Source organism: Impatiens glandulifera, chromosome 6 (genome assembly GCF_907164915.1).
Source record: "Impatiens glandulifera chromosome 6, dImpGla2.1, whole genome shotgun sequence".
Taxonomy (NCBI): domain Eukaryota; kingdom Viridiplantae; phylum Streptophyta; class Magnoliopsida; order Ericales; family Balsaminaceae; genus Impatiens; species Impatiens glandulifera.
Genome location: NC_061867.1, coordinates 46,856,289 through 47,000,467, shown reverse-complemented (window position 1 = coordinate 47,000,467; position 144,179 = coordinate 46,856,289). Strand labels below are relative to the sequence as shown.

Here is a 144,179-nt window from a genome sequence, read left to right as displayed (position 1 = left end):
GATGCATCTAACAAGGAGTAGATGGCTATTGTGTTAAGATTTGTGGATATTGACGGGGTTTTACGAGAACGGTTCTTTGCCATTGTAAATGTGGCTGATACAACTACTACAACACTAAAGAAAGAAATATCTGATGTTCTTGGTCGTTATGACTTGCATATCCATAACATGAGAGGACAAGGATACGATGGTGCTAGCAATATGCGTGGCTCTTGGAATGGATTACAGGCTCTTTTTTTGAAAGAATGTTCATGTGCATATTATGTACATTGTTTTGCTCATCGGCTTCAACTAGCATTAATTACGGCTGCCGAAAAAGAGGTATCTATTTGGTTATTTTTTTCGAAATTGAATTCTATATGTAATCTTATTAATGCATCTCCTAAACGTCATGCCGAGTTACATTCTGCTCAAAGAAATGAAATTGCACATATGGTAGCTACTGGTGAACGTGATACCGGTAGAGGTTGTAATCAGATTGGAAATTTATTACCGCCAGGAAAGACTCGTTGGAGTTCTAATTTTGACTCACTTTGTAGCATGGTTGATATGTATGGCTCTGTGATCACTGTTTTAGAAAATATGGTGGATGAGGGGTCTTCTAACTCCATTCGTGGTGAAGCTAGTGGTTTGTTGATTGCGATGAAGTCTTTTGATTTCATATTCATTCTACATTTAATGAAAAGGATAATGGGATTAACAAATCTACTTTGTCGAGCATTGTAAGAGAGATCTCTAGATATTTTAAATGCAATGGAGCATGTTTCAACTACTAAAACTTTGCTTCATGTTTTGAGAGAGCAAGGGTTTGATAATTTACTCAGTTGCGTGGAAGAAGTTTCAAAAAAGTATGACATTGAGATACCTCAGATGGAAGCTTGTTACAAATCTAGTAGAAGTCGTTCTTGTCAACAAAAGGATTCGATTACAGTTAAGCACCACTATCAATTTGATGTATTTGTTGCTGCAATAGATTTTCAAATTGAAGAGCTCAATAGTAGATTCAAGGACGAGGCAGTCGAACTTCTTAAGCTCAGTGGTGCTTTGGAACCTAAAGACAACTTTAAACTTCTTAATGTTGATCACATCTATCAACTTGCTGAGAAATTCTATCATCTAGATTTTGATGCACAAGATTTGCACCACTTGAGAACACAATTGGCTCACTATGAGTTTGACATGCCCGTCAATGAAAGATTTCAGAATTTATCAACTATTTCTGAATTATGTCGAAGATTAGTTGAGACAAATAAGTCAAAAACCTACAATTTGATCGATAGGTAATTTTATCATTTGTTATAATCTATGAAATATAGTTATATTGTTACTTATACTAATATATTTATTTAATTGACAGGTTGATTCGTCTTGTTTTAACTCTTCCCGTTTCTACAGCAACAACGGAACGAGCATTTTCAGCTATGAAGCTCGTGAAAACAACTCTTCGTAACAAGATGGAAGAAGAGTTTTTAACAGATTCTATGATCGTCTATATTGAACGAGAGTTGTCTGAAAACATTGATAATGATACAATAATTAAAGAATTTTATTCTAAGAAGAATAGAAGGGCACAACTTCAATAATGTTTGTTTTAAATGTTTTGAATGTACTATTTTGTTTCATAATTTCATAAAGTAAATGTTCATACATCTTTTATTTTATATGTTTGAATTTATTAATTTATTGTATCAATTACATGAAAAAAAATGGAACATAGAAAGTTAAATCTGAGGTGCAAGTTAGAGTCAGCCCCAGGTAATTTTTCATCCTGGCTCCGCCCCTGGGTAGGCTTGTACACAGATCCCCCTTTCTTGAAATGATGTAGCCGCAGATGGCTCGCCCTCCTACCCGCCTTCATCTAATCATGTAATGCGTCCTCTTGGACAAGTTTCATCTAGTTATCCGAGCCTCGACAAAAAATGGCAAAAACAGAAATGAAAAATCTCTAAAGAGAATCTGGATGACATTTTTGTCTTTATTCTAAATTAAACATGCTAATTTATATACTAATTGTTGGAAGAAATCACAATCCTATGCACCCTTTTAACTTATGATGGATACCAATTGACGTGTTATGCGGCAACCTTTTGTGTATGCTAACATAGGAATAAATAAAACAGAGATGTTATTTCTAAATATCCCTTATTAGGCTTATGCATTCTTTGTTAAAGGATAAGCGTGTTGGTTTTAGCATTGTCATTAACCTTCTTGCAAAAGAAATGATGCGGGTTTCAAAAATTATTTAAATTGTTTTATAATTAATTTTGTTTAAAATTAATTTAAAACATTTATATAATTATTAGATGTATAGAGTGAGATATCTAAATAATTATTATTCCAACCCAATATATGAATTATTCAATTAGTCAGTTATAGAGAAACATGTAACGTATTGATTGAGTATAATCGACCTAATAGAGCTAAATTTAAATTTATTCAAAAATCTGATGTAATCTGATCTACAATCACCCTGACCTAAAAATATGAGAAATGATAGAGACAATGAGATTGTAACGAAAATAATGTCACGAATCCGACATGAACTTTCACGTTTGCAGGAGAGAGAAATGAAAAAAAATATTCTCTAAATTCATTTCCCGCTCAATTTCGTCAAATAGTTTCCCTCTCTCAAATCTCTCCAGCAAATATCGTCTCCAAACCCTAAACCTCACCTAGAGAGAAAAATTTTCTCTAGATATTTATTTTCTCACTTCGGGCACAACAGGCACATCAACGCTGTCGGAGCTTCCGACATTGGAATGATCTCAAATTTCTTCAGCAGGTGCGTCTCTTTCCCCCTTATAATATGACCGAAGGAATTTCAATTTGGCCGGAGGAATCGAGAGATATCGCAAATTTAGTTTCTGGATCGAATATTTGGGTCGTTGTTGGCACGATCGGCATAATCGGCACAATCGGCACAATCGGCACGATTGGCAGGAACGACACAAACGACACGGATTCTCTCTACGACCGCGCTTCTACATTGGAAGTCGGCCGCCATCCTCCAGCACCTTCGATCGGTTGTCGTGCGCCCTCTAGAACGTGTTCTGTTGTGCAAAGAACGGTCGCGGTCATCTTCTCCTACCGTCGACCGGAGCATTTCGTCAAAAACCCCTTCTGTAGAGACTTGAAGTCGAATTTATATTGGTCGCCCTCATATCCTCACTTTTCGCTTACAGGTTAGTTCGGATCTCGGTCAGGACATTAAACCACACCGCGAGGCGCGGGTAGGTCTCCATTGAACTTATTTCTCGCCGTTTGAATCAAGTGTTCGGTCTAGAGGAAGCTTTCGTAGCTACAGACCGTTCTAAACTTGCTTAAACCCTTTCTTGTTTGAGTAATTATCTCCAAGCCCTATTCCAATGCGATTGGTTTCCAATCGTGTTGTTTGCGCCCACCCTTTGCGGCAGAATTCCAACCTCTGTGGCTCCTTTGAGATTAGGCAGTTTGCGCTTGATCTTTCCAATGACTAGTACATGCCTGTCCAGTGTTGTTACTCGAGCAAGGGGCATCTTTCAAGTCCTCCCTGATGATCCTAAGAAGGTGCTGAAGGGGCCGTCGACAAACAACAAGGCTAAGTCTGATATATGAACTCACAAATCTCTTAACAATCCTAGGAAGTAGAAGCTAGAAATCATGGATGAAGTCCTAAAAAATGGAGAAGATACGCCTATTGATTCTATGCCAAATAGATCATCGGGTATGAGTTTTTTCCACATATAGATGAATTATATAAGAATAGTTCTATTGGGGATTCATACTATAATGATATGCATGTTCATAATAGAAATGATAGAATTGAATTGATATGAAAAGATAGTACTGCATATAGATATGATAGGACTTTAAATCTAGAAATATCTATTGTTATTGGAATTGCTACACATAATAGACCGTTAGGGTCGCTGGTTGGTACCCTAGACCTAACTTGTCATTCTGCTGGGAAATTGGATTTGAAATTTTGTTTCACTATAACTGATGACAATCGGGTTGCTTGTGCTGAAAATTCGGTACCGATATTGGAGATAATTTGTCAAAAGGGCTCTAAGGTAATGCAGGAAAATGATATAAATTGTACAAGTTTATCGAGTTTTATTGAAAGCTCAATGTTGGGGTCTATTTCTGCATCGGGTGAAAACATTATGCTGAGATCTATGTTTGTTTTGAATGATCCTACTAAAGTTGGTATTGGAGTTCCTATTGAGGAAAATATGACAGGGCTGAATAAGACTGTTGGTCGAGAATCAGTATGTTCAAAGAATATTACAAGGTCAGGGTTAGTTTCAGAAACAAGAAACATGACAGTTTGGGTTATTCACGTGTAGAGAAAGATCAAAAAACAGAGCTTACCAGTCCTCCTAGAGAGGATGTTGAACTGGGAAATTAAATGGGTCATATTGAAATTGCCTCTACAGAGTTGGAGATATCAACTACTCATAGTCCATTGGGTCCAAAGAAGGACATAATTTCATAATCTTGTTCTGCAATGGAAATGTTGCAAAACGGAAAGTCTTGGGTTCCATTGATGATCAGAATGCTAAGTCTACTTGCCCTACTAAGTATCAGATGGAAAGTCAGACAATCAGACTATGGACTAGGCTAAAAAAAGGTTGGACAGAAGAAACTGAATGCACCCAAGATTCTGAAACCGAGGCTAAAATTGCATGATCTTTTAAAAAACCTACACATCTAGCTAAAGTTGTTGAAGGACATAGTCTAACAGAATTTGGAAACACTAAAGAAAATGGATCTGAGTTGGAGCTGGTCATGGAAATAAATTCAGCTAAATCAGAAAAGTCTAATAAAATAGATCTAAAGGATGATGAACTAAACTTGATTGGTATAGTCAATGCTGAAAGCTTGGCTGAGAATTATATTTATTCGTTGGTTGATGGCACTGTGAATGACAATCTGTTTGAAAATCTAGGTCTGGGTATGGATCTAATGGAAGCTACAAATAAGTTGGGTTAGAATATAAGTTAGGGTATAAGAAGTGAAGAATGTATGAAACTAGAAGAATTAACTAACGATTTTCGCTTGGTAGGGTCTGATAAGGGGTTAGCCAACGGTTTTTACTTGGTTGGGTCTGAAAAAGATAATCTGGTTTCTCACATAAGCCCTAGTGCTACTCACGTTTCTAGTCATACAATTGCTTCCTCTATCGGTCATAATCGATAGGATTATAACTCTACAATCAAAGCTATGAGCCACCGGTCGAATCAAAAGAACCAAAGCATGTATGTTGATTTGGAATCAGACGATAGCACCGACTATGATGAAACAATAATATGTGACCTTGAATATCATAAGTCCATGAAGAAGATGTCAGCAGCAAAGATCAAACCAAAAGCAAAGAAAGGGGCATAGTTCTTCCAAAACAAGTGATGAAATTGAAAGGATCGGTCAAGTAATAGGATCGAATAATTCTAAAACAGCTAAGAAGGGTAAGAATGATTCGAAAATCAAAGAAAGGAAAAACAGGAAGACAAATAACTCATGTTCCAAGAAGAATGATGAAGTAAATCCCAAGGAACCCGTGACACCCGAGGCTAACCCTAAGATATTAAAAATGAGTGCATTTTCTCAACTCGTTAATCTGGATCCTGAAATTCCAATTGATAAATTTCAATTGATAGCATTCAAAAGAGGAAAACGGGTACACAGGAGAAAAGCACTGAAGGGGATATTCTATAGAAGATTGGAACAATTGAAGGCAACGGTTTTGTGGGAAATACAAGGGTTAGATGAGCCGAAAAGAACAAACAAGTCAGGAAAGATAGCAACCCTGAAACAGTCATCTCCTTAGCTCCTCCTACTGTTGCAACTCCCGACAAATAAAATACTCAAGCTGATAACAAGGATCCTATTGCTGTTCCAACGTGGTCAATAAGGAAAAATGAAATAGTAAATTTGGCAGGACTGAGAAACCAAATGAAGAAGCTATTTTTCCAAGTTAATAAACAAGAGATTACGATGTCCTAGGAAAGAAATGATCACTTGAATGCTCATTTTAACAATCACTATCTAAAGAATTCGAATCTCTTCAACAAAGACCAATATGATGAAGTGATCAAGTGGACGGTTGACGTCGTGAAGGAAATTTCGAAATGTAATAAAAAAAGGTGTATACAATCATGAGCAACCTAAACAAAACTTGGCAAGAAGGAAAGCTGTGGAATGGAAATACCATGAACAATCCAGAAAAGGGAAAATTCTAGATAGACACCTTATACCCAAAGGTAATTATACTTGATCATCCACACCGGTTTGAGCTCCCATTAGAAATTGAAAAAAAATGCGTAAATGCATGGGAGTTTGTCATATTTGGTCACTTTATGGGAAACATGAATGCACCATTTGCTGAGGTTAAAAGAACGTTGATGGGTCAGTGGGAATCCTTTGGTCTGGAGAGAATCACAATCAATGATCACAAATTCTACTTTCTATCCTTCAGGAATGGAAGCGAAATAAAGTCGATCATAGAGAGCGAATATACCTTTATCAGAGGAAAAAGATTCAAGTTGTACAAGTGGAGCGAGGAACTTAATACTAATCATACACCGCCTGAACTTGAACAAATCTGGGTGAATCTCAAGAATTTTCCACCACATCTGTGCAACACAATGGTCCTAGCCTATATTTAAAGCATTATAGGCAAACCACTTATGTTTGACCCAGCAATGGAAGGCTACAAGCGTGCATCTGTGTCTAGAGTTAGTGTCGAAATTCAACCAAGTAGCTCTCTTCCAATTAAGCTCGAACTTAAAGATAGACTGGGAAATTTATTTGACATTGGAGTACAATACGAATGGAAACCAAATCGATGTATATGGTGTAGCACTTTCACACATGCTACGAATAAATGTACAGTCAATAATAATCTAAAATTGAAGGCTAATAACAACGCTCAGGAAGGCGGTATCAATGACTCTTACTAGGCTTAGGTGTAGAGAAATGTGAACAAGTCTGAACTTAACAGAAATAAACGCACTGATAATGATAGGATGGGAAACCAAAAGCAAGAACATATAAAGTTAAGGAAGAAGATAGGAAAAAGAATGAAGTGGGTAAGGGTACAAACTGGCCCTGCTAACGCTGATCCTATTGGTCATGTTCAGGGCACCGGTCTTAGGGATTCTACTTTCTCAAGAATAGGTCCTGTTCAAAACGTTAGTCCTAGTTAGGGTATCGGTTCTGATAAAGTTAGACATAGCCACACCGGTCTTAGAGCTTCTCATAATGCTACCATACTTATCCATATCGACCATATTAAGTATGGTCCTGGACTTACTAATCCTGATACTACTCAAGCTACCGGACTTGCTACTACCGGTCTTGATGAAAAAGGTGCAACCATTATTGGTCCCGACTATATTGGTCCTGATACTAGCACAAGTCATGTTATTATGGATGATATTATTGTTGGTCCTAACTCTACTAGTCCCAATACTAATCAAAGAATTAGTCTTGATGTAACTACAGGTCCTAGTTCTAAAGTTTCTGAAATTCAAATATCTATAGGACGGGAATACTTGACCCATATGAAACAAGAAAAATTGGGGCTGATGGAACTCCAATAGGTTGTGAGTCACTCTTCAGAATTCTAGGAATGCAAGCAGGAACTGAAAAAACAATGTCATTAGAATTCGAAATGACCCAATCCATGGGATTAAAATCCATTACAGACATGAATTTAGTAGTGAAGAGGTTCAAAGTCAGAAAAGACCTACTAAAGAAGTACAAGCTGAAAATCGAAGACAAAGTAGAAAGATCCTAGATCTAGAAGCCATTCACTCTATTAAGCTTCTGAAGAATCATCTTTAAAGCTTTGACAAGAAGAAATTCAACAATATCTCCAATAGAGTTTTGGCTGTTAGAGAAAAATTGGAAGAAGTTCAGAAAAATGTTATTAAGTGATGATAATGATGTAAAACTAAATGAAACAGAAAGGAATGCGCTTGAAAACTTCAAAAGGTTGAGTCAGCTTGAAGAGAATTTTGTTAGATAGATATCAAGACAGAGTTGGCTCTTGTTGAGTGAAAAAAACACAACTTTCTTCTACAGAAAATGCAAGGTTAGAAACATGAAAAACAATGTATATAGGATGAATAATGATAATGGTGAATATGTTCAGGATCAAAAGGGTGTACAAGATTTGGCTATCGATTTCTATAAGCAGCTTATGGGTACAAGAAAGCAGCATCAAAGTCATCTAAATACCTTGTATCAGATTATTGATATGAAAATCTCTGTAGAAGGTAGTTGCGAGCTGATAAGGGTGGTCACGAGGGTTGAGGTTAAAGAAGCTCTATTTAGTATTGATGGGAATAAAAGCCCGGGTCATGATGGGTTTAATGCACAGTTCTTCAAAGACAATTGGTCGGTTGTGGGTAAAGACGTTACTGATGGGGTTTTAGAGTTTTTCAAGAATAGGAAGATGTTAAAACAATGGAATACAGCGGTCCTAACCTTGATCTCCAAAACTACGGTACCCGAGAAGTACAAGATTTCAGACCAATTTCCTACAACAATGTGATTTATAAAATAATTTCAAAAATCATTTCTAAACCATTTTAAAATATCATAAGAAAAATTATAAATCTTAACCAATCTACATATATCCCCGGTAGGACAATCTCTCATAATATTCTTCTCATTTAGAGTCTTTTAAAAGTCTACGGAAAAAGAAAATATCCCTAAGAGTGGCTTTCAAAATATATATCAAGAAAGTTTTCGACTCTGTTAGATGGGAAGCCATTCGGGACTTTCTGGTTGTTTCTACTTTTCCTATGATTTTTATTGATTGGATTATGCAGTGCGTTTCATCATCTTGCTTTGTTGATAGCGTCAATGGAGTCCATAGAGGGTATTTCAAGGGGGGAAACGGGGTAAGGCAAGGGGACCCCCTCTCTTATTACCTTTTCGTAGCTATCATGGCGATCTTTGAGAGCATCTTCGCAATGTTCCGAAAGAATTGTCCATACATCTTTCACTCATTCTGTGAGGTAGAGGAGGTAACTCATTTATGCTTTGCTGACAATTTGTTCATTCTAGCACACGCTACATTAATTCCATTAAAACTATTAGGGCTGCACTAACGTTCTTTTCTGAGGTTACAAGTTTAACTATTAATGAAAGCAAAAGTGTGGAATTTTTTGGAAGCGTGAAGAACGAAACAAAGTAGGACATCTTCAACATCATGGGCATCAAGGAAGGAAGTTTTCCCGTAAGGTACTTAGGAATTTCGTTAACCACGAAGCAGATCGAGATCTCATACTTCAAGCCACTAATTGAAAAGGTAAAACACACGATATCTGGCTGGGCAACAAAAAAAACTTTTTATTCAGGGAGGATCGAACTTATCAAAACCGTGGTCATAGGCATAGTTGGCTACTAAGCGCAGCAGATGGTCATTCTGAAGAAGGTAATGAAGGAGCTCGACACGCTGATATGGAACTTTATCTAGGGCAGTAACGGAAGAGGAGGAAAGAAAGTCAAATGGACCACTCTCTGCAAACTAAAGGACGAGGGAGGCATCATCTTGAAGAACTGTATGGTGTGGAACAAAGCTCTCACCTTCAAGCATTTGTGGGCTTTGAAGCGCAATCATGAGTCAATATGGATCAAATGGGTGCATACGAGGTTTATGAAATACGAAACCAGCATCTGGACCTACAAAATTCATGAAGGTATGAGTTGGTCTCTGAAAAAGATTCTTAAACTAGAACGCAATATTGTAGATCTTTATGACATTCGGCTAGGAGATGGGAAATGCACTCTATTTTGGCACGACCCCTGGTTTGAAAACCAGCTTATCATCCACAAGGAGGAGTTTCAAAATACTCGTATTAGAAGGGATTACACAGAAGTGAAAATCAGAGACATTAAAGACGGGAATCGGGACTTACTCCTAAGAAGAAATCCAAAAGGACAAAGTATACTTGATCATATAAGTAACATACAACTATACGACAGTCTAGATATTCATGAATGGAAAGCTAAGGACAATGGGAAACTAGTATCGAAAAAAATATGGGAGGTAACCCGGGAAAAAACGCATAAAGTAGAATGGGCTCCTCTTGTATGGTCAACGAAGATTATCCCTCGACATCAGTTCATCCTATGGCTCGTCTTCTAGGAAAGACTCAACACTCGTGATCGTATCAGCAAGTATATGAGCATCCCGGACGCGAGCTATCTTCTATGTAGAGGACATGAAGAAACCATAGATCACATATTCGGGAGCTGCTTTATTGCTTCGGAGCTTTAAGATAAATTCTATAAAAGTCTGGAGCTGATCTGTTTCCTGAGCGAATGTAATGAAATCAAAGATGCGACATTACTCAAATCCAATGGAAATAGATGTACAACAAGCGTGTTCAAGTGCAGATTTGGAGTATTGGTGTATAACATTTGGCAATGTGTATGGCAGAACCCACAGGAGCGTTGAAGAGTTATAAAAAGATATTATTTCGGATTGCAGCGCCCTCGCGGGAACGTGGAGAAGAATTACAAGCACATAGCAGAACTGGAATATCTGCAGGAACTGGAATTTACCGTTAAGTGAACTCGCTAGAATTGAAAACATTGTAATTAGATAATTCATTTACGTTTTTAACTTTTAATTAGAATGTTACGACTTCAAAATCATTATAGGCATGTCTAGAATGATCTCTTAAACTCGTGGGTTTTTTCCCGTTTTTGGAATTTTTTAATGAAATGACAATAAGTCGTTTTAAAAAAAAACCAATATTTATTCATTGCGTGAATTCAAAGACAAATTCTTTCACTAAATGGTAAGATTTTCAGTTATAGTTATGCACAAACTTTTTTATATAGATAATGAACTTTTAAGATTTTATTTTCGGAATACAATAGAGACAATGTCGCAATAGATGAAGCATTAAACAAATCATTTGTTGACCCCAAAATGTACCGTTTTATTACTTTTATAGTTTGGTTGCTAGATTATAGTGTCCATTGTTCATCACCTTTTTTCTGTTAATTTTTATTTAGTTTTTTTAGTGAACAATGGTATGTGTAGCGTCTTATAATGCTATGAGCGCATTTTTTTTTTTGTTAAAATTATATATTGCTTTTAAGTTAACAATGTCATGTGAAACATTTTATAATGCCATATGTGCATAACTTTTTTCAGATAAAAAAAATATTTAGTTTTTTCAGTTAACAATATCGTGTGCAAAATTTGTTTTTCGAAAACAAACTTTCATTGAGAAAATTGTAAGTAAATCGGCCTCAAGATTCGGAAAAATGGTTTGGCTGCATTATTGAGTATCTTAATTATTTTCTATGTGATTTATGTTATGTTTAATAAAAGTGTTATAATTGTGTTTTTATTTTTGCTTACAACTTCAATGTCAACATCGTCTCCACATCCCTGAAATGAAAGTTTGAGCATGTTTGACACTTCATTGATGTTTCTCCTATCATCTCAACTTTCGCAGATAGGATCGACAACGAATACACAAGCAAACGTGAATGTCTACTATCACATTCACAACACATAAGATTATGATGTTTATTTATGAACATTGTAAGGACATTATAAAGACTTGAGAGTTTCTTATGTAAATAATATATTTAGTGCAAGTAAATGTCATGGGAAGTGCCTTATAAGGCCATGTGCTACGCCATATAAGGTCATATTCTTTTAAAAAAATTAACAACAAATATGGATTATTAAACTAAGCCATTTATTTATATAAATAATAACATATGGATTATTAAAACTAAAAATTTTATTTATATAAATATAAATTTTATTAATTTTAATCTTTATAAATGTCAAACTTTCATCAAGTCACTACTTTCATTTATTCGACTGCATCCTTCGTTTATTGATCTTCTTGTATAAGTCACTACTTATTTTTGGCAATAATCTCCTAAAAGTGTTGAGCTCTAACTTTATAACTGCATGGTATTTTATTCTAAGTGTCTAAATTATTCCCTTTACTTTTACAAAAACAAGTCTTACAAATTAGTATAGAGAATTCTCAAATAGTCAAACATGTTAAAACTGTATAAATTACAATGTTATGATGTCATTCTATTTCATCTCTAGTATAAGTCTCCATGTGTCTTATGTAGTACATTCTACAATATGTTTTATTCTTTAGTGATTGTCATAAAAAAATTTAAAACTTTGAGCTGGAATTGTGCTATTAAAGCGGTAGACTCTTCATTCCATGAAATCCACAAATTCTTGGTTCTATTTTACCAAGGAAAGAAAATTATAAACAGTGAAAGAGATTATTTGTTAATTGAACGATTAAATTTTACGGTAGACTCTTCATTCCATGAAATCCACAAATTCTTGGTTCTATTTTACCAAGGAAAGAAAATTATAAACAGTGAAAGAGATTATTTGTTAATTGAACGATTAAATTTTAAATATGTTCAGCGTATTACTAGGTTTGAAACTGTCAAATATTTATCCTCCCATTTTGTCTATTTTAACAATAGAAGGTTGCCCATTATTTGGAATTTTTTGAGTGTCATGTTGATGCGAAAAATATAAAAATATTTACTTTAAATAATAAGGATGAAGATCTGGAAAGTCCCATATTCACGTTAAGATGTCATATGACTAGGTAATAAAAAAATAAAATATTGGAGAAGTTAATTACAATATCAACAATCTTCAGTCAGATTATATATTAAAGAGTTCCATTTCTCTAAATATTTTTTTAATAGAGAAAATATGTTGCACATTACCTTATAAGACAATGCACATTGCATTGTTAACTGAAAAAACTAAATAATTTTTTTAATAGAAAAATGTGTTGCACATTTCCTTATAAGGTGCTACATATGACCTTATAAGGCGATGTACATGGCCTTATAAGGCGCTGCACATTCCATTGTTAAATGAAAAGGCTAAATATATTTTTTGACAGAAAAAATATGTTGCATATGACCTTATAAGGCGCTGCACGTGGCCTTATAAGGTTCTGCACATGACATTTTTAAATGAAAAAACTAGTTTTTTTTAACACAAAATATGATGCACGTGGCCTTATAAGACGATGTACATGGCCTTATAGGAAGTTGCACATGAAATTGTTTACTGAAAAACCTAAATACATATAACTTACAGCTACAAAACTAAAAAGGTAGAAATAACTTATATTGAAAATTTTCGACATGAGATGAAGTTTTAGGAACGATATCATCTTGATGAAACGATAAATTAAAATGGTAGGTGCAACTAGAGTGAATTTAAAACTTTCGTTTTGGACTAGTTTTGACTTTTTTTGTAGAGTCGCCACATATTTTACTCATCGATAAATTATGAAAGAAAAATATAATGTGTGTTCAAACGCTTTTTATAGATTTTATTCTAAGTTCGGTGCTTGGTTACACGATCTCTAATTTAAACTCTTCACCATTTAAAGAATATTATTTTACACTTTATTGATTTATTTCATCTTATAACATGCATTTAAAGATGAATTGAAACATAAACGCGTGTTTCGTGTTTAGTTTTGGTATCAATTTATTCAGAGAAGCATTTGTCTACGTTGTTGTCATATTCTAAATCTAAACTATAAGAAAAATGCAAATACTTGTGAGCAAGAAGCATTACTTTAAATCGGTACACATTTTTCAAAAGAGTCTAGGAACACACTCTAATTGACTAGAACACGAACATAGAACTCTAACTACAAAAGTAAAAAATATCGAGAGCTCTAAGAACAACAATAGTTTTTTTTATCTTCTTTAAACTCTCTCTAGCCTCTATCGTCTACCACAAATGATGTAATGGACGTGTGAAGGACAACCTTGCATCAAATGAACACCAAACAACTTTAGATCCCCGATTTCTCAAAATATTTCAAACATTCATCGGACAAATCGGATATGTTCAGTCGCTAGTTTCATGCAAGAAATTATGAGAAATGATCATGGTCCTTTCGCGATCATTTCTCTTTTTAAATGAAAACAATTGGTTGAGAAACAGAAAAGTTGTCATCTTCAAAAGATGGAAAATTTTCATGTTGTCGTCTTGGGAAGAAGGCCAAAACCTCACGTCGCGCTATACGTTCTTATTTAGCCCGTGAGTGTCCCGCGATTGTTGTCTGTGTTGGAAGCACGATTGACCATTTTCTGACTTGACTAGGACCTTCATCATGGAATCGTCAGGCATGGGTGTTAATTTGTCACGCCTGGGTCAAATAAAGACTAAAATTTTAATGTAAATTATCCAACAATCACACAAATAATAATAAGTGAAGAAATAGATAAACCGAGCAAACCAATGAAATAGTGTCGATAATAAAAATTATTTTTGTTAAATATAAGTAATGAATAACCAGCACTTTGACACTTAATTATGATAATTAAATATTATTATTTTGAATTCAATACAATAAATTTTATTTTTATAACTGAAAATTAAATGCTAACATCTTTAGTCTCTTAAACCATACTTCTTGAAATATCATAATTTATTTAATATTAAAGTTAATCATCAAATTACCTAAATAATATGGTATATATCAGTTAATCACATTTCGAGAGAAATTATACCAATTACAATTACATTTACATCCCACAATACATATTTAGTTAATTTAATTATAGTGGATTTTATATATTTTAAAACTAAATATTTTATGTTATGAATTTGATGAGTTTTATAAATATTTTTCTAAGTATTTTAAAGCTTATGATTAAGTGTAATAATTATTTTTTTAATAAGTATTAAATATGTTCATGCATTGTATTTTACCAAGTTTGGTATATACAAATTATACAAGTATAAGTTGTATAAAGGTATAAATTGTAACCAAATAGGATAATATAAATTGTATAGGTTATTGATATTTGGTATAAATTATAAAATGGTGTATGGTATATATATATATATATATATAAAATGTAGTATAAGTTGTATAAATATTAATTTAAAATTATTATTATTTATATATTTATTTATATTATAAATAATATTATTTATTATTTTAAATTATTTATAAAAATATTGTACTAAAAAAAATTAAAAATTAATTATATTTAATAATAATATTAAAACTAAATAAAATATAATTAATATTATTTAATAATAAGTTATATATAATATTAATAAAGACTATAATACAAAATTAAAATTAAGTAATATAAGAATACTGTTGTGTTTAGGGGACTAGTTATCATTTTTTACCAAATTTTATACCAAATATTATTTATAAATTATATAGGGATATAAATTTATATTAATAATAAAACAATAAAAAAAACACCCTATTATAACACTATTAGTATAATTTATACATTTTTGTAACACCAACCAAACATTACGACTTGTTTATAGATAAATTTAAAATCAATTATAAGTGAAGTTATATTTTAGACTTTGTCGTACAAAATATTCGTCCAATTGGATTTTTAAAAGAATATTCGGTTAACTTGATATATTTTTCAAATATCCTACATAATTTGAAGTAGTAAAAGATTTAATTAATCAAAAATAAGTATACAAATGTAAACCCAATAATATTTATAGACAGGTGATTTTGTTATTAAATAAAGAAATAAATATCAAGTTTAAAAATGTTAATAATAAATAATTTTTAAACAAAATAAATTTGGCATGGAATTGACAATACTTGAAAATTAATTATTTAATAAATATAATTAACAATAAAGAACAACTCAAAAATAGTAAAAAGTTTATTTTTTAATCATATACATATTTCTTTCTCGTATATCAAATAAATATTATAATAATAATAATTAAAACTCAATATTTCACAAATTAAATATATAGTTTAAAAGTAAAACTGATAAACATTAAAATTTTCTAAATTGTTTAAATCTGCATGCATAGATTTAGTTGAGTTATTTGACTCAATCATATATATTCGACTATAATATATCAGTTTTTTAATATTTATAACTCTATTTTGACTATATATTAAAAAGTTTATATATTTTTCAGTTTAAAATGAGTAAATATAGAAAAACAAATATTTTAGAATGAGAAAAAATTGTTTCCAAGATGTTAAGGTATCACTAAAATTTATTTTTTAAGATTGAAAAAACATAATTGATGTAAAACCTAATGAAGAAGGGTTAAAGTTAAATTACTTAGATTAACAAAATAATTTAATTTTGACGATTTTTTTTATAAAAATATGTTTTCTAAGATTGTAAAGGCATCATTAAAATCTATTTTACAATATTGAAAAGAGATTAATAAAATAATTTAATTTTAAACTTTTATTTTACTTTATTTTCTTATATTTTATTTTCTTGCTTTTCTTTTATTTCTTTCTTTATTTTATTATTATAATTATTATTATTATGATTATTAGTATTATTACCTATAATACAAGTTACAAGTAACCGTTTTAAAAAACAATATGTTTGGATGAGTAAAATTGAAATTAACATTTCAATTCTAATTTCATTAGAATTGACGTTCAAATTTCAAATCATTCCAACATTGAATTGAATGACAATTCAATTCTTATGTGTTTCGAAAATTATAAAATTGTAATTTTATTAAAAATTTTACGGTGATTAAAAATAATAATATATATATTATCTATTTTATTAAAATATTAGTTTGACATAACTAATTAGCTTAGATCAAGGGTCAAGAAATTTTTTTAAGTTTCGATTTTCATTAAAAAAATATCGGTTCAACATGTTAACTTCATATATTAAAAAAAATACATCGGTTCAATATTCTAACATTTTAAATTCCAAAAGAAAATATCGATTGGAAAATTTTGTCGTATTTTAAATGAAAAAATAATAAGTTATTTTGTTAGAAAAATATTAAAAAAATATTTTAAAACATAATTACAATTCAAACCTAAAATTAGAAATTGAACCCTCCAATTTCAAAGTCAATTCTAATACCAAGGGTTACCAAACACACCTAGGGATGACAACTGGTACCCTACCCGACGGGTAGTGAAGTACCCATCCCCGAACCCGATTTTCATTTCACTACCCGACCCCGACCCCAAACCCGACGGGTATCTCTACTTCTATACCCATCCCCGATTCGTCGGGTACCCGATCCCCGACGGGTACCCCATTACCCGATTAAATTACTTATAAAATTATAAAGTTTGAAAAAAAAAAGAAACACAACTTTAATAAATAATTTTAACATTATAATATCAAAATATTAAAAATAAAAATAAAACCATTACTTACCTACCTCATAATTTTTTAAATCTTGAAGAAGATAAACTAGAGTGGAAAAAAAGTAGAATGAACATTGGAAAAAAAAACTAGAGATTGAATATAAAGAATTATGAGAGAGAGTAATATTTTGTTATTAAAATAAAAATTGAAGTTATGTAGAGAAATATTGTTTGTGGAATATAAAATAATTAAAGTTGGAGTTTAGTGTATTTATGACTATGGTTGGAGTGAAGTGTGAATAAGATCAAATTAAATGATGCATATTTATGATACATTTGCAATGATGAAGCATTTTTGAAAAGTCACACATTAAACTTTAATAAAAAAAATCAATAATATTAATATAACCGGGTATAGGGTATCGGGTTTGGGTTTCGCACACTCCCCATCCCCGACCCCGTACCCGACTGGGTACCTTCTCCTTCTCCCCATACCCGACCCCGACCCCGAACCCAATTTAAAATACCCGAACCCCCGACTATTGGGTACTCACGGGTATCGGGCATACGGGTACCCATTGCCATCTCTAAACACACCCTTAAAGAAAAGATAAAATATTTAATTAATATTTCATATCAAAAATTTATTATTTGATACTAAAGGAGTAATAAGGGAAAGAAATTTAAAAAAGAATTTAAGAGAGTATGACGTAACATTTCATAATGGTTGAAAAAAAATAAAAGTGTGAGGAGAGAGAATAAAGAAAAATTGTTTTACTTTTTCAACCAATTAAATTGTGTCATGCCAGGTTATTTTCTCTCATTCATTTTTTCAATTTTTCTTCATCGTTTGTCTTGATACTATTTGAAAGCTTTAAGTAAGTTAACCCATATTTTGATCTAAATATTATAGTGGACTCTTTGCAATGAGCCATCCCCAAAGAATTCAATAAAGAAAAAATAAGTATTTATAATTCTCAATTATTGATTATTAAATCTAAGGTAAATGAATAAAATAACTTATTACCCTATTCATCCTCTAGTTATAAATTAATAAATCATATGAAATTATAAAAATATAAATTAACTATTTTTTTATAAGAGAAAGAATTGAGAGAAAGAATTTGGGAGTGAGAATTGAGTGACACAATTTGATTCACTTAAAAAATTATAAAAAAAAATTCTCTTCTCTCTTTTTACTCTTTATCCTTTTTCCAAGTGACGTGGTGACACGTTATTCTCTCTCACATTCTCCTCTCCTTATCACTTCTCTTTTTATAATTCAAGGTGAATTATAAATTCATATAAAATTATATTAATATAAATTAATTTTTTTTATAATTTACATAAATACAAATATTTGAATTTAATGGGTAAAAATTTAAAGAAGTATTATTAATATATAGGGAATAATGTCAATTTTATCATCGAACAATAATTGAATATTAATGTATATCACTAAACTAATTTTTGTTCGTTCATACCACTATAGTTGAACTTAATGTTCATCTATATCACTAGTTACCAAAAAACATCTAACTCCGTTATGTTTTCCGTTAAATGTTAAAACATGTAATTGATATATCATTTTTTTTATATTAATATATCATATATTTTTTTTTATTCATAATTTTTAAATAATAAAACTTTTATATTTTCATATTCATTAACCAAACAATCTAGATATTTTAAGAGAAATTAACAATAATTTATTTTTATTAATTAATATATTTTTAATATTTAATTTTATTAACTAATTTTATTATTTAAAAATGTTAATAAAAATAAATGTTGAAAATATATTAATTAAAAAAAAGTGAATTATTGTTAATGTTTCTCAAAATGTATAATTTATTTGATTAATGTCATTGAAAATGTAAATTAAGATTTATTATTTAGAAATAATGAATAAAAATAAATATATAATATATATTAATTTTAAAAAAATGACATGTCATTCACAAGTGTTATCATTTAACGAAAAACTTAACGGGTTTGAATGTTTTTGTCCAGGAGTGACATAGATGAACATTAAACTCAACTACATTGGTATGAGCGAACAAAAATTAGTTTAGTGATATACGTGGATATTTCGAATTAGTTTAGTGATATACGTGGATATTTCGTTATAGTTTAATGATAAAATTGACATTCTTCCCTTAATATATATATATATGAGAGTAATTTCGAGTATAGAAGAAGATCACTTTAAATATTAAACCAATTGTGCTTGATAAATTTTATTTATAAATATATATATATATATATATATATATATATATATATATATATATATTGTAACCTAATAAATTTCAATAAAATTGATTTTTTTTTATAAAATTCATTAATAATATTTTTCAAATTATTAATAAGTTAAATTTTTTTTAGTATAAAAAATATTATTTATTATTTTCGTGTCAACTATAAAAAAGAGACCAATAAAAAAATTAATTAATTTATTTATATATATATATATATATATATATATATAATGTTTAAAAATGGTTCATGTGTATATATAATATATATAGATTATTAAAATATTGAGAATATAACAAGTAATATATATAAATTATTAAAATATTGAGAATATAACAAGCTTGGTAGGTAATACATATTATATTTGGTATAAATTATAAGAGGTATAAATAATATATGGTAATATAAGTTATATAATTTATTGATGTTTAGTATAAATTATAATAAATAGTATATGGTTTATAATTAAATAATTGGTATAAATTATAATAAATAGTATATGGTTTATAATTAAGTGTTTTGTATACCGTATAAAGTATAAGTTTTATAAATATGAATTTAAAATTATTATTATTATTTTATTTATTTATTTATATTATAAATAATATTGTTTAATATTATAAATTATTTTACTATTATTATTTTAATAATTAATATAATTTTAATTATAATATAAAATTAATTATAATATAAACTGTAAATTATATTTATTTAATTTAAATATTATTAATAATTATAATAAAATTAAAATAAAATTAAAATAATATATAAAATAAAAAATAGTATTTATAATATAAGTAAATATATAAAATAATAATTAATAAAATTATGGTTATAAAAAAATAATTAAACTATTAAACTATTTAAAATATATATTAAATATGAATAATAAGTTATATAATATTAATAAAGGGTATAATGAAAAATAAAAATTATGAAATATAATAATAATAATAATAATAATAATAATAATAATAATAATAATGATAATAATAATAATAATAATATCTTTAGGAAGACCAGCTATTATTTTACACCTAATATGATACCTAATATGATGTATAAATTATATAAAGGTATAAATTTATATTAATACTAAAAATTATAAGAAACATAGTATTAAAACAGTATAATTTATATTATACCAATAGTTTTATACATCTTTGTATTACCAATCAAACATTAATTAAGGGTATATTCATCAAAATTTAGATTAAATAGGAAATATAATATCTTAACTTAGATGGTTAAAATATGTTGTAAGTGTGAATTTTATAATATATATATATTTTTTTTAAATTAATGTTGAATCAAGTTACTATCCGACTAAAATATTCATTTAACTCATTATATATATACAAATTCACCTAAACTCTCAACAAAAACACTTTAAAATTAACCATAATTATAACACTATTGGTATAATTTATATCTCTTTCTACTATTTACCAAACATTACTATTGAGACAAGTCTATAGATAAATTTTAATTTTATATTTTAGACTTTCCCATAGAGAATCTTAGTCGATTTATAAAAGAATATTAGGTTAATTTGATATATTTTTCAAATATCTTACATAATTTGAAGTTATAAAAGATTTAATCAAACAAAATTAAGTATAAAAATATAAACCCAATAATATTTCTAGACAAATGTTTATTTATTAAAAAAATATAAAAATCAAGTTTATAAATATTAATAATAAATAATTTTTAAACTAAAAAATGTGGCATGAAATAGGCAATAATTAAAAAAAAATTATTTAATAAATATAATTAACAAAAAGAATAACTAAAAAATAGTAAAAGGTTTATTTTATTTATTCATATACATATTTCTTTCTCATATTTTAAATATATATTATAATAATAATCTAAACTTAATATTTAACAAATTAAATATAATTTTAAAACAAAACTGATAATCTTTAAAATTTCAAAATTGTTTAAGTATTCATCGATTTAGTTGAATTATTTGACTGAATCATATATTAGACTATAATATATCAGTTTTTAATATATCATAACTCTATTTTGATTACATATTGAAAAACTTATATATTTCGGTCCAAATTTAGTAAATATAGAAAATTTTGTTTTACAATATTGAGAAAAATCTATTTTCTAATATTGAGAGGGCATCACCAAAATTTCTTTTTCCAAGATTGAAAAGAAATAGTTGATGTAAAAACCTAATAAGAAGGGTTAGAGTTAAATTACTTAGATTAAGAAAATAATTTAATTTTGAACTCTCTCTATTGAAAAATATGTTTTACAATATTAAAAAGTTATCAGTGTAAAAACTCTAGTGATAATGGTAGACTACATTACATATATTAATAAAATAATTTAATTTTGAACCTTTTACTACTTTTTTTATTTCTTTTTCTTCATTTTTTTATTATTTATATATAATTTTAATTTACTTATCTCACCAAAGTAGCCCAATAATAAGATTGGGATTAAGATATATCAAAATGTCACGAGTTCGATTCCATCTAAAAGCGTTTTGAGTTTAAACGGGAGTCATGGCTGTGTGGTTGTCATACTAACTCTCCTTTATTAAAAAAATAAAAATAAATAAATAATCTTAATATACCTATAATACAAGTTACAAGTAATACTTTTATAAAAATATGTTTGGACGATTGAAAATAGAATTGGCATTTAATTTCAATTTTAATTACATGAAAATTAACATTAAATTATAATTTAATTCTTATGTTTAGAAAAAATATATAATTATAATTCAATCTCAATTCTTATATAGGTAAAAAAAATAATATAATAAAATAATTTTAATATATATTATTTATTTTATTAAAATATTAATTTGACACAGCTAATTAGCAAGGTCAAGAGTTTTAAATTTTCATTTTTATTAAAAAAATATCGTTTCAACATTTTAACTTCATATATTAAAAAAAATAACAGTTAGACATTTTAACTTTCTAAATTTAAAAATAAAATATCAATTCAACATGTTAACTTTTTAAATTAATATATATATATATAATATTAGTTCAAAATGTTAAGTTACTAAATTAAAAAAAAACATCTTCTAACCTCCTAACTTCCCAAAACAAATCTTGATTGAAAACTTTAATCATATTTTAAATAATAAATTATTTTGCTTAAAAAAATATTAAAAAAATAAAATTTATAATTACAATTCCAACCAAATAGTATTGAAAACTATAAAATTACATAAAATTAAATTTTATTGAATTCTAATTCAATTTTAATTCTTAATAATAAAGTGTCTGCAAAAAATAAGAATTAAAATTAAACCCTCAATTCCAATACCAATTCTAGGATTACCAAACATACCTAAGGAAGAGATATGATATTCAGTTAATATTTTATTTCAAAAAATTTAATATTAGACGAGTGTTAGGTGATGGAAATTAGGGAAGAAGATGTAAGAGTGAATAAAATTGTATCACATTATTGATTGGAAAAAGAGAAAAGTGTGAGGAGAGAGAAGATGGATAAATTTTTTTTTCAACATATTAGATTACGCCAAAATATTTAAATTTCATGGGGGTGAAAATTTGAAGAAATTATATGAAAGAGTATTATTTATTTATTATTTGTTTTTGTGAAAACGGTTAAAACTATTTCATTAAAACCTTAAAAGTGGGAGGGTCAGAAATCAAAGTTAGATAAACATTAGTTATGATTAAGGATTACAATCAAAAAACCTTAAAAAAACTAATTAGTAGCATTCATACATTCTAAAAAACAAAGATTACAAACAAAAAAGACTAAATTCAAACATAACCATCCCAGCATGGGATTTTCGCATGCCATCTATTTTTATTGAGATGCAATCTTCCCTTCCTCTTTCTCTTCCTCTAATGATAAAAGGAGATTGTATTGAAGATAATGATGTATATTGTTGTTTCTCATTTTGAATTCTCTCTTTGCACGAGTCTGTTCTGATTTGATATAAATAAATATTTCTGAAAATTTCAAGGTTTTACCTTTTTTTTATCTTCAACTTGAATTTGTGTATTCTTGTCTTCCTTATCTTTAGCTTCAATTTTAGACTCCGCATCTGTTTTGGAATATTCTTTATCGACTTTATAATTCTCTGTTCCAGCTTTGAAATTCTCGGTGTTTTCCCCTTGAGTTTCCTCAACAACAACTTGATGTTCATTTCCATTTTCATCATAATCATTTTCATTACAAAAATTTTTCTTTTACTCTTCACCTTGATTCCTTTTAGTCTATTTCTTTCGCTGCTTTCCTTTTTCTCAGAATCCTTCTTGCTTTCTTCCTTTGTATTTTCCTTATTTTCGTCTTTTTTTATCACTATCCTTGACTTCCACAATATGCTTTTCCATTCTTGATTCTTCCGTTTCATTTTTTTGCTTTTTTGCTTCATGGGATTTCATGATTTTTTATTCTTCCTCAATTGTTTTTGCACATTTAATACTAACATGTTGGAAAGTATTGCAAAAAGCACATTTATTTAACCTCTATTCATATGAGATTTCCATGACTATGCTCTTTCCCTTCCTATCAACAACTGTCATGCTCTTTGGCAGTGTACTTTGAGGATGCACTTCAATGCTTATTCTAGTAAAAGTAAGATTCTATCCTCCCTCTGTAATTGTGTCTATATATAATGGTTTCCCAAATAGACTAGAAAAGTGACTTAGAGCTTTTACATTATACATGTGTGTTGGGATGTTCCTAAGTTTGAACCATATTGGGACTGTTTCCTTTGGCTTGCTTAGAAGTCTCAAATCTTCATACCATCTCTCCAACTTCATATAGTTGGATCCAATATAAGTATGCCCAATTTTCAGAATATCATCCAAGTTCATTTCTTTTTGAATTGTAGAAAATAGAGATCATAGATGTTTATAGAAACCTTCTTTAGTCTCTTCTGCCCCCATTGTTTCATTAATGATTCCTTAGAATCTGTGAAAGATACACGGTTCTTTCCTTTGTGGTTTTCAAGAACTACATTATCTTATTCTTTGATGCATTTTTCCTCCACTTTAGTGAGCAATTTAAATTCAAAAGGAGAGTTGAGGATCTCAACTTTTGTTTTAAACTCACCCAAGTAGATTTGACCTTTGTATGCATGATCTTCTACTTTCTTTTCTGCATTCTTTTTCCAGACTTCATTTACCTTCTTCATTTACCTTCTGTTGGAATTGCTCCTGATAGTATATATCTTTGATTTTGGGAATTTCATTAGCTTCCTCATTGTTTCCATTGAGCAGTTTACTATGTTTTCGTATGCTTCCTTCTTCAGTAGGTTAGAATATTGAAGATAATGTATATTCAATTGGACAGTTGTTTGTTGTATTTTCTATTTGTTGAACACAATCTCGCATTTCTTTGCATGCATTAGTAGCATTGTGATTTGATTTTTAAGTCCAAACATGTTTGCTCTTTCATTATACCGAACCTTCCATATTCATTTAATTTTCCCATGTTTTCCTGTTGCACTTTCTTCAGAATTTAATCAGGAATTGGTTCTTTACCTTTGTTACATTCCTATTTTTCATGGATAATTTCTTCAGCAATTCTATCGATTTCTTTTTCAGCTACACCTTAAACCTTCCATCACAAATTATCTGACTTCCTTATTCTTATTTATTTTCTTTCTTCCGATTTTGATGAATAACAGAACACAACAACAAAATGGAGCAATAATAGAATAAGGTACACTAGAAACCCTAATTATTACAGAATATGTCAAACTAGAAACCCTAACCTTCCAACCAAGCTTAGCAGATGAATGACCAATCTAGTTATTAGAGTCGATACTGTGTCGTTCGTGCTGATTGTGTCGATTGTGCTGATCATGTTGATCGTTCCGATCGTGCGCACATTGTTTATTTGACAAACGACTCTAAGCGACTACCAACCGCGACCACAACAAGTGAAACCGCGACCTTGATACCGTGTCGATCGTGTTATTCGTTCCTTTCATGCTGATCGTACCGATCGCGTCGTTCGTGTTGATCCTGCCGATCGTGCCGTGAAATCTCCTGTTAAGAAAGAGTATTATTAATATATATGTGAGTATCTCCAATAGTGTGGAAGATAGATCATTTAGCCATTACGATAAATTTTATTTATAATTATATGTATGCATATATATTTTTGTAACCTAATAAATATTAAAATTTTAATTTATTTCATAAAATTCACGAATAATATTTCCCTCTTTATTAATAATTTAATTTTTTTTAAGTATAAAAATTATTATTTATTTTTCTCGTGTCAACTATAAAAAAGAATCAAATAATAAAAAAATAATAATAATTAATTTATATATATATAAATTTTCAAAATAATTCATATATATATATATATTATTAAAATATTGAAAATATAACAAGGAAGGTACATTCATCCATAAATTTTGGTTAAATTTAAAATATAATAAGTTATTAACTTAGTTGGTTAAAATATGTACATAACAATTTCTTAATTTGTAATTTTGAAATTTTATAAAATATATTTTATTTTATTTTGTAAAATTAACTGTTTCAAGTTTATGAGCAGATTAATTTACTTTCCGATCCAAATATGGAGAAAAGTTCCAAGTACGAAGCATAATCGGAATATTAGCAAGAATTGGAATTTACCATTTACTAAAATCATTAGAAACGAAAACATTGTAATCACATAATTCATTTACATTTTTGTTTTTATTCTGAATGATACAACTTCAAAATCATTCTAGGTCTATCTAGAATGATCTCTTAAACTCATAGTTTTTTTCCCGTTTTTAAGAAGTTTTAATAAAATGACGGTAAATCGTTCCCCCCCCCCCAAAAAAAAATTTCTTAATTATCAATTATTATGTTTATTTATTATCAGAACCTAAACTCTCCTCACCTCTAAAAAGGTAGAGAAAAGCTTTGGAGATTCAAAAGCAAGAAACATCGCTAACACGATCGACACGGTTGACACGATCTGCACGAATAGTACGATCGACACGAACAACATGATCGGCACAAACGACATGATTCACGAAGTTAGTGACGCTAACCCTAAATCTATTAGAATAGCATCGATATCTTTTATGGACGCTTGTTTCCAAGTTGTGAGCGTCGATTAGTTCTCTAATCTTGGTTGTTTTTCGAAGGTTGTCTTTCTAAGCGATTTAGTCGTTAAATCTTTAAAGTTTCTGAATTGCCATGTTTCTGCATTTACTGTTCGGATCGGGGACGCCCTTGGAGGACCGGGGTGTTTCCGGTTTTAGGAAGGGTGGCCGCTTACACAACACAATACTCTTTGGTGATAGTCCGGTTAGAGACTATAACCGTTCTCAGCACTGCACAAACTGTCACAGACTCTTGAACCGGGTTCAAGGGCGGAAATGTCTGTTTCAGGTTGAAGCAACTTATGCGACTTTAGATGATGTTTTAGGAGGAGTCGGTTTTATGGATATAAGTGACCGGTTTTAGGAGTATGATTGGTTTGAGGTTAGATAATGAAAGCAACGAAAGAACACGAGACAAGGATTTGTTTATGGATGTTCGGAGCAAACCATCCTACGTCACCCCTTCTTCTCAGATTATGAGAAGGATCTCCACTAACTTTTATAGTTACAACAATACTGCCGGTCGAGCCCAACTTCGCTACTCTCCAGTTACACCAAACTCACTCTTTGATGTAATACAACAACTCAACACAACACACACAAAAAGCTTCCGGTTTTGGACACACCGGTTTTAGAATATAACAGTTTATCTCTCTAGAACTTAATGCTTTTCGTAATCCGTGACTTTACAACTGAGTTCGTAACTTGCATTAAATGAAGACGTTTCGTCTTCCTTTTATAGCTGAGAGGACCCAACGGTCGTTTTTCTTCTCTCTCTTCTGGATTGGTTGATCATTATCACGCCTGGTGCAAAGAGGTTGCTTGCACGCTTCACTTTCCTCAACACCTGGCAGTCATGCAGGCAGTTCTGAGCAAAGGATGACATAGCCGGTTTTCAGATTTGGACACGTGTTGGACATGCACTTCCGGTTGTCAACTTCGGATCAATAAAGCATCATTGCTTTCCTCGCATGCTTCCGATCGGATCCGATCTTCTTTTATTCTTTCAAGACACGTTTCTTTCGTCATGGTACGTCACTCTTGAAGTTTGAATTTTTCCGGTTCTTGTGTCTTGTGCAGTATAATTCGGCTGGTGCGTAAGTTTTTGTCTTGGCTAACCGGTCGCTTGAGAAAGTGAAAACCGGTTCCTATGATCTTTAACATTGATCATTTGAAACTGGTTTCTTTGAAGTATAGCAGCAACCGGTTTTGATACTCCAACCGGTTCATACAGTTTTGATCTGTACCTGCACATGACAGTTAACAACTGTTTAGTTTATCTGGCCGGTTCCACAAAATTAACTTACTTAATTTTTCTATCAATTTCTCCCTTTTTGATTATTTAGAATAAATATTCAAAATTTGTGATAAGTGGCCGGTTCCAAAAAATTAACTTACTTAATTTTTCTATCAATTTCTCCCTTTTTGATTATTTAGAATAAATATTCAAAACATGTAATGTGTGGCCTGTTTGAAAAACTTACTTACTAGCCAGTTAGAAAAATTAACTTTCTTAATTTTTCTTTCAATTTCTCCCTTTTTGATTATTTAGAATAAATATTCAAAACATGTAATGTGTGGCCGGTTTTGAAAACATGTGTAAAATTGAGGAGATAAATATGATAAAGTAACCAAGTTCAGTAACATAGTTTAAACACAAATTGTTTTGACAGAACAGAAAAGTGTTAAGGTTTGGATGTTCCCCCCTTGTGAAGCTCATTTTCCAGTTCTTTCTCAAACCGTCTTCTTTCTTCCTCTTCTCTGGCCTTCCACTCCCTGTCACGTCTTGCAGCGTCAATCAGCATTCCGGCCCATACACTTGAGTGACCGGTACCCTTTTTCTTGAACCCAAAATTGGTACAGACCGGTTTTGGTGGAGGAGGTGGCGGAGCAATAATTTGTCTGAAACTTGGAGTTGCGGTTGAGCCTTCGGTTGTCCTTCTCTTCCGTTGATTAAGTTCCTCAGCATCTTCTTCTTCTTCTTCTTCATCAAGCGGTTGTGCATTCAGCACGACTAGTACAGCTGCTCTTTGTTCTGCCCGTTTGATCACGTTCTTAACTGCGCTTCGTTTCTTCTTATTCCTTGTATCCATTGAGTGGGAGGATTGAACCGGTGGGAGTTTCTGGATGTTGGCTTGTTCTTCCTCATTACACTTCTGGGCAAATTCATAATCTTTGTCTTCAATCTCCTTCTGCACCCATTCTCTTTCTATTTCTTCCTCTTGCAGCCTCTTTGCGGTATCAGCATCCGTCTTGATTTGCGTTTGAGTTGTGCTGACTTGAACCTTGGACATCTCCCCAATTTGGATGGCCATTGCCTGCAGCATGTCTAATAATGGAGCGGTTGCAGATTGGATGGACTCGGCGATCAAGGATTTTACTGATGTCTGCATGGCCGTATCTATCATGGACTTTATAGTGTTAGACAGGTTAGCTTCAGCCGTTGCAATTCTCTCATCGGTTGCGGTTTTATAGCTTCCAAGGCATGAATCAATTTTCTCAGTTACCGCTTGCTTTACTTGATCGATTTCAAGAGCCTTAGCCGTTTGAGAAGATTCTTGTTCCAGGTTTTCAGTCGTTCTGGATGTCTCACCGGCCATATAGAAAGGCTTACTTTGATGGAGATCGACATTATTGAGTTGGCTTTGGCAACCTTTCCTCCACTGCATATCAAAGCGAGCGAGATTTTGGACAAGCTGTTCTCGCACCGCGAGAAACCGTTCAGCCATTCTCATTTCAATCGGAGTTAGCGTCGTTCCTTCAGTTTCTTGAAAGGCATTCTCCACTACTTGCAACCGAGCGTTTTCAAGAATTACCGCGGTTTTGCTAAAAGCAGGTTGAATAAGGTTGGTGTTAGCTAACTGAAGGGCCCTCTCTTCCAGCCTGATGAGCTTGTCCCAATATTTGTTGCCGTTCAAACCTGGAGCCATGTCGGATATCTTTGTTTCACATCTGAGCTTCACCCACAGGATATATGGAGCTATCGCTTCACTGGCACCCTTGTTCATGTCCCTGATAAGTTCCTCGAAGACTTCATCTTCTTCCTCTGCGGTAAAGGTAACCTCATCCCCGGTTATGACTTCTGGTTGAGGACCGGTTTGCAGCGTACCTTTTCCTGTTGCGGTTGAATCTTCGATAAGAACCCCTTTGCCTTTGTTGACCTGAACAGAGCCTTCAGGTATTGTCGCTGAGTCAGATGGCCCATCTCGAGCCGATCGGTTTTCTGGAGCTGTCTTGCCTCCTGCGGAACCGGATGGTTCCTGTTCTTCAAGATTATCCTCCTGAGCCGGAGGTGTAATTTCTGCTGTTTTGGCCGTTTCTTCGACCGGTTGTGCTTCACTCTGATCAGGTATCACAACCTGATCAACTGGCTTGTGACGACTTGACGCATCGTCCTCTTCGGTTTCCTTTGCAATATCTTGAACTACGTTCTCAATTGCTTCAGAGGTATTTAAGCCTACGTCGACTAATACCTCTTCAATTCGTTTACTTGGTGACTTGGAGGTTTCAGAGTGAATGCTTACCTCTACTTCCTCCTTGGAAACTGACTTGTTTTCTTGGCTCCCCGAGGATTCGGTTTGCCTTGGAGAATTGGATGGGACAGGAACGGGAATAACGGTGTTGATGGGAATGGGTTGAAAGACGTCTGCAGTTCTTTCTGGTGGATTATCCGATGAAAGAGTTTTCTCGGAGTCCGTCGGTTTTTTGGAGAGGAGCATCTTCTTCAGGTTACTGAAGATGATCCAGGACCAGTTAACCGGTGTCCCAACCGTTACAGCGATCATCATCTCGAAGAGCCTTTGAGTGTAATAGTAACTTTTCTCTCTGCCCAAAACGGACTTTCCCAGAATCTCGCAGAGAAGCTGGTACTTATGAGAAAGTTGACTTTTCGCACCCCAGGGTTTAACCGGGATGTCAGATCCTGAGAACCGGCGACACATCTCTTCCATGGTCACCGGAGAGTATGTTAAGTCGGTTACCCCTTCATTGGGCAAACCGCAGTATACAGCGAAATCCGTCTCGCTGAATAAGAACTTTTGACCGTAGACTTGTGCAACGATGATATCTCGATGCACTTCTTTTGCGGTCTGGAAGAGTTCTTCGACTACTAGGTAGTCAAGAATAAATCTGTTCTCTAGGAAACTTCTTAGCCCGCTTCTTTCTACGGCTAAGAACATTTCTTTGACTTCATGATCTTCATATTGGTAGATTGAATCAAAATCTGCCAATAGAATTTTTTTTGCTAAGGAGTTGGTGTTCATGTTCTTGAGAGAGAGGATTTATCTCAAGAATGATATTTGTGAATAGTGATCTTGTGAAGTTTTCTGAAGGATTATAGTTGGTTTATATAGCCTGGGGTTCGGCTGGTTTTAATGAGTTTAAGCATGCTTGATGATGTCATCAGCTACTTAATAGACTTTAACTTGTTGAAGTAACTAATGTTTATTTCCAAGGTAAAATCTAATTATTACCAAGATAACAATGATGACAAATATCTATTGACAAGATGTGAGTCTCCCTCTCTTGATGATGGACACATGTCGTCATCTCGATTGTGGTGGACTTATTTTTATTTATTACAAGCTTCATTTTTCAAAATATGCATGAAAACTCAGTCAGTCATCCCAGGTTAACCGGAAGAGTTCATTCTATCAGACCAGAATGCATTTGTACTAAGCGGTTTTCAATGACCGATTTTAGTAGGATATTTTATTCCGATTGTGAAGAAACGTTGATTTACGTCAACACTTGTTCAACTTTGGATTTATTATATCCACTTAGACCTGGTTATTTTAACCGTATAGTAAGTATACATGTGATTTGAAATTATGAAGTAATCGGGCATAACCGGAGACTCCCTCCCGGTTAGCATTTTTGATTTATCAATGGCCTATTTGAATATGGTTTGAGAAACGATAGCTTCTCCCTGAACACATATCCCAGTTTTTATACAAGCATGCATAATCATGATATCAATTGATTAAGATTAGTAAGTCCCAAAATGTTTCGAAAGTGAGAAAACTTAGCTTCCTGTAGCGGCTTTGTGAATATATCCGCTACTTGTTGCTCGGTCGAGACATATTCCAGCCGGATGTGTTTCTCCTGAACATGCTCCCGGATGAAATGGTGTCGGATATCGATGTGTTTTGTTCTTGAGTGCAACACCGGATTATATGTAATCGCTATGGCACTGGTGTTGTCACAGAAAATTGGAGATTCCTTGGCTTCTATTCCAAAATCCCTTAGTTGATGTTGGATCCAAAGAAGTTGTGCACAGCAGCTTCCAGCCGCTATGTACTATGCCTCTGCGGTTGATGTTGCAACGGATGTTTGTTTCTTGCTGCTCCAAGTGACTAACCGGTCACCCAGGAACTGACAGGTTCCACTTGTGCTTTTTCTGTCGATTTTGCATCCTGCGTAATCAGCATCTGAGTAGCTTATAAGATTGAAACTTGAGTCTTTTGGGTACCAAAGTCCCACTTCTTGAGTTCCCTTTAGATATTTTAGAATCTTTTGGTCGCCGTATAATGAGATTGCTTTGGATTTGCCTGGAACCTTCCGCACACTCCGACCGCAAACAAGATGTCAGGTCGGCTGGCTGTTAGATATAGTAGTGATCCGATCATTCCTCGATAGGCTGTGATGTCAACGACTTGACCATCATCATCTTTGTCCAGCTTTATAGAAAGACTCATTGGCGTAGCCGCTTCGGCACATGTATCCATCCCAAACTTCTTCAAAAGTTTGGCTGTGTACTTCGTTTGACTTATGAAGGTTCTGGCTTCAATCTGCTTAACCTGAAGTCCTAGAAAGAAACTCAATTCTCCCATCATACTCATTTGAAATCTATCAGTCATCATTTTCGAAAACTTGTCACATAATTTTGGATCGGTTGATCCGAATATGATATCATCAACATAAATCTGAACAAGTAAGATTTGTTCCTTCCTTTCAAATTTGAAAAGTGTTTTGTCTACCGATCCTATTGTAAATTTGTGATCAAATAGAAATTGTGTCAAAGTGTCATACCAAGCTCTTGGAGCTTGTTTCAGACGGTAAAGGGCTTTATTCAGCCGGTAAACATGGTTTTCTTGTTCTGGATTTTTAAAACCTAGAGGTTGATTAACATACACCTCTTCATTTATTTTACCATTTTGAAAAGCACTCTTAACATCCATTTGAAAAACTTTGAAAATTTTGAAAGCTGCATATGCTAAAAATATTCTAATGGCCTCAAGTCTAGCTACAGGGGCAAATGATTCTTCAAAATCAATGCCTTCTTCCTGTTTATAGCCTTGAGACACTAACCGGGCTTTGTTCCTCGTAACTAAACTGTCTTCATTGAGTTTATTTCTGAATACCCATCGTGTTCCTATAACCGGTTTGTTTTTCGGTTTGGGAACTAAGTACCAGACTTTATTTCTCTCAAACTCGTTTAATTCCTCTTGCATTGCTAAGATCCAATCTGGATCTGACAATGCTTCATCCACCTTTTTCGGCTCAATTTGTGATATAAAAGTAGAGTTTTCATAGTGATCCAAATTTTGTTGCCTAGTTAGGACGGGTGAGGATATGTTACCTATCACTAGTTCAAGAGGATGATTTTTGTTCCTTCTGAGGTTAATCCGAGACGTGTCTACCAAGATTTCGGTTGGCTGATCAATGTTAGACTGATCGGTAGGTTGAACAGAGTCAGACCGACCGATTTCTTCAGTAGAAACTGAAGCGTCAACTTTCTGCGGTAAAGCAGCTTGAACAGGCTGAATTTCAGCATCAACCGCTTGGTCCTTGACAAATCGTCTAAAAACCGGAACCTCGTCTTCATCATCAGAATAGATATTAAAATTTTCCATTCTGTTGTGAAGGTCGAAGGATAATGCAGTGTTTCGTTCAACCGTTTCATCGAAAACAACGGGTGCGGTTTCTTCAACTGTTAAAGTCCTAGTATTGTATATTCTATAGGCTTTACTTACAGCTGAATATCCCAACATTATTCCCTCATCGGATTTAGCATAAAAAGCGGTCAAGTAATTCTTGCCGTTATTGTGAACAAAACATTTACTACCAAAAATTCGAAAATACCGTACACTTGGAACTTGATCAAAGTAAATTTCAAAAGGAGTTTTGGAAAACCGTTTAGTTACCAAAGATCGATTTTGTGTATAGCAAGCGGTGTTGATAGCTTCACCCCAAAACTTTTGAGCAATACCCGAATCAGCTATCATTGACCTTGCGGCTTCCTTGAGAGTCCGATTTCTTCTCTCAGCCAGGCCATTTTGTTGAGGGGTTCTGGCACTAGACAACTCGTGTCTAATACCGGAATCATCAAGAAAAGTAGTTAAGTTACTGTTTATAAACTCAGTTCCTCTATCACTTCTGATTTTGTTTACTCGAGTGGATTTTTCATTTTGTATTCTCAAAATCAATTTAATCAGGTTTGGAGTTGCTTGACTTTTAGAAGCTAGAAAAGTAACCCAAGTAAATTTAGAATAATTATCAATAACTACCATAGTATAATGCATGCCTCCTAAACTAGTTACTTTGACCGGACCAAACAGATCCATATGCAGGAGTTCTAAGCATAGTTCAGATTGATAATTTCCTTTACTTTTAAAAGATGATTTTATTTGTTTGCCCATTTGACATGCAGCACATATTTTATCCTTTAAAAATTTAACGTTTGGAAAACCGTGAACTAGTTCTTTGGAACAAATGAAGTTAATCGTTTTAAAGTTCAAGTGGTTTAACCGTTTATGCCAAAGCCAGTTTGGATCATTTCCGGCTATCATACACACAGGTTTTTCAAAATCAGTTTTCCAATCAACTTTGTAAATGTTTCCTATCCGGTTACCGGTTAACAAAATGTCATTATCTTGGTTTTTAACTAGGCATGAGTTTTTATGAAATTCAACTTTGTAGCCCACATCGCACATTTGACTTATGCTTAACAGGTTAAAACTTAGTTTTTCTACCAATAATACATTACTTATGGATAATTCACCATGGACAATCTTACCCTTGCCCACAGTTTTACCTTTCGTGTTGTCCCCGAATGTGATGACTGCTCCGGTTTTGTACTTGATGTCGGTTAGTAGCTCATTGTTTCCGGTCATATGCCTTGAGCATCCACTGTCCAGATACCATTCTGAATTCTTTAGCCGGTTGCTCCTCCTAACCTGCAACAAGCAATTATTTACACCTTTTTGGTACCCACATTCAGTTGGGTCCATGGTTGATTAGTCCCTTTGGGATCCAGACTTGAATGAGTCGGATCACTTTCCCGGTATCTGTTTTTATAGTCTTTGGCTTAACTTCTTGGCTGTTGCTCAAGAATGCCTTATGTTGTGATGAGTTTCTTTGATGTCGATTTTTATTCGGTTTACTTGGTTTCCGGTTGACTTTCCTTCTCTTAGGATGAAGCCATTTTTCAGATTCGTTAGGACTTACGTATTTAAGTGTTTCTTCCGGTTTTAAGTTATTTTCGGTTTGTGTACTCTTGACAAATTTTATAAACGGAAGATTATTTTTCGTGAGTTTCATCCCGTTAGGTTGTTTTGATTCGTTTTGTTTATTTGGTTCATAACTGATACCATACCTACACTTAGGATGTCTTTTATAGTTACACATTTGTTTTACCGCTTGTCGTGATCTCTCCCACGCAGCAGTGACGTACATTGCTCGTTCATCGGTTTCGGTTTCCGGTTGAACTGTCTTCTCATTATCGGAGAATAGTTCATCCGGTTCATACATTTCGATTTCACATGTGTTATCATATACATTATTTATCTGTTCGGTTTGAGTTTCTACAGGGGTCGGTATGTACGCAGATATGTTTCTGAACTCAGCAACCATTTGGTTGAGTGCAGAAACTAGATCTTCTTTGGTAAACTCGTCAGAAGAGAAATCAAATACCTCTTCGTCGTTTGCCATGAAGCAGGTTACTTTTTCTTCACCGTCTTCATTATCGGAGTATGCCCACTTGCTTCCACCATCGGATGCAATGAGCGCCTTTTGAATCTCCTTTCCTTCGTCAGTATGCTGATCATCGTTTCTCCGGTAGTCGTTTCGTTGGTTGTTGTTTCCCCGGTAGTTGTTCCCTTGGTAGTTGTTTCCCTGCTACCGGTTGCTTTGGTAGTTATTCCCCTGATAGTTGTTTCCTTGATAGTTTCCTTCCGGTTTTCTATCGTCTCTTCTTGGTTTTCTACACTCTGACCTGAAATGTCCAAAACCGTCACAGTTATAACATCTCTTGTTTGATTTATCTACATAGTTATAATTAAAATCATTATTAGATGGTGGCTGGCTTTTCTTCATGAATTTCCCGAATTTCTGAGCTAGCATCGCCATCACATCTTCAGTAATTTGTTCGGTGTTTTTGACTGGAGCCGGAACGGTTGATACTTGGGCCGCCGGTTCCACCGATGTAACCAAAGCTCTGGTTGCGGTTGATGTGGATGCTTCATCTTCGATCCGAGACTTGATCTCGAATTCGTAGGCTTTTAGATCCTCGAACACATCGTGCAACTTCATCTGCCCAAGGGTGCTTGATTCCCTCATCACCATGGTCTTGATATCCCATGTGCTTGGCAGAGATCTTAGGGCTTTGATAATTACTTCTCGGTTGTCATACTTCTTTCCGAGTGTTTGAAGTTCGTTGACTACACTTGTGAACCGGTTGCTGAATTCTTTCATGTTTTCCCCCAGTTTCATCCTGATATTTTCATAATTCTGTGTAGCCACCAAGATTTTGTTCTCCTTAGTTCTTTCGTTTCCCTCATGGATCTGAATGATCATTTCCCAGGCTTCCTTTGCATTTTCACACTCTGATATTTTGTTCAAAGTGTTATCATCTATAGCCTTGTAGATGTGCCGCATGCAATGGTTGTCCAGGTTACTCCGTCTTCGATCTTCACTCGTCCATAGGTCTGCCTCCTTGTTAATCTTGATCGGTCCCTCTTTCAGGACTCGGCTCATCTCATCATCTAATGTAATCAGATGTAGATACATCTGTTTCTTCCAACTTCTAAACGCTTCGCTGTTTAGCATTGGCGACTTGTCGCTGTGGGTCATGCTTCCCATCTTCTCTGGTTGCTTGAATGCTGAGAACCTCGCTCTGATACCACTTGTTAGGATCGGGGACGCCCTTGGAGGACCGGGGTGTTTCCGGTTTTAGGAAGGGTGGCCGCTTACACAACACAAACACAACACTCTTTGGTGATAGTCCGGTTAGAGACTATAACCGTTCTCAGCACTGCACAAACTGTCACAAACTCTTGAACCGGGTTCAAGGGCGGAAATGTTTGTTTCAGGTTGAAGCAACTTATGCGACTTTAGATGATGTTTTAGGAGGAGTCGGTTTTATGGATATAAGTGACCGGTTTTAGGAGTATGATTGGTTTGAGGTTAGATAATGAAAGCAACGAAAGAACACGAGACAAGGATTTGTTTATGGATGTTCGGAGCAAACCCTCCTACGTCACTCCTTCTTCTCAGATTATGAGAAGGATCTCCACTAACTTTTATAGTTACAACAATACTGTCGGTCGAGCCCAACTTCGCTACTCGCCGGTTACACCAAACTCACTCTTTGATGTAATACAACAACTCAACACAACACACACAGAAAACTTCCGGTTTTGGACACAATGGTTTTAGAATATAACAGTTTATCTCTCTAGAACTTAATTCTTTTCGTAATCCGTGACTTTACAACTGAGTTCGTAACTTGCATTAAATGAAGACGTTTCGTCTTCCTTTTATAGCTGAGAGGACCCAACGGTCATTTTTCTTCTCTCTCTTCTGGATTGGTTGATCATTATCACTCCTGGTGCAGAGAGGTTGCTTGCACGCTTCACTTTCCTCAACACCTGGCAGTCATGCAGGCAGTTCTGAGCAAAGGATGACATAGCCAGTTTTCAGATTTGGACACGTGTTGGACATGCACTTCCGGTTGTCAACTTCGGATCAATAAAGCATCATTGCTTTCCTCGCATGCTTCCGATCGGATCCGATCTTCTTTTATTCTTTCAAGACACGTTTCTTTCATCATGGTACATCACTCTTGAAGTTTGAATTTTTCCGGTTCTTGTGTCTTGTGCAGTATGATTCGGCTGGTGCGTAAGTTTTTGTCTTGGCTAACCGGTCGCTTGAGAAAGTGAAAACCGGTTCCTCTGATCTTTAACTTTGATCATTTGAAACTGGTTTCTTTGAAGTAAGCAGCAACCGGTTTTGATACTCCAACTGGTTCATACGGTTTTGATCTGTACCTGCACATGACAGTTAACAACTGTTTAGTTTATCTAGCCGGTTCCACAAAATTAACTTACTTAATTTTTCTATCATTTACTCTTCTCTATTACTGTTTTCTTCTCTTCATCAACGGGGAAAAAGAACAAAAATAAGGTGAAAGAAGTAAAAGAATTCGGGGAAATTGATACAAGCAAGAAGTGATGGCTGAAATAAAGCAGAAACTGAGTTCTGAGAATGTTGAAATAGAGCAGAAACAAAGTTCTGATAATGTTGAAATAGAGCAGAAATAAAATAGTGAAAATTTTCAGAAAAAAACTAAAATGACATAAAGTATTCAAGCAGAAGTCAACAAAGATGTAAAATGGAGGGTTGAATATAATGAAATGGCTAATCTCTACGGACTAAAAAATCAAATTTCGAAATTGTTGTTTCAAGCGAAGAAAGAAGAGATTGTTCTTAGCAAGGAAAAAACTCAACAATTTATAGCCCAACTTAATATTCACTACCTTCAGAACTGGAATTAATTAAAAAAGAAGAATATGATAAGATAGTTAGTTAGTCTGTAGAGACAATGCGGGAGCTAATGAAGTGCCCAAAAACCAAGAATTATACTATCAGAAGTAACTCCAGTTGGAAAGTAAATGAAGTTTAGAAGAAAAACACTGAACAGAAAGCTGAAACTCAGGTACAATACAAAGGAAAATTTTACTTGGGGGATTTTAAACCAAAGGTTGAGATTCTCAAATCTCCTTTTAATTTTAAATTTCCCCTTGAAGTTGAAGAGAAATGCATTAAAGAGTGGAAATATGTAGTTGTTGGTAACTATATAGGAAAAAATCATGTATCTTTCCTGGTCACTAAGGATGCCTTTCTAAAGCAATGGGAGCACATTGGACTAGAAAAGGTATCTGTAAATATCAATGATCTTATTTCCTAAAGTTCAAGAAGGGAACAAATTAGGAGAATATTCTGAAGTTGGGGCATACTTTATGAAGCTGGAAAGATGGTCTGAAGGATTGAACCTACGTAGCAAACCGAAAGAAACAGCTCAAATTTGGTTCAAACTAAGGAACATTTTGGCTCATATGTACAATGCAAAAGCATTTAGTCATTTTGCTAGTCTACTTTATGAAGTTGGAAAGATGGTCTAAAGGATTGAACCTATGTAGCAAACCGAAAGAAACAACTCAAATTTGGTTCAAACTAAGGAACATTTTGGCTCATATGTACAATGCAGAAGCATTTAGTCATTTTGCTAGTCTACTAGGAAAACCATTGTATATGGACACAATCACGGAAGAAAGAGAACACATCACATATGCTAGGATAAACATTGAATTGCACCCTAAAAGTACTCTACCAGCAAAAATGACAGTTATTGACAGAAGAGGTAAGCCCACAGTCATGGATATTTCATATGAATGGAGGCCAAACAGATGTGCATTCTACAATACTTTTGAACATGTGAGTAATCAGTGTGAAAAAACAATTGAAGAACAACAGAAAATCTTAAAAGTTTAGCAACAGAATTATAGCCTAAAAGTTCAGGAGCAGAATGAGAAAGTCTAGGAAAATGAAATTGAAAAGGAACTGGAAAACATCTAGAGGAAATTAAATATGAAGAAGAAGATGAAAATGTTGAGGATTCAAAAGAAGTAGAAGATGAAAAAATAGAGGAAGGAGGAGATAAAGAATCAGATAAAGAAGAAGAATTAGAGGGTGAAAATAAAGAAGAATTAGAGGAAAAAATGTGAAGAATCAGGGGATGAAAGAAATGAAAAATTAGCAGATGGAAGTGATAGAAAAAAAGTTGAGGAAAGTGAATAGGAGACTATAACAGTAGATCGAAACAACTCAGGCAAAGTTGAAGTCATTGAATGCGCAGCTCACAAACAAACAATATCATATGCAACAATTCAATCACTGATAATAAAGCCTAGAGTCAAACAGGTGAGGATGCGACATAAATATAATCGTTGGAATTCGAGGAATGAAAATTGGGTTTGGAGGAAGAAAATTGGGATTCTAAAGCAGAGTAAGAGTAGTCAAAAAGGAAGTTCACACCAGAATCAGAATTTTAAAACTGTAGGCTTTGTATGCTTTTGTTGTTTTTTACTGTAATTTTTGTGTGTTTGTTGTTTCTAATGAGGAACTCTAAGGTCGTTGTTTGTCACCTTTTAATCAAACATAGAGATTGTCTAACTTTAATTTTGACTCACTCCCACTTTTGAGATTTTTAATGAAATAACGCTAATTTGTTTTCCAAAACAAAGTTTATTTGTTATCTATTGGGTAAAAAATAAACAACTCAGTATACATTTTTGTCTAATTTAATTAATTTAGACAAAAAATATATATATATATATATATATAAATTGGTCAAATTTTGTTTAATTAATAGGTTATGTATTAAAATTTTAATAATAAGATTTTAATCATTAATTTAATAAAATCGATTATACAAAATGACTATTATTAACCATAAATAAAAGAAAAGATTATTAGAAATGAGTTTACCAATAAGAATTAATTATAAAATAAAGGTTTTGATACCTTTGAATGAAAAACTATATAATTGAAATGCATAAAATATTATGGGATAATTTTTATTAATTAAATACATATATTATAGTATAGTTAAATTTACTATATCATACTAAATTAATTATTGTTGATTAATTTTTTTTAGTAAATAATTAATTATAAAAATTTAAAATATCAATCAATAAAGAATCAATTTCTTCAAGATAAGTACAATATATTTTTATTTCATAATAATAATTGATTAAGAAAATCAAATCAAACTATTATAGAAGAATCTCTACTAAATAATTAGAATGATTATCATAACAAATAATATAAAATAACATCTATAACATTTAAACAACTATAATATTAAAAAAATATGATATTTTTTTTAAATAAATATATCATATGTAGAATCATTATTTATTCATTCAAGATTATTATAAAGATATACATATTTGAATATTATAACAATAAGTAATGACGTAAATAAGTTCACGAACCAATCAATTTTTTTTTACAAATTAGTATAGTATGTATGATAAAAAAAAATTATAATAATTTAAGACACATATATCAAAATTTAAAGTTCAAAGACTCATTTAAAAAAATACACAAAGTTGAACTACAAATAACAATTGGGCTATTAAACTTTCTAATAAAACAGGTCATAAAAGATAAAATATTTCAAGAATTAGAAAAAAAAATTCAAAAGTAAAAGAAATAAGTTATTATAAAGTCTAGTTATTGTTTAATCAATCTATATTTAAATAGTAAGGAACTTAAGAAACCATTTTTAATATAAACTCTTTAATGGCTCTCAAGAAACATAACATTAATATTGTTTTTTCAATATTTCTAGTAACCTGTATAACATGGCAATTCATATACCATGTGTCTGGGACAACAAAGAGTTCAAGGGGTTTGAAGCACCAGGACACTGTTCAAACCATTGTTCAAACCATAGAGGTTCATTATAATTCTTGTCCAATTCTAAATTCTATGTATATATGGATTATTTATCATCTTTATTATATTTTCTTAAATCATTTATTTTGTAGGGTGATGATGTGATTGATTGTGTTAACATTAATAATCAACTTGCATCCAACCATCGTCCTATAGATGATAATACTAAAGATTTAGAGGTATTATTAATTTTGTTTTATTGATTGAATTTATCAATTTTATTTTAAAACATTTAGAAATGTAGTGAAGCTCGGTTTGAACGGAAAAAATGTTAATAAATTTGTTAATATATATTAAGATATATTTTAGAACAATATTTCATCTAATCAACATTCATATGAAATATTTGACTCTTTCTTTCAAACATAGTTTGAGTTCCCGATCTAGTAAAATACACTAATGCATTAATATATACTAGGAAAAAGAAAAACAAATTAATCTTATACAAATGTTTGATAATACAAATTCTACTAGACGGAACGTAGCTCTTACCCCGTTGAAATCAAAATGGAGTCAACATCCAATGGAGAAATATCTCAAGGATGGCAAAAATACGGAAAATGCCCAGAAGGAACTGTTCCCATTAGAAGGAGTACAAATTCTATCACTCGTAAACACCCTTCGCCTCATTTCAATAGTAGCTTATTTCTAGGCATTGACGGACAGGTGCACGAGGTAATCAAAGAACTCAACTCAACTTTCATTTAATAAAGCATTCAAACCTAATAGCATTATCAATACAAAATATAACTTCAAAATTAAGCGATATATATTTAATTTTTTTTATAGTATAAAGATTATTACCAACCTACAATAATTGCACTTTAGAAAAAAATATTAATATTGTATATGTTGATATTTTATATCATTCTTTCTATTGTTCATTAAAGTATGCTGTAGTCCAAAATTATGGTCGCTTATTTGGAGCAAGTGCAACGTTTACGGTATGGAAACCTGAAGTCGAACATAATGAATTTAGTCTAGCTCAAATATGGATTAGTTCGGGAGATGATGAAAACATGAATACCATTGAAGTCGGATGGATAGTAAGTATAAAAATATTTCAACATGAGAATTTAGAAATTATAGTAAAGAAATTAACCTGTTTTATTTTTGTTGTTGTTGACACTACCCAAGGTTTCTCCAAGAAGATATGGTGATGATCAACCAAGATTATTCACATTTTGGACAGTAAGTAAGACATTTTTGATAGAATTATTTAAAATAATTTAACATAATTAAATATGATTTCACTACTTCTCTCTAAATAACATTATTTAAGTCATTAACCAAAATACTAAAATATCATATATTTTAAATAATATTTTTATTTATTTTATCATTATATATTAATACTCCTAAATTTTTTACCCAAAATTTCTAATATCTTTAACATTATCACCGATCATTACGTTTTATATAATACAGTTATTTAAAAATTTTGAATCCGAACAAGCCTTAAGTGGGTGTGTATGTTAGGATTAATCAATTTAACCAAATATTCGTTAAATTGATGGAACTGGTTTATTGTTTATACAGAGAGATGGTTACAATACTACAGGTTTTTATGACCATGATTGCGCTGGATTTGTACAAATTAATTTCAGCATTCAACTTGGTCAACCCATTTTTCCTTCCACTCTTGGAGGGCAATTAACTTTCCTAACAATTATGGTCTACAAGGTAAATCTAACTAGTATTTTGAAACCATTCAAACGTGTTATAAACTTTTAATAATTAATTTATTAAGTTATAACAAAAACAACTATAACATTTTATTCATTTGAAAAAAAGGTTAAAATGTCTCAAATGGGAGCCTTAATTAATAATTATTGGGCCATTTCAATTTAAATTATAATTGAAAAAATAAAACTGTAATTAATTGCAAATCAAAACCAGAAGATTGACTGATGGGTTGCGGCCCTATATATTTATTATGTTTGAACAATTTTTTTTACAGGATGATGCTGAGCATGGACACTGGTGGCTAGATGTAAATGGTATTCTCATAGGATATTTTCCTAAGAATCTCTTCACTTCATTGAGTGAATATGCTGATAGAGTGGATTTTGGTGGAGAGATTCTTAATAAAGAAAATGAAGGTCACCACACAACTACTCAAATGGGAAATGGACTATATGCCCATGAAAATGGAACAAGTACTGTATCTGAAATTAAAGTTTATGACCAATACAGAAATCCAGTTGAAGAATTGCATGAAGTTTTTATGACAGCTAGTCCATGTTATGGTGCACTTGTTTTTGGTAATTCTATATTTTACGGAGGAACTGGTTATTCTGCAATCTGTCCTTAAATTATATTATTTTGATTCAATGTTCTGCAATATCAAATAAGGTGATTAAATCCTTTTCATTGATAAATAAAAATAAATATAGATATTGTTTAATCACAAACTCTCGAGTTCTCGCACCAACAAAGTTAACTTATTAGAACTTATCGATACAATTTTTTTAAGAACTAAATTGACAAGCCAAAAAGGGGTAGGCAGTTTAGGCCACGGCTAGGGCCTAGGACCAAAAAGGGACCCATTTTTTTTATAGATGCTAGTTATTAGTAAGGATTTTTAGTTTCTTATTCTTTAATTTTTTTTATTATTTTAGAATTTTTGGCCCAAAGCTCTATAGCTCAAATAGAGAAATAAACTAACACTATCAGAACAAAAAATTGAAAACCCTACTGTCTTTCTCACTATCTGTCTCTCTCAGTCTCTGTATCCTACATCGACAACGAAACCGACAACGAAACTCACAACAAAACCGACAACGAAACCGACAACAAAATAATTTCGACGGTGGCTCTGTTTCGCTAGGTTGAGCCTTGAGGTAAGGTTTAACCATTAAAAGTGAAAATTCAACATCAGGGTTTGATTGTTATTTATTTTTATGCTTTGTTTTGAGATTGTGTATTGTGTGGTTAAGCCGTAAAAATCTTTGAAAATAGTTACTTGTTTGATGGCGCCGAAAAAATATTTATCTGGATATGAAAAACAAAAAAGGAAAGAATTAGAAGAATAATTTGTTAAATCTCAAAGTGGTGCGCTTGACAAGTTTGTTAAAAGAACAAAAGCTTCTGAAAATTTAGACACCACTGAAGCGATAAATGCTGAAGAAATTAATATAATTAATGTAGATGAGAATGTGGAGGAAATAAATATCATTCCCGAAAACGATAGTCAAACGAACAACCATTCTATCTCTCTCGTGGATAACCCCCTAGTAGATATATATGATCCTATAAATTGGGATAATCTTGATAATAAAACAAGAGATTTATTGATTGAAAAGGGTCCTAGACGGGAATAAAATCTTGAGTTTATGCGTAGGGCCCCAATTTCGTGCTTTCGCCTAAGACGTAAATATATATATATATATATATATATATATATATATATATATATATTTTGTTGGTGCGAGAACTTGATATACACATAGATAGGTCTTAAATAGATACAATAAAAATATTATATGAAACCAAATTAATAAAATTTTACATTTTAAAATTAAAAAATAATAATAATTTTATTAGTTGCATAATAACTTATTTATTATTATTTTTTTAAAACACATTCTAATTACTAACTTCAGATATATACATGTGTATAATATGTTGAATAGCTTCTTTTATATTTGGGTTTTGAATAGTTTTTAAATATAAACAAATATATAATATTTTGATTAAAATAAAGATTAGTTGAGATTTATTAAAGATAAATTATAAAAATAAATTTTTGTATTTAAAATTTAAAATTAATAAAAATAAAATATTTAGATATTTTAATAAATCATTTAAATAACTTAATGATCAAAATAATATTAATGTGATAATTGTTTTTAAAACAATTATAAGAGAAACCTTAAAATAACCTAAAATATCAAACTAAGTAATATATTTATCACCTCCTAACTTTTGGGTCCCTTAAATATCACTTTTTAGTAAATTAATAAAATTTTGCAAATACAATGTAATTCAAAGTTTTGAGCATATTTTAATAAAAATAAATTATGTTTGAGTTTCAAATAAAAATAACAATTAGAGAAAGTAAGAAATAATGAATATATGTTTAGTTTTTTTCTCAATAATACAATAATAAAATACTGGATGCGCGTCACGATTTAGGACTGTCATCAGTTTATTGGAAAATTTACACTTAGGTTAAATTATACTCAGTAAATTTAACTGGATTAAAATTATAATCTAACAAATTAACATATCTAACATTTATAATATAAAAATAATATAACCTATCTTATCTATCTAGAATCACAAATAATCAAACTTAATCTAACGTATCTAACCTAATTTATATATATATATATATAACCTAACATAACCACAGGAGCAAAGAAGAAAAAAAAAAGTAGATTAACCTAACGACGAACGATCAGAACGAAGAACGGCATAATAGGAGCGCAGGAACAACGACAATAGTAGTGCAGGAACAGTGACAACGGAGGGAAGAAGAAAGAAAGATGAAAAGAGAAGAAATAAAGAGAAAGAAAATTAGGTAAATTAAAGGAATAATCGTTACATTAATGAGAATATGTAACTGCATTAGCATATAGACGTTACAGATACTCCTTGTATATCAGTAACGACATTACAAACACCCGTTACAAATACCTTTAAATCGGAAAATGAAATGACAAACAACATATCTGTAACGTTTTTTTGGAAAACCATTAAAGATACTTATATTCTATTTGTAACGACATTTCATTAATTCGGAAAATGGAACGACAAACAATGTATCTGTAACGGTTCTTTGGAAAACCGTTAAAGATAATTCTACTCTATTTGTAACGACATTCCTTAAAACTCTTATTAATACCCTTGTTTAAAAAAATGGTAAGAAAACTATGGCGTTAGTAACGACCTTTCTAAGAGCTGTTGAAAATACTATATTAGTAATAACATTATAAAGTCGTTACATATATTTAGTATCTGTAATGGCCTAATAGAGTCGTTACTGATATGAAGTATCTGTAACGACCTTATATACCCGTTATTGACATTCGTTATAGACGACTATTTTTATATTAGTGAATATCAAAGAAACAAAGAAAATATATTATCGCTAATTCCTTTTAGGTTACATGAGCTACCGTCCAGGTAGGCTTGTACACAAATCCACCCTTTCTTGAAATGATGTAGCCCTAGATGGCTCGCCCTCCATTTCCCCTAACTCTATGCTCTACTCATTTCTTACATGCCTTCATCTAATCATGTAATACGTTGACAGGTTTCATCTAGTTATCCGAGCTTGCCTCCACAAAAAATGACAAAAAAAGAAATGAAAAACTTCTAAAGAGAATCTCGATGACATTTTTGTCTTTACTCTAAATTAAGCTTGCTAATTTATATACTAATTGTTGGAAGAAATCATAATCGTATGCACCCTTTTGACTTATGATGGATACCAATTGACGTGTTATATGGTAACCTTTGTGTGTATGCTAACATAGGAATAAATAAAACAGAGATGTTAGTTCTAAATATCCCTTATTAGGATTATGCATTCTTTGTTAAAAGGATAAGCGTGTTGGTTTTACCATTACCATTAACCTTCTTACAAAAGAATTGATTCTAGTTTCAAAAATTATTTAGATGGTTTTATAATTAATTTTGTTTAAAATTAATTAAAAAAATTAATTTAAAACATGTATATAATTATTAGATATACAGAGTGAGATATCTAAATAATTATTATACCAACCCAATATATGAATTATTCAATTAGTTAGGTATAGAGAAACATGTAACGTATTGATTTAGTATAATCGACCTAATCGAGCTGAATTAAAATTTATTCAAAAATTTGATGTAATCTGATCTACTATCACCCTGACCTAAAAATAGGAGAAATGATAGAGACAATGAAATTGTAACGATAGTAATGCCACGAATACGACATGAGCTTCAACGTTTGAAATCTTCTCTAAATTTATTTACCTCTCATTGTCGTCAAATTGTTTCCCTCTCTCAAATTTCTCCAGCGAATATCGTCTCCAAATCCTAAACCTCACCTAGAGAGAGAAATTTTATCTGGAGATTTATTTTTTCTCACCTCGGGCATGACCGGCACATCAACGTCGCCGGAGCATCTAACGTCGAATGATCTCAAATTTCTCAAGCAGGTGCGTCTCTTTCCCCCTTACAATCTGACCGAAAGAATTTTAATTTGGCCAGAGGAATCGGGAGATATCGCGATTTTAGTTTCTGGATCGGATATTTGGGTCGTTGTCGGCACGATCGACACAATCGGCACGATCGGCACGATCGTCACAATCGGCACAATTGACACGATTGACACGAACGACAGAAACGACACGGATTCTCACCGTGACCACGCTTCTACATCAGAAGTCGGCCTCCATCCTCCAACGCCTTCGATCGGTTGTCATGCGCCCTCTAGAACGTGTTCTGTTGTGCAAGGAACGATCTCGGTCATCTTCTCCTACCGTCGACTGGAGCATTTCGTCAAAAAACCCTTCTGCAGAGACCTGACATGGAATTGGCGTCGGTCGCCTTCCTCTCCTCACTTTTCGCTTACAGGTTAGTTCGGATCTCAGTCGGGACATCAAACCACACCGCGAGGTGCGGGTAGGTCTCCATTGAACTTCTTTCTCGCTATTTGAATCAAGTGTTTGGTCTGGAGGAAGCTTTGGTAGCTACAGACCGTTCCAAAATTACTTAAACCCTTTTTGTTTGAGTAATTATCTTCAAGCCCCTATTCCGGTGTGCCCACCCTTTGCGGTAGAATTCCAACCTCTGTGGCTCATTTAAAGATTAGACAGTTTGCGCTTGATCTTTCCAATGACTGATACACGCCCGTCCAGTGTGGTTACTCGGGCAAGGGGCGTCCTTCAAGTCCTCCCTGATGATCCTAAGAAGATGCTGAAGGGGCCGTCGATAAACAACAAGGTTAGGTCTGATAGACAAACTCACAGGTCTCTTAACAATCCCATGAAGCAAAAGCCAGAAATAATGGATGAAGTCCTAAAAAATGGAGAAGATGCGCCTATTGATTCTATGCCAAATACATCATCGGGTATGAGTTCTTTTCCACATACTGATGAATTATATAAGAATAATTCTATTGGGGATTCATACTGTAATGATATGCATGTTCATAATAGAAATGATGGGATTAAATTGATAGGAAAAGAGAGTACTGCATATAGAAATGATAGAACTTTAAATCTATAATTATCTATTGTTATTGGAATTGCTGCACAGAATGGACCGTTAGGGTCGCTGGTTGGTACCCTAGACCTGACCGGTCATTCTACTGGGAAATTGGATTTGAAATCTTGTTTGGCTAAAACTGATGAGAATCGGGTTGCTTGTGCTAAAAATTCGCTCCCAATGTTGGAGATAATCTGTCAAAAGGGCTTTAAGGTAATGCAGGAAAAGGACATAAATTATACAAGTTTATCGGGTCCTATTGAAAGCTCAATGTTGGGGTATGTTTCTGCATCGGGTGAAAACATTATGATGAGCTCTATGTATGTTTTGAATGATCCTACTGAAGTTGGTATTGGTGTTCCTATTGAGGAAAATATAACAGGGTTGAATAAGACTGCTGGTCGAGAATTAGTAGGTTCAAAGAATATTACAAGGTCGGGGTTAGTTTCAGAAACAGGAAAACATGATAGTTTTGGTTATTCAGGTGCAGAGAAATATCAGAAAACAGAGCTTACCGGTCCTGCTAGAGAGAATGTTGAACTGGGGAAAATGGGTCATATTGAAATTGCCTCTACAGAGTTGGAGATATCAACTGCTCATATTCCATTGGGTCCAAAGAAGGACATAATTTCATAATCTTGTTCTGCAATAGAAATGTTGCAAAACTGAAATTCTTGGGTTCCATTGATGAACAGAATCTAAGTCTACCTGCCATACTAAGGATCAGATGGAAAGTCAGACAACTAGACTATGGATTAGGCTAGAAAAAGTTTGAACATAAGACACTGAATGCGCCCAAGATTCTAAACCGAGGCTAAAATTGCAGGATCTTCTAAAAAACTTACACATCTAGCTGAAGTTGTTGAAGGACATAGTCTAACAGAATCTAGAAATACTAAAGAAATTGGATCTGAGTTGGAGCTGGTCATGGAAATAAATTCAACTAAATCAGAAAAATCTAATAAAATAGATCTAAAGGATGATGAACTAAACTTGATTTGTACAGTCAATGCTGAAAGTTTGGCTAGGAATTATATTGATTCGTATGTTGATGCACCATGAATGACAATCTATTTGAATATATAGGTTTGGGTATGGATCTAGTGGAAGCTACAAATAAGTTGAGTTAGAATATGAGTTAGGGTATAAGAAGTGAAGAATGTATGAAACTAGAAGAATTAGCCAACGATTTTCTCTTGGCCGGGTCTGATAAGGGGTTAGCCAATGGTTTTTTTTGGCTGGGTCTGAAAAAGATAATCTGGTTGATCACATAAGCCCTGATATTACTCATGTTTCTGGTCATACAATTGCTTCCTCTGCTGGCCTTAATCGATAGGATGATAACTCTACAATCAAAGCTATGAGCCACCGGTCGAATCAAAAGAACCAAAGCATGGATGTTTATTTGGAATCAGACGATAACATCGACTTTGATGAAACAATAATATGTGACCTTGAATATCATAAGTCCATAAAAAAGATGTCAGCAACATAAATCAAATCAAAAGCAAAGGGGCATAGTTCTTCTAAAACAAGTGCTAAAATTGAAAGGATCGGTCAACCAATAGATCGAATAATTCTAAAATAGTTAAGAAGGGTAAGAATGGATCGAAAATCAAAGAAATTAAAAACATGAAGACAAATAACTCAAATTCCAAGAAGAATGCTGATGTAAATCCCAAGGAACCCATGACACCCGAAGCTAACCCTAAGATATTGAAAATGAGTGCGTTTTCTCCACTCGTTAATATGGATCCTAAAATTCCAATTGATAGCATTCAAAAGAGGAAAACTGGTACACAAGAGAAGAGCACTGAAGGGGATATTCTAAAAAAGATTGGAACAATTGAAGGCAATGGTTTTGTGGGAAATACAAGGGTTAGATGGGCCGTAAAGAACAAACAAGTCAGGAAAGATAGAAACCTTGAAACAGTCATCTCCTTAGCTCCTCTTACTGCTGCAATTCCCAACAATGAAAATACGCAGGCTGATAACAAGGATCCTACTGCTGGTCCAACGTGGTAATAAGGAAAAATGAAATAACAAACTTGGCAGGACTGAGAAACCAGATGAAGAAGCTATTTTTCCAAGTTAATAAACAAGAGATTACGATGCCCCAGGAAAGAAATGATCAGTTGAATGCTCATTTCAACAGTCACTATTTAAAGAATTGGAATCTCTTCAACAAAGACCAATATGATGAAATGATCAAGTGGACGGTTGACGCCATGAAGGAAATTTCGAAAAGTAATAAAATAAAGGTGTATACAATCATGAGCAACCCAAACAAAACCTCGCAAGAAGGAAAGGTGTAGAATAGAAATGCCATGAACAATTCAGAAAAGGGAAAATTACAGATAGACACCTTATACCCAAAGGTAATTATACTTGATCATCCGCACCGGTTTGAGCTCCCACCAGAAATTAAAGAAAAATGCGTAAAGACATGAGAGTTTGTCATAGTTGGTCACTTTATGGACAACATGAAGGCACCATTTGCTGAGGTTAAAAGAAAGTTGATGGGTCAGTGGGAATCCTCTAGTCTGGAGAGGATCACAATCAATGATCACGGATTCTACTTTCTATGCTTCAGGAATGGAAGCGAAATAAAGCTGATCATAAAGAGCGAATATACCTTTATTAGAGGAAAAAGATTGAAGTTGTACAAGTGGAGCGAGAAACTTAATACTAATCATAGACCGCCTAAACTTGAACAAATCTGGGTGAATCTCAAGAATGTTCCACCACATCAATGCAACCCAATGGTCCTGGCCTATATTTCAAACATTATAGGCAAACCACTTATGTTTGACCCACCAATGGAAGGGTACAAGCGTGCATCTGTGGCCAGAGTTAGTGTCGAAATTCATCCAAGTAGTTCTCTTCCAATCAAGCTTGAACTTAAAGATAGACTAGGAAATTTATTTGACATTGGAGTACAATACGAATGGAAACAAAATCGATGTATATAGTGTAGCACTTTCACACATGCTACGAATAAATGTCCATTCAATAATAATCTAAAATTGAAGGCCAATAACAACGCTCAGGAAGGCGGTATCAATGACTCTAACTAGGCTCAGGTTAAGAGAAATGTGAGCAGGACCGAACTTAACAGAAATAATCGCACTAATAATGATAGGATGGGCAACCAAAAACAAGAACATATAAGGGTAAGGAAAAAGATAGGAAAAAGAATGAAGTGGGTAAGTGTACAAGCTGACCCTGCTAACGCTAATCCTATTTGTCATGTTCAGGGAACCGGTCCTAGGGATTCTGTTTTCTCAAGAATAGGTCATGTTCAAAACGTCGGTCCTGGTCAGGGTATCGGTCCTAATAAAGCTAGACATAGCCACACTGGTCTTTAATGCTACCGTACCTAGCCATATTGACCATGTTAAGCATGGTCCTTGACTTATTAATCCTGATACTACTCAAGCTACCGGACTTACTACTACCAGTCCTGATGAAAAAGGTGCAACCATTGTTGGTCCCAACTATATTGGTCCTGATACTAACACAAGTCCTATTATTGTGGATGATACTATTGTTGGTCCTAACTCAACTGGTCCCAATACTGATCAAAGAACTGGTCTTGATGTAACTACATGTCCTAGTTCTAAAGTTTCTGAAATTTAAAGATCTATAGGACGGGGAATACTTGGCCCATATGAAACAAGAAAAATTGGATCTGATGGCACTCCAATAGGTTATGAGTCCACTCTTCATAATTCTATGAATGCAAGTAGGAACCGAAAAAGCAATGTCATCAGAATTCGAAATGACCCGATTCATGGGCTCAGAGCCACCTTTCAAGATAATGAACAGAAGAATCTTGGACAAAAAAACATTGAAAATCTAACAAGCTATATGAAAGCTCTTGAGAAATGACTGAGAAATCTTGGGATTTGTGAAATCAAAAGATCAAGTGTAGAAGAAGACAATTTGGTCTTGAATAAGGCAGTGAGCCTTGGTTTTGAAGTAGAGCGAATTAAAACCGATAACAGACATGAATTCAGTAGTGAAGAGGTTCAAAGTCAGAAAAGACTTACTCAAGAAGAGCAAGCTGAAAATAGAAGACAAAGTAGAAAGATCCTATATCTAAAAGCCATTGACTCTATAACGGGAGAAGGTGAAATCTATGTGAGGAAACTCAAACTCAATGGCAATGGTATTCCATGTAATCAAGATGTAGTCATTGAGGATAGCAAGGAAAATGATGCTTACGATTTCTCTAATGAAGATGTCCAGGACAGTCTAGAAAGTCAGGAACTCAACACTTATATCTATTCATGAATATAGTTACATGGAAAGAAATCAGGAGGATCGTTGAGAACTAGAAGATCACTATTATGGGTATTCTTGAGACAAAAGTCAAAAGCCGGAACGTTGAGAAGGTTAGCAAATTGTGTATTGATAGCAGCAGGGAAATCATTCAAACTTCAAATGACAAAAACAAGCAGAATATGGGTTATCTGGGATAACAAAGTTGCTGAGGTCAGGGCTCTCTTTTCAATGATCAAGCATTCCTAGTGGAGGTCAAAGACAGAATCACAGGAATCGTGTTTAATCTGGCTATTGTTTATGGTAGCAACTCAAGCACTGACCGAAGACTCCTCTGAAATTGTCTTAGAAACTAGATCGGTAGTGATAAATATTTGGTTGTCCTCGGTGATTACAACGTAACTAGAAGCAAATCTGATCGTAGCCTAGAATTTGAAATAACTTAGGATATGATTGACTTTAATGACTGCATTAGAGATATGGGTTGTATCGAGCCTACCAATTCTGGGAATTTCTTCACTTGGTCTTCTACGAGAGGGAATGAGATAATTAGAAGAAGTAGAATTGACAGATGTCTAGTAAATAAGACCTGGATTAACCAATTTCCGAGAAGTCAACTTCACGTTCTAAATCCGGGAATATTTGATCACTGCCCGATTAAATTGTTCTGGGGAAAGGAAGAAATGTTAAAAGGCCCTTTAAAATTTTCAATTTCTGGATGGAAAATGACAAATACAAGGGTATTCTCGAAAGCGTATGGTCTACAGATGTCAGAGGATCCAACATGTAAAGGGTTTCTGAGAAGCTTAAGCTCCTGAAAAATCATCTTCAAATCTTTGACAAGAAAAAATTCAGTAATATCTCAAATAGAGTTATGGATGCTAGAGAAGAACTGGAAGAAGTTAAAAAAAGGTTATGAAGGGATGATAGTGATGTAAAACTCAATGAAACAGAAAGGAATGCACTTGAAAACTTCAGGAAGCTGAGTCATCTTGAAGAGAATTTTGTTAGACAGAAATCAAGACAGAGCTGGCTCTCGTTGGGTGACAAAACACAACTTTCTTCTACAGAAAATGCAAGGCTAGAAACATGAGAAACAATATATTTAGGCTGAAGAATGATGATGATGGATATATTCAGGGTCAAAAGGGTGTACAAGATTTGACTATCAATTTTTGTAAGCAGCTTATGGGTACAAGAAAGCAGAATCAAAGTCACCTGAATACCTTGTATCAGAATATTGATAGGAAAATCTCTGTAGAAGATAGTCGCAAGCTGATAAGGGTGGTCACGAGGGTTGAGGTTAAAGAAGATCTAATTAATATTGATGGGAATAAAAGCCCGCGTCATGATGAGTTTAATGCACAGTTCATCAATGACAATTGGTCGGTTGTGGGTAAAGAAATTACTCAATGGGTTCTAGAGTTTTCAAGAATATGAAGATGTTAAAACAATGGATTACAGCGGTCCTAACCTTGATCCTTGAAACTACGGTACCCGAGTAGTACAATATTTCAGACCAATTTCCTACTGCAATGTGATTTATAAATAATTTCAAAAATCATTTCTAAACGATTTAAAAATGTCATAGGAAAAATTATAAATCTTAACCAATCTACATTTATCCCCGGCAGGACAATGTCTCATAATATTCTTCTCATGTAGAGCCTTTTAAAAGGCTACGAGAAAAAGAAAATATCCCTAAGAGTGGCTTTCAAAATAGATATCAAGAAAGCTTTTGACTCTGTTAGATGGGAAGCCATTTAGGACTTTCTGGTTGTTTCTACTTTTCCTATAAATTTTATTGATTGGATTATGCAGTGCGTTTCATCATCTTGCTTTGTTGTTATCGTCAATGGAGTCCAAAGAGGTTATTTTAAGAGGGGAAACGGGGTAAGGCAAGGGGACCCCCTCTCTTCTTACATTTTTGTAGCTATCATGGAGATCTTTGAGAGCATCTTCGCGATATTCCGAAAGAATCGTCCATACATCTTTCACCCATTGTGTGAGGTAGAGGAGGTAACCCATTTATATTTTACTGATGATTTGTTCATTCTAGCGCACGCAGACATTGATTCCATTAAAACTATTAGGGTTGCACTAACGTTCTTTTCTGAGGTTACAAGTTTAACTATTAATGAAAGCAAAAATGTGGCATTTTATAGAGGCGTGAAGAACAAAACAAAGTAGGACATCTTCAACATCATGGACATCAAGAAAAAACTGTTTCCAAGATGTTAAGGTATTACTAAAATCTATTTTCTAAGATTGAAAAAACATAATTGATGTAAAACCTAATGAAGAAGGGTTAAAGTTAAATTACTTAGATTAACAAAATAATTTAATTTTGACGTTTTATTATAAAAATATGTTGTCTAAGATTGTAAAGGCATCATTAAAATCTGTTTTAAAATATTGAAAAGAGATTAATAAAATAATTTAATAATTTAACATGCATGTTAACTTCATATATTAAAAAAAATATATCTATTCAATATTTTAACATCTTAAATTCCAAAAAAAAAATATCGATTGAAAATTTTTAACGTATTTTAAATTATAAAATAATAAGTTATTTTTGTTAGAAAAACATTAAAAAAATATTTTAAAAAATAATTACAATTCAAACCTAAAAGTTACCGTAGATTTAATTCTATTGAAATTCTAATTCTTAATAATAAAAGGTATACAAACATAAAATTTGAAATTGAACCCTCCAATTTCAATGTCAATTCCAATACCAAAGATTACCAAACTTAAAAGAAAAGATAAGATATTTAATTAATATTTCATATCAAAAAATTATTATTTGATACTAGAGGAGTAATAAGGGAGAAAAAATTAGGAAAGAATTTGAGAGAGAATGACTTCACATTCTTAATGATTGAAAAAAAAAAGTTTGAAGAGAGAGAATAAAGAAAAATTATTTTAATTTTTCAACCAATTAGATTGCGCCACATTATTTTCTCTTCTTCGTTTTTCCAATTTTTCTCCATCGTTTGTTTTGATACTATTCGAAAGCTTTAAGTAAGATTAAAACATATTTTGATCTAAATATTATAGTGGACTTAAAAGCGTCGCTAAAAATATTACCGACACTTATTCTTGCGTCGCCAGAACCAAGGTGGGCGCAAGTTATAACGACGCTTAAATAAGCGTTGCTAAAAGTCTATTTCATTTTTAACCATTCTTTATATTATAATATTAATTTTTTTTGACAATTTATCTGAATATTTTTTTAAATTAAATTAATAATCAAGAAAATTTAATTTATACTAATTATTGACATTTTTAATTATAACAAAATTAATACAAATTATTTGAATTCTTTTAACAACTTCTCTACATGCATCTGTCTACAACTTTCTAACTGATTTTTAGCTAAATCAGATTGCTTGAAGCTGCAGTTAAGTTCGGAAAGCTGGAAATACAAACAAAACATAATCAATAATAAAAAAATAAAAAAATAAAAGGCCTCCACAGTTGGTACCAAACTTGGAAAGAGAGACAGGTCTTCCCACCTTCATAGCAACAACCTCTGAAATAATTTTCTTTTGACCTACAACCACATCTGTCAAACACAAATTTCATTAAACTTTTATACAAATAACAGCAAAATAGTCATTAAGTCATTTAACATTCGTAAAAGCATTGAACCTTTTCCAGCCATTCCATTCTGTACTTTTGCAATCACATTCTCAACTTCATCATCTGACTTAAGCATAACTGTAAAAAAAAACATATTTGGCTTGACAAAATGAAAACTTATTGTTTGACGACAAAGAAATCATAACAGTTATGCATCAATTAATGTATCATCCTCCTTAGTTGAGGAGTCAATAAAAGAGGCAGTCAATGAGTTAATCAATTCATTCTGAAAAGGAGGAATCTGCTTTGGCTCAGCAACCACCTCTAAACACATAAAGAGAAAACTATTGACCACTTCTAAATAGAAAGTAGCATTACTCAGGTATTGACAATCTAGTGACATACAAAGAAATAAGTTTTTGAGGTTTTACATGATCAGGGAGTTCAAGTGGGAATCAACCTGAGACCATTGGTCTCCAAGATAACACCCATTGCCACTTGAGCTTCCCTAGAGGGTTCATAAGTATTTTAAATTTGGGAAAGAATTTTTAGTATTTGAATAGCCAATTCAACAAAATAGTGAAAAGAATTAAAATAACCTGATTTTTATTACTCATAGCTCCAAAAGATGAGTTAGTGAGACTCCTCAAGACAATTATGAAAGGCAGCAAAACAGCTGGATCTTTAGAGGCTGGCTCACCCTGCTGCTAATACAAAACAGTTGTCAAGAGAAAAATATATAATGGACTTTGTAGCTACAAGAATTTAGGTATTAAATCTTTTACCTGCAGCACCTCCAATAGTAGGTCTTCACATTCACCAGGTGAAGAAGATACAAATTCAGTACAGGTCTACCAATTAGAGTATAATAATTTAGATATTTTTCCTACTTTGAAATACCATATAATAATAATCTACATAAATGCAAACAATAAATTCTATGCAACTTCACATACCTCTAAATTCTATGCAACTTCACATACTTCTAGTAGAAGGCAGAGGATATAAACCTCTGTCTTTGACAACTTTTGACAAGACTCTGCATGTTGAATATGATATTCATGGCGCCTTTTCAAAAGAATGCTAGCCAATATTTTAACATCTTTTACATGTAAGAGTTGACCATCCACTCCTTTGACCAAAGAAAGGATGTTTAACTGTAAAGTGAAGGGAGAGAGCGGGGGAACACAAGTTTGTTAACAAAGATCTCAATTATAAAAAAAAATATATGCTCAAGCACAGCAGTAATACAAGTGTACAACAAGCAAAAGAAATTAAGAACCTTTGACAACTTACCAGTGCAAAAGAAGGAAGGTTAGAGCAAAGCCAACAATGAAATGCATGATCTGATTCTTTTTAGATTTTTCAAACCTGAAAAGAATGGGATGTGGTTACTAAATATTGTAGTAAAGTCATGCAACTCTCTATGGTATAGGCATAAAGTACCAAAAACTATAATGGAGAGGAAAAGATCATACAATGGCCTGGAATATGTATAAGATGAACAAAAAAAGTACTATAAAATCAGTTAAAGACCTTTCTCCAATTGTTTCTGACAATAGAAGATTATTGCGTGAGCAGCCCAGAACAGATGTAAAAAACGAAAAAAGCACATTTTTATCAGATAGTAACAATGTTTTAAATTCAACCATTAAGCTTAGCAGTTCCCCGAGAAAGTGACTCCATTTTCCACTTTCACCTATCATAGTTTTAACAAAGAAGGTTGAATTATATAAGATACCGCAGCTCGCACATCCTGAAAGAAGATAATAACATGCATAAATTTGGATAAAAAGGAAAAGATTATATTCTTGTCATTAATACAAAATCATTTAATGTACACTTGGAATGAAAATCTTCAACCAAAAAGATGTATAACCTGAATATCACTACACAGAGGAACAAGCAGCGAAGGAAATTCAGCCAGAAGTTAGACAAGTAAACTTTCATCTGATCGAAGGCTTTCCAGTTGGACAGCTAATGAAATACCTGTCCCAAGAAAGATGAACCATAGATAAAAAGCAAAGTTAGTGAATACACAAAACAGAATACAGAATAAGTAGCAACAACCCTGATACTATGTATATAAGGAATTGGACAACTGTACGCTATGTTCTGCATATACTTCTCATACAAAACACAAGGAATGTAACTTAAACTTTAGCATGAAGCTTTTTCTAAATATTGTGTCCCAAAATTATTTTTGCTGATAAATGAAAGCACAAAAGTATTTAGTAAAGGGTAATGATAAACAAGATAGATAAGACAATAAATACTCGAAAGCATGAAAAAAATAAACAATATCAGAAATGTCAAATTAGATGGCAGTAAAAAGGGATGACATTAAAACAAACCTTCTTGAGTGAAAAATCAAGATAAAAATTTGCCTTGGGAATTCTTGAATTTTGTGACTAGAAAGTTGAGATGCTCATGGAAAACATGTTTTGACTTAGATGAAGAGAAAAAGAGAGAAATCCTATGAACACAGTCAACCCTTCTCATCATCCTGAAATTCCATGTTTTGCAGTGATTATTAATTGTAAATAGATGTGGGTTGTTCCAAAGATGATGAGAACAGAAAATAAATAAACAAAAAACTACAAACCTTGTAGAAACCTGATGAAACCGTAGTAAAAAATTTCTCCAACAACCTCCAGAACAAGGCAAGCAATATCTCAACATTGAGTTGTCTCAAATTGGCACCAATATTGACTTGAAAAATATATTGCAGTCTCCATCCATAATTATTATGCTTGTCTATTAATGGAAGTGTCATAAGTTAAAAGAATAAAAAAATGTAATAAGAGAAATAAAAAGTATCAAGGGTTCCAGTATCATAATTCCATCTAAAAACCTGATCTAAGCTTATAACTTCTTATCGGCCCAGAAGCATTCTAAAATCCAAATAATGGAGAAACTACATTGATTGGAAGAGAAAAAATGATGAACTTTATCTCTGTCAAATGAAGAAACTTCATAATATAACAAAATTAAGCCAGAACTTAACACCAAAAATCAGGTATGACAGAAAGGGAAAAAAACTAATTTGTTATTGAAAGGAAACAAAATAAAAAGATACCAATCTTCTGCTCCATGGATGAATCCAATAAGACCAAGAAAAATAATGTTTTAAACAAGCCACGACATATGTTTTGTTGGATCCAATGAGACTGTTTCTGCAAACCTTCTTATAATGTTATGGAACTCTGTTTCAGCCTCTGAATTGATTTGAGAAAAAAAATCTAAGAATGATAATTTCATTCCAAGCATATTGACAAAATGATAATCATATTCATTAAGCCTATAAGATATCAATAAATGCACTAGTACCAAACTCTCTACAGGATATAATGGCTCACTAGGAACTGCAAACATTTGAACAAAAAAAAGTAAAAAACATTAAAATATGTTTCAATCAAGCAATAATAGATTAAGAAATCAAAAAGAATGATGATATTGTGTTACGTGCGGCTCATCAAAAACCTCGGTCCTAAAATATTTTATGCATCCATCTCTCGGCCCAAGTGTTCATATGGGCCCGTTTATGTTTTTATGGAATAATTCTGTTTTGTTTACTTTCTCTCTTATTTCTTTTAAAACTGAATTCTGTTATTTTGAAAGTTTGTTGTAACTGAATACTCTTGGGTAAATCAGCCTCTTTAAATGGTGATGCCCACCCCACTTTTTGGGGCTATGAATTGATATTTTGGAACTTGGTGTTTAAGTTATCTCTCGGCCCTCCTCCCCTTCTTGGACCGCTAGGTGTAAACTAGTGGTATTTCTCCCCTCCCCCTCGGCTCTTCTCTCCCTAACCTCGAATTCACCTCTAATTCTATGTCCGCTGCGCTAGAGTGTTGAATTCCATCATCGGTCCCGAACATCAAGAACCCGTTTCTTGAATTAAAGAACTTGAAAGGCTCGGCCATAATTAAAATTCCTAACATCTTGGTATCAGAGCTGGCCGATTCTCAACATGGTAGAAACTCGCCAGCAATCGGAAATGGATACGCTCAAGACCCTGATTGAAAACTTGTCCCAGCAAACAGCAGCAATGCAAGCTGCCATAGACCGTAGATTTGATGTGGCCGAAGAAAGAATGGCGGCCCTTGAGAGCGGGGCATCTGGAAACATGCAAGAACCCCGCCACAGACCCTATGATGATAATTCTTGCCACGGTCCTTCACCATTTAGGCCCCCGCACCCTGGCCAGAACCGCGATCAACACTATGCTCCTCCTACACGGCTAACCAAGGTCGATTTTCCTCGGTTTGATGGGTCGGATGTCGAGGGCTGGCTAATTTCTGCCGAGCATTTTTTCAGAGTGGACAAAACTAAGGATGCCACTAAATTAGAAATCGCCCCCATTCATTTTTCTGGAGAAGCAAGAATGTGGTACGGGTCATATCTTCAAAACCGAAATCATATGGAGGCCCTATCTTGGGCCGTGTTCAAGAGAGACCTTATGACTCAATTCGGACCATCTATACATGATACACCAATGAGACAGCTAATGAATTTAAAACAGGTTGGGTCGGTTCAAGAATATAACCTCCGGTACATGTCGATCTCTCAAAAGTTATTACATATGCCAAGGGACTACGTCATTGATTGTTATTTGTCCGGTCTAAGGGAAGAGATTGCGAACTGCATCAGGTTGCGATTTCCAGATTCTTTAAACGAAGCAATGGCCATGGCTAAAGTCCAAGAAGCAACATATCGGTCCTTAATGAGTAGTGGTAACTTGTACAACGTTGAAGCATCATTGCTGCCCACGCCATCCAATATCAACACAGCCGGGCCGAGTACCAATACTGACTTCAAGAATTCATCATATGGGTCCTCTTCAAATGCAAACCAGGGCCATGTTAAGCAATTAGACTCAGCCTCAATGGATGAAAAGCGAAAGAAGGGTCTATGCTATTCTTGCAATGAAAAATGGCAACCAAACCATAGGTGTAAATCAAAGTTATTCATGGTTTCGGCCAATCAAGAAGATCAAGAACCTGACCAAGAACCTGTTTTGGCTGATTTACCTTCATTGCTCGGCTCAAGGGATGAATTAGCCATATCCTTACATGCCCTGACCGGGTCTAAAGCCTTCCAAACGTTCCAGATTCTTGGCAAAGTTAGGAACCTGCCGGTGGTGATCTTGATCGATACAGGCAGCACCCACAATTTTATCAATCGTAGAATTTTGGAGAAAATAGACCACAAAAGCATAGCAACCTAGGTACAATCGGTTAGAGTGGTTGATGGATCTAATGTTTTATGTTCTAGTGTTTGCAAGGACTTGAAGTGGTCAATGGAAGGCAATGAATACCAAACAGAAATGAAGGTAATTTCCATGGACGGTTATGATATTGTGTTGGGAATTGAATAGCTGATTACTCTAGGCCCGTCTTCTTGGGACTTTGAAAACTGACCTTATCCTATGATAAGCAAGACAGAACCACGGTCCTTAAAGGGATTCCTCGGTCGCAGGCCAGTTTGATGCATGGAAACCAGCTGAAAAAGACCCTAGATGAATATATTGTTGCTGCCAAAAGGCAAGTAAAGAGTAAGCCCGAAGGCCAAAATGTTTCACTCGCTGCAATGACTTTGGAAGATATTCCTAATGATCTAATTAGAAGATATGGCTCATTCGATGCTGCTGTTATGTTGGTTCGGGAAAAAGACTTGGCCTGGATTTTTGAGCCAAGTATGGAGTTTAATCGAAGTTGGAAGAAATTATTTTTGCACCAGGCGTTGGGAACATTGCAGCAACCAAGGCCAGCTCTAAACACTGAAAAACTCGACCTTGGATGCACAGAAATTCCAGAAAGGGGCAGAGTGGCAAGCGACCCAGCAGCGCAAAAGACCGCAAGGACCCGGCCAGTTCCACTACTGAAGCGATTCTGCCGAAAGTTTTTTGTGAAAATACGGTCTTATGCTGCGACCTTGCTGAATGTGCCAAAGCCCGACCGAAGCAATAGTTTTGAAGTTGAAGATACATATTAGAGGCTGACCAGACCACGTTCTTTTCGTTGAGGGCGACGAACCTCGAAGGGGGGAATTATGTTACGTGCGGCTCATCAAAAACCTCGGTCCTAAAATATTTTATGCATCCATCTCTCAGCCCAAGTGTTCATATGGGCCCGTTTATGTTTTTATGGAATAATTCTGTTTTGTTTACTTTCTCTCTTATTTCTTTTAAAACTGAATTCTGTTATTTTGAAAGTTTGTTGTAACCAAATACTCTTGGGTAAATCAGCCTCTTTAAATGGTGATGCCCACCCCACTTTTTGGGGCTATGAATTGATATTTTGGAACTTGGTGTTTAAGTTATCTCTCGGCCCTCCTCCCCTTCTTGGACCGCTAGGTGTAAACTAGTGGTATTTCTCCCCTCCCCCTCGGCTTTTCTCTCCCTAACCTCGAATTCACCTCTAATTCTATGTCCGCTGCGCTAGAGTGTTGAATTCCATCATCGGTCCCGAACATCAAGAACCCGTTTCTTGAATTAAAGAACTTGAAAGGCTCGGCCATAATTAAAATTCCTAACATATTGATACGCACCTGAATTTAAAGGAATATAGTAAAGAGATCCAACAATAACATTATCAGAATTAACTGGCTAGAAGAAAAAATGGTTATGAAATCATAAACTCTCGAGAGTTTCAAATCAAAGAATAGTATGCTTCAATTCAACTATAGAGATCATAAAGCTTGTGCTTAATATATACAACTTCAATAGTGGATTAGCATTTCTAATGATATTAAGCTACCAACAAGCAGAGTAAACCATGAATATGTCAATGGAAGGATGAAATTATTCATAAATAGCAATTGAGTTCAATTTCTGTAACAAACCGAAGAGGAATTCGTTATGAACTCATAATAAACTCTCCAGAGATTCAGATCAAATAATATTATACTTCAATTCAACTGTAGATATCATTAAGCTTGTGCTTAATATATACAACTTCAATGGTGGATTATCAATTCTAATGTTATTAAGCTACTAACCAGCAGAGTAAGCCATAAATGTGTCAATGGAATGATTAAATTATTCACAAATAACAATCGAGTTCAATTTCCGTAATAAACAGAAGAAGAAATCGTTATGAAATCATAATAAACTATCTAGAGATTCAGATCAAACATTATCATGCTTCAATTGAACTGTAGAGATAGAGAAACCAGGAATAAACTGACCTTCCAAAGTAGTAACGTGATAAAGTGGACCGTGAAGACCGCCGATGGCAGAGCGGCCGAAACCTTCAGCTTGACCGGCGAGAGCTCGGAGAGAAGAATCGAGGTTCACATAAGGCAGAGATGGAGAATCCATTTTAGATTTAGCTTCTTCCATTCTTTGATCTTGGCCTTTATGCTTATCGGTTAGGGTTTTAGCATCATTAAGGATAGCTCCGTTATCGACTCTGTAACCGCCCTTGCGTGACTATAGACAGCCATTACAGTTTCCCATTGATGAGAGAATTTATAGAAACGTTTTTTTGTTATCATTGACGTTTACGTTTGGCTTGAAGGCGAAGAAGGTTGAGCATAATCAAGATGAATCGGAATACAGATCTAGCTAGTGTGAAGAATGTCGAAGAATCAAGAATGGAAGAATTTGATGAGATGAATATTTAACCTACAAAGAAAGAGAGATGAATGGAGAGACTAACTTGGCTGATGCTGCGGAAAAGAACTATTATGATAGAAAATGACAAAAGGCATGGAATTGGGTTTTTTTATATACCTACAAAAGAATAATTCTTAATTTTAAAAAATAAATAAGTTAATTTTTATTCTTAAATATATATATAATGTTTAATTAATTTATTTTTAGTTTATATTATTTTTTATTTTACATTAATTAAATTTAAATAATAATTAAATAAAAAAATTAATAAAAAAAATTTAATATTATTATAAAAATTTAAAAATATGTCATATAAAAAATAATAATAAAATTTTATGATTAATAAATTTTAAGTCAAATTTAATTTTAAAAATATTAAAATAGTGAAATAAAATATTTTTAAAGTTTAAAAATAAAACATAACTAATATTAAAATTTAGAATAGTTAAATTGTAAGGTTATTAAAAAAGTTTGTATATAAAGAAAAATAAAAGTGGTTGTAGAGGTATAAAGATTGGCAAAAGTTTATTTTCTTTTAACTTTTACCCACGCTTAATATGCGTTGGCATATAAGCGTCGTCGAAAATCCTTTTTGTTGTAATGCCTATTCATCCTTTAGTTATAAATTAATAAATCATATGAAATTATAAAAATATAAATTAACTATTTTTTATAAGAGAAAGAATTGAGAAGAAAGAATTTGGGAGTGAGAATTGAGTGGCACAATTTGATTTACTTAAAAAATTACAAAATTTCTTTCTTTTTCACTCTTTATCCTTTTTCCAACTAGTGACGTGGTGTGGTGTGGTGGTGACACGTCATTCTCTCACATTCTCTCAATTTTCCTCCACTTATCACTTTTTTTTATAATTGATTACTTATTGTTTTTTAATTCATGGTAATACAAGTATTGGAGTTATAAATTCATATAAAATTATATAAATATAAATTAACTATTTTTTTATAATTGACATGAATACAAATATTTGAATTTCATGGGGTGAAAATTTGAAGAAGTATTATTAATATATATGTGAGAGTAATTTTGAGTGTGGAAGATGGTCACTTGCAGGGAGGATCGAACTTATCAAAACCGTGGTCATGGGTATAGTTGGCTATTGGGCGCAACAAATGGTCATTCCGAAGAAGGTAATGAAGGAGCTCGATACACTGATGAGAAACTTTATATGGGGAAGTAGCGGAAGAGGAGGAAAAAAAGTCAAATGGATCGCTCTCTGCAAACTGAAGGACGAGAGAGGCATCCGCTTGAATAACTGTATCGAGTGGAACAAAACTCTCACCTTTAAGCATTTGTCGGCTTTGGAGCGCAATCAAGAGTCACTATGGATCAAATGGGTGCATACGAGGTTTATAAAATATGAAACCAACATCTGGACCTGCAAAATTCATGAAGGTATGAGTTGGTCTCTAAAAAAGATTCTTAAACTAAGAAGCGATATTACAAATCTTTATGACATCCGTCTAGGGGACAGGAAATGCACTCTATTCTGGCACGACCCCTAGTTCGAAAACAATCCTATCATCCACAAGGAGGAGTATCAAAATACCCGCATTAGAAGGGACTACACAGAAGCAAAAATTAGAGACATTTAAGACGGGAATTGGGACTCACTCCTAAGAAGAAATCCAGAAGGACAGAGGATACTTGATCATATAAGTAACATACAAGTACACGACAGACCGGATATTCATGAATGGAAAGTTGAGGACAATGGGAAGCTGGTATCGAAGAAAATATGGGAGGTAACCCGGGAAAAAGCACAGAAAGTAGAATAGGCTCCTCTTGTATGGTCAACAAAGATTATCCCTAGACACCAGTTCATTTTATGGCTCGCCTTTTAGGAAAGACTCAGCACTCGTGATCGTATTATCAAGTATATGAGCATCCCTGACACGAGCTGTCTTCTATGTAGAGGAAATAAAGAAACAATAGATCACCTATTCGTGAGCTGCTGTATTGCTTCAGAGCTTTGGGACAGATTCTATAAAATCCTGGAGCTAATTAGTTTCCCGAGCGAATGGAATGAAATCAAAGATGCAACACTTCTCAAAGTCAAAGGACATATATTTGCAACAAGCGTGTTCAAGTGCAGCTTTGGAGTAGTGGTGTATAATATTTCGCAAGTACGGAATACAAGGGTATATGGAAGAACCCGCAGGAGCGTTGAAGAGTTATGGAAAGATATTGTATCAGATTGCAGAGCCCTCGCGGGAATGTGGATAAGAATTCCAAGCACGAAGCAGAACTGGAATATGTGTAGGAACTGGAATTTACTATTTTTTAAACTCACTAGAATTGAAAGCATTGTAATTAGATAATTCATTTGCATTTTTAACTTTTTAGCTTTTATTCAGAATGTTACGACTTTAAAATCATTCTAGGCCTGTCTACAATGATCTCTTAAACTAGTGAGTTTTTTTTTTCATTTTTGGGAATTTTTAATGAAATGACGCCTAAGTCGTTTTTCAAAAAAAAATAAAAAAAATAATAATAATATTATACCAATTGTGATTGATAAATTTTATTTATACTTATATATATATATATATATTTTGTAACCTAATAAATATCAATAAAATTAATTTTTTTTATAAAATTCAATAATAATATTTCTCACTTTATTAATAAGTTAAAACTTTTTTTTAAGTATAAAAAATATTATTTATTATTTTCGTGTCAACTATAAAAAAGAGACAAATAATAAAAATTAATTAATTAATTTATATATATAATGTTTAAAAATGGTTTATGTGTATATATAATATATAAGGATTATTAAAATATTGAGAATAAAACAAGTTTGGTAGGTAATGCAAATTATATATGGTATAAATTATAATAAGGTATAAATAGTATATGGTAATATAAGTTGCATAGTTTATTGATGTTTGGTATAAATTATAATAAATGGTATAGGGTTTATAATTAAGTGTTAGGTATAAATTATAATAAATAGTATATGATTTATAATTAAGTGTTTGATATACCGTATAAAATATAAGTGATACAAATATGAATTTAAAATTATTATTATTTTATTTATTTATTTATATTATAAATAATATTGTTTAATATTATAAATTATTGTACTATTATTATTTTAATAATTAATATAATTTTAATTATAATATAAAATAAATTATAATATAAACTGTAAATTATATTTATTTAATTTAAATATTATTAATAATTATAATAAAATAAACATAAAATTAAAATAATATATAAAATAAACAATAGTATTTATAATACAAGTAAATATATAAAATAATAATTAATAAAATTATGGTTATAAAAAAAAAATATTAAACTATTTAAAAAATATATTAAAAATGAATAATAAGTTATATAATATTAATAAAGGATATAATGAAAAATAAAAATTATGAAATATAATAATAATAATGTTGTCTTTAGGAAGACTAGTTATTATTTTTCACCTAATATGATGTATAAATTATATAAGGGTATAAATTTATATTAATAGTAAAAATTTAAGAAACACTATATTAAAACAATATAATTTATACTATACTAATAGTTTTATACATCTTTGTATCACCAATCAAACATTACTTAAGGGTATATTCATCCAAATTTAGATTAAATAGGAAATATAATATCTTATTAACTTAGTTAGTTAAAATATGTTGTAATTGTAAATTTTAGAATATTTTTATTTTATTTTTTAAAATTAACTCTTGTAAATTTATTGTTGGATCAAGTTACTATCCGACTAAAATATTCATTTAACTTCCTTATATATATACAAATTCACCTAAACTCTCCACCAAAACACTTTAAAATTAACCATAATTATAACACTATTGGTATAATTTATATCTCTTTCTACCCTCTACCAAACATTACTATTGAGACAGGTCTATATATAAATTTTAATTTTATATTTTAGACTTTCCCACAGAGAATCTTAGTCGATTCATAAAAGAATATTAGGTTAATTTGATATATTTTTCAAATATCCTACATAATTTAAAGTTGTAAAATATTTAATCAAACAAAATTAAGTATAAAAATATAAACCCAATAATATTTCTATACAAATGTTTATTTATTAAAAAATATAAAAATCAAGTTTATAAATATTAATAATAAATAAGTTTTAAACTAAAAAATGTGGCATGAAATAGGCAATAATTAAAAATAATATTTAATAAATATAATTAACAATAAAGAATAAGAGAAATGATTGAGGGAAGGAATGATGTGACGGAATTTGATTAGCCAAAAAAATAACAAAATTTCTCTCTCTTCTCTCTCCTCACCTTTTATGGTTTTTCAAACCTGTGATGTACATCATTCTCTCCCTCATTCCATCACTCAAATTCCCTCCCTCTATCACTCCTCAAAGTATAACTAACAAATAGTAAAAAGTTTATTTTATTTATTCATATACATATTTCTTTCTCATATTTTAAATATATATTATAATAATAATTTAAACTTAATATTTAACAAATTAAATATAATTTTAAAACAAAACTGATAATCTTTAAAATTTCAAAATTGTTTAAGTATTCATTTAATATATCATAACTCTATCTTGATTACATATTGAATAGTTTCCCAAATAGACTATGTAATTGGGTCCATATATAATTGCTCTCATCCCTATGTAATTGAGTCCATATATAATAGTTTCCCAAATAGACTAACAAAGTGACTTAGAGCTTCTACATTATACATGTGTGTTGGGATGTTCCTAAGTTTGAACCATATTGGAGTTATTTCCTTTGGCTTGCTTAGAAGGCTCAATTTTTCAGACCATCTCTCCAACTTCATACAGTTGGATCCAATATAAGTATGCCCAATTTTCAGAATATCATTCAAGTTCATTTCCTTTTGAATTGTAGAAATAGAGATCATGGATGTTTTGTAAAAACCTTCTCCAGTCTCTTCTGCACCCATTGTTTCATTAATGATTCCTTAGAATCTGTGAAAGATACACGGTTCTTTCCTTTGTAGTTTCCAACAACTACATTTTCTCATTTTTTTGACGCATTTTTCCTCCACTTCAGTGGAAAATTTAAATTCAAAAGGAGAGTTGAGAATCTCAACTTTTGTTTCAAACTTACCCAAGTAGATTTGACCTTTGTATGCATGATCTTCTGCTCTCTTTTATGCATTCTTTTTCCAGACTTCATTTACCTTAAGTTGGAATTGCTCATGATAGTATATGTCTTTGATTTTGGGGACTTTATTAGCTCCCTCATTGTTTTGATTGAACAGTTCACTATCTTTTCGTATTCTTCCTTCTTCAGTAGGTTAGAATCTTGAAGATAATGTATATTCAATTGGACGGTTGTTTGTTGTATTTTCTATTTGTTGAACACAATTTCGTCTTTCTTTGCATGCATTAGTAGCTTTGTGATTTGAATTTTAAGTCCAAATATGTTTGCTCTTTCATTATACCGAACCTTCCATGTTCCTTCAATTTTCCCATGTTTTCCTGCTGCACTTTCATCAGAATTTAATCAGTAATTGGTTATTTACCTTTGTTACATTCCTGTTTTTCATGGATAATTTTTTTAGCAATTCTATCGATTTCTTTTTCACCTACCTCCCTTTAACCTTCCACAACAAATTATCTGACTTCCTTATTCTTATTTCTTTTCTTTTTCCCATTTTGATGAATAACAGAACACAACAACAAAATGGAGCAATAACAGAATAAGGTACACTAGAAACCCTAATTATTACAAAATATGGAAAACTAGAAACTCTAACCTTACAACTAAGCTTTGTAGATGAATGACCAATCTAGTTATTAGAGTCGATACCGTGTCGTTCGTGTCGATTGTGTCGATTGTGTTGATCATGTTGATCGTGTCGATCGTGATTCGTGCTCGTGCGCACATTCTTGATTTGACAAACGATTCTAAGCGACTAGCAACCGCGACCACAACAAGTGAAACCGCGACCTTGAAAGACTCAGCACTCGTGACTGTATCAACAAGTGTATATGAGCATCCCGGACGTGAGTTGTCTTCTACGCAACAGAAGTGAAGAAACCATTGATCACTTGTTTGGGAGTTGCAGTATAGTATTAGAAATTTGGGACAAATTTTCTAAAAGCCTGAAGTTGATAAGTTTCTAAAGGAGAAACAGATTCACAACAAGCGTATTCAAGTGCAGCTTTAGACCAGTAATTTACAATATTTGGCAGGAACGTAATGGAGAGTCTATGGTAGAACCCGCAGAAGTGTTGAAGAATTATAGAGAGACATAGTCTCGGATTGTGGCGTACTTGCGGGAACGTGAAGAAAAGTTCCAAGTAAGGAGTATATTTGGAATATTAGCAAGAATTGGAATTTACCGTTTACTAAAATTATTAGGAACGAAAACATTGTAATCAGATAGTTCATTTACGTTTTTGTTTTTATTCAGAATGATACAACTTTAAAATTATTCTAGGTCTGTCTAGAATGATCTCTTAAACTCGTAGTTTTTTTCCCATTTTTTGGAATTTTTAATAAAATGACGCTAAGTCGTTTTCCTCCCCAAAAATATTCTTAATTATCAATTATTAAGTTTATTTATTATCAGAACCCAAACCCTCCCCACCTCTAAAAAGGAAGAGAAAAGCATTGGAGATTCAAAAGCAAGAAACGTCGTTCGTCGATTGAAACACAATCAGCACGATTGGCACGATCGACACGATCAGCACGAACAGCACGATCGGCACGAACAACACGATCGGCACGAACGACACGATTCACGAAGTTAGTGACGCTAACCCTAAAACTATTAGAATAGAATCGATATTTTTCTAGACGCTTGTTTCCTAGTTGTGAGCGTCGATTAGTTCTCTAATCTTGGGTGTTTTTAGAAGGTTGTCTTTCGGAGCGATTTAGTCGTTAAATCTTTAGGGTTTCTGAATTGCATGTTTCTGCATTTACTCTTCTCTATTACTTTGTTATTCTCTTCAACAATGGGGAAAGAGAACAAAAATAAGGCAAAAGAAGTAAAAGAATTCGGGGAAATTGATACAAGAAAGAAAGTGATGGTTGTAACAAAGCAGAAACTGATCCTATTGGTCATGTTCAGGGCACCGGTCTTAGGGATTCTACTTTCTCAAGATTAGGTCCTGTTCAAAACGTTGGTCCTAGTCAGGGTATCGGTTCTGATAAAGCTAGACATAGCCACACCGGTCCTAGAGCTTCTCATAATGCTACCATACTTATCCATATTGACCATATTAAGTATGGTCCTGGACTTACTAATCCTGATACTACTCAAGCTACCGGACTTGCTACTACCGCTCTTGATGAAAAAGGTGCAACCATTGTTGGTCCCGACTATATTGGTCCTGATACTAGCACAAGTCCTGTTATTGTGGATGATATTATTGTTGGTCCTAACTCCACTAGTCCCAATACTGATCAAAGAACTAGTCTTAATGTAATTACACGTCCTAGTTCTAAAGTTTCTGAAATTCAAATATCTATAGGATGGGAATACTTGACCCATATGAAACAAGAAAAATTGGGGCTGATGGAACTCCAATAGGTTGTGATTCACTCTTCAAAATTCTAGGAATGCAAGCAGGAACTGAAAAAACAATGTCATTAGAATTCGAAATGACCCAATCCATGGGCTTAGAGCCACCTTTCATGATAATGAACAGGAGAATCCTGAACAAAAAACATTGAAAAACTAACAAGCAATAAGGAAGCTCTTGAGAATAGACTGGAAAATCTTGGGTTTTGTGAAATCAAAAGATCACGTGCAGAAGAAGACAATTTGGTCTTGAATAAGGCAGTGAGCCTTGGTTTTGAAGTAGGGCGGATTAAAATCGATTACAGACATGAATCCAGTAGTGAAGAGGTTTAAAGTCAGAAAAGACCTACTAAAGAAGAACAAGATGAAAATCGAAGACAAAGTAGAAATATCCTAGATCTAGAAGCCATTGACTCTATTAAGCTCCTGAAGAATCATTTTTAAAGCTTTGACAAGAAGAAGTTCAACAATATCTTCAATAGAGTTTTAGCTGCTAGAGAAAAACCTGAAGAAGTTCAGAAAAGGTTATTAATGGATGATAATGATGTAAAACTAAATGAAATAGAAAGGAATGCGCTTGAAAACATCAGAAAGTTGAGTCAGCTTGAAGAGAATTTTGTTAGATAGATATCAAGACAGAGTTGGCTCTTGTTGAGTGACAAAAACACAACTTTCTTCTACAGAAAATGCAAGGTTAGAAACATGAGAAACAATGTATATAGGATGAATAATGATAATGGTGAATATGTTCAGGATCAAAAGGGTGTACAAGATTTGGCTATCGATTTCTATAAGCAGCTTATGGGTACAAGAAAGCAGCATCAAAGTCACCTGAATACCTTGTATCAGATTATTGATATGAAAATCTCTGTAGAAGATAGTCATGAGCTGATAAGGGTGGTCACGAGGGTTGAGGTTAAAGAAGCTCTATTTAGTATTGATGGGAATAAAAGCCCGGGTCATGATGGGTTTAATGCACAATTCTTCAAAGAAAATTGGTCGGGTGTGGGTAAAGACGTTACTGATGGGGTTCTAGAGTTTTTCAAGAATAGGAAAATGTTAAAACAATGGAATACAGCGGTCCTAACCTTGATCTCCAAAACTAAGGTACCCGAGAAGTACAAGATTTCAGACCAATTTCCTACAGCAATGTGATTTATAAAATAATTTTAAAAATCATTTCTAAACGATTTTAAAATATCATAAGAAAAATTATAAATCTTAACCAATCTGCATATATCCCCGGTATGACAATCTCTCATAATATTCTTCTCATGTAGAGTCTTTTAAAAGTCTACGGGAAAAAGAAAATATTCATAAGAGTGGCTTTCAAAATATATATCAAGAAAGCTTTCGACTTTGTTAGATGGGAAGCCATTCGGGACTTTCTGGTTGTTTCTACTTTTCATATGATTTTTATTGATTGGATTATGCAGTGCGTTTCATCATCTTGCTTTGTTGATAGCGTCAATGGAGTCCATAAAGGGTATTTCAAGGGGGGAAACGGGGTAAGGCAAGGGGACCCCCTCTCTTATTACCTTTTCGTAGCTATCATGGCGATCTTTGAGAGCATCTTCGCAATGTTCCGAAAGAATTGTTCATACATCTTTCACCCATTCTGTGAGGTAGTGGAGGTAACTCATTTATGTTTTGCTGGTGATTTGTTCATTCTAGCACACGCAGACATTAATTCCATTAAAACTATTAGGGTTGCACTAATGTTCTTTTATGAGGTTACAAGTTTAACTATTAATGAAAGCAAAAGTGTGACATTTTTTGGAAGCGTGAAGAACGAAACAAAGTAGGACATCTTCAACATCATGGGCATCAAGGAAGGAAGTTTTCCCGTAAGGTACTTAGGAATTTCGTTAACCACAAAGCAGATCGAGATCTCATACTTCAAGCCACTGATTGAAAAGGTAAAACACACAATATCTGGCTGGGCAGCAAAAAAAACTTTCTTATTTAGGGAGGATCGAACTTATCAAAACCGTGGTCATAGGCATAGTTGGCTACTAGGCGCAACAGATGGTCATTCTGAAGAAGGTAATGAAGGAGCTCGACACGCTGATATGGAACTTTATATGGGACAGTAACGGAAGAGGATGAAAGAAAGTCAAATGGATCACTCTCTGCAAACTAGAGGACGAGGGAGGCATCGTCTTGAAGAACTGTATCGAGTGGAACAAAGCTCTCACCTTCAAGCATTTGTGGGCTTTGGAGCGCAATCAGGAGTCACTATGGATCAAATGGGTGCATACGAGGTTTATGAAATACAAAACCAGCATCTGGACCTGCAAAATTCATGAAGGTATGAGCTGGTCTCTAAAAAAGATTCTTAAACTAGAACGCAATATTGCAGATCTTTATGACATTCGTCTAGGAGACGGGAAATACACTCTATTTTGGCACGACCCCTGGTTCGAAAATCAGCTTATCATCCACAAGAAGGAGTTTCAAAATACCCGTATTAGAAGGGACTACGCAGAAGTGAAAATCAGAGACATTAAAGACGAGAATCGGAACTTACTCCTAAGAAGAAATCCAAAAGGACAGAGTATACTAGATCATATAAGTAACATACAACTATACGACAGTCCGGATATTCATGAATGGAAAGCTGAGGACAATGGGAAACTAGTATCGAAGAAAATATGGGAGGTAACCCGGGAAAAAGCGAAGAAAGTAGAATGGGCTCCTCTTGTATGGTCAACGAAGATTATCCCTCGACATCAGTTCATCCTATGGCTCGCCTTCTGGGAAAGACTCAACACTCGTGATCGTATCAGCAAGTATATGAGCATCCCGGACGCGAGCTATCTTCTATGTAGAGGACATGAAGAAACCATAGATCACATATTCGGGAGCTTCTTTATTGCTTCGGAGCTTTAAGATAAATTCTATAAAAGTCTGGAGCTGATCTGTTTCCCGAGCGAATTGAATGAAATGAAAGATGCGACACTACTCAAATTCAAGGGAAATAGATTTACAACAAGCGTGTTCAAGTGCATATTTGGAGTAGTGGTGTATAACATTTGGCAACGTGTATGGCAGAACCCACAGGAGCGTTGAAGAGTTATAAAAAGATATTATTTCGGATTGCAGCGTCCTCGCGGGAACGTGGAGAAGAATTCCAAGCACATAGCAGAACTGGAATATCTGTAGAAACTGGAATTTACCGTTTAATGAACTCACTAGAATTGAAAACATTGTAATCAGATAATTCATTTACGTTTTTAACTTTTAATTAAAATGTTACGACTTCAAAATCATTATAGGCCTGTCTAGAATGATCTCTTAAACTCGTGTGTTTTTCCCGTTTTTGGAATTTTTTAATGAAATGACAATAAGTCATTTTTCAAAAAAAAAACCCAATATTTATTCATTGCGTGAATTCAAAGACAAATTCTTTCACTAAATGGTAAGATTTTCAGTTATAGTTATACACAAACTTTTTTCTATAGATAATGAACTTTTAAGATTTTATTTTCGGAATACAATAGAGACAATGTCGCAAAAGATGAAGCATTAAACAAATCATTTGTTGACCCCAAAATGTACCGTTTTATTACTTTTATAGTTTGGTTGCTAGATTCTAGTATCCATTGTTCATCACTTTTTTTCTGTTAATTTTTATTTAGTTTTTTTAGTGAACAATGGTATGTGTAGCGCCTTATAATGTTATGAGCGCGCAATACATTTTCTTTTTGTTAAAATTATATATTGCTTTTAAGTTAACAATGTCATGTGCAACATTTTATAATGCCATATGTGCATAACTTTTTTCAGATAAAAAAAATATTTAGTTTTTTCAGTTAACAATATCGTGTGCAAAATTTGTTTTTCGAAAACAAACTTTCATTGAGAAAATTGTAAGTAAGTCGGCCTCAAGATTCCGAAAATTGGTTTGGCTGCATTATTGAGTATCTTAATTATTTTCTATGTGATTTATGTTATGTTTAATAAAAGTGTTATAATTGTGTTTTTATTTTTGCTTACAACTTCAATGTCAACATCGTCTCCACATCCCTGAAATGAAAGTTTGAGCATGTTTGACACTTCATTGATGTTTCTCCTATCATCTCAACTTTCGCAGATAGGGTCGACAACGAATACACAAGCAAACGTGAATGTCTACTATCCCATTCACAACACATAAGATTATGATGTTTATTTATGAACAATGTAAGGACATTATAAAGACTTGAGAGTTTTTTATGTAAATAATATGTTTAGTGCAAGTGAATGTCATAGGAAGTGCCTTATAAGGCCATGTGCAACGCCTTATAAGGTCATATTCTTTTAAAAAAATTAATTACAAATATGGATTATTAAACTAAACCATTTATTTATATAAATAATAACATATGGATTATTAAAACTAAAAATTTTATTTATATAAATATAAATATTGTTAATTTTAATCTTTATAAATGTCAAACTTTCATCAAGTCACTACTTTCATTTATTCGACTGCATCATTCGTTTATTGATCTTCTTGTATAAGTCACTACTTATTTTTGGCAATAATCTCCTAAAAGTGTTGAGCTCTAACTTTATAACTTCTAACTTTATAACTGCATGGTATTTTATTCTAAGTGTCTAAATTATTCCCTTTACTTTTACCAAAATAAGTCTTACAAATTAGTATAGAGAATTCTCAAATAGTCAAACATGTTAAAACTGTATAATTTCATCTCCAGTATAAGTCTCCATGTGTCTTATGTAGTACATTCTACAATATGTTTTATTCTTTAGTGATTGTCATAAAAAAATTTAAAACTTTGAGCTGGAATTGTGCTATTAAAGCGGTAGACTATTCATTCCATGAAATCCACAAATTCTTATTCTATTTTACCAAGGTAAGAAAATTATAAACAATGAAAGAGATTATTTGTTAATTGAACGATTAAATTTTAAATATGTTCAGCGTATTACTAGGTTTGAAACTGTCAAATATTTATCCTCCCATTTTGTCTGTTTTAACAATAGAAGGTTGCCAATTATTTGGAATTTTTTGAGTGTCATGTTGATGCGAAAAATATAAAAATATTCACTTTAAATAATAAGGATGAAGATCTGCAAAGTCCCATATTCACGTTAAGATGTTATATGACTAGGTAATAAAAAAATAAAATATTGGAGAAGTTAATTAGAATATCAACAATCTTTAGTCAGATTATATATTAAAGAGTTCCATTTCTCTATATATTTTTTTTAATAGAGAAAATGTGTTGCACATTGCCTTATAAGACAATGCACATTGCATTGTTAACTGAAAAAACTAAATAATTTTTTTAATAGAAAAATGTGTTGCACATTGCCTTATAAGGTGCTACATATGACCTTATAAGGCGATGCACATGGCCTTATAAGGCGCTGCACATTCCATTGTTAAATGAAAAGGCTAAATATGTTTTTTGACAGAAAAAATGTGTTGCATATGACATTATAAGGCGCTGCACATGGCCTTATAAGGTTCTGCACATGACATTTTTAAATGAAAAAACTAATTGTTTTAACACAAAATATGATGCATGTGGCCTTATAAGACGATGTACATGGCCTTATAGGACGTTGCACATGAAATTGTTTACTGAAAAACCTAAATACATATAACTTACAGCTACAAAGCTAAAAAGGTAGAAATAACTTATATTGAAAATTTTCGACATGAGATGAAGTTTTAGGAACGATATCATCTTGTTGAAACGATAAATTAAAATGGTAGGTGCAACTAGAGTGAATTTAAAACTTTCGTTTTGGACTAGTTTTGACTTTTTTAGAGTCGCCACATATTTTACTCATCGATAAATTATGAAAGAAAAATATAATGCGTGTTCAAACGCGTTTTATAGATTTTATTCTAAGTTCGGTGCTTGGTTACACGATCTCTAATTTAAACTCTTGACCATTTAAAGAATATTATTTTACACTTTATTGATTTATTTCATCCTATAACATGCATCTAAAGATGAATTGAAACATAAACGCGTGTTTAGTTTTGGTATCAATTTATTCAGAGGAGCATTCGTCTACGTTGTTGTCATATTCTAAATCTAAAATATAAGAAAAATGCAAATACTTGTGAGCAAGAAGCATTACTTGAAATCGGTACATATTTTTCAAAAGAGTCTAGGAACACACTCTAATTGACTAGAACACGAACATGGAACTCTAACTACAAAAGTAAAAAATATCGAGAGCTCTAAGAACAACAATAGTTTTTTTTATCTTCTTTAAACTCTCTCTAACCTCGATCGTCTACCACAAATGATGTAATGGACGTGTGAAGGACAACCTTGCATCAAATGAACACCAAAAAACTTTAGATCCCCGATTTCTCAAAATATTTCAAACATTCTGTTACGGTCTGCTCATCAAAACCTCGGTCCTAAAATGCACCCGTCTCTCGGCCCAAGTGTGCATATGGGCCAGTTTATGTTTTTTATGGAATAATTCTGTTTTGTTTCTTTTCTCTATTATTTCTCTTGAACTGAATTATGTTATCTTGGAAGTTTGTTGTAACCGAATACTTTTGGGTAAACCAGCCTCTTTAAATACTGATGCCCACCCCACTTTTTGGGGCTATGAATTGAATATTTTGGAACTTGGTGCTCTAAGTTATCTCTCGGCCCTCCTCCCCCTTCTTGGACCGCTAGGTGTAATCTAGTGGTATTTCTCTTCTCATCTTTGGCTCTTCTCTCCTTAACCTCGAATTCTCATCTCATTCTATGTCCGCTGCGCTTGAGAATTGAATTCCGTCCCTGGTCCCTACAATCAAGAACTTGTTTCTTGAACTAAATAACTCAAAAAGCTCGGTCATAATTTAAAGTCTAACATCTTGGTATCAGAGCTGGCCGATTTTCAACATGGTAGAAACTCGTCAGCAATCAGAAATGGATGCGCTCAAGGCCCTCATTGAAAACATGTCCCAACAAACAGCTGCGATGCAAGCTACCATAGACCGAAGATTTGATGCGGCTGAAGAAAGAATGGCAGCGTTTGAGAGCGGGGCATCTGGAAACGTGCAAGAACCCCTCCACAGACCCTATGATGATAATTTTTTCCACGGTCCTTCACCATTTAGGCCCCCGCACCTTGTCCAGAACCGCGACCAACACAATGCTCCTCCTACTCGGCTAACCAAGGACGATTTTCCTCGGTTTGATGGGTCGGATGTCGAGGGTTGGCTAATATCTACCGAGCAATTTTTTAGGGTGAACAAAACTAAGGATTCCACTAAATTAGAAATCGCCCCCATTCATTTTTCTGGCGAAGAAAAAATGTGGTACGGATCATATCTTCAAAACCGAAATCATATGGAAGCCTTATCTTGGGACGTGTTCGAAAGAGACCTTATGACTCAATTCGGGCCATCTATACATGACACACCAATGAGACAGCTGATGAATTTAAAACAGGTTGGGTCGGTTCAAGAATATAATATGTGATACATGTCGATCTCTCAAAAACTCTACAGCATGCCAAGAGAATATGTCATAGATTGCTACTTGTCCGGTCTAAGGGAAGAGATTGCGAACTGCATCAGGTTGCGATTCCCAGATTCTTTAATCGAAGAAATGGCCATGGATAAAGCCCAAGAAGCAACATATCAGTCCTTAATGAGCAGTGATAACTTGTACATCGCTGATGCATCGATGCTACCCACAACGTCCAATATCAACACAGCCGGGCCGAGCACCAATACCGATTTCAAGAATTCATCATATGGGTCCTCTTCAAATGCAAACCAGGGCCATGTTAAGCAATTAGACCCAGCCTCAATGGATGAAAAGCGAAAGAAGGGCCTATGCTACTCTTGCAATGAAAAATGGCAACCAAACCATAGGTGTAAATCAAAGTTATTTATAGTCTCGGCCAATCAAGAAGATCAAGAACCCGACCAAGAACCTATTTTGGATGATCTACCTTCATTGCTCGGCCCAAGGGATGAACCATCCATATCTTTACATGCCTTGACCGGGTCTAAAGCTTTCCAAACGCTCCAGATTCTTGGCAAAGTTGGGAACCTGCCGGTGGTGATCTTGATTGATATAGGCAGCACCCACAATTTTATTAATAGCAGGATTTTGGAGAAAATAGACCACAAAAGTATAGAAACATAGGTGCAATCGGTTAGAGTGGTCGATGGGTCTAATGTGTTATTTTCTAGTGTTTGCAAGGACTTGAAGTGGTCGATGGAAGGCAATGAATACCAAACAGAAATGAAGGTAATTTCCATGGACAGATATGATATTGTGTTGGGAATTGAATGGATGATTACTCTAGGCCCGTCTTCTTGGGACTTTGAAAAGATGACCCTATCCTATGAGAAGCACGACAGAACCACGGTCCTAAAGGAAATTCCTCGGTCGCAGGCCAGTTTGATGCATGGAAACCAACTGGAAAATACCCTAGATGAATATATTGTTGCTGCAAAAATGCAAATAAAGAGTAAGCCCGAAGGTCAAACTGTTTCACTCGCGGCAATGACCTTAGAAGATATTCCTAACGATCTAATTAGAAACTATGGCTCCTTCGATGTTGCTGTTATGTTGGTTCGGGAAAAAGACTTGGCCCGGATTTTTGAGCCAAGTATGGAGTTTAATCAAAGTTGGAAGAAATTATTTTTGCCCCAGGCGTTGGGGACATTGCAGCAACCAAGGCCAGCTCTAAACACTAAAAAACTCGACCTTAGGTGCACAGAAATTCCTCACATGGGCGGAGTGGCAAGCGACCCGACAGCGCAAAAGACCGCAAGGACCCGGCTAGTTCCACTACTGAAGCGATTCTGCCGAAAGTTTTTTGAGAAAATACGGTCTTATGCTACGACCCTTGTTGAATGTGCCGAAGCCCGACCGAAGCAATAGTTTTTTAAGATTGAAGATGTGCATTAGAGGTTGACCTGTCCAGTTCTTTTCGTCGAGGGCGACAAACCTCGAAGGGGGAGATTATGTTACGGTCTGCTCATCAAAAACCTCGGTCCTAAAATATTTTATGCACCCGTCTCTCGGCCCAAGTGTGCATATGGGCCAGTTTATGTTTTTTATGAAATAATTATGTTTTGTTTCTTTTCTCTATTATTTCTCTTGAACTGAATTCTGTTATCTTAGAAGTTTGTTGTAACCGAATACTTTTGGGTAAACCAGCCTCTTTAAATGCTGATGCCCACCCCACTTTTTGGGGCTATGAATTGAATATTTTGGAACTTGATGCTCTAAGTTATCTCTTGGCCCCCTCCCCCTTCTTGGACCGCTAGGTGTAATCTAGTGATATTTATCTTCTCCCCTTTGGCTCTTCTCTCTCCTTAACCTCGAATTCTCATCTCATTCTATGTCCGCTGCGCTTGAGAATTGAATTCTGTCCCTGGTCCTTACAATCAAGAACTTTTTCTTGAACTAAAGAACTCAAAAGGCCCGGTCATAATTTAAAGTCTAACACATTCATCGGACAAATCGGATATGTTCAGTCGCTAGTTTCATGCAAGAAATTATGAGAAATGATCATGGTCCTTTCGCGATCATTTCTCTTTTTAAATGAAAACAATTGGTTGAGAAACAGAAAAGTTGTCTTCTTCAAATGATGGAAAATTTTCATGTTGTCGTCGTTGTCGTTGTCTTCTTGGGAAGAAGGCCAAAACCTCACGTCGCGCTACACGTTCTTATTTCGCCCGTGAGTGTCCCGCGATTGTTGTCTGTGTTGGAAGCACGATTGACCATTTTCTGACTTGACTAGGACCTTCATCATGGAATCATTAGGCATGGGTGTTAATTTGTCACGCCTGGGTCAAATAAAGACTAAAATTTTAATGTAAATTATCCAACAATCACACAAATAATAATAAGTGAAGAAATAGATAAACCGAGCAAACCAATGAAATAGTGTCGATAATAAAAATTATTTTTTTTGTTAAATATAAGTGATGAATGACCAGCACTTTGACACTTAATTATGATAATTAAATATTATTATTTTAAATTCAATACAATAAATTTTATTTTTATAACTGAAAATTAAATGCTAACATCTTTAGTCTCTTAAACCATACTTCTTGAAATATCATAATTTATTTAATATTAAAGTTAATCATCAAATTACCTAAATAATATGGTATATATCAGTTAATCACATTTCGAGAGAAATTATACCAATTACAATTACATTTACATCCCACAATACATATTTAGTTAATTTAATTATAGTGAATTTTATATATTTTTAAACTAAAAATTTTATGTTATGAATTTGATGAGTTTTATAAATATTTTTCTAAGTATTTTAAAACTTATGATTAAGTGTAATAATTATTTTTTCAATAAGGATTAAATATGTTCATGCATTGTATTTTACCAAGTTTGGTATATACAAATTATACAAGTATAAGTTGTATAAAGGTATAAATTGTAACCAAATAGAAAAATATAAATTGTATATGTTATTGATATTTGGCATAAATTATAAAATGGTGTAATATATATATATATATATATATATATATATATATTTTAATTTTTTCTTATTACAATATTTTTATACATAATTTAAAATAATAAATAATATTATTTATAATATAAGTAAATATATAAATAATAATAATTTTAAATTAATATTTATACAACTTATACTACATTCTTTATATATATAATATTAATAAAGACTATAATAAAAAATTAAAATTAAGTAATATAAGAATATTGTTGTGTTTAGGGGATTAGTTATCATTTTTTATCAAATTTTATACCAAATATGATGTATAAATTATATAGGGATATAAATTTATATTAATAATAAAACAATAAAAAAAACACCCTATTATAACACTATTGGTATAATTTATACATTTTTTAACACCAACCAAACATTACGATTTGTTTATATATAAATTTAAAATCTATTATAAGTGAAGTTATATTTTAGACTTTGTCGTACAAAATATTCGTCCAATTGAATTTTTAAAAGAATTTTCGGTTAACTTGATATATTTTTCAAATATCCTACATAATTTGAAGTAGTAAAAGATTTAATTAAACAAAAATAAGTATACAAATATAAACCCAATAATATTTATAGACAGGTAATTTTGTTATTAAATAGAGATATAAATATCAAGTTTAAAAATGTTAATTATAAATAATTTTTAAACTAAATAAATTTGGCATGGAATTGACAATACTAGAAAATTAATTATTTAATAAATATAATTAACAATAAAGAACAACTCAAAAATAGTAAAAAGTTTATTTTTTAATCATATACATATTTCTTTCTCGTATATAAAATATATATTATAATAATAATTAAAATTCAATATTTCACAAATTAAATATATAGTTTAAAAGTAAAACTGATAAACATTAAAATTTTCTAGATTGTTTAAATCTGTATAGATTTAGTTGAGTTATTTGACTCAATCATATGTATTCGACTATAATATATCAGTTTTTAATATTTATAACTCTATTTTGACTATATATTAAAAAATTTATATATTTTTCAGTTTAAAATGAGTTAATATAGAAAAAAATATTTTACAATGAGAAAAAACTGTTTCCAAGATGTTAAGTTATCACTAAAATTTATTTTCTAAGATTGAAAAAACATAATTGATGTAAAACCTAATGAAGAAGGGTTAAAGTTAAATTACTTAGATTAACAAAATAATTTAATTTTGACGATTTTTTTATAAAAATATGTTTTATAAGATTGTAAAAGCATCATTAAAATCTATTTTACAATATTGAAAAGAGATTAATAAAATAATTTATTTTTAAACTTTCATTTTACTTTATTTTCTTATATTTTATTTTCTTGCTTTTCTTTTATTTCTTTCTTTATTTTATTATTATAATTATTATTATTATGATTATTATTATTACCTATAATACAAGTTATATAATACAAGTTACAACTAACCGTTTTAAAAAACAATATGTTTGGATGAGTAAAATTGAAATTGACATTTCAATTCCAATTTCATTAGAATTGACATTCAAATTTCAAATCATTCCAACATTGAATTGAATGACAATTCAATTCTTATGTGTTTCGAAAATTATAAAATTGTAATTTAATTAAAAGTTTTACGGTGATTAAAAATAATAATATATATATATATATTATCTATTTTATTAAAATATTTGTTTGACATAACTAATTAGCATAGATCAAGGGTCAAGAAATTTTTTTAAGTTTCGATTTTCATTAAAAAAATATCGGTTCAACATGTTAACTTCATATATTAAATAAAATACATCGGTTCAATATTCTAACATCTTAAATTCCAAAAGAAAATATCGATTGGAAAATTTTATCGTATTTTAAATGATAAAATAATAAGTTATTTTGTTAGAAAAATATTAAAAAAATATTTTAAAACATAATTATAATTCAAACCTAAAATTAGTAATTGTACTCTCCAATTTCAATGTCAATTCTAATACCAATGTTACAAAACACACCGAAAAGATAAGATATTCAATTAATATTTCATATCAAAAATTTATTATATTATACTACAGGAGTAATAAGGGAAAGAAATTTAAGAAAGAATTTAAGAGAGAATGACGTAATATTTCATAATGGTTGAAAAAAATAAAAGTGTGAGGAGAGTATAAAGAAAAATTGTTTTATTTTTTTAACCAATTAGATTGTACCACTCCAGGTTATTTTCTCCCATTTTTCCAATTTTTCTTCATCGTTTGTCTTGATACTATTTGAAAGCTTTAAGTAAGATTAACACATATTTTGATCTAAATATTATAGTGGACTCTTTGCAATGAGCCATCCCGATAGAATTCAATAAAGAAAAAATAAGTATTTATAATTCTCAATTATTGATTATTAAATCTAAGGTAAATGAATAAAAATAACTTATTACCCTATTCATCCTCTAGTTATAAATTAATAAATCTTATGAAATTATAAAAATATAAATTAACTATTTTTTATTAGAGAAAGAATTGAGAGAAAGAATTTGGGAGTGAGAATTGAGTGGCACAATTTGATTCACTTAAACAATTATAAAAAAATATTCTCTTCTCTCTTTTCACTCTTTATCCTTTTTCCAAGTGACTGGTGACACGTCATTCTCTCTCACATTCTCTCTCAATTCTCCTCTCCTTATCCCTTCTCTTTTTATAATTCATTACTTCTTATTTTATAATTCAAGGTGAGTTATAAATTCATATAAAATTATATTAATATAAATTAATTTTTTTTATAATTTACATAAATACAAATATTTGAATTTAATGGGGTAAAAATTTGAGAAGTATTATTAATATATTGGGAATAATGTCAATTTTATCATTGAACTATAATTGAATATTAATGTATATCACAGAACTAATTTTTGTTCGTTCATACCACTGTAGTTCAACTAATTACCAAAAAACATCTAACTCCCTTAAGTTTTCCGTTAAATGATGAAACATGTGATTGATATATCATTTTTTTTATATTAATATATCATATATTTTTTATTTTTATTCATAATTTTTAAATAATAAAACTTTTATATTTTCATATTCATTAACCAAACAATCTAGATATTTTAAGAGAAATTAACAATAATTTATTTTTTTTAATTAATATATTTTTAATATTTAATTTTATTAACTGAATTTTATTATTTAAAAATGTTAATAAAAATAAATGTTTAAAATATATTAATTAAAAAAAAGTGAATTATTGTTAATGTTTCTCAAAATGTATAATTTATTTGATTAATGCTATTGAAAATGTAAATTAAGTTTTATTATTTAAAAATAATGAATAAAAATAAATATATAATATATATTAGTTTTAAAAAAATAACATGTCAATCATAAGTGTTATCATTTAACAAAAACTTAACGGGTTTGAATATTTTTGTCCAGGAGTGACATAGATGAACATTAAACTCAAAAATTAATTTAGTGATATACGTGAATATTTTGTTATAGTTTAATGATAAAATTGACATTCTTCCCTTAATATATATATATAAGAGTAATTTCGAGTGTAGAAGAAGATCACTTTAAATATTAAACCAATTGTGATTGATAAATTTTATTTATATATATATATATATATATATATATATTGTAACTTAATAAATTTCAATAAAATTGATTTTTTTTATAAAATTCACTAATAATATTTTTCACATTATTAATAAGTTAAAAAAAAAATTTAGTATAAAAATTATTATTTATTATTTTCGTGTCAACTATAAAAAAGAGACAAATAAAAAAATTAATTAATTTATTTATATATATATAATGTTTAAAAATGGTTCATGTGTATATATAATATATATAGATTATTAAAATATTAGGAATATAACAAGTAATATATATAGATTATTAAAATATTGAGAATATAACAAGTTTGGTAGGTAATACAAATATATAAATTGTAACGAGGTATAAATAATATATGGTAATATAAGTTATATAGTTTATTGATATTTGGTATAAATTATAATAAATAGTATATGGTTTATAATTAATTATTTGGTATAAATTATAATAAATAGTATATGGTTTATAGTTAAGTGTTTGGTATACGTATAAAGTATAAGTTGTATAAATATGAATTTAAAATTATTATTATTATTTTATTTATTTATTTATATTATAAATAATATTGTTTAATATTATAAATTATTGTATTATTATTATTTTAATAATTAATATAATTTTAATTATAATATAAAATTAATTATAATATAAACTGTAAATTATATTTATTTAATTTAAATATTATTAATAATTATAATAAAATAAACATAAAATTAAAATAATATATAAAATAAAAAATAGTATTTATAATATAAGTAAATATATAAAATAATAATTAATAAAATTATGGTTTTTAAAAAATAATTAAAATATTAAACTATTTAAAATATATATTAAATATAAATAATAAGTTATATAATATTAATAAAGGGTATAATGAAAAATAAAAATTATGAAATATAATAATAATAATAATAATAATAATAATAATAATAATAATAATAATATTGTCTTTAGGAAGACCAGCTATTATTTTACACCTAATATGATACCTAATATGATGTATAAATTATATAAAGGTATAAATTTATATTAATACTAAAAATTATAAGAAACATAGTATTAAAACAGTATAATTTATATTATACCAATAGTTTTATACATCTTTGTATTACCAATCAAACATTAATTAAGGGTATATTCATCAAAATTTAGATTAAATAGGAAATATAATATCTTAACTTAGATGGTTAAAATATGTTGTAAGTGTGAATTTTATAATATATATATATTTTTTTTTAAATTAATGTTGAATCAAGTTACTATCCGACTAAAATATTCATTTAACTCATTATTAATATACAAATTCACCTAAACTCTCAACAAAAACACTTTAAAATTAACCATAATTATAACACTATTGGTATAATTTATATCTCTTTCTACTATTTACCAAACATTACTATTGAGACAAGTCTATAGATAAATTTTAATTTTATATTTTAGACTTTCCCATAGAGAATCTTAGTCGATTTATAAAAGAATATTAGGTTAATTTGATATATTTTTCAAATATCTTACATAATTTGAAGTTATAAAAGATTTAATCAAACAAAATTAAGTATAAAAATATAAACCCAATAATATTTCTAGACAAATGTTTATTTATTAAAAAAATATAAAAATCAAGTTTATAAATATTAATAATAAATAATTTTTAAACTAAAAAATGTGGCATGAAATAGGCAATGATTAAAAAAAATTATTTAATAAATATAATTAACAAAAAGAATAACTAAAAAATAGTAAAAGGTTTATTTTATTTATTCATATACATATTTCTTTCTCATATTTTAAATATATATTATAATAATAATCTAAACTTAATATTTAACAAATTAAATATAATTTTAAAACAAAACTGATAATCTTTAAAATTTCAAAATTGTTTAAGTATTCATCGATTTAGTTGAATTATTTGACTGAATCATATATTAGACTATAATATATCAGTTTTTAATATATCATAACTCTATTTTGATTACATATTGAAAAACTTATATATTTCGGTCCAAATTTAGTAAATATAGAAAATTTTGTTTTACAATATTGAGAAAAATCTATTTTCTAATATTGAGAGGGCATCACCAAAATTTCTTTTTCCAAGATTGAAAAGAAATAGTTGATGTAAAAACCTAATAAGAAGGGTTAGAGTTAAATTACTTAGATTAAGAAAATAATTTAATTTTGAACGCTCTCTATTAAAAAATATGTTTTACAATATTAAAAAGTTATCAGTGTAAAAACTCTAGTGATAATGGTAGACTACATTACATATATTAATAAAATAATTTAATTTTGAACCTTTTACTACTTTTTTTATTTCTTTTTCTTCATTTTTTTATTATTTATATATAATTTTAATTTACTTATCTCAACAAAGTAGCCCAATAATAAGATTGAGATTAAGATATATCAAAATGTCACGAGTTCGATTCCATCTAAAAGCGTTTTGAGTTTAAACGGGAGTCATGGCTGTGTGGTTGTCATACTAACTCTCCTTTATTAAAAAAATAAAAATAAATAAATAATCTTAATATACCTATAATACAAGTTACAAGTAATACTTTTATAAAAATATGTTTGGACGATTGAAAATAGAATTGGCATTTAATTTCAATTTTAATTACATGAAAATTAACATTAAATTATAATTTAATTCTTATGTTTAGAAAAAATATATAATTATAATTCAATCTCAATTCTTATATAGGTAAAAAAAATAATATAATAAAATAATTTTAATATATATTATTTATTTTATTAAAATATTAATTTGACACAGCTAATTAGCAAGGTCCAAGAGTTTTAAATTTTCATTTTTATTAAAAAAATATCGTTTCAACATTTTAACTTCATATATTAAAAAAAATATCAGTTAGACATTTTAACTTTCTAAATTTAAAAATAAAATATCAATTCAACATGTTAACTTTTTAATTTAATATATATATATATATATATATATAATATTAGTTCAAAATGTTAAGTTACTAAATTAAAAAAAAAACATCTTCTAACCTCCTAACTTCCCAAAACAAATCTTGATTGAAAACTTTAATCATATTTTAAATAATAAATTATTTTGCTTAAAAAAATATTAAAAAAATAAAATTTATAATTACAATTCCAACCAAATAGTATTGAAAACTATAAAATTACATAAAATTAAATTTTATTGAATTCTAATTCAATTTTAATTCTTAATAATAAAGTGTCTACAAAATATAAGAATTAAAATTAAACCCTCAATTCCAATACCAATTCTAGGATTACCAAACATACCTAAGGAAGAGATATGATATTCAATTAATATTTTATTTCAAAAAATTTAATATTAGACGAGTGTTAGGTGATGGAAATTAGGGAAGAAGATGTAAGAGTGAATAAAATTGTATCACATTATTGATTGGAAAAAGAGAAAAGTGTGAGGAGAGAGAAGATGGATAAATTTTTTTTTTTCAACATATTAGATTACGCCAAAATATTTAAATTTCATGGGGGTGAAAATTTGAAGAAATTATATGAAAGAGTATTATTTGTTTATTATTTGTTTTTGTGAAAACGGTTAAAACTATTTCATTAAAACCTTAAAAGTGGGTGGGTCAGAAATCAAAGTTAGATAAACATTAGTTATGATTAAGGATTACAATCAAAAAACCTTAAAAAAACTAATTAGTAGCATTCATACATTCTAAAAAACAAAGATTACAAACAAAAAAGACTAAATTCAAACATAACCATCCCAGCATGGGATTTTCGCATGCCATATATTTTTATTGAGATGCATTCTTCCCTTCCTCTTTCACTTCCTCTAACGATAAAAGGAGATTGTATTGAAGATAATGATGTATATTGTTGTTTCTCATTTTGAATTCTCTCTTTATACGAGTCTGTTCTGATTTGATAGAAATAAATGTTTCTGAAAATTTCAAGGTTTTACATTTTTTTATCTTCAACTTGAATTTTGTATTCTTGTCTTCCTTATCTTTAGCTTCAACTTTAGACTCCGCATCTATTTTGGAATATTCTTTATCGACTTTATAATTCTCTGTTCCAGCTTTGAAATTCTCGGTATTTTCCCCTTGAGTTTCCTCAACAACAACTTGAGGTTCATTTCCATTTTCATCATAATCATTTGCATTACAAATTTTTTTCTTAATTCTTCACCTTGTTCCCTTTAGTCTCTTTCTTTCACTGCTTTCCTTTTTCCCAGAATCCTTCTTGCTTTCTTCCTTTGTATTTTCCTCATTTTTGTCTTTTTTTATCACTATCCTTGACTTCCACAATATGCTTTTCCATTCTTGATTCTTCGGTTTCATTTTTTTGCTTTTTTGTTTCATGGGCTTTCATCATTTTCTATTCTTCCTCAATTGTTTTTGCACATTTAATACTAACATGTTGGAAAGTATTGCAAAAAGCACATCTATTTAACCTCTATTCATATGAGATTTCCATGACTATGCTATTTCCCTTCCTATCAACAATTGTCATTCTCTTTGGAAGTGTACTTTGAGGATGCACTTCAATGCTTATTCTAGTAAAAGTAAGGTCCTATCCTCCCTCTAAAATTGGGTCCATATATAATGGTTTCCCAAATAGACTAGCAAAGTGACTTAGAGCTTTTACATTATACATGTGTGTTGGGATGTTCCTAAGTTTGAACCATATTGGGACTGTTTCCTTTGGCTTGCTTAGAAGTCTCAAATCTTCATACCATCTCTCCAACTTCATATAGTTGGATCCAATATAACTATGCCCAATTTTCAGAATATCATCCAAGTTCATTTCCTTTTGAATTGTAGAAAATAGAGATCATAGATGTTTGTAGAAACCTTCTCCAGTCTCTTCTGCCCCCCATTGTTTCATTAATGATTCCTTAGAATCAGTGAAAGATACGCGGTTATTTCCTTTGTAGTTTTCAACAACTACATTTTCTCATTCTTTGATGCATTTTTTCTCCACTTCAGTGAGCAATTTAAATTCAAAAGGAGAGTTGAGAATCTCAACTTTTGTTTTAAACTCACCTAAGTAGATTTGACATTTGTATACATGATCTTCTACTTTCTTTTCTGCATTCTTTTTCCAGACTTCATTTACCTTCTGTTGGAATTTCTCCTGATAGTATATATCTTTGATTTTGGGAACTTCATTAGCTTTCTCATTGTTTTCATTGAGTAGTTTACTATGTTTTCGTATTCTTCCTTCTTTAGTAGGTTAGAATATTGAAGATTATGTATATTCAATTGGACAGTTGTTTGTTGTATTTTCTATTTGTCGAACATAATCTCGCATTTCTTTGCATGCATTAGTAGCATTGTGATTTGATTTTTAAGTCCAAACATGTTTGCTCTTTCATTATACCGAACCTTCCATATTCCTTCAATTTTCCCATGTTTTCATGTTGCACTTTCTTTAGAATTTAATCAGGAATTGGTTCTTTACCTTTGTTACATTCTTGTTTTTCATGGATAATTTCTTCAGCAATTCTATCGATTTCTTTTTCAGCTACATCCCTTAAACCTTCCATCACAAATTATCTGACTTCCTTATTCTTATTCATTTTCTTTCTTCCCATTTTGATGAATAACAGAACACAACAACAAAATGGAGCAATAATATAATAAGGTACACTAGAAACCCTAATTATTACAGAATATGTCAAACTAGAAACCCTAACCTTCCAACCAAGCTTAGCAGATGAATGACCAATCGAGTTATTAGTGTCGATACCACGTCGTTCGTGCCGATTGTGTCGATTGTGCTAATCACATTGATCGTGCCGATCGTGTGCACATTCTTGATTTGACAAACGACTCTAAGCGACTACCAACCGTGACCACAACAAGTGAAACCGCGACCTTGATACCGTGTCGATCGTGTTATTCGTTCCTTTCATGCTGATCGTACCAATCGCGTCGTTCGTGTTGATCATGCCGATCGTGCCGTGAAATCTCCTGTTAAGAAAGAGTATTATTAATATATATGTGAGTATCTCCAGTAGTGTGGAAGATAAATCATTTAACCATTACGATAAATTTTATTTATAATTATATGTATGCATATATATTTTTGTAACCTAATAAATATTAAAATTTTAATTTATTTCTTAAAATTGACAAATAATATTTCTCTCTTTATTAATAATTTAATTTTTTTTAAGTATAAAAATTATTATTAATTTTCTCGTGTCAACTATAAAAAAAGAATCAAATAATAAAAAAATAATAATAATTAATTTATATATATATATAAATTTTCAAAATAATTCATATATATATATATATATTATTAAAATATTGAAAATATAACAAGGAAGGTACATTCATCCACAAATTTTGGTTAAATTTGAAATATAATAAGTTATTAACTTAGTTGGTTAAAATATGTACTTAAGAATTTCTTAATTTGTAATTTTGAAATTTTATAATATATATGTTATTTTATTTTGTAAAATTAACTGTTTCAAGTTTATGAACAGATTAATTTACTTTCCGATCCAAATATTCATTTACTCTCACATACATTTTCAAATTAACCAGAGAGTTCTTGAATCGATAATTTAGACACTTTTAAATTAACCATAATTATATATATAGTTGTGAAAGTAATAACACGCTAGCTTGGTGAAAATTTTAGTAAGGATAAAAATAAATAATGATGATAAATTAATATTTTATTTGTTTTTAATAAATTATAAAAATTTATATAATAGGTAATGCTTAATTATATAAAATGGTAGGAATTCAGTTAGTTAGTTGATGCAAAATGCAAAGGGGTAATAAATAGGTTAATAATGGCGATGAATTAATACCTGAATTAATACCGATTAGTGTGTACGAATATATTTAAACTAAATACTTGTATTTCTAAACAACTTCTACTTTTTTTTTAAAAGTATTTTTCAAATATTTATTTTGTTTAAACAAGATTAGAAAATGAAATATTTTGTGTTTAATTATTTTTTTTATACTTTCTTTTTTATATTATTTATCTGTTTTTATTTATCCGTAGGTTTTACTATATATGATAATTTTTAATTTATACATAATTTGACATAATTTTTGTTTTGACAGTATATTATTAATATATTCGTTATTATAATTTTATTCCTTATACATTTTCTACTTAATTTCAAATTATTATCTATTGCGAATATTATAAGATATTGCATATTTTATATTAATTTAAATTTCTTAATATGTTCTGACACTATCTCTGGTATGAAAACCAGTCAATCATTCACAAAGAGGAGTTAAAAATACACGTATCAGAAGGGACTTCGTAGTGGCGAAAATTAAAGACGTAAAAGACGCGGACTGTGACATGCTTTTGAGAAGAAATCCAGAAGGACAGAGGATACTAGATCATATTAGTAACATACAACTCTGAGACAGACCCGACGTTCATGAATGGAATGCAGAAGACAATGGGAAGCTGGTCTCAAAGAGAATATGAAAGGTAATCCGAGAAAAAAGCACAAAAAGTAGAATATGCTCCTCTCGTACGGTCAACCAAGATCATTCATCGACACCAGTTCATCCTATGGCTTTCCTTCTAGGAAAGACTCAGCACTCGTGACCGTATCAACAAGTATATGAGCATCCCGGACGTGAGTTGTCTTCTATGAAACGGAAGTAAAGAAATCATTGATCACTTGTTTGGGAGTTGCAGGATAGTATTAGAAATTTGGGACAGATTTTCTAAAAGCCTGAAGCTGATAAGTTTCCCGAAAGAATTTGGGACAGAGTTGCAGGATACATTTTTGTCTAATTTAATTAATTTAATTTATATATATATATATATATATATATATATATATATATATATATAAATTGGTCAGATTTTGTTTAATTAATAGGTTATGTATTACAATTTTAATAATAAGATTTTAATTATTAATTTAATAAAATCGATTATACAAAATGACTATTATTAAACATAAATAAAAGAAAAGACTATTAGAAATGAGTTTACCAATAAGAATTAATTGTAAAATAAAGGTTTTGATACCTTTGATTGAAAAACTATATAATTGAAATGCATAAAATATTATGGGATAATTTTTATTAATTAAATACATATATTATAGTATAGTTAAATTTACTATATCATACTAAATTAATTATTGTTGATCAATTTTTTTTAGTAAATAATTAATTATAAAAATTTAATATATCAACCAATAAAGAATCAATTTCTTCAAGATAAGTACAATATATTTTTATTTCATAATAATAATTGATTAAGAAAATCAAATCAAACTATTATTTCATAATAGAACGATTATCATTACAAATAATATAAAATAACATCTATAACATTTAAACAACTATATTATTAAAAAAAAATATGATAATTTTTTTTTTAAAAATAAATATATCATATAAATAATAATTATTTATTCATTCAAGATATTATAAAGATATACATATTTGAATATTATAACAATAAGTAATGACGTAAATAAGTTCACAAACCAATTAATTTTTTTTTACAAATTAGTATAGTATGTATGATAAAAAAATTATAATAATTTAAGACACGTATATCAAAATTTAAAGTTCAAGACTCATTTAAAAAAATACACAAAGTTGAACTACAAATAACAATTGGGTTATTAAAACCTTCTAATAAAACAGGTCATAAAAGATAAAATATTTCAAGAATTAGAAAAAAAATTCAAAAGTAAAAGATATAAGTTATTATAAAGTCTAGTTATTGTTTAATCAATCTATATTTAAATAGTAAGAAACTTAAGAAACCATTTTTAATATAAACTCTTTAATGGCTCTCAAGAAACATAACATTAATATTGTTTTTTCAATATTTCTAGCAACCTTGATAACATGGCAATTCATATACTATGTGTCTGGGACAACAAAGAGTTCAAGGGGTTTGAAGCACCAGGACACTGTTCAAACCATTGTTCAAACCATAGAGGTTCATTATAATTCTTGTCCAATTCTAAATTCAATGTATATATGGATTATTTATCATCTTTATTATATTTTCTTAAATCATTTATTTTGTAGGGTGATGATGTGATTGATTGTGTTAACATTAATAATCAACTTGCATCCAACCATCGTCCTATAGATGATAATACTAAAGATTTAGAGGTATTATTAATTTTGTTTTATTGATTGAATTTATCAATTTTATTTTAAAACATTTAGAAATGTAGTGAAGCTCGGTTTGAACGAAAAAAATGTTAATAAATTTGTTAATATATATTAAGATATATTTTAGAACAATATTTCATCTAATCAACATTCATATAAAATATTTGATTCTTTCTTTCAAACATAGTTTGAGTTCCCGATCTAGTAAAATACACTAATGCATTAATATATACTAGGAAAAAGAAAAACAAATTAATCTTATACAAATGTTTGATAATACAAATTCTACTAGACGGAACGTAGCTCTTACCCCGTTGAAATCAAAATGGAGTCAACATCCAATGGAGAATTATCTCAAGGATGGCAAAAATACGGAAAATGCCCAGAAGGAACTGTTCCCATTAGAAGGAGTACAAATTCTATCACTCGTAAACACCCTTCGCCTCATTTCAATAGTAGCTTATTTGTAGGCATTGACGAACAGGTGCACGAGGTAATCAAAGAACTCAACTCAACTTTCATTTAATAAAGCATTCAAACCTATTAACATTATCAATACAAAAAATAACTTCAAAATTCAGCGATATATATTTAATTTTTTTTATAGTATAAAGATTATTACCAACCTACTATAATTGCACTTTAGAAAAATAAAATATTAATATTGTATATGTTGATATTTTATATCCTTCTTTCTATTGTTCATCCAAGTACGCTATAGTCAAAAGTGTTGGTCGCTTATTTGGAGCAAGTGCAACGTTTACGGTATGGAAACCTGAAGTCGAACATAATGAATTTAGTCTAGCTCAAATATGGATTAGTTCGGAAAATGATGAAAACATGAATACCATTGAAGTCGGATGGATAGTAAGTATAAAAATATTTCAACATGAGAATTTAGAAATTATAGTAAAGAAATTAACCTGTTTTATTTTTGTTGTTGTTGATACTACCCAAGGTTTCTCCAAGAAGATATGGTGATGATCAACCAAGATTATTCACATTTTGGACAGTAAGTAAGACATTTTGGATAGAATTATTTAAAATAATTTAACATAATTAAATATTATTTCACTACTTTTCTCTAAATAACATTATTTAAGTCATTAACCAAAATACTAAAATATCATATATTTTAAATAATATTTTTATTTATTTTATCATTATATATGAATACTCCTAAATTTTTTACCCAAAATTTCTAATATCTTTAACATTATCACCGATCATTACGTTTTATATAATACATGTTATTTAAAAAATTTGAATCCGAACAAGCCTTAAGTGGGTGTGTATGTTAGGATTAATCAATTTAACCAAATATTCGTTAAATTGATAGAATTGGTTTATTGTTTATACAGAGAGATGGTTACAATACTACAGGTTGTTATGACCATGATTGCGCTGGATTTGTACAAATTGATTTCAGCATTCAGCTTGGTCAACCCATTTTTCCTTCCACTCTTGGAGGGCAATTAACTTTCCTAACAATTATGGTCTACAAGGTAAATCTAACTAGTATTTTGAAACCATTCAAACGTATAAACTTTAAATAATTAATTTATTAAGTTATAACAAAAACAACTTATAATATTTTATTCATTTGAAAAAAATGTTAAAATGTCTAAAATGGGAGCCTTAATTAATAGTTATTGGGCCATTTCAATTTAAATTATAATTGAAAAAATAAAACTGTATTTAATTGCAAATCAAAACCAGAAGATTGACTGATGGGTTGCGGCCCAATATATTTATTATGTTTGAACAAAATTTTTTTACAGGATTATGGTGAGGATGGACACTGGTGGCTATATGTAAATGGTATTATCATAGGATATTTTCCTAAGAATCTCTTCACTTCATTGAGTGAATATGCTGATAGAGTGGATTTTGGTGGAGAGATTCTTAATAAGGAAAATGAAGGTCACCACACAACTACTCAAATGGGAAATGGACTATATGCCCATGAAAATGGAACAAGTACTGTATCTGAAATTAAAGTTTATGACCAATACCGAAATCCAGTTGAAGAATTGCATGAAGTTTTTATCACAGATAGTCCATGTTATGGTTTACTTGTTTTTGGTAATTCTATATTTTACGGAGGACCCGGTTATTCTGCAATCTGTCCTTAAATTATATTATTTTGATGTAATGTTCTGCAATATCAAATAAGGTGATTAAATCCTTTTCATTGATAAATAAAAATAAATATAGATATTGTTTAATCACAAACTCTCGAGTTCTCGCACCAACAAAGTTAACTTATTAGAACTTATCGATACAATTTTTTTAAGAACTAAATTGACAAGCCAAAAAGGGGTAGGCAGCTTAGGCCACGGCTAGGGCCTAGGACCAAAAAGGGACCCATTTTTTTTATAGATGCTAGTTATTAGTAAGGATTTTTAGTTTCTTATTCTTTAATTTTTTTTATTATGTTAGATTTTTTGGCCCAAAGCTCTATAGCCCAAATAGAGAAATAAACTAACACTATCAGAACAAAAAATTGAAAACCCTACTGTCTGTCTCACTATCTGTCTCTCTCAGTCTCTGTATCCTACATCGACAACGAAACTCACAACAAAACCGACAACAAAATAATTTCGACGGTGGCTCTGTTTCGCTAGGTTGAGCCTTGAGGTAAGGTTTAACCATTAAAAGTGAAAATTCAACATCAGGGTTTGATTGTTATTTATTTTTATGCTTTGTTTTGAGATTGTGTATTGTGTGGTTAAGCCGTAAAGATCTTTGAAAATAGTTTACTTGTTTGATGGCGCCGAAAAAATATTTATCTGGATATGAAAAACGAAAAATGAAAGAATTAGAAGAACAATTTGTTAAATCTCAAAGTGGTGCGCTTGACAAGTTTGTTAAAAGAACAAAAGCTTCTGAAAATTTAAACACCACTGAAGCGATAAATGCTGAAGAAATTAATATAATTAATGTAGATGAGAATGTGGAGGAAATAAATATCATTCCCGAAAACGATAGTCAAACGAACAACCATTCTATCTCTCTCGTGGATAACCCCCTAGTAGATATATATGATCCTATAAATTGGGATAATCTTGATAATAAAACAAGAGATTTATTGATTGAAAAGGGTCCTAGACGGGAATAAAATCTTGAGTTTATGCGTAGGGCCCCAATTTCGTGCTTTCGCCTAAGGCGTAAATATATATATATATATATATATATATATATATATATATATATATATATATATATATATATATATATATATATATATATATATTTTGTTGGTGCGAGAACTTGATATACAGATAGATAGGTCTTAAATAGATACAATAAAAATATTATATGAAACCAAATTAATAAAATTTTACATTTTAAAATTAAAAAAATAATAATAATTTTATTAGTTGCATAATAACTTATTTATTATTATTTTTTTAAAACACATTCTAATTACTAACTTCAGATATATACATGTGTATAATATGTTGAATAGCTTCTTTTATATTTGGGTTTTGAATAGTTTTTAAATATATACAAATATATAATATTTTGATTAAAATAAAGATTAGTTGAGATTTATTAAAGATAAATTATAAAAATAAATTTTTGTATTTAAAATTTAAAATTAATAAAAATAAAATATTTAGATATTTTAATAAATCATTTAAATAATTTAATGATCAAAATAATATTAATGTGATAATTGTTTTTAAAACAATTATAAGAGAAACCTTAAAATAACCTGAAATATCAAACTAAGTAATATATTTATCACCTCCTAACTTTTGGGTCCCTTAAATATCACTTTATAGTAAATTAATAAAATTTTGCAAATACAATGTAATTCAAAGTTTTGAGCATATTTTAATAAAAATTAATTATGTTTGAGTTTCAAATAAAAATAACAATTAGAGAAAGTAAGAGATAATGAATATATGTTTAGATTTTTTCTCAATAATACAATAATAAAATACCGGATGCACGTCACGATTTAGGACTGTCATCAGTTTATTGGAAAATTTACACTTAGGTTAAATTATACTCGGTAAATTTAACTGGATTAAAATTATAATCTAATAAATTAACATATCTAACATTTATAATATAAAAATAATTTAACCTATCTTATCTATCTAGAATCACAAATAATCAAACTTAATCTAACGTATCTAACCTAATTTTTATATATATATATAACCTAACCTAACCACAGGAGCAAAGAAGAAAAAAAATAGATAGATTAACCTAACGACGAACGATCGGAACGAAGAACGGCATAATAGGAGCGCAGGAACAACGACAATAGTAGTGCAGGAACAGTGACAACGGAGGGAAGAAGAAAGAAAGATGAAAAGAGAATAAATAAAGAGAAAGAAAATTAAGTAAATTAAAGGAATAATTGTTACATTAATGAGAATATGTAACTGCATTAGCATATAGACGTTACAGATACTCCTTGTTTATCAGTAACGACATTACAAACACCCGTTACAAATACCTTTAAATCGGAAAATGAAATGACAAACAACATATCTGTAACGTTTTTTTGGAAAACCATTAAAGATACTTCTATTCTATTTGTAACGACATTTCATTAATTCGGAAAATGGAACGACAAACAATGTATCTGTAACGGTTCTTTGGAAAACCGTTAAAGATAATTCTACTCTATTTGTAACGACATTCCTTAAAACTTTTATTAATACCCTTGTTTAAAAAAATGGTAAGAAAACTATGGTGTTAGTAACGACCTTTCTAAGAGCTGTTGAAAATACTATATTAGTAATAACATTATAAAGTCGTTACATATATTTAGTATCTTTAATGGCCTAATAGAGCCGTTACTGATATGAAGTATCTGTAACGACCTTATATACCCGTTATTGACATTCGTTATAGACGACCATTTTTCTATTAGTGAATATCAAAGAAACAAAGAATATATATTATCGCTAATTCCATTTAGGTTACATGAGCTACCGTCCAGGTAGGCTTGTACACAAATCCACCCTTTCTTGAAATGATGTAGCCCCAGATGGCTCGCCCTCCATTTCCCCTAACTCTATGCTCTACTCATTTCTTACATGCCTTCATCTAATCATGTAATACGTCGACAGGTTTCATCTAGTTATCCGAGCTTGCCTCCACAAAAAATGACAAAAAAAGAAATGAAAAACTTCTAAAGAGAATCTCGATGACATTTTTGTCTTTACTCTAAATTAAGCTTGCTAATTTATATACTAATTGTTGGAAGAAATCATAATCGTATGCACCCTTTTGACTTATGATGGATACCAATTGACGTGTTATGTGGTAACCTTTGTGTGTATGCTAACATAGGAATAAATAGAACAGAGATGTTAGTTCTAAATATCCCTTATTAGGATTATGCATTCTTTGTTAAAAGGATAAGCGTGTTGGTTTTACCATTGCCATTAACCTTCTTACAAAAGAAATATTCTAGTTTCAAAAATTATTTAGATGGTTTTATAATTAATTTTGTTTAAAATTAATTTAAAACATGTATATAATTATTAGATATATAGAGTGAGATATCTAAATAATTATTATACCAACCCAATATATGAATTATTCAATTAGTTAGATATAGAGAAACATGTAACGTATTGATTTAGTATAATCGACCTAATCGAGCTGAATTAAAATTTATTCAAAAATTTGATGTAATCTGATCTACTATCACCCTGACCTAAAAATAGGAGAAATGATAGAGACAATGAAATTGTAACGAAAGTAATGCCACGAATACGACATGAGCTTCAACGTTTGCAATCTTCTCTAAATTTATTTACCGCTCATTGTCGTCAAATTGTTTCCCTCTCTCAAATTTCTCCAGCGAATATCGTCTCCAAATCCTAAACCTTACCTAGAGAGAGAAATTTTATCTGGAGATTTATTTTTTCTCACCTCGGGCACGACCGGCACATCAACGTCGCCGGAGCATCTAACGACGAATGATCTCAAATTTCACCAGCAGGTGCGTCTCTTTCCCCCTTACAATCTGACCGAAAGAATTTTAATTTGGCCAGAGGAATCGGGAGATATCGCGATTTTAGTTTATGGATCGGATATTTGGGTCGCTGTCGGCACGATCGACACAATCGGCACAATTGACACGATTGACACGAACGACAGAAACGACACAGATTCTCACCATGACCACGCTTCTACATCAGAAGTCGGCCTCCATCCTCCAACGCCTTCGATCGGTTGTCGTGCGCCCTCTAGAACGTGTTCTGTTGTGCAAGGAACGATCTCGGTCATCTTCTCCTACCGTCGACCGGAGCATTTCGTCAAAAACCCCTTTTGCAGAGACCTGACATGGAATTGGCGTCGGTCGCCTTCCTCTCCTCACTTTTCGCTTATAGGTTAGTTCGGATCTCAGTCGGGACATCAAACCACACCGCGAGGTGCGGGTAGGTCTCCATTGAACTTCTTTCTCGCTATTTGAATCAAGTGTTCGGTCTGGAGGAAGCTTTGGAAGCTACAGACCGTTCCAAAATTACTTAAACCCTTTTTGTTTGAGTAATTATCTTCAAGCCCCTATTCCGGTGTGTCCACCCTTTGCGGTAGAATTCCAACCTCTGTGGCTCATTTAAAGATTAGACAGTTTGCGCTTGATCTTTCCAATGACTGGTACACGCCCGTCCAGTGTTGTTACTCGGGCAAGGGGCGTCCTTCAAGTCCTCCCTGATGATCCTAAGAAGATGCTGAAGGGGCCGTCGATAAACAACAAGGCTAGGTCTGATAGACAAACTCACAGGTCTCTTAACAATCCCATGAAGCAAAAGCCAGAAATAATGGATGAAGTCCTAAAAAATGGAGAAGATGCGCCTATTGATTCTATGCCAAATACATCATCGGGTATGAGTTCTTTTCCACATACTGATGAATTATATAAGAATAGTTCTATTGGGGATTGATACTGTAATGATATGCATGTTCATAATAGAAATGATGGGATTAAATTGATAGGAAAAGAGAGTACTGCATATAGAAATGATAGAACTTTAAATCTATAATTATCTATTGTTATTGGAATTGCTGCACAGAATGAACCGTTAGGGTCGCTGGTTGGTACCCTAGACCTGACCGGTCATTCTACTGGGAAATTGGATTTGAAATCTTGTTTGGCTAAAACTGATGAGAATCGGGTTGCTTGTGCTAAAAATTCGCTCCCAATGTTGGAGATAATCTGTCAAAAGGGCTTTAAGGTAATGCAGGAAAAGGACATAAATTGTACAAGTTTATCGGGTCCTATTGAAAGCTCAATGTTGGGGTATGTTTCTGCATCGGGTGAAAACATTATGATGAGCTCTATGTATGTTTTGAATGATCCTACTGAAGTTGGTATTGGTGTTCCTATTGAGGAAAATATAACAGGGTTGAATAAGACTGATGGTCGAGAATTAGTAGGTTCAAAGAATATTACAAGGTCGGGGTTAGTTTCAGAAACAGGAAAACATGATAGTTTTGGTTATTCAGGTGCAGAGAAATATCATAAAACAGAGCTTACCGATCCTGCTAGAGAGGATGCTGAACTGGGGAAAATGGGTCATATTGAAATTGCCTCTACAGAGTTGGAGATATCAACTGCTCATATTCCATTGGGTCCAAAGAAGGACATAATTTCATAATCTTGTTCTGCAATAGAAATGTTGCAAAACTGAAATTCTTGGGTTCCATTGATGAACAGAATCTAAGTCTACCTGCCCTACTAAGGATCAGATGGAAAGTCAGACAACTAGACTATGGACTAGGCTAGAAAAAGTTTGAACAGAAGACACTGAATGCGCCCAAGATTCTAAACCGAGGCTAAAATTGCAGGATCTTCTAAAAAACTTACACATCTAGCTGAAGTTGTTGAAGGACATAGTCTAACAGAATCTGAAAATACTAAAGAAATTGGATCTGAGTTGAAGCTGGTCATGGAAATAAATTCAACTAAATCAGAAAAATCTAAAAAAATAGATCTAAAGGATGATGAACTAAACTTGATTTGTATAGTCAATGCTGAAAGTTTGGCTAGGAATTATATTGATTCGTATGTTGATGCACCATGAATGACAATCTATTTGAATATATAGGTCTGGGTATGGATCTAGTGGAAGCTACAAATAAGTTGAGTTAGAATATAAGTTAGGGTATAAGAAGTGAAGAATGTATGAAACTAGAAGAATTAGCCAACGATTTTCTCTTGGCCGGGTCTGATAAGGGGTTAGCCAATGGTTTTTTTTGGCTGGGTCTGAAAAAGATAATATGGTTGATCACATAAGCCCTGATGTTACTCATGTTTCTGGTCACACAATTGCTTCCTCTGCTGGTCTTAATCGATAGGATGATAACTCTACAATCAAAGCTATGAGCCACCGGTCGAATCAAAAGAACCAAAGCATGGATGTTTATTTGGAATCAGACGATAACATCGACTTTGATGAAACAATAATATGTGACCTTGAATATCATAAGTCCATGAAGAAGATGTCAGCAACATAAATCAAATCAAAAGTAAAGGGGCATAGTTCTTCTAAAACAAGTGCTAAAATTGAAAGGATCGGTCAAGTAATAGATCGAATAATTCTAAAACAGTTAAGAAGGGTAAGAATGGATCGAAAATCAAAGAAATTAAAAACATGAAGACAAATAACTCAAATTCCAAGAAGAATGCTGATGTAAATCCCAAGGAACCCATGACACCCGAAGTTAACCCTAAGATATTGAAAATGAGTGCGTTTTCTCCACTCGTTAATATGGATCCTACAATTCCAATTGATAGTATTCAAAAGAGGAAAACTAGTACACAAGAGAAGAGCACTGAAGGGGATATTCTAAAAAAGATTGGAACAATTGAAGGCAATGGTTTTGTGGGAAATACAAGGGTTAGATGGGCCGAAAAGAACAAACAAGTCAGGAAAGATAGAAACCTTGAAACAGTCATCTCCTTAGCTCCTCTTACTGCTGCAATTCCCAACAATGAAAATACGCAGGCTGATAACAAGGATCCTATTGCTGGTCCAACGTGGTAATAAGGAAAAATGAAATAACAAATTTGGCAGGACTGAGAAACCAGATGAAGAAGCTATTTTTCCAAGTTAATAAACAAGAGATTACGATGCCCCGGGAAAGAAATGATCAGTTGAATGCTCATTTCAACAGTTACTATTTAAAGAATTGGAATCTCTTCAACAAAGACCAATATGATGAAATGATCAAGTGGACGGTTGACGCCATGAAGGAAATTTCGAAAAGTAATAAAATAAAGGTGTATACAATCATGAGCAACCCAAACAAAACCTGGCAAGAAGGAAAGGTGTAGAATAGAAATGCCATGAACAATCCAGAAAAGGGAAAATTACAGATAGACACCTTATACCCAAAGGTAATTATACTTGATCATCCGCACCGGTTTGAGCTCCCACCAGAAATTGAAGAAAAATGCGTAAAGACATGGGAGTTTGTCATAGTTGGTCACTTTATGGACAACATGAAGGCACCATTTGCTGAGGTTAAAAGAACGTTGATGGGTCAGTGGGAATCCTCTAGTCTGGAGAGGATCACAATCAATGATCACAGATTCTACTTTTTTGCTTCAGGAATGGAAGCGAAATAAAGCTGATCATAAAGAGCGAATACACCTTTATTAGAGGAAAAAGATTGAAGTTGTACAAGTGGAGCGAGAAACTTAATACTAATCATAGACCGCCTGAACTTGAACAAATCTGGGTGAATCTCAAGAATGTTCCACCACATCAATGCAACCCAATGGTCCTGGCCTATATTTCAAACATTATAGGCAAACCACTTATGTTTGACCCACCAATGGAAGGCTACGAGCGTGTATCTGTGGCCAGAGTTAGTGTCGAAATTCATCCAAGTAGCTCTCTTCTAATCAAGCTTGAACTTAAAGATAGACTGGGAAATTTATTTGACATTGGAGTACAATACGAATGGAAACAAAATCGATGTATATAGTGTAGCACTTTCACACATGCTACGAATAAATGTCCATTCAATAATAATCTAAAATTGAAGGCCAATAACAACGCTCAGGAAGGCGGTATCAATGACTCTAACTAGGCTCAGGTTAAGAGAAATGTGAGCAGGACCGAACTTAACAGAAATAATCGCACTAATAATGATAGGATGGGCAACCAAAAGCAAGAACATATAAGGGTAAGGAAAAAGATAGGAAAAAGAATGAAGTGGGTAAGTGTACAAGCTGACCCTGCTAACGCTAATCCTATTTGTCATGTTCAGGGAATCGGTCCTAGGGATTCTGTTTTCTCAAGAATAGGTCATGTTCAAAATGTCGGTCCTGGTCAGGGTATCGGTCCTAATAAAGCTAGACATAGCCACACTGGTCTTTAATGCTACCGTACCTAGCCATATTGACCATGTTAAGCATGGTCCTTGACTTATTAATCCTGATACTACTCAAGTTACCGGACTTACTACTACCAGTCCTGATGAAAAAGGTGCAACCATTGTTGGTCCCAACTATATTAGTCCTAATACTAACACAAGTCCTATTATTGTGGATGATACTATTGTTGGTCCTAACTCAACTGGTCCCAATACTGTTCAAAGAACTGGTCTTGATGTAACTACATGTCCTAGTTCTAAAGTTTCTGAAATTCAAAGATCTATAGGACGGGGAATACTTGTCCCATATGAAACAAGAAAAATTGGATCTGATGGCACTCCAATAGGTTATGAGTCCACTCTTCACAATTCTATGAATGCAAGAAGGAACCGAAAAAGCAATGTCATCAGAATTCGAAATGACCCGATTTATGGGCTTAGAGCCACCTTTCAAGATAATGAACAGAAGAATCCTGGACAAAAAAACATTGAAAATCTAACAAGCTATATAAAAGCTCTTGAGAAATGACTGAGAAATCTTGGGATTTGTGAAATCAAAAGATCAAGTGTAGAAGAAGACAATTTGGTCTTGAATAAGGCAGTGAGCCTTGGTTTTGAAGTAGAGCGAATTAAAACGATAACATGCATGAATTCAGTAGTGAAGAGGTTCAAAGTCAGAAAAGACTTACTCAAGAAGAACAAGCTGAAAATAGAAGACAAAGTAGAAAGATCCTATATCTAAAAGCCATGTACTCTATAACGGGAGAAGGTGAAATCTATGTGAGGAAACTCACACTCAATGGCAATGGTATTCCATGTAATCAAGATGTAGCCATTGAGGATAGCAAGGAAAATGATGCTTACGATTTCTCTAATGAAGAGGTCCAGGACAGTCTAGAAAGTCAGGAACCCAACACTTATATCTATTCATGAATATAGTTACATGGAACATAAGAGGACTCAATGACCCTCTAAAATACAAAGAAATCAGGAGGATCGTTGAGAACTAGAAGATCACTATTATGGGTATTCTTGAGACAAAAGTCAAAAGCCGGAACGTTGAGAAGATTAGCAAATTGTGTATTGATAGCAGCTGGGAAATCATTCAAACTTCAAATGACAAAAACAAACAGAATATGGGTTATCTGGGATAACAAAGTTGCTGAGGTCAGGGCTCTCTTTTCAATGATCAAGCATTCCTAGTGGAGGTCAAAGACAGAATCACAGGAATCGTGTTTAATCTGGCTATTGTTTATGGTAGCAACTCAAGCACTGACAGAAGACTCCTCTAAAATTGTCTTAGAAACTAGATCGGTAGTGATAAATATTTGGTTGTCCTCGGTGATTACAACGTAACTAGAAGCAAATCTGATCGTAGCCTAGAATTTGAAAAAACTCAGGATATGATTGACTTTAATGACTGCATTACAGATATGGGTTGTATCGAGCCTACCAATTCTGGGAATTTCTTCACTTGGTCTTCTACGAGAGGGAATGAGATAATTAGAAGAAGTAGAATTGACAGATGTCTAGTAATTAAGAACTGGATTAACCAATTTCCGAGAAGTCAACTTCACGTTCTGAATCCGGGAATATTTGATCACTGCCCGATTAAATTGTTCTGGGGAAAGGAAGAAATGTTAAAAGGCCCTTTAAAATTTTCAATTTCTGGATGGAAAATGACAAATGCAAGGGTATTCTCGAAAGCGTATGGTCTACAGATGTCAGGGGATCCAACATGTAAAGGGTTTCTGATAAGCTTAAGCTCCTGAAATATTATCTTCAAATCTTTGACAAGAAGAAATTCAGTAATATCTCAAATAGAGTTATGGCTGCTAGAGAAGAACTAGAAGAAGTTTAAAAAAGGTTATGAAGGGATGATAGTGATGTAAAACTCAATGAAACAGAAAGGAATGCACTTGAAAACTTCAGGAAGCTGAGTCAGCTTGAAGAGAATTTTGTTAGACATAAATCAAGACAGAGTTGGCTCTCGTTGGGTGACAAAAACACAACTTTCTTCTACAGAAAATGCAAGGCTAGAAACATGAGAAACAATGTATATAGGCTGAAGAATGATGATGATGGATATATTCAGGGTCAAAAGGGTGTACAAGATTTGACTATCAATTTCTGTAAGCAGCTTCTGGGTACAAGAAAGCAGAATCAAAGTCACCTGAATACCTTGTATCAGAATATTGATAGGAAAATCTCTGTAGAAGATAGTCGCAAGCTGATAAGGGTGGTCACGAGGGTTGAGGTTAAAGAAGATCTAATTAATATTGATGGGAATAAAAGCCCGGGTCATGATGAGTTTAATGCACAGTTCATCAAAGACAATTGGTCGGTTGTGGGTAAAGAAATTACTCAATGGGTTCTAGAGTTTTTCAAGAATAGGAAGATGTTAAAACAATGGATTACAGCGGTCCTAACCTTGATCCTTAAAAATACGGTACCCGAGTAGTACAATATTTCAGACCAATTTCCTACTGCAATGTGATTTATAAATAATTTCAAAAATCATTTCTAAACGATTTAAAAATGTCATAGGAAAAATTATAAATCTTAACCAATCTACATTTATCCCCGGCAGGACAATGTCTCATAATATTCTTCTCATGTAGAGCCTTTTAAAAGGCTACGAGAAAAAGAAAATATCCCTAAGAGTGGCTTTCAAAATAGATATCAAGAAAGCTTTTGACTCAGTTAGATGGGAAGCCATTTGGGACTTTCTGGTTGTTTCTACTTTTCCTATAAATTTTATTGATTGGATTATGTAGTGCGTTTCATCATCTTGCTTTGTTGTTATCGTCAATGGAGTCCAAAGAGGCTATTTCAAGAGGGGAAACGGGGTAAGGCAAGGGGACCCCCTCTCTTCTTACATTTTTGTAGCTATCATGGAGATCTTTGAGAGCATCTTCGCGATGTTCCGAAAGAATCGTCCATACATCTTTCACCCATTGTGTGAGGTAGAGGAGGTAACCCATTTATATTTTACTGATGATTTGTTCATTCTAGCGCACGCAGACATTGATTCCATTAAAACTATTAAGGTTGCACTAACGTTCTTTTCTGAGGTTACAAGTTTAACTATTAATGAAAGCAAAAATGTGGCATTTTATGGAGGCGTGAAGAACGAAACAAAGTAGGACATCTTCAACATCATGGACATCAAGAAAGGAAGTTTTCCCGTAAGGTACTTAGGAATTCCGTTAACTACGAAGCAGATCGAGATCTCACATTGCAAGCCATTGATTGAAAAGGTAAAACACACGATATATGGCTAGACAGCAAAAAAACTTTCTTATGCAGGGGAGGATCGAACTTATCAAAACTGTGGTCATGGGCATAGTTGGCTATCAGGTGCAACAGATAGTCATTCCGAAGAATGTAATGAAGGAGCTCGACACGCTGATGAGGAACTTTATCTGGGGCAGTAGCGGAAGAGGAGGAAAGAAAGTCAAATGGACCGCTCTCTGCAAACTGTAGGACGAGGGAGGCATCGACTTGAAGAACAGTATCAAGTGGAACAAATTTCTCACCTTCAAGCATCTATGGGCTTTGGAGCACAATCAAGAGTTATTATGGATCAAATGGGTGAATAGGAGGTTTATGAAATACGAAATCAGTATCTGGACCTGCAAAATTTATGAAGGTATGGGCTGGTCTCTAAAAAAGATTCTTAAATTAAGAAGCAATATTGCAGATCTTTATTACATCCGGCTAGGGGAAGGGAAAGACACTATATTCTTGCACGACTCCTGGTTTGAAAACCAGTCATTCATCCACACGGAGGAGTTTCAAAATACCCGTATTAGAAAGGACTGCGCAGAAGCAAAAATCAAAAACATTAAAGACGGGAATCGGGACTCACTCCTAAGAAGAAATCCAGAAGGATAGAGGATACTTGATCATATAAGTAACATACAACTACACGACAGACCGGATATTCATGAATGGAAAGCTGAGGACAATGGGAAGCTAGTATCGAAGAAAATATGAGAGGTAACCCGGGAAAAAACGCTGAAAGTAAAATGGGCTCATCTTGTATGGTCAACGAAGATTATCCCTCAACACCAGTTTATCCTATGGCTCGCCTTCTAGGAAAGACTCAACACTCGTGATCGTATCAGCAAGTATATGAGCATCATGGACGCGAGTTGTATTCTATGCAGAGGAAATAAAGAAACCATAGATCACATATTCTAGAGCTATTTTATTGCTTCGGAGCTTTGGGACAGATTCTATAAAAGCGTGGAGCTGATATGTTTCCCGAGCGAATGGAATGAAATCAAAACAGGGGAAATAAATTTACAAAAAGCGTGTTCAAGTGCGGTTTTGGAGTAGTGGTGTATAACATTTGGCAAGAACAGAATGCAAGGGTATATGGCAGAACCCGCAAGAGCATTGAAGAGTTATGGAAAGATATATATCGGATTGTAGCGCCCTCGCGGGAACGTGGAGAAGAATTCCATGCACAAAGCAGAACTGGAATATCTGCATGAACTGGAATTTACCGTTTTTTGAACTAACTAGAATTGAAAGCATTGTAATTAGATAATTCATTTACGTTTTTAGCTTTTAATCAGAATGTTATGACTTCAAAATCATTCTAGGCCTGTCGAGAATGATCTCTTAAACTCGTGGGTTTTTTCCCGTTTTTGGAAACTTTTAATGAAGTGACGCTAAGTCATTTTTCCAAAAAAAACCCAATATTTATTCATTACGTGAATTCAAATACTACAAATTCTTTCACTAAATGGTAAGATTTTCAATTATAGTCATACACAAACTTTTTTATATAGATAATGAAGTTTTAAGATTTTATTTCGGAATACAATAGAGACAACATCGCAAAAGATGAAGCATTAAACAAATCATTTGTTGACCCCAAAATGTACCGTTTTATTACTTTTATAGTTTGGTTTCTAGATTCTAGTGTCCATTATTCATCACTTTTTTCTGTTAGTTTTTTTTAGCCTTTTTAGTGAACAATGGTATGTGTACGCCATATCATGCTATGAGCACGCAATACATTTTTTTGGTTAAAATTATATATAGCTTTTAAGTTAACAATTTCATGTGCAACATTTTATAATGCTATATGTGCATAACTTTTTCTGTTAAAAAAAATATTTAGTTTTTTAGTTAACAATGTCGCGTGCAACATTTGTTTTTTGAAAACAAACTTTCATTGAGAAGATTGTAAGTAAATCGGCCTCAAGATTTTGAAAAATGGTTTGGCGGCATTATTGAGTATCTTAATTATTTTCTATGTGATCTATGTTATGTTTAATAAAAGTGTTATAATTGTGTTTTTATTTTCGCTTACAACTTCAATGTCAACATCGGCTCCACATCCCTACAAACGTGAATGTCTACTATCTCATTCACAACACATAAGATTATGATGTGTATTTATGAAAATTTTAAGGACATTATAAAGACTTGTGGGTTTTTTTATGTAAATAATATGTTTAGTGAAAGTTAATGTCATGGGAAGTGCCTTATAAGGCCATGTGCAACGCCCTATAAGGTCATATTCTTTTAAAAAAACTAACTACAAATATGGATTATTAAACTAAAATATTTATTTATATAAATAATAACATATGGATTATTAAAACTAAAATTTCTATTTATATAAATATAAATTTTATTAATTTTAATCTTTATAAATGTCAAACTTTCATCAAGTCACTACTTTCATTTATTCGACTGCATTCTTCGTTTATTAATCTTCTTATATAAGTCACTACTTATTTTTGGCAATAATCTCCTAAAAGTGTTGAGCTCTAACTTTATAACTGCGCGGTATTTTATTCTAAGTGTCTAAATTATTCCTTTTACTTTTAAAAAAATAAGTCTTACAAATTAGTATAGAAAATTCTCAAACATTCAAACATGTTAAAACTGTATAAACTACAATGTCATGATGTCATTCTATTTTATCTCCAGTATAAGTCTCCATGTGTCTTATATAGTACATTCCACAATATGTTTTATTCTTTAGTGATTGTCATAAAAATTTTAATACTCTGAGATGAAATTGTACTATTAAAGCAGCAGACTATTCATTCCATGAAATCCACAAATTTTTGGTTCTATTTTACCAAGGTAAGAAAATTATAAACAGGGAAAGAGATTATTTGTTAATTGAACGATTAAATTTTAAATATGTTCAGCGTATTACTAGGTTTGAAACTGTTAAATATTTATCCTCCCATTTTGTCTATTTTAACAATAGAAGGTTGCCAATTATTTGGAATTTTTTGAGTGTCATGTTGATGCGGAAAAAATAAAAATATTCACTTTAAACAATAAGAATGAAGATCTGCAAAGTCCCATATTCATGTTAATATATCATATGGCTAGGTAACTAAAAAAATAAAATATTTGAGAAGTTAATTACAATATCAACAATCTTTAGTCAGATTATATTAAAGAGTTCCATTTCTCTAAATATTTTTTTAATAGAGAAAATGTGTTGCACATTGCCTTGCACATTGCATTGTTAACTGAAAAAATTAAATAATTTTTTAAAAGAAAGATGTTTTCCACATTGCCTTACAAGGCGCTACCTATTACCTTATAAGGTGATGCACATGGCCTTATAAGGCGCTGCACATTGCATTGTTAAATGAAAAGGATAAATATGTTTTTTGACAGAAAAAATGTGGTGCACATGACCTTATAAGGCGCTACACATGGCCTTATAACGTTCTGCACATGACATTTTTAAATGAAAAAACTAATTTTTTTTAACACAAAATGTGATGCACGTGGCCTTATAAGACGATGTACATGGCCTTATAGGACCTTGCACATAAAATTCTTTACTGAAAAACCTAAATACATATAACTTACAGCTACAAAACTAAAAAGGTAGAAATAACTTATATTGATAATCTTCGACATGAGATGAAGTTTTAGGGACGATATCATCTTGATGAAACGATAAATTAAAATGGTAGGTGCAACTAGAGTGAATTTAAAACTTTCGTTTTGGACTAGTTTTGACTTTTTTAGAGTCGCAACATATTTTACTCATCGATAAATTATGAAAGAAAAATAGTATGCGTGTTCAAACGCGTTTTATAGATTTTATTTTAAGTTCGGTGCTTGGTTACACAGTCTCTAATTTAAACTCTTCACCATTTAAAAGAATATTATTTTACACTTTATTGATTTATTTCATCCTATAACATGCATCTAAAGATGAATTGAAACATAAAACGCGTGTTTAGTTTTGGTATCAATTTATTCAGAGGAGCATTCGTCTACGTTGTTGTCATATATTCTAAATCTAAACTATAAAAAATGCAAATACTTGTGATCAAGAAGCGTTACTCGAAATCGGTACACATTTTTCAAAAGAGTCAAGGAACACACTCTAATTGACTAGAACACGAACATAGAATTCTAACTACAAAAGTAAAAAATCTCGAGAGCTCTAAGAACAAAAATAGCTTTTTTTATCTTCTCTAAACTCTCTCTAGCCTCGACCGTCTACCACAAATGATGTAATGGACGTGTGAAGGACAACCTTGCATCAAGTGAACACCAAACAACTTTAGATCCCCGATTTCTCAAAAATATTTCAAACATTCATCGGACAAATCGGACATGTTCAGTCGCTAGTTTCATGCAAGGAATTATGAGAAATGATCATGGTCCTTTCGCGATCATTTCTCTTTTTAAATGAAAACAAATGGTTGAGAAACAGAAAAGTTGTCTTTTTCAAAAGATGGAAAATTTTCATGTTGTCGTCGTTGTCGTCTTAGGGAAGAAGGCCAAAACCTCAAGTCGTGCTACACGTTCTTTTTTCACCCGTGAGTGTCTTGCGATTGTTTCTTGTGTTGGAAGCACGGTTGACCATTTTATGACTTGACTAGGACCTTCGTCATGGAATCGTCGGGCATGGGTGTTAGTTTGTCACGCCTGGATCAAATAAAGACTAAAATTTTAATGTAAAATATTCAACAATCACACAAATAATAATAAGTGAAGAAATAGATAAACCGAGCAAACCAATGAAATAGTGTTGACAATAAAAATTATTTTTGTTAAATATAAGTGATGAATGACCACCACTTTGACACTTAATTATGATAATTAAATATTATTATTTTGAATTCAATACAATAAATATTATTTTTATAACTGAAAATTAAATACTAACATCTTTAGTCTCTTAGACCATACTTCTTGAAATATCATAATTTATTTAATATTAAAGTTAATCATCAAATTACCTAAATAATATGGTATATATCAGTTAATCACATTTCGAGAGAAATTATACCAATTACAATTACATTTACATCCCACAATACATATTTAGTTTATTTTATTTACAGTGAATTTTATATATTTTTAAACTAAAAATTTTATGTTATGAATTTGATGAGTTTTATAAATATTTTTCTAAGTATTTTAAAGCTTATGATTATAAATGATTAAGTGTAATAATTATTTTTTCAATAAGTATTAAATATGTTCATGCATTGTATTTCACCAAGTTTGGTACCTACAAATTATACAAGTATAAGTTGTATAAAGGTATAAATTGTAACCAAATAGGATAGTATAAATTGTATATGTTATTGATATTTGGTATGAATTATAAAATGGTGTATGGTTTATAATTTAGGGTCGGATATATATATATATATATATATAATGTAGTATAAGTTTTATAAATATTAATTTAAAATTATTATTATTATTTATATATTTCCTTATATTATAAATAATATTATTTATTATTTTATCTTATGTATAAAAAATATTGTACTAAGAAAAAATTAAAAAATGATTATATTTAATAATAATATTAAAACTAAATAAAATATAATTAATATGTTATTTAATAATAAGTTATATATAATATTAATAAAGTATAATAAGAAATTAAAATTAAGTAATATAAGAATAATGTTGTGTTTATGGGACTAGTTATCATTTTATACCAAATATGATGTATAAATTATATAGGGATATAAATTATATTAATAAAAAACAATAAAATAAAACACCCTATTATAATAATATTGGTATAATTTATACATTGTACCACCAACCAAACATTACAACTTGTTTATAGATAAATTTAAAATCTATTATAAGTGAAGTTATATTTTAGACTTTGCCATACAAAATATTCGTCCAATTGGATTTTTAAATGAATATTAGGTTAACTTGATATATTTTTTTAAATATTCTACATAATTTAAAGTAGTAAAGATTTAATTAAACAAAATTAAGTATAAAAATATAAACCCAAGTGACTATTTTATTAAATAAAGATATAAATTTCAAGTTTAAAAATATTAATAATAAATAATTTTTAAACTAAATAAATTTGGCATTAAATAGACCATACTTAAAAATTAATTAATTAATAAATATAATTAACAATAAAGAACAACTCAAAAATAGTAAAAAGTTTATTTTTTATTCATATACATATTTCTTTCTCATATATCAAATATATATTATAATAATAATTATACTCAATATTTAAAAAATTAAATATATAGCTTAAAAGTAAAACTCATAAACATTATAATTTCAAAATTGTTTAAATCTGCATATATTTAGCTGAGTTATTTGACTCAATCATATATATTCGACTATAAGATATCAGTTTTTAATATATTACAACTCTATTTTGACTATATATTAAAAAGTTTATATATTTTTCAGTTTAAAATGAGTAAATATAGAAAATGAGAAAAAACTGTTTCCAAGATGTTAAGGTATCACTAAAATCTATTTTCTAAGATTGAAAAAACATAATTATGTAAAACCTAATGAAGAAGGGTTAAAGTTAAATTACTTAGATTAACAAAATAATTTATTTTTGACGTTTTATTATAAAAATATGTTTTCTAAGATTGTAAAGGCATCATTAAAATCTGTTTTAAAATATTGAAAAGAGATTAATAAAATAATTTAATAATTTAACATGCATGTTAACTTCATATATTAAAAAAAATATATCTATTCAATATTTTAACATCTTAAATTCCAAAAAAAAAATATCGATTGAAAATTTTTAAGGTATTTTAAATTATAAAATAATAAGTTATTTTTTGTTAGAAAAACATTAAAAAAATATTTTAAAAAATAATTACAATTCAAACCTAAAAATTACAGTAGATTTAATTCTATTGAAATTCTAATTTTTAATAATAAAAGGTATACAAACATAAAATTTGAAATTGAACCTTCCAATTTCAATGTCAATTCCAATACCAAAGATTACCAAACTTAAAAGAAAAGATAAGATATTTAATTAATATTTCATATCAAAAAATTATTATTTGATACTAGAGGAGTAATAAGGGAGAAAAAATTAGGAAAGAATTTGAGAGAGAATGACTTCACATTCTTAATGATTGAAAAAAAAAAGTTTAAAGAAAGAGAATAAAGAAAAATTATTTTAATTTTTCAACCAATTAGATTGCGCCACATTATTTTCTCTCCTTCGTTTTTCCAATTTTTCTCCATTGTTTGTTTTGATACTATTCGAAAGCTTTAAGTAAGATTAAAACATATTTTGATCTAAATATTATAGTGGACTTAAAAGCGTCGCTAAAAATATTACCGACACTTATTCTTGCGTCGCCAGAAGCAAGGTAGGCGCAAGTTATAACGACGCTGAACTAAGCGTCGGTAACATTAATTTAGGCGTTGCTAAAAGTCTATTTCATTTTTAACCATTCTTTATATTATAATATTAATTTTTTTTTTGACAATTTATCTGAATATTTTTTTAAATTAAATTAATAATCAAGAAAATTTAATATATACTAATTATTGACATTTTTAATTATAACAAAATTAATATAAATTTTTACAATAAAACTATCTCATAAAATACAAATTATTTGAATTCTTTTAACAACTTCTCTACATGCATCTGTCTACAACTTTCTAACTGATTTTTAGCTAAATCAAATTGCTTGGAGCTGCAGTTAAGTTCGGAAAGCTGGAAATACAAACAAAACATAATCAATAATAAAAAAATAAAAGGCCTCCACAGTTGGTACCAAACTTGGAAAGAGAGACAGGTCTTCCCACCTTCATAGCAACAACCTCTGAAATAATTTTCTTTTGACCTGCAACCACATCTGTGAAACACAAATTTCATTAAACTTTTATACAAATAACAGCAAAATAGTCATTAAGTCATTTAAGATTCGTAAAAGCATTAAACTTTTTTAAGCCATTCCATTCTGTACTTTTGCAATCACATTCTCAACTTCATCATCTGACTTAAGCATAACTGTAAAAAAAACATATTTGGCTTGACAAATATGAAAACTTATTGTTTGACGACAAAGAAATCATAACAGTTATGTATCAATTAATGTATCATCCTCCTTAGTTGAGGAGTCAATCAAAGAGGCAGTCAATGAGTTAATCAATTCATTCTGAAAAGGAGGAATCTGCTTTGGCTCAGCAACCACCTCTAAACACATAAAGAGAAAACTATTGACCACTTTTAAATAGAAAGTAGCATTACTCAAGTATTGAGAATCCAGTGACATACAAAGAAATAAGTTTTTGAAGTTTTACATGATGAGGGAGTTCAAGTGGGAATCAACCTGAGACCATTGGTCTCCAAGATAACACCCATTGCCACTTGAGCTTCCCTAGAGGGTTCATAAGTATTTTAAATTTGGGGAACGAATTTTTAGTATTTGAATAGCCAATTCAACAAAATAGTGAAAAGAATTAAAAATAACCTGATTTTTATTACTCATAGCTCCAAAAGATGAGTTAGTGAGACTCCTCAAGACAATTATGAAAGGCAGCAAAACAGCTGGATCTTTAGAGGCTGGCTCACCCTGCTGCTAATGCAAAACAATTGTCAAGAGAAAAATATATAATGGACTTTGTAGCTACAAGAATTGAGGTATTAAATCTTTTACCTACAGCACCTCCAATAGTAGGTCTTCACATTCACCAGGTGAAGAAGATACAAATTCAGCACAGGTCTACCAATCAGAGAATATTAATTTAGATATTTTTCCTACTTTGAAATACCATATAATAATAACCTACATAAATGCAAACAATAAATTCTATGCAACTTCACATACCTCTAAATTCTATGCAACTTCACATACCTCTAGTAGAAGCCAGAGGATATAAACCCCTGTCTTTGATAACTTTTGACAAGACTCTGCATGTTGAATATGATATTCATGGCGCCTTTTCAAAAGAATGCTAGCCAATATTTTAACATCTTTTACAGGTAAGAGTTGACCATCCACTCCTTTGACCAAAGAAAGGATGTTTAGCTGTAAAGTGAAGGGAGAGGGCGGGGGAACACAAGTTTGTTAACAAAGATCTCAATTATATAAAAAAACATATGCTCAAGCACAGCAGTAATACAAGTGTACAACAAGGAAAAGAAATTAAGAACCTTTGACAACTTACCAGTGCAAAAGAAGGAAGGTTAGAGCAAAGCCAACAATGAAATGCATGATCTGATTCTTTTTAGATTTTTCAAACCTGAAAAGAATGGGATGTGGTTACTAAATATTGTAGTAACGTTATGCAACTCTCTATGGTATAGGCATAAAGTACCAAAAACTATTACGGAGAGGAAAAGATCATACAATGGCCTGGAATATGTATAAGATGAACAAAAAAAGTACTATAAAATCAGTTAAAGACCTTTCTCCAATTGTTTCTGGCAGTAGAAGATTATTGCGTGAGCAGCCCAGAACAGATGTAAAAACGAGAAAATCACATTTTTATCAGATAGTAACAATGTTTTAAATTCAACCATTAAGCTTAGCAGTTCCCCGAGAAAGTGACTCCATTTTCCACTTTCACCTGTCATAGTTTTAACAAAGAAGGTTAAATTATATAAGATACCGCAGTTCGCACATCCTGAAAGAAGATAATAACATGCATAAATTTGGATAAAAAGGAAAAGATTATATTCTTGTCATTAATACAAAATCATTTAATGTACACTTGGAATGAAAATCTTCAACCAAAAAGATGTATAACTTGAATATCACTAGACAGAGGAACAAGCAGCGAAGGAAATTCAGCCAGAAGTTAGACAAGTAAACTTTCATCTGATTGAGAATAAAGAAATAGGAAAGAGCGAAGGCTTTCCAGTTGGACAGCTAATGGAATACCTGTCCCAAGAAAGATGAACCATAGATAAGAAAGCAAAGTTAGTGAATACACAAAACAGAATACATAATAAGTAGCAACAACCCTGATACTATGTATATAAGGAATTGGACAACTGTACGCTATGTTCTGCATATACTTCTCATACAAAACACAAGGAATGTAACTTAAACTTTAGCAAATGAAGCTTTTCTAAATATTGTGTCCCAAAATTATTTTTGCTGATAAATGAAAGCACACAAAAGTATTTAGTAAAGGGTAATGATAAACAAGATAGATAAGACAATAAATACTCAAAAGCATGAAAAAAATAAACAATATCAGAAATGTCAAATTAGATGGCAGTAAAAAGGGATGACATTAAAACAAACCTTCTTTAGTGAAAAATCAAGATAAAAATCTGCCTTGAGAATTCTTGAATTTTGTGACTAGAATGTTGAGATGCTCATGGAAAACATGTTTTGACTTAGATGAAGAGAAAAAGACATAAATCCTCTGAACACAGCCAACCCTGCTCATCATCCTGAAATTCCATGTTTTGCAGTGATTATTAATTGTAAATAGATGTGGGTTGTTCCAAAGATGATGAGAACAGCAAATAAATAAACAAAAAACTACAAACCTTGTAGAAACCTGATGAAACCGTAGTAAAAAATTTCTCCAGCAACCTCCAGAACAAGGCAAGCAATATCTCAGCATTGAGTTGTCTCAAATTGGCACCAATATTGACTTGAAAAAGTTGCTCCAAAAATATATTACAGTCTCCATCCATAATTATTATGCGTGTCTATTAATAGACATGTCATAAGTTAAAAGAATAAAAAAATGTAATAAGAGAAATAAAAAAGTATCAAGGGCTTCCAGTATCATAATTCTATCTAAAAACATATCTAAGCTTATAACTTCTTATAGGCCCAGAAGCATTCTAAAATCCAAATAATGGAGAAACTACATTGATTGGAAGAGAAAAAATGATGAACTTTATCTCCTTCAAATGAAGGAACTTCATAATATAACAAAATTAAGCCAGAACTTAACACCAAAAATCAGGATGACAGAAAGGGAAAAAACTAATTTGTAATTGAAAGGAAACAAAATAAAAATATACCAATCTTCTGCTCCATGGATGAATCCAATAAGACCAAGAAAAATAATGTTTTCAACAAGCCACGACATATGTTTTGCTGGATCCAATGAGACTGTTTCTGCAAACCTTCTTAGAGTATTCTTGTTGAAAGAAGTTATGGAACTCTGTTTCAGCCTCTGAATTGATTTGAGAAAAAAAAATCTAAGAATGATAATTTCATTCCAAGCATATTGACAAAATGATAATCATATTCAATAAGCCTATAAGATATCAATAAATACACTAGTACCAAGCTCTCTACAGGATATGATGGCTCACTAGGAACTGCAAACATTTGAACAAAAAAAAGTAAAAAACATTAAAATATGTTTCAATCAAGCAATAATAGATTAAGAAATCAAAAAGAATGATGATATTGATACGCACCTGAATTTAAAGGAATATAGTAAAGAGATCCAACAATAACATTATCAGAATTAACTGGCTAGAGGAAAAAATGGTTATGAAATCATAAACTCTCGAGTTTCAAATAAAAGAATAGTATGCTTCAATTCAATTGTAGAGATCATAAAGCTTGTGCTTAATATATACAACTTCAATAGTGGATTAGCATTTCTAATGATATTAAGCTACCAACAAGCAGAGTAAACCATGAATATGTCAATGGAAGGATGAAATTATTCATAAATAGCAATTGAGTTCAATTTCTGTAACAAACCGAAGAGGAATTCGTTATGAACTCATAATAAACTCTCCAGAGATTCAGATCAAATAATATTATACTTCAATTCAACTATAGATATCATAAAGCTTGTGCCTAATATATACAACTTCAATGGTGGATTATCAATTCTAATGCTATTAAGCTACTAACCAGCAGAGTAAGCCATAAATGTGTCAATGGAATGATGATACAACAAAGAGAATATTTAGGATTTTTCAAAGAAGATCAGGGAATGAGATGAGATAAGAGATGATACCAAGAAGAAGATGAGGAGAAAGCTGCTGAGCTAGTGCTCTTCAATTCCAAAATACGTAACTAAACAATTTAGAATATCAGATCCTTTTATCTGGAAGGACTGAATATTCTAACAGAATTTGTTAAGGAAATAATAGTGATGACAAGGCCTAACAGAATGGCTGAAAAACATAAGAAACATAAAGGACTTAATTCATATTTTGGACTAATAGATGTCCTAATCTTAGCAACTTTTAATTTCCAGGTGGCTTCTTCTCCTCCACAGGATCAGCCTTCAGATTTTTGTCTGTATCAAGAGTCACTCCTCCAGCATTTCGACGACCTCGGCGAAATCGAACTGAACGTCTTCTCTTTTGGCCCCAGTCGATCAACAAGTTGGGATATCGTAAGCCCAGAGCATCTTCATCTACCCAGGTATTCTCATCGCAACTTTGATTCGCCCATTTAACTAACATCTGTTTAGTTAGCTTTTTACCTGATCGGATATTTCGTTCTTCCAGAATCGATTCAGGAGTCAGGTCACAAGATTTCAGCTTTGGAATTTCCTCAATTGAAGTAGGCGTACCCATATACTACTTGAGCTGCGAAATATGGAAGACATTGTAAATTCGAGCATCAGATGGTAACTCCAGACGATAAGCGACTTCCCCTATTTTCGCCAGTACTCGGTATGGCCCAAAGAACTTAGGTTACAACTTGTGGTGATTTCCCCGAATTGATAACTGACGGTAAGGTTGCAATTTTACTAAGATCCAATCCTCGATTTGAAATGATGCTTCAGTTCGATGTTTATCATGTTGTTGTTTCATTCGATTTTGGGCTCTAAGTAAGTGAAATTTCAGCAATTTCAAGGCTGTCTCTCGATCTAAGAAGGTTTTATTAACTTCTTCAACTCTTGAATCCCCTGCTAAGTAAGGAGTGTGCACCGGAGGAGCATAACCGTAAATCGCTTCAAATGGAGAGACCTATGTAGAAGAGTGATGGTTCGTATTGTACCACCATTCTACCAAAGACAACCAACGATGCTACTGATGAGGTTGTTGGCCAGCCATACATCTCAGGTATGTACCAATGCACCGATTTACTACTTCAGTTTGACCGTCGGTTTGAGGGTGATAAGCTGTGGAGAGAGCTTGATGTACCCATTGTAGTTTAAGAAACTCACGCCAAAAGGAACTTAAAAATACTTTATCCCTTTCACTAATTATAGATAGTGGCATACCATGAAGTTTAAAAATATTGTCGATGAAGACTTCAGCTACTTTGCGTGCTTTGAATGGTAAATAAGGGCAATAAAATGCCCCATCTTGGATATTCTATCCACCACGACCAATATCACCGTTTTTCCACCCGAGACTGGTAGATGTTCAATAAAATCCATAGAGATTGATTGCCAGAAATTATTCGGTATGGGCAGAGGTTGGAGAAGGCCTTTTGGCGCGAAGGTCTCACCTTTGTTCTTTTGACATATATCGCAGATTCTGATAAATTCCCGTACATCACGACTTAGCCCAGGCCAGAAATATGTTAAATGTATTTTCTTTGTTGTAGCTAGGGATCCCGAGTGACCACCAGTAGGAGCAGAGTGCATTGATGCAATGATGATCGATCGGAGTTCTGGATGAAACCCTACAACCAGCTTCCCTTCTTTCCTTAGACTGTCATTGATGAAGGTATACCCTGGATGTACATCCTCATCTTCTTTTAATTCATTTATAAGGTTCACCATATTAGGGTCAGTAGCCCAAACATCATTAAGACGTTTCAGTATTGGTGAGTGATAGACCGAGAGCCCGGCACACTGCACTATCGGTTCTCTCCGTGACAGGGCGTCAGCAACGACATTCTCTTTACCTTTTTGTACTGAACTGTGAAGTTGTATCCAACTAGTTTATAGAGCCATTTTTCCTGGGCTGGTGTCTAAACTCTCTACTCCAGAAGGTGTTTCAAATATTCATGATCTGTTTTAACTATAAATGGTGAATATCGCAGGTAAGGGCGCCACTTTTCCACAGCAAATGTCAATGCCAAAAGTTCTCGTTCGTATGTGGATGAAGGGTTGTTAGCAGCTTGAAGTGCCCGACCTATATATGCAATTGGTCGATTGTTTTGGACTAGAACTGTGCCAATTCCCACATTGCTTGCATCTGTTTCCACCACAAATGGATGACTAAAGTTTGGTAAGGCTAAAACGGGGGGTGTTGATAAAGCTAGTTTCAACTGATTGAAAGCCGAATTGGCACTTTCAGACCAATGAAACTTACCCTTTTTTAATAATTCTATCATTGGTTTAGCAATCATACCATAACCCTTAATAAATCTCCGGTAGTAGCCCGTCAACCCCAAAAACCCTCAGAGCTGTTTGATCGAATTGGGGATAGGCCAAGAACTCATGGCCTCCAATTTGTGGGGATCTGCTGCTACACCCTCGCTGTTTTATGATAATCAGTCGGTTTCATTCTTATTTGATGATGTCCAGCTCGGAGATCCAATTTGGAGAAGATCTTTGACCCATGGAGCTCTTCAAGAAGTTCTTCAATCACCGGTATTGGAAATTTATCTTTGTCGGTTGCTGCATTCAACTTCCGGTAATCAATACATAGTCTCCAAGTTAAATCTTTCTTTCTCACTAAAACCACTGGAGCTGCGAATGCGTTGTGGCTTGGTTGAATAACGCCCTTTTCTAACATTTACTCTACCGTCTTTTCAATTTCTGTTTTTTGTAGGGCAGGATACCTATAAGGTCTTAAACAAATAGGCATTGTTCCTTCTTTCAAAGGAATCTGGTGATCATGCCCTCTTGGTTGTGGCAATTCCTTCGGCTCTTGGAACAGATCTCCAAACTGTTTTAGAATCTGCTCAAGCTCTTCATCAGTGTTATGTGGCTCTTGGGCTGTAAGAGCAAAGAAATGGCCTTGATGTTCCTCACAGTTTCGCAATTGAACCAAGGCTGCTTGCCCTCCTTTCATCAAGAGCTTGGAAAGTTGATCACCCTCCATGATATTAATCTACATCTGGTCCATTCCCTGAAGAAGGTAATTCTTTCCCTATTTACAAAAAGAAATAGTGAGTTTATCAAAATCCCACTCCGATGGCCCCAGAGTAATTAGCCAATCAATACCCAAGACCATGTCATATGTAGACATCGTAAGCACTCGCATATCAGCTTTGAATTCCAACCCCCCATTGTCCACAACAAATCTTTACAATAAGCATGGCTGAAAATATTGGAACCATCTGCCACCTTAACAGGTAAAACTGATGTTTGTTGGGCTGTATGATTAATATTATTCATAATCTGGCTGTTAATGAAGTTATGGGTGCTTCCAGTATCAATTAAAATCGTAATGGACAGCTGCCCAACCTTGCCCGATATACGAAGGGTTTGATAATTCTTTGAATCGTCAAGAGCATGGATCGAGATGGAAGGTTCATCATTAGAAGGTGGCTGGGAAAGAGGAAGTGAAGAGTCAACAGGTTCAGGTAAGAAATATTCTAAGACATCTCCTTATTCAGCTAAGTTGATCATGAATAGTTTAGCTTTACATTTATGATTTGAATCAAACTTCTCATCACAAGTGTAGCATAAACCTTTTCTACGTCTTTCGTCAAGAATTTTTGGATCCATTTGTTGTAAATGTTTCTGTCGAGGATTTTGAGGAAAGGGAGATGAATATGAATAGTTGGAATATGGAGATTTAGCAGAAACTGACCAGGTAGGTTTAAATTGATTTGGTTTAGGTAGTATAGGTGGGCTGGAGTTATATAGGTGACCTCTTTTAAGTAGAGATTTAAAAGTAGCTTCCTGAACTTTAGCTATAGCCATTGCTAAGTTCAGGGAATCAGGTTTGAGTAGTCTAACAGTGTTAGAAATCTCTTCATTTATACCACTGAGATAACACTCAATTATATATTCATCTGGCATGTTAATGAGTTTCTGGCATGTTAATGAGTTTCTATGATATAGCCATGTATTTCAGATTATAATCATGAATAGAGCCTGTTTGTTTCAGATTCATCAACTGATTAATGGGACTTTCACAGATCGAGGGTCCAAACTGTTGGAGAAGATCAGAACGAAGAACGTCCCAAGTAAGAGCTATCGTTTGACTTCGAGATTGGATGTAAGAACCATACCAGAGCCTTGCGTCGCCTTGGAAATGAATCGGTGCGATTTCGACTTTGGTTATATCAGCAGTGTGATCCACTCTAAAGAATTATTCGGCAGAAATCATCCATCCTTCTACATCAGCTCCATCGAATTTCGGGAAGTCAACCTTCGTTAATCGTGTGGGAGGTATGTAAGCTCTCTCCCTAGGGTTATTCGTACGAGAGGATTCAGCCGTATCTCCATTTCTCACGAACATTGCTTCGATCCTCTGCTCCAGGGAATCCAGCCTCAACGGACTGCGATTTTCATTCGATTCCATCCATTTGCGTTGCTCCTCCAAGGTTTTGGTTATAGCTTCCACTGATGAACGTAAAATGTCGTTATCCGCCTGTTGTCGTGTTTCCACCATGGTCGAACAGGAAGGTGAGCTCTGATACCACTTGATACAACAAAGAGAATATTTAGGGTTTTTGAAAGAAGATCAGGGAAGGAGATGAGATAAGAGATGATACCAAGAAGAAGATGAGGAGAAAGCTGCTGAGCTAGTGCTCTTCAATTCCAAAATACGTAACTAAACAATTTAGAATATGAGATCCTTTTATCTGGAAGGACTGAATATTCTAACAGAATTTGTTAAGGAAATAACAGTGATGACAAGGCCTAACAGAATGGCTGAAAAACATAAGAAACATAAAAGACTTAATTAATATTTTGGACTAACAGATGTCCTAATCTTAGCAACTTTTAATTTCCAGGTGGCTTCCTTTCCTCCACAGGATCAGCCTTCAGATTTTTGTCTGTATCAAATGATTAAATAATTCACAAATAATAATCGAGTTTAATTTCTGTAATAAACAGAAGAAGAAATCGTTATGAAATCATAATAAACTATCTAGAGATTCAGATCAAACATTATCATGCTTCAATTGAACTGTAGAGATAGAGAAACCAGGAATGAACTGACCTTCCAAAGTAGTAACGTGATAAAGTGGACCGTGAAGACCGCCGATGGCAGAGCGGCCGAAACCTTCAGCTTGACCGGCGAGAGCTCAGAGAGAAGAATCGACGTTCACATAAGGCAGAGATGGAGAATCCATTTTAGATTTAGCTTCTTCCATTCTTTGATCTTGGCCTTTATGCTTATCGGTTAGGGTTTTAGCATCATTAAGGATAGCTCCGTTATCGACTCTGTAACCGCCTTTGCGTGACTGTAGACAACCATTATAGTTTCCCATTGATGAGAGAATTTATAGAAACGTCTTTTTTGTTATCATTGACGTTTACGTTTGGCTTGAAGGCGAGGAAGGATGAGCATAATCAAGATGAATCGGAATACAGATCTAGATCTAGCTAGTGTGAAGAATGTCGAAGAATCAAGAATGAAAGAATTTGATGAGATGAATATTTAACCTACAAAGAAAAGAGATGAATGGAGAGACTAACTTGCTGATGCTGCGGAAAAAGAACTATTATGATAGAAAATGACAAAAAGGCTTGGAATTGGGCTTTTTTATATACCTACAAAAGAATAATTCTTAATTTTGAAAAATAAATAAGTTAATTTTTATTCTTAAATATATATATAATGTTTAATTAAATTATTTTTAGTTTATATTATTTTTTATTTTACATTAATTAAATTTAAATAATAAAATTAATAAAAACAATTTAATAATATTATAAAAAATTAAAAAATATGTCATATAAAAAATAATAATAAAATTTTATGATTAATAAATTTTAAGTCAAATTTAATTTTAAAAATATTAAAATAGTGAAATAAAATATTTTTAAAGTTTAAAAATAAAACATAACAAATATTAAAATTTAGAATAGTTAAATTGTAAGGTTATTAAAAAACTTTGTATATAAAGAAAAATAAAGGTGGTTGTAGAGGTATAAAGGTTGGCAAAAGTTTATTTTCTTTTAACTTTTACCCACGTTTAATATGCGTTGGCATATAAGCGTCGTCGAAAGTCCTTTTTGTTGTAATGCCTATTCATCCTCTAGTTATAAATTAATAAATCATATGAAATTATAAAAATATAAATTAACTATTTTTTATAAGAGAAAGAATTGAGAGAAAGAATTTGGGAGTGAGAATTGAATGGCACAATTTGATTCACTTAAAAAATTACAAAATTTCTTTCTTTTCACTCTTTATCCTTTTTCCAACTAGTGACGTGGTGACACGTCATTCTCTCTCACATTCTCTCTCAATTTTCCTCCACTTGTCACTTTTTTTTATAATTGATTACTTCTTGTTTTTTAATTCATGGTAAATACAAGTATTGGAGTTATAAATTCATATAAAATTATATAAATATAAATTAACTATTTTTTTATAATTGACATAAATACAAATATTTGAATTTCATGGGGTGAAAATTTGAAGAAGTATTATTAATATATATGTGAGAGTAATTTCGAGTGTGGAAGATGGTCACTTGCAGGGAGGATCGAACTTATCAAAACCGTGGTCATGGGTATAGTTGGCTATTGGGCGCAACAAATGGTCATTCCGAAGAAGGTAATGAAGGAGCTCGATACACTGATGAGAATCTTTATATGGGGAAGTAGCGGAAGAGGAGGAAAAAAAGTTAAATGGACCGTTCTTTGCAAACTGAAGGACGAGAGAGGCATCGGCTTGAATAACTGTATCGAGTGGAACAAAACTCTCACCTTCAAGCATCTGTCGGCTTTGGAGCGCAATCAAGAGTCACTATGGATCAAATGGGTGCATACGAGATTTATAAAATATGAAACCAACATCTGGACCTGCAAAATTCATGAAGGTATGAGTTGGTCTCTAAAAAAGATTCTTAAACTAAGAAGCGATATTACAAATCTTTATGACATCCGGCTAGGGGACAGGAAAGGCACTCTATTCTGGCACGACCCCTAGTTCGAAAACAAGCCTATCATCCACAAGGAGGACTTTCAAAATACCCGCATCAGAAGGGACTACACAGAAGCGAAAATTAGAGACATTTAAGACGGGAATTGGGACTCACTCCTAAGAAGAAATCCAGAAGGACAGAGGATACTTGATCATATAAGTAACATACAACTATACGACAGACATGATATTCATGAATGGAAAGTTGAGGATAATGGGAAGCTGGTATCGAAGAAAATATGGGAGGTAACCCGGGAAAAAGTACAGAAAGTAGAATAGGCTCCTCTTGTATGGTCAACGAAGATTATCCCTAGACACCAGTTCATTCTATGGCTCGCCTTGTGGGAAAGACTCAGCACTCGTGATCGTATCAGCAAGTATATGAGCATCCCTGACACGAGCTGTCTTTTATGTAGAGGAAATAAAGAAACAATAGATCACATATTCGTGAGCTGCTGTATTGCTTCAGAGCTTTGGGACAGATTCTATAAAATCCTGGAGCTAATTAGTTTCCCGAGCGAATGGAATGAAATCAAAGATGCAACACTTCTCAAAGCCAAGGGACATATATTTGCAACAAGCGTGTTCAAGTGCAGCTTTAGAGTAGTGGTGTATAATATTTCTCAAGTACGGAATACAAGGGTATATGGCAGAACCCGCAGGAGCGTTGAAGAGTTATGGAAAGATATTGTATCGGATTGCAGAGCCCTCGCGGGAACGTGGATAAGAATTCCAAGCACGAAGCAGAACTGGAATATGTCTAGGAACTGGAATTTACCGTTTTTTAAACTCACTAGAATTGAAAGCATTGTAATCAGATAATTCATTTGCGTTTTTAACTTTTTAGCTTTTATTCAGAATGTTACGACTTTAAAATTATTCTAGGCCTGTCTACAATGATCTCTTAAATTAGTGGGTTTTTTTTTCATTTTTGGGAATTTTTAATGAAATGACGCCTAAGTCGTTTTTCAAAAAAAATAAAAAAAAATAATAATAATATTAGACCAATTGTGATTGATAAATTTTATTTATAATTATATATATATATATATATATATTTTGTAACCTAATAAATATCAATAAAATTAATTTTTTTTTTTATAAAATTCATTAATAATATTTCTCACTTTATTAATAAGTTAAAACTTTTTTTTAAGTATAAAAAATATTATTTATTATTTTCGTGTCAACTATAAAAAAGAGACAAATAATAAAAATTAATTAATTAATTTATATATATAATGTTTAAAAATGGTTTATGTGTATATATAATATATAAGGATTATTAAAATATTGAGAATAAAACAAGTTTGGTAGGTAATGCAAATTATATATGGTATAAATTATAATAAGGTATAAATAATATATGGTAATATAAGTTGCATAATGTTTGGTATAAATTATAATAAATAGTATAGGGTTTATAATTAAGTGTTTGGTATAAATTATAATAAATAGTATATGATTTATAATTAAGTGTTTGATATACCGTATAAAGTATAAGTGATACAAATATGAATTTAAAATTATTATTATTTTATTTATTTATTTATATTATAAATAATATTGTTTAATATTATAAATTATTGTACTATTATTATTTTAATAATTAATATAATTTTAATTATAATATAAAATAAATTATAATATAAACTGTAAATTATATTTATTTAATTTAAATATTATTAATAATTATAATAAAATAAACATAAAATTAAAATAATATATAAAATAAACAATAGTATTTATAATACAAGTAAATATATAAAATAATAATTAATAAAATTATGGTTATAAAAAAAAATATTAAACTATTTAAAAAATATATTAAAAATGAATAATAAGTTATATAATATTAATAAAGGATATAATGAAAAATAAAAATTATGAAATATAATAATAATAATGTTGTCTTTAGGAAGACTAGTTATTATTTTACACCTAATATGATGTATAAATTATATAAGGGTATAAATTTATATTAATAGTAAAAATTTAAGAATAACTATATTAAAACAATATAATTTATACTATACTAATAGTTTTATACATCTTTGTATCACCAATCAAACATTACTTAAGGGTATATTCATCCAAATTTAGATTAAATAGGAAATATAATATCTTATTAACTTAGTTGGTTAAAATATGTTGTAATTGTGAATTTTAGAATATTTTTATTTTATTTTTTAAAATTAACTCTTGTAAATTTATTGTTGGATCAAGTTACTATCCGACTAAAATATTCATTTAACTTCCTTATATATATATACAAATTCACCTAAACTCTCCACCAAAACACTTTAAAATTAACCATAATTATAACACTATTGGTATAATTTATATCTCTTTCTACCCTCTACCAAACATTACTATTGAGACAGGTCTATATATAAATTTTAATTTTATATTTTAGACTTTCCCATAGAGAATCTTAGTCGATTCATAAAAGAATATTAGGTTAATTTGATATATTTTTCAAATATCCTACATAATTTAAAGTTGTAAAATATTTAATCAAACAAAATTAAGTATAAAAATATAAACCCAATAATATTTCTAGACAAATGTTTATTTATTAAAAAATATAAAAATCAAGTTTATAAATATTAATAATAAATAATTTTTAAACTAAAAAATGTGGCATGAAATAGGCAATAATTAAAAAAAAATATTTAATAAATATAATTAACAATAAAGAATAAGAGAAATGATTGAGGGAGGGAATAATGTGGCAGAATTTGATTAGCCAAAAAATAACAAAATTTCTCTCTCTTCTCTCTCCTCATCTTTTATGGTTTTTCAAATCACCTGTGATGTACATCATTCTCTCCCTCATTCCTTCCTTCAAATTCCCTCCCTCTATCACTCTTCAAAAATAACTAACAAATATTAAAATGTTTATTTTATCTCTCTCCTCACCTTTTATGGTTTTTCCAACCAGTATACATCATTCTCTCCCTCATTCCATCACTCAAATTCCCTCCCTCTATCACTCCTCAAAGTATAACTAACAAATAGTAAAAAGTTTATTTTATTTATTCATATACATATTTCTTTCTCATATTTTAAATATATATTATAATAATAATTTAAACTTAATATTTAACAAATTAAATATAATTTTAAAACAAAACCGATAATCTTTAAAATTTAAAAATTTTTTAAGTATTCATTTAATATATCATAACTCTATCTTGATTACATATTGAAAAACTTATATATTTTCTGTCCAAATTGAGTAAATATAGACAAATCTGTTTTACAATATTGAGAAAAATCTGTTTTCTAATATTGAGAAGGCATCACCAAAATCTGTTTTTCCAAGATTGAAAAGAGATCGTTGATGTAAAAACCTAATAAGAAGAGTTAGAGTTAAATGACTTAGATTAATAAAATAATTTAATTTTTAACGTTCTCTATTGAAAAATATGTTTTCCAAGATTGAAAATGGATCATTAAAATTGTTTTATAATATTGAAAAGATATCAGTGTAAAAACTCTAGTGAGAATGGCTAGACTACATTACATAGATTAATAAAATAATTTAATTTTGAACATTCTTTTTACTTTGTTTTATTTCTTTTTCTTCATTCTTTTTTTTTTATTATTTATATATAATTTTAATTTATCTATCTCACCAAAGTATCCTAGGAGTAAGATTCGGATTAAGATATATCAAAATATCATGAGTTCGATTCCATCTAAAAGCGCTTTGAGATTAAACGGGGTTATAGCGGTCTGGTTGTCGTACTAGCTCTCCTTTATTAAAATAATAATAATAATAATCTTAATATACCTATAATACAAGTTACAAGTAATACTTTTATAAAAATATGTTTGGATGATTGAAAATAGAATTGGTATTTGAATTTCAATTTTAATTACATAATTAACATTAAATTACAATTCAATTCCTATGTTTAGGAAAATTATATAATTGTAATTCAATCTCAATTCCTATATTGGTAAAAAATAATATAATAAAATAATTTTAATATATATTATTTATTTTATTAAAATATTAATTTGACACAACTAATTATTAGCAAGGTTAAAGAGTTTTAAATTTTAATTTTTATTAAAAAAATATCGTTTCAATATTTTAACTTCATATATTAAAAAAAATATCAGTTCCACATTTTAACTTTCTAAATTTAAAAATAAAATATCGATTTAACTTCTTAAATGTTAAGTTACTAAATAAAAAAAAAACATCTTCTAACCTCCTAAGTTCCAAAAACAAATCTCGATTGAAATAATAAATAATAAATTATTTTTTAAAAAAAATATTAAAAAATATAAAATTTATAATTACAATTCCAACCAAATAGTAGAATTCAAAACTATAAAATTACATTAGATTAAATTTTATTGGAATTCTAATTCAATTTTAAGAATAAAGTGTTTACAAAACTTAAGAATTAAAATTAAACTCTCAATTCCAATACTAATTCTAGGATTACCAAACATACCTAAGGATATATATTCAGTTAATATTTTATTTCAAAAACTTTAATATGTGATAGGGGAGGGAAATTGGGGAACAGAATGGAAGAAAGAATAAAATTGCATCACATTATTGAATGGAAAAAGAGAAAAGTGTAAGGAGAGAAGATGAATAAAATATTTTATTTTTTTTCAACATATAAGATTACGCCACAAATATTTGAATTTCATGGGGTGAAAATTTGAAGAAATTATATGAAAGAGTATTATTTATTTATTAATTTTTTTTGAAAACGGTTGAAACCATTTCATTAAAATCTTAAAAGTTGGAGGGTCATAAATCAAAGCTAGACAAACATTAACTATGATTAAGGATGACAATCAAAAGACCCTAAAAAAACTGATTAGTAGCATTCATACATTATAAAAAACAGAGATTAAAAACAAAAAAGACTACATTCAAACATAACCATCCCAGCCTGGGATTTTCGCATGCCATCTATTTTCATTGAGATACATTCTTCCCCTTCATCTTTCTCTTCCTCTAACGATAAAAGGAGATTGTATTGAAGATAATGATGTGTATTGTTGTTTCTCATTTTGAATTCTCTCTTTGTACAAGTCTGTTTGATTTGATAGAAAGAATTGTTTTTGAAAATTTCAAGATTTTTACCTTTTTTATCTTCTTGTCTTCCTTATGTTCAGCTTCAACATCAGACTCCGCATCTGTTTTGGAATATTCTTTATCGACTTTATAATTCTCTGTTTCATCTTTGAAATTCTCGGTGTTTTCCTCTTGAATTTCCTCAACAACAATTTGAGGTTCATCTTTCATTTTCATCATAATCATTTGCATTACAGAAAATTTTATTTTCCTCTTCACCTTGATTCCCTTTAATCTCTTTCTTTCGCTACGTTCCTTTTACTCAGAATCCTTCTTTCTTTCTTCCTCTGTATTTTCCTCATTTTTGTCTTTTTTATCACTATTCTTGACTTCCACAATATGCTCTTCCATTCTTGATTATATTGTTTCATTTTGTTGTTTTTTTGCTTCCTGGGCTTTCATGATTTTCTATTCTTCCTCAATTGTTTTTGCACATTTAATACTAACATGTTGGAAAGTATTGTAGAAAGAACACCTGTTTAGCCTCCATTCATGTGAGATTTCCATGACTGTGCTCTTTCCCTTCCTATCAACAACTGCCATGTTCTTTGGCAGTGTACTTTGATGATGCACTTCAATGCTTATTCTAATAAAAGTAAGGTGCTCTCCTCCCTATGTAATTGGGTCCATATATAATAGTTTCCCAAATAGACTAACAAAGTGACTTAGAGCTTCTACATTATACATGTGTGATGGGATGTTCCTATGTTTGAACCATATTGGGGTTGTTTCCTTTGGCTTGCTTAGAAGGCTCAATTCTTCAGACCATCTCTCCAACTTCATACAGTTGGATCCAATATAAGTATGCCCAATTTTCAGAATATCATTCAAGTTCATTTCCTTTTGAATTGTAGAAATAGAGATCATGGATGTTTTTTAAAAACCTTCTCCAGTCTCTTCTGCACCCATTGTTTCATTAATGATTCCTTAGAATCTGTGAAAGATACACGGTTCTTTCCTTTGTAGTTTCCAACAACTACATTTTCTCATTTTTTTGACGCATTTTTCCTCCACTTCAGTGGGCAATTTAAATTCAAAAGGAGAGTTGAGAATCTCAACTTTTGTTTCAAACTTACCCAAGTAGATTTGACCTTTGTATGCATGATCTTCTACTCTCTTTTCTGCATTCTTTTTCCAGACTTCATTTACCTTAAGCTGGAATTGCTCATGATAGTATATGTCTTTGATTTTGGGGACTTCATTAGCTCCCTCATTGTTTTGATTGAACACTTCACTATCTTTTCGTATTTTTCCTTCTTCAGTAGGTTAGAATCTTGAAGATAATGTATATTCAATTGGACGGTTGTTTGTTGTATTTTCTATTTGTTGAACACAATTTCGTCTTTCTTTGCATGCATTAGTAGCTTTGTGATTTGAATTTTAAGTCCAAATATGTTTGCTCTTTCATTATACCGAACCTTCCATGTTCCTTCAATTTTTCCATGTTTTCCTGCTGCACTTTCATCAGAATTTAATCAGTAATTGGTTATTTACCTTTGTTACATTCCTGTTTTTCATGGATAATTTTTTCAGCAATTCTATCGATTTCTTTTTCACCTACCTCCCTTTAACCTTTCACAACAAATTATCTGACTTCCTTATTCTTATTTCTTTTCTTTTTCCCATTTTGATGAATAACAGAACACAACAACAAAATGGAGCAATAACAGAATAAGGTACACTAGAAACCCTAATTATTACAAAATATGGAAAACTAGAAACTATAACCTTACAACCAAGCTTTGTAGATGAATGACCAATCTAGTTATTAGAGTCGATATAGTATCGTTCGTGCCGATTGTGTCGATTGTGTTGATCATGTTGATCGTGTCGATCATGATTCGTGCTCGTGCGCACATTCTTGATTTGACAAACGATTCTAAGAGACTAGCAACCGCGACCACAACAAGTGAAACCGCGACCTTGAAAGACTCAGCACTCGTGACTGTATCAACAAGTATATATGAGCATCCCGGACATGAGTTGTCTTCTATGCAACGGAAGTGAAGAAACCATTGATCACTTGTTTGGGAGTTGCAGTATAGTATTAGAAATTTGGGACAAATTTTCTAAAAGCCTGAAGCTGATAAGTTTCCAAAGGAGAAACAGATTCACAACAAGCGTATTCAAGTGCGGCTTTAGAGCAGTAATTTACAACATTTGGCAGGAACGTAATGGAGAGTCTATGGTAGAACCCGCAGAAGTGTCGAAGAATTATAGAGAGACATAGTCTCGGATTGTGGCGCACTTGCGGGAACGTGGAGAAAAGTTCCAAGTAAGGAGTATATTTGGAATATTAGCAAGAATTGGAATTTACCGTTTACTAAAATCATTAGGAACGAAAACATTGTAATCAGATAGTTCATTTACGTTTTTGTTTTTATTCAGAATGATACAACTTTAAAATCATTCTAGGTCTGTCTAGAATAATCTCTTAAACTCGTAGTTTTTTTTTCCCATTTTTTGGAATTTTTAATAAAATGACGCTAAGTCGTTTTCCTCCCCAAAAATATTCTTAATTATCAATTATTAAGTTTATTTATTATCAGAACCCAAACCCTCCCCACCTATAAAAAGGAAGAGAAAAGCTTTGGAGATTCAAAAGCAAGAAACGTCGCTCGTCGATTGAAACACAATCAGCACGATTGGCACGGTCGACACGTTCAGCACGAACAGCACGATCGGCACAAACAACACGATCGGCACGAACGGCACGATTCACGAAGTTAGTGACGCTAACCCTAAAACTATTAGAATAGCATCGATATATTTCTAGATACTTGTTTCCTAGTTGTGAGCGTCGATTAGTTCTCTAATCTTGGGTGTTTTTGGAAGGTTGTCTTTCGGAGCGATTTAGTCGTTAAATCTTTAGGGTTTCTGAATTGCATGTTTCTGCATTTACTCTTCTCTATTACTTTGTTATTCTCTTCAACAATGGGGAAAAAGAACAAAAATAAGGCAAAAGAAGTAAAAGAATTCGGGGAAATTGATACAAGAAAGAAAGTGATGGTTGTAACAAAGCAGAAACAGAGTTCTGAGAATGTTGAAATAGAGCAGAAATAGAGTTCTGATAATGCTGAAATAGAACAGAAGGAAAATAAAGAAAATTCTCAGAAAAAAACTAAAAAAAATGACATAAAGTATTCAGGCAGAAGTCGACAAAGATGGAAAATGGAGGGTTGAATATAATAAAAGGGCTAATCTCTACGGACTAAATAATCAAATTTCGAAATTTCTATTTCATGCGAAGAAAGAAAAGATTGTTTTTAGCAAGGAAAAAACTCAACAGTTTATAGCCCAACTTAATATTCAATACCTTTAGAACTGGAATTTACTTAAAAAAGAAGAATATGATAAGATAGTTAGTTGGTGTGTAGAGACAATGCGGGAGCTAATGAAGTGTCCAAACACCAATAATTACACTATCAGAAGTAACTCCAGTTGGAAAGTAAATGAAGTTTGGAAGAAAAACACTGAACAGAAAGTTGAAACTCGGGTACAATATAAAGACAAAATTTAGTTGGGGGATTTTAAACCAAAGGTTGAGATTCTCAAATCTCCTTTTGAGTTTAAATTATCCCTTGAAGTTGAAGAGAAATGCATTAAAGACTGGGAATATGTAGTTGTTGGTAACTATATAGGAAAAAATCGTGTATCTTTCTTGGTCACTAAGGATGTATTGCTAAAGTAATGAGAGAACATTGGACTGGAAAATGTATCTGCAAATATCAATGATCTTATTTCCTAAAGTTCAAGAAGGGAACAAATTTGGAGAATAATCTGGAGTTGGGGCATACTTATGTTGGGTCAAACTTCATGAAGCCGGAAAGATGGTCTGAAGGATTGAACCTACGTAGAAAACCGAAAGAAACAACTCAAATTTGGTTCAAACTAAGGAACATTTTGGCTCATATGTACAATGCAGAAACACTTAGTCATTTTGCTAGTCTATTAGGAAAACCATTGTATATGGACTCAATCACGGAAGAAAGAGAACACATCACATATGTTATGATAAACATTGAAGTGCACCCTAGAAGTACTCTAACAAAAAAAAATGATAGTTATTGACAGAAGAGGTAAGCCCACAATCATGGATATTTCATATGAATGGAGGCCAAACAGATGTGCATTCTGCAATACTTTTGAACATGTGAGTAATCAATGTGAAAAAACAATTGAAGAACAACATAAGATCTTGAAAGTTCAGCAACACAATTATAGCCTAAAAGTTCAGGAGCAGAATGAGAAAGTTTAGGAAAATAAAATTGAAGAATCCTGAACTGGAAAACATCTAGAGGAAACTAAAGATGAATAAGAAGATGATGAAAATGTTGAGATTCAAAAGAAGGAGAAGATGAAAAATTAGAGGAAGGAGAAGATAAAGAATCAGATAAAGAAGAAGAAATAGAGGGTGAAAATGAAAAAGAATTAGAGGAATAAAAATGTGAAGAATCAGGAGGATGAAAGAAATGGAAAATTAGCAGATGGAAGTGATAGAAAAGCAGTGGAGGAAAGTGAATAGGAGACTATAAAAGTAGATCGAAACAACTCAGGCAAAGTTAAAGACATTAAATGTGCAACTCAAAAACAAACATCATCATATGCAATAGTTTGATCAGTGATAGTAAAACCTAGAGTCAAATAAGTGAGGATGCGACATAAATATAATTACTAGAATTCGAGGAATGCAAATTGGGTTTTGAGGAATGCAAATTGGGATTCTAAAGCAGAGTAAGAGTAGTCAAAAAGGAAGTTCACACCAGAATCAGAATTTTAAAACTGTAGGCCTTGTATGCTTTTGTTGTTTTTTACTATAATTTTTGTGTGTTTTATATTTCCAATAAGATACTCTAGGTCGTTGTTTGTCATCTTTTAATCAAAGATAGAGATTGCCTAACTTTAATTTTGACCCTTTCCCACTTTTGAGATTTTTAATGAAATAACGTTAAGCTGTTTTCCAAAAATAAAAAAGAAATTTATTTATTATCTATTTGGGTAAAAAATAAACAACTAGTATACATTTTTGTCTAATTTAATTAATTTAGTTTATATATATATATATATATATATATATATATATATATAAATTGGTCAGATTTTGTTTAATTAATAGGTTATGTATTGAAATTTTAATCATTAATTTAATAAAATCGATTATACAAAATGACTATTATTAACCATAAATAAAAGAAAAGACTATTAGAAATGAGTTTACCAATAAGAATTAATTGTAAAATGAAGGTTTTGATACCTTTGAATGAAAAACTATATAATTGAAATGCATAAAATATTATGGGATAATTTTTATTAATTAAATACATATGTTATAGTATATTTAAATTTACTATATCATACTAAATTAATTATTGTTGATCAATTTTTTTTAATAAATAATTAATTATAAAAAATTAAAATGTCAATCACTCTTCCAGATAAGTACAATATATTTGTATTTTGATAATAATAATGGATTAAGAAAATCAAATCAAACTATTATAAAATAATCTCTGCTAAATAATTAGAACGATTGTCATTACAAATAATATAAAATAACATCTATAACATTTAAACAATTATATTGTTAAAAAAATACGATAATTTTTTTTTAAAATAATTATATCATATATATAATCATTATTTATTCATTCAAGATTATTATAAAGATATAAAAATTGTATGATAAAAAAATTATAATAATTTGAGACACATATATCTAAATTTAAAGTTTAATACTCATTTAAAAAAATACACAAAGTTGAACTACAAATAACAATTGGGCTATTAAAACTTTCTATTAAAACAGGTCATAAAAGAGAAAATATTTCAAGAATTAGAAAAAAAAAATTCAAAAGTAAAAGAAAGATGTTATTATAATGTCTAGTTATTGTTTAATCAATCTATATTTAAATAGTAAGGAACTTAAGAAACCATTTTTAATATAAACTCTTTAATGGCTCTCAAGAAACATAATATTAATATTGTTTTTTCAATATTTCTAGTAACCTTGATAACATGGCAATTTATATACTATGTTTCTGGGACAACAAAGAGTTCAAAGGGTTTAAAGCACCAGGACACTGTTCAAACCATAGTGGGTCATTATAATTCTTGTCCAATTCTAAATTCAATGTATATATGGATTATTTATCATCTTTATTATATTTTCTTATATCATTTATTTTGTAGGGTGATGATGTGATTGATTGTGTTAACATGAATAATCAACTTGCATCCAACCATGGTCCTATAGTTGATAATACTAAAGATTTAAAGGTATTATTAATTTTGTTTTATTGATTGAATTTGTCAATTTTATTTTAAAACATTTAGAAATGTAGTGAAACTCGGTTTGAACGGAAAAAATGTTAATAAATTTGTTAATATATATTAAAATATATTTTAGAACAATATTTCATCTATTCAATATTCATATGAAATATTTGATTCTTTCTTTCAAACATAGTTTGAGATCCCGATCTAGTAAAATACTATAATGCATTAATATATATACTAGGAAAAAGAAAAACAAATTAATCTTATACAAATGTTTGATAATTCAAATTCAACTAGACGGAACATAGCTCTTACCCCATCGAAATCAAAATGGAATCAACATCCAATGGACAAATATCTCAAGAATGGCAAAAATACGGAAAATGCCCAGAAGGAACTGTTCCCATTAGAAGGAGTACAAATTCTATCACTCGCAAACACCCTTCGCCTCATTTCAATAGTAGCTTATTTTTAAACCCATACGAAGAGGTGCACGAGGTAATCAAAGAACTCAACTCAACTTTCATTTAATAAAGCATTCAAACCTAATAGCATTATAATTACAAAATATAACTTCAAAATTAAGCGATATATATTTAATTTTTTTTATAGTATAAAGATTATTACCAACCCACAATAATTGCACTTTAGAAAAAAATATTAATATTATATATGTTGATATTTTATATCATTCTTTCTATTGTTCATTAAAGTATGTTGTAGTCCAAAATTATGGTCGCTTATTTGGAGCAAGTGCAACGTTTACGGTATGGAAACCTCAAGTCGAGCATAATGAATTTAGTTTAGCTCAAATATGGATTACTTCGGGAAATGGTTCAAACACAAATACCATTGAAGTCGGATGGATAGTAAGTATAAAAATGTTTCACGTGAGAATTTAGAAATTATAGTAAAGAAATTAACCAGTTTTATTTTTGTTGTTGTTGATACTACCCAAGGTTTATCCAAGAAAATATGGTGATGATCAACCAAGATTATTCATATTTTGGACAGTAAGTAAGACATTTTTTATAGAATTATTTAAAATAATTTAACATAATTAAATATTATTTCACTACTTTTCTCTAAATAATATTACTTAAGTCATTAATCAAAATACTAAAATATCAAATATTTTAAATGATATTTTTATTTATTTTGTCATTATATATTAATACCTCCTAGATTTTTTACCCAAAATTTCTAATATCTTTAATATTATCACCGATCATTACGTTTTATATAATACATGTTATTTAAAATTTTTGAATCAGAACAAGCCTTAAGTGGGTGTGTATGTTAGGATTAATTAATTTAACCAAAAATAATCGTTAAATTGATAGAATTGTTTTATTGTTTATATAGGCAGATAATTACAATACTACAGGTTGTTATGACCATGATTGCGTTGGATTTGTACAAATTGATTTCAGAATTCAACCTGGTCAACCCATTTTTCCTTCCACTCTTGGAGGGCAATTAACTTTCCTAACAATGATGGTCTACAAGGTAAATCTGACTAGTATTTTGAAACCATTCAAACGTATAAACTTTTAATAACTAATTTATTAAGTTATAACAAAAACAACTATAATATTTGATTCATTTGAAAAAAAAGTTAAAATGTCTCAAATGGGAGCCTTAATTAATAGTTATTGGGCCATTTCAATTTAAATTATAGAGAATTATAATTGAAAAAATAAAACTGTATTTAATTGCAAATCTAAACCAGAAGATTGACTGATGGGTTGCGGCCTAATATATATTAATTATTTTTTAACAAATCTTTTTTTACAGGATGGTGTGAATGGACACTGGTGGCTAGATGTAAATGGTATTCTCATAGGATATTTTCCTAAGTATATCTTCACTTCATTGAGTGAATATGCTGAAAGAGTGGATTTTGGTGGAGAGATTCTTAATAAAGAAAATGAAGGTCATCACACAACTACTCAAATGGGAAATGGACTATATCCCAATGAAACTAGAGCAAGTGTTATATCTCTAACTAGAATATATGACCAATACAGAAATCCAGTTGAAGCAAGGCATGAAATTTTGATCACAGCTGCTCAGTGTTATGGTGCACTTATTTTTAGTAATGCTATATTTTATGGAGGACCCGGTTATTCTGCAATCTGTCCTTAAATTATATTATTTTGATGTAATGTCCTGCAATATCAAATAAGACGATTAATTCCTTTTCATTTATAAATAAAAATAAATATAGATATTGTTAAATTACAAACTCCCCAGTTCTCGCACCAACAACGTTAACTTATTACAATTTACCGATACAATTTTTCTAAGAACTAAATTGACAAGTAAATATATATTTTTTTAAATATATATATATATATATTTTGTTGGTGCGAGAACTTGATATATATATAGAGATAGATAGGTCTTAAATCGATACAATAACAATATTATATGAAACAAAATTAATAAAATTTTATATTTTAAAATTAAAAAATAATAATAATAGTTTTATAAATTGCATAATTACTTATTTTTTATTATTTTTTAAAACGCATTCTAATTAATAACTTGAGACATATATATGTGTATAATATGTTGAAGAGCTTGTTTTATATTGGGTTTTGAATCGTTTTTAAATATATAATATTTTGATTAAAATAATTAGTTGATATTTATTAAAGATAAATTATTAAAATAATTTTTTGTATTTAAAATTAATAAAAATAAAATATTTAGATATTTTAATAAATCATTTAAATAATTTAATGATTAAAATAATATTAATGTGATAATTGTTTTTAAAACAATTATAAAAGAAACCTTAAAATAACCTAAAATATCAAACTAATAAGTAATATATTTATCACCTCCTAACTTTTGGGTCCCTTAAATATCACTATTTAGTAAATTAATAAAATTTTGTAAATACAATGTAATTCAAAGTTTTAGCATATTTTAATAAAAATAAATTATGTTTGAGTTTCAAATAAAAATAACACTATTTAGCATATTTCACTATTTAGCACATTTCACTATTTAGTAAGAAATAATGAATATATGTTTAGTTTTTTTTTTTAATAATACGATAATAAAATACCGGATGCGATTTAGGACTGTCATCAGCTTATCGGAAAAGTTACACTTGGGTTAAATTATACTCAGTAAACTTACTCAGATTAGAATTATAATCTAACAAATTAACATATCTATCATTTATAATATACAAATAATCTAACCTAATATGACCTATCTTATCTATTTAGAATCACAAATAATCAAGCTTAATCTAACCTATCTAACCTAATTTATATATATATATATAGAAAGAACAAAAAAAAAAGATAGACTAACATGACGGCGAACAATCGGAACCAAGAACGGCATAACAGGAGTGCAGGAACAACGTCGAATGATCTGAACGAAGAACGGCATAACAAGAGTGCAGGAACAACAGTAGTAGTAGCGCAGAAACGGCGACAACGGAGGGAAGAAGAAAGAGAAATAAAGAAGAAAGAAAATTAGGTAACACTTATGATGGATACCAATTGACGTGGTATGCGGTAACCTTTTTGTGTATGCTAACATAGGAATAAATAAAACAGAGATGTTATTTTTAAATATCCCTTCTTAGGATTATGCATTCTTTGTTAAATTTAAATATCCCTTCTTAGGATTATGCATTCTTTGTTAAAGGATAAGCGTGTTGGTTTTACCATTGTCATTAACCTTCTTGCAAAAGAATTAATGCTGGTTTCAAAAATTATTTAAATTGTTTTATAATTAATTTTGTTTAAAATTAATTTAAAATAGTTATATAATTATTAGATGTATAGAGTGAGATATCTAAATAATTATTATACCAACCCAATATATGAATTATTCAATTAGTCAGTTATAGAGAAACATGTAATGTATTGATTGAGTATAATCGACCTAATAGAGCTAAATTTAAATTTATTCAAAAATCTGATGTAATCTGATCTACAATCATCCTGACCTAAAAATATGAGAAATGATAGAGACAATGAGATTGTAACGAAAGTAATGTCACGAATCCGACATGAGCTTTCACGTTTTCATGAGAGAGAAATTAAAAAAAAATCTTCTCTAAATTCATTTCCCGCTCATTTTCGTCAAATAGTTTCCCTCTCTCAAATCTCTCCAGCAAATATCGTCTCCAAACCCTAAACCTCACCTAGAAAGAGAAATTTTCTCTAGAGATTTATTTTCTCACTTCGGGCACAACAGGCACATAAACGCTATTGGAGCTTCCGACGTCGGAATGATCTCAAATTTCTTCAGCAGATGCGTCTCTTTCCCCCTTACAATCTGACCGAAGGAATTTCAATTTGGCCGGAGGAATCGGGAGATATTGCAAATTTAGTTTCTGGATTGAATATTTGGGTCGCTGTCGGCACGATCGGCACAATCGGCACGATTGGCACGAACGACACAAGCGACACGGATTCTCGCTGCGACCGCACTTCTACATTGGAAGTCGGCCGCCATCCTCCAGCAACTTCGATCGGTTGTCGTGCGCCCTCTAGAACGTGTTCTGTTGTGCAAAGAACGGTCGCGGTCATCTTCTCCTACCGTCGACCGGAGCATTTCATCAAAAACCCCTTCTGCAGAGACTTGACATCGAATTTGTGTTGGTCGCCCTCATATCCTCACTTTTCGCTTACAGGTTAGTTCGGATCTCGGTCGGGACATTAAACCACACCGCGAGGCGCGGGTAGGTCTCCATTGAACTTATTTATCGTCGTTTGAATCAAGTGTTCGGTCTAGAGTAAGCTTTCGTAGCTACAGACCGTTCCAAAATTGCTTAAACCCTTTCTTGTTTGAGTAATTATCTTCAAGCCCCTGTTCCAGTGCAATTGGTTTCCAATCGTGTTGTTTGCGCCCACCCTTTGCGGCAGAATTCCAACCTCTGTGGCTCCTTTGAAGATTAGGCAGTTTGCGCTTGATCTTTCCAATGACTAGTACACGCTCGTCCAGTGTTGTTACTCGAGCAAGGGGCATCTTTCAAGTCCTCCCTGATGATCCTAAGAAGGTGCTGAAGGGGCCGTCGACAAGCAACAAGGCTAAGTCTGATAGATGAACTCACAAGTCTCTTAACAATCCTAGGAAGTAGAAGCCAGAAATCATGGATGAAGTCCTAAAAAATGGAGAAGATACGCCTATTGATTCTATGCCAAATACATCATCGTGTATGAGTTTTTTTCTACATACAGATGAATTGTATAAGAATAGTTCTATTGGGGATTCATACTATAATGATATGCATGTTCATAAAGAAATAATAGAATTGAATTGATATGAAAAGATAGTACTGCATATATATATGATAGGACTTTAAATCTAGAAATATCTATTGTTATTGGAATTCCTACACAGAATAGACCGTTAGGGTCGCTGGTTGGTACCCTAGACTTGACTGGTCATTCTGTTGGGAAATTGGATTTGAAATCTTGTTTCACTATAACTGATGACAATCAGGTTGCTTGTGCTGAAAATTCGGTCCCGATGTTGGAGATAATATGTCAAAAGGGCTCTAAGGTAATG

General features: G+C 31.4%; 5 protein-coding genes and 1 long non-coding RNA gene across 10 annotated transcripts; 4 read left to right on the top strand and 2 right to left on the bottom strand.

The window, feature by feature from the left end:
• The first annotated feature begins 753 nt into the window (after nucleotides 1–753).
• On the top strand, nucleotides 754–1,583 carry LOC124943701. Its single transcript, XM_047484177.1, has 2 exons — nucleotides 754–1,280; nucleotides 1,358–1,583. Exons 1-2 carry the CDS (start codon nucleotides 754–756, stop codon nucleotides 1,581–1,583), a joined length of 753 nt encoding a protein of 250 aa, XP_047340133.1.
• A 37,354-nt stretch (nucleotides 1,584–38,937) lies between these two features.
• LOC124943700 lies at nucleotides 38,938–43,522 on the top strand. Its single transcript, XM_047484176.1, has 8 exons — nucleotides 38,938–39,103; nucleotides 41,102–41,208; nucleotides 41,301–41,387; nucleotides 41,683–41,883; nucleotides 42,099–42,254; nucleotides 42,346–42,399; nucleotides 42,748–42,891; nucleotides 43,169–43,522. Exons 1-8 carry the CDS (start codon nucleotides 38,938–38,940, stop codon nucleotides 43,520–43,522), a joined length of 1,269 nt encoding a protein of 422 aa, XP_047340132.1.
• A 12,519-nt stretch (nucleotides 43,523–56,041) lies between these two features.
• On the bottom strand, nucleotides 56,042–63,940 carry LOC124942716. 4 transcript variants are annotated; one of them, XR_007099737.1, is made up of 10 exons: nucleotides 63,478–63,940; nucleotides 58,892–59,043; nucleotides 58,641–58,792; nucleotides 58,166–58,275; nucleotides 57,583–58,042; nucleotides 57,243–57,443; nucleotides 57,072–57,137; nucleotides 56,886–56,990; nucleotides 56,356–56,424; nucleotides 56,042–56,269 (listed from the first exon to the last, which is right to left on the bottom strand). XR_007099737.1 is itself a non-coding variant. In XM_047483263.1 (2 exons), exons 1-2 carry the CDS (start codon nucleotides 63,629–63,631, stop codon nucleotides 58,820–58,822), a joined length of 378 nt encoding a protein of 125 aa, XP_047339219.1. In that variant the 5' UTR covers nucleotides 63,632–63,940; the 3' UTR covers nucleotides 58,778–58,819. The 4 variants fall into 4 exon arrangements, 2 of the variants coding, with proteins under 2 accessions (XP_047339219.1, XP_047339220.1); XR_007099738.1 differs by lacking the exon at nucleotides 58,641–58,792; XM_047483263.1 differs by lacking the exons at nucleotides 56,042–56,269; nucleotides 56,356–56,424; nucleotides 56,886–56,990; ... (2 more) ...; nucleotides 57,583–58,042; nucleotides 58,166–58,275 and having other exon boundaries at nucleotides 58,778–59,043.
• A 6,941-nt stretch (nucleotides 63,941–70,881) lies between these two features.
• Nucleotides 70,882–96,776, top strand: LOC124943699. Its single transcript, XM_047484175.1, has 9 exons — nucleotides 70,882–70,956; nucleotides 70,998–71,300; nucleotides 72,887–72,958; nucleotides 94,552–94,638; nucleotides 94,934–95,134; nucleotides 95,353–95,508; nucleotides 95,600–95,653; nucleotides 96,003–96,146; nucleotides 96,423–96,776. The coding sequence occupies exons 1-9, from the start codon at nucleotides 70,882–70,884 to the stop codon at nucleotides 96,774–96,776; spliced, it is 1,446 nt and encodes a 481-aa protein (XP_047340131.1).
• Nucleotides 96,777–115,813: 19,037 nt separating this feature from the next.
• Nucleotides 115,814–117,844, bottom strand: LOC124941106. 2 transcript variants are annotated; one of them, XR_007099599.1, is made up of 6 exons: nucleotides 117,694–117,844; nucleotides 117,454–117,528; nucleotides 117,141–117,314; nucleotides 116,943–117,008; nucleotides 116,757–116,861; nucleotides 115,814–116,138 (listed from the first exon to the last, which is right to left on the bottom strand). It is a non-coding gene; the product is annotated as an uncharacterized LOC124941106 (long non-coding RNA). The 2 variants fall into 2 exon arrangements; XR_007099598.1 differs by lacking the exon at nucleotides 115,814–116,138 and adding an exon at nucleotides 116,233–116,293.
• A 17,446-nt stretch (nucleotides 117,845–135,290) lies between these two features.
• On the top strand, nucleotides 135,291–140,780 carry LOC124943698. Its single transcript, XM_047484174.1, has 5 exons — nucleotides 135,291–135,398; nucleotides 138,546–138,632; nucleotides 139,346–139,501; nucleotides 139,998–140,141; nucleotides 140,430–140,780. The coding sequence occupies exons 1-5, from the start codon at nucleotides 135,291–135,293 to the stop codon at nucleotides 140,778–140,780; spliced, it is 846 nt and encodes a 281-aa protein (XP_047340130.1).
• Nucleotides 140,781–144,179: the final 3,399 nt, after the last annotated feature.

Excerpts from the sequence above, each read along its gene's own strand:
- LOC124943701 (XM_047484177.1), top strand. The coding sequence starts at position 754 with ATGGAGCATGTTTCAACTACTAAAACTTTGCTTCATGTTTTGAGAGAG. Across the intron at positions 1,281-1,357 it reads ACCTACAATTTGATCGATAG|GTTGATTCGTCTTGTTTTAA; the intron begins GTAATTTTATCA and ends TTTAATTGACAG.
- LOC124943700 (XM_047484176.1), top strand. The coding sequence starts at position 38,938 with ATGTACAATGCAGAAGCATTTAGTCATTTTGCTAGTCTACTAGGAAAA. Across the intron at positions 41,388-41,682 it reads ATAATACTAAAGATTTAGAG|ACGGAACGTAGCTCTTACCC; the intron begins GTATTATTAATT and ends AAATTCTACTAG. Across the intron at positions 42,255-42,345 it reads CCATTGAAGTCGGATGGATA|GTTTCTCCAAGAAGATATGG; the intron begins GTAAGTATAAAA and ends ACACTACCCAAG.
- LOC124942716 (XM_047483263.1), bottom strand. The coding sequence starts at position 63,631 with ATGGAAGAAGCTAAATCTAAAATGGATTCTCCATCTCTGCCTTATGTG. Across the intron at positions 59,044-63,477 it reads TCACGTTACTACTTTGGAAG|ACAAGCATAATAATTATGGA; the intron begins GTCAGTTTATTC and ends TTCCATTAATAG.
- LOC124943699 (XM_047484175.1), top strand. The coding sequence starts at position 70,882 with ATGGGGAAAGAGAACAAAAATAAGGCAAAAGAAGTAAAAGAATTCGGG. Across the intron at positions 94,639-94,933 it reads ATAATACTAAAGATTTAGAG|ACGGAACGTAGCTCTTACCC; the intron begins GTATTATTAATT and ends AAATTCTACTAG. Across the intron at positions 95,509-95,599 it reads CCATTGAAGTCGGATGGATA|GTTTCTCCAAGAAGATATGG; the intron begins GTAAGTATAAAA and ends ATACTACCCAAG.
- LOC124943698 (XM_047484174.1), top strand. The coding sequence starts at position 135,291 with ATGGGGAAAAAGAACAAAAATAAGGCAAAAGAAGTAAAAGAATTCGGG. Across the intron at positions 135,399-138,545 it reads AGAAACAGAGTTCTGAGAAT|GGTGATGATGTGATTGATTG; the intron begins GTTGAAATAGAG and ends TTTATTTTGTAG. Across the intron at positions 140,142-140,429 it reads TAACAATGATGGTCTACAAG|GATGGTGTGAATGGACACTG; the intron begins GTAAATCTGACT and ends CTTTTTTTACAG.